The sequence below is a fragment of the Triturus cristatus genome, chromosome 1_1 (assembly GCF_964204655.1).
Source record: "Triturus cristatus chromosome 1_1, aTriCri1.1, whole genome shotgun sequence".
NCBI classification, from domain to species: domain Eukaryota; kingdom Metazoa; phylum Chordata; class Amphibia; order Caudata; family Salamandridae; genus Triturus; species Triturus cristatus.
The window spans coordinates 336453028-336597206 of record NC_140579.1 but is presented as its reverse complement, the minus strand read 5'-3'; positions in this window follow the sequence as shown (position 1 = coordinate 336597206).

Genomic DNA, 144179 nt, shown 5'->3' with positions numbered 1-144179 from the left:
GAGCAAGTATTAGAGTGTGTGTAGTAGAGAGTGAGTAGTAGAGAAAGTAGTAGAGAGTGAGATGTAGAGAGAGTAAGAGAGAGTAGTAGAGTAGTAAAGAATGAGTAGTAGAGTGAGTAGTAGAGAGTAGTTGAGAGTGAGTAGTAGAGAGTGAGTAGTGGAGAGTGAGGAGTAGAGATAGTAGAGAGTGAGTAGTAGAGAGTGAGTAGTAGAGAGTAGTAGAGAGTGAGTAGTAGAGAGAGAGTAGTAGAGAGAGAGTAGTAGAGAGTGAGTAGTAGAGAGTAGTAGAGTGAGTAGTAGAGAGTGAGTAGTAAAGAGTGAGTAGTAGAGAGAGTAGTAGAGAGTGAGTAATAGAGTAGTAGAGTGTGAGTAGTAGAGAGTAGTAGAGAGTAGTAGAGTGAGTAGTAGACAATAGTAGAGAGTGAGTATTAGAGAGAGTAGTAGAGAGTAGTAGATTAGTAGAGAGTGAGTAGTAGAGAGTAGGAGAGAATGAGTAGGAGAGAGTGAGTAGTGGAGAGTGAGTAGTAGAAAGTAGCAGAGAGCGAGTAGTAGAGAGCGAAAAGTAGAGAGTGTGTAGTAGATGGTGAATAGTAGAGAGTGAATAGTAGAGAGTGAGTAGTAGAGAGTGTGTAGCAGAGAGTGAGTAGTAGAGAGAGTAGTAGAGAGTGAAAGGTAAAGAGAGTACGAGAGAGTAGTAGAGTAGCAGAGAGTGAATAGTAGAGTGAGAGTAGTAGAGAGTGAGTAGTAGAGAGTAGTAGAGTGAGTAGTAGAGAGTGAGTAGTAGAGAGAGATTAATAGTAGAGAGTGAGTAATAGAGTAGTAGAGAGTGAGTAGTAGAGAGTAGTAGAGTGAGTAGTTGAGAATAGTAGAGAGTGAGTAGGAAAGAGAGTAGTAGAGAGTAGTAGAGTAGTAGAGAGTGAGTAGTAGAGAGTGAGTAGTAGAGAATAGGAGAGAGCAAGTAGTAGAGAGTGAGTAGTGGAGAGTGAGTAGCAGAGAATTAGTAGTGGAGAGTGAGCAGTAGAGATAGTAGAGAGTGAGTAGTAGAGCGAGAGTAGTAGAGAGTAGTAGAGAGTGAGTAGTAGAGAGTGAGTAGTGGAGAGTGAGCAGTAGAGATAGTAGAGAGTGAGTAGTAGAGAGTGAGTAGTAGAGAGTAGTAGAGAGTGAGTAGTAGAGAGAGAGTAGTAGAGAGAGAGTTGTAGGGTGAGTAGTAGAGAGTGAGTAGTAGAGAGAGAGTAATAGTAGAGAGTGATTAGTAGAGTATTAGAGAGTGAGTAGTAGAGAGTAGTAGAGAGTAGTAGAGTGAGTAGTAGAGAATAGTAGAGAGTGAGTAGGAGAGAGAGTAGTAGAGAGTAGTAGAGTAGTAGAGAGTGAGTAGTAGAGAGTGAGTAGTAGAGAATAGGAGAGAGCGAGTAGTAGAGAGTTAGTAGTAGTGAGTGAGTAGTTGAGAGTAGTAGAGAGTGAGTAGTAGAGAGCGAGTAGTAGAGAGTTAGTGGTAGAGAGTAGTAGAGAGTGAGTATTAGAGAGTGAGTATTAGAGAGTGAGTAGTACAGAGTGAGTAGTAGAGAGTGAGTAGTAGAGAGAGAGTAGTAGAGAGTGAGTAGTAGAGAGTAGTAGAGTGTGAGTAGGAGAGAGTGAGTAGTAGAGAGTAGTAGAGAGTGAGTAGTAGAGAGTCAGTAGTAGAGAGAGAGTGGTAGAGAGTGAGTAGTAGAGAGTAGTAGAAAGTGAGTAGTAGACAGTAGTAGAGAATGAGTAGTAGAGAGTGAGTAGTAGTGAGAGAAGTAGAGAGAGAGTAGTAGAGAGTAGTAGAGTAGTAGAGAGTGAGTAGTAGAGAGTGAGTAGTAGAGAGCAAGTAGTAGAGAGTGTGTAGTAGAGAGTGAGTAGTAGAGAAAGTAGTAGAGAGTGAGATGTAGAAAGAGTAAGAGAGAGTAGTAGAGTAGTAAAGAGTGAGTAGTAGAGTAAGTAGTAGTGAGTATTTGAGAGTGAGTAGCAGAGAGTGAGTAGTGGAGAGTGAGGAGTAGAGATAGTAGAGAGTGAGTAGTAGAGAGTAAGTAGTAGAGAGTAGTAGAGAGTGAGTAGTAGAGAGAGAGTAGTAGAGAGAGAGTAGTAGAGAGTGAGTAGTAGAGAGTAGTCGAGTGAGTAGTAAAGAGTGAGTAGTAAAGAGTGAGTAGTAGAGAGAGTAGTAGAGAGTGAGTAATAGAGTAGTAGAGAGTGAGTAGTAGAGAGTAGTAGAGAGTAGTAGAGTGAGTAGTAGAGAATAGTAGAGAGTGGATAGTAGAGAGAGTAGTAGAGAGTAGTAGATTAGTAGAGAGTGAGTAGTAGAGAGTAGGAGAGAGTGAGTAGGAGAGAGTGAGTAGTGGAGAGTGAGTAGTAGAGAGTAGCAGAGAGCGAGTAGTAGAGCGCGAAAAGTAGAGAGTGTGTAGTAGAGGGTGAATAGTAGAGAGTGAATAGTAGAGAGTGAGTAGTAGAGAGTGTGTAGCAGAGAGTGAGTAGTAGAGAGAGTAGTAGAGAGTGAAATGTAAAGAGAGTACGAGAGAGTAGTAGAGTAGCAGAGAGTGAGTAGTAGAGTGAGAGTAGTAGAAAGTGAGTAGTAGAGGGAAGTAGAGTGAGTAGTAGAGAGTGAGTAGTAGAGAGAGATTAATAGTAGAGAGTGAGTAATAGAGTAGTAGAGAGTGAGTAGTAGAGAGTAGTAGTGTGAGTAGTAGAGAATAGTAGAGAGTGAGTAGGAAAGAGAGTAGTAGAGAGTAGTAGAGTAGTAGAGAGTGAGTAGTAGAGAGTGAGTAGTAGAGAATAGGAGAGAGCAAGTAGTAGAGAGTGAGTAGTGGAGAGTGAGTAGCAGAGAGTGAGTAGTGGAGAGTGAGCAGTAGAGATAGTAGAGAGTGAGTAGTAGAGAGAGAGTAGTAGAGAGAGAGTAGTAGAGTGAGTAGTAGAGAGTGAGTAGTAGAGAGAGAGTAATAGTAGAGAGTGATTAATAGAGTATTAGAGAGTGAGTAGTAGAGAGTAGTAGAGAGTAGTAGAGTGAGTAGTAGAGAATAGTAGAGAGTGAGTAGGACAGAGAGTAGTAGAGAGTAGTAGAGTAGTAGAGAGTGAGTAGAAGAGAGTGAGTAGTAGAGAATAGGAGAGAGCGAGTAGTAGAGAGTTAGTAGTAGAGAGTGAGTAGTAGAGAGTAGTAGAGAGCGAGTAGTAGAGAGCGAGTAGTAGAGAGTGAGTGGTAGAGAGTAGTAGAGAGTGAGTATTAGAGAGTGAGTATTAGAGAGTGAGTAGTACAGAGTGAGTAGTAGAGAGTAGTAGAGAGCGAGTAGTAGAGAGAGAGTAGTAGAGAGTGAGTAGTAGAGAGTAGTAGAGCGTGAGTAGGAGAGAGTGAGTAGTAGAGAGTAGCAGAGAGTGAGTAGTAGAGAGTCAGTAGTAGAGAGAGTGGTAGAGAGTGAGTAGTAGAGAGTAGTAGAAAGTGAGTAGTAGACAGTAGTAGAGAGTGAGTAGTAGAGAGTGAGTAGTAGTGAGAGAAGTAGAGAGAGAGTAGTAGAGTAGTAGAGAGTGAGTAGTAGAGAGTGAGTAGTAGAGAGTTGTGGAGTAGTAGAGAGTGAGTATTAGAGGGTAGTAGAGAGTGAGTAGTAGAGTGAGTAGTAGAGAGTAGTAGAGAGTGAGTAGTAGAGTGAGTACTAGAGAGTAGTAGAGAGCGAGTAGTAGAGAGCAAGTTTTAGAGTGTGTGTAGTAGAGAGTGAGTAGTAGAGAAAGTAGTAGAGAGTGAGATGTAGAGAGAGTAAGAGAGAGTAGTAGAGTAGTAAAGAGTGAGTAGTAGAGTGAGTAGTAGAGAGTAGTTGAGAGTGAGTAGTAGAGAGTGAGTAGTGGAGAGTGAGGAGTAGAGATAGTAGAGAGTGAGTAGTAGAGAGTGAGTAGTAGAGAGTAGTAGAGAGTGAGTAGTAGAGAGAGAGTAGTAGAGAGAGAGTAGTAGAGAGTGAGTAGTAGAGAGTAGTAGAGTGAGTAGTAGAGAGTGAGTAGTAACAAGTGAGTAGTAGAGAGAGTAGTAGAGAGTGAGTAATAGAGTAGTAGAGTGTGAGTAGTAGAGAGTAGTAGAGTGAGTAGTAGAGAATAGTAGAGAGTGAGTAGTAGAGAGAGTAGTAGAGAGTAGTAGATTAATAGAGAGTGAGTAGTAGAGAGTAGGAGAGAATGAGTAGGAGAGAGTGAGTAGTGGAGAGTGAGTAGTAGAGAGTAGCAGAGAGTGAGTAGTAGAGAGCGAAAAGGAGAGAGTGTGTAGTAGAGGGTGAATAGTAGAGAGTGAATAGTAGAGAGTGAGTAGTAGAGAGTGTGTAGCAGAGAGTGAGTAGTAGAGAGAGTAGTAGAGAGTGAAAGGTAAAGAGAGTACGAGAGAGTAGTAGAGTAGCAGAGAGTGAATAGTAGAGTGAGAGTAGTAGAGAGTGAGTAGTAGAGAGTAGTAGAGTGAGTAGTAGAGAGTGAGTAGTAGAGAGAGATTAATAGTAGAGAGTGAGTAATAGAGTAGTAGAGAGTGAGTAGTAGACAGTAGTAGAGTGAGTAGTTGAGAATAGTAGAGAGTGAGTAGGAAAGAGAGTAGTAGAGACTAGTAGAGTAGTAGAGAGTGAGTAGTAGAGAGTGAGTAGTAGAGAATAGGAGAGAGCAAGTAGTAGAGAGTGAGTAGTGGAGGGTGGGTAGCAGAGAGTGAGTAGTGGAGAGTGAGCAGTAGAGATAGTAGAGAGTGAGTAGTAGAGAGAGAGTAGTAGAGAGTAGTAGAGAGTGAGTAGTAGAGAGTGAGTAGTGGAGAGTGAGCAGTAGAGATAGTAGAGAGTGAGTAGTAGAGAGTGAGTAGTAGAAAGTAGTAGAGAGTGAGTAGTAGAGAGAGAGTAGTAGAGAGAGAGTAGTAGGGTGAGTAGTAGAGAGTGAGTAGTAGAGAGAGAGTAATAGTAGAGAGTGATTAGTAGAGTATTAGAGAGTGAGTAGTAGAGAGTAGTATAGAGTAGTAGAGTGAGTAGTAGAGAATAGTAGAGAGTGAGTAGGAGAGAGAGTAGTAGAGAGTAGTAGAGTAGTAGAGAGTGAGTAGTAGAGAGTGAGTAGTAGAGAATAGGAGAGAGCGAGTAGTAGAGAGTTAGTAGTAGAGAGTGAGTAGTTGAGAGTAGTAGAGAGCGAGTAGTAGAGAGCGAGTAGTAGAGAGTGAGTGGTAGAGAGTAGTAGAGAGTGAGTATTAGAGAGTGAGTATTAGAGAGTGAGTAGTACAGAGTGAGTAGTAGAGAGTGAGTAGTAGAGAGAGAGTAGTAGAGAGTGAATAGTAGAGAGTAGTAGAGCGTGAGTAGGAGAGAGTGAGTAGTAGAGAGTAGTAGAGAGTGAGTAGTAGAGAGTCAGTAGTAGAGAGAGAGTAGTAGAGAGTGAGTAGTAGAGAGTAGTAGAAAGTGAGTAGTAGACAGTAGTAGAGAGTGAGTAGTAGAGAGTGAGTAGTAGTGAGAGAAGTAGAGAGAGAGTAGTAGAGAGTAGTAGAGTAGTAGAGAGTGAGTAGTAGAGAGTGAGTAGTAGAGAGTGAGTAGTGGAGAGTGAGGAGTAGAGATAGTAGAGAGTGAGTAGTAGAGAGTGAGTATTAGAGAGTAGTAGAGAGTGAATAGTAGAGTGAGTAGTAGAGAGTAGTAGAGAGTGAGTAGTAGAGTGAGTACTAGAGAGTAGTAGAGAGCGAGTAGTAGAGAGCAAGTAGTAGAGAGTGTGTAGTAGAGAGTGAGTAGTAGAGAAAGTAGTAGAGAGTGAGATGTAGAAAGAGTAAGAGAGAGTAGTAGAGTAGTAAAGAGTGAGTAGTAGAGTAAGTAGTAGTGAGTTTTTGAGAGTGAGTAGTAGAGAGTGAGTAGTGGAGAGTGAGGAGTAGAGATAGTAGAGAGTGAGTAGTAGAGAGTAAGTAGTAGAGAGTAGTAGAGAGTGAGTAGTAGAGAGAGAGTAGTAGAGAGAGAGTAGTAGAGAGTGAGTAGTAGAGAGTAGTCGAGTGAGTAGTAAAGAGTGAGTAGTAAAGAGTGAGTAGTAGAGAGAGTAGTAGAGAGTGAGTAATAGAGTAGTAGAGAGTGAGTAGTAGACAGTAGTAGAGAGTAGTAGAGTGAGTAGTAGAGAATAGTAGAGAGTGAATAGTAGAGAGAGTAGTAGAGAGTAGTAGATTAGTAGAGAGTGAGTAGTAGAGAGTAGTAGAGAGTAGTAGAGTGAGTAGTAGAGAATAGTAGAGAGTGAATAGTAGAGAGAGTAGTAGAGAGTAGTAGATTAGTAGAGAGTGAGTAGTAGAGAGTAGGAGAGAGTGAGTAGGAGAGAGTGAGTAGTGGAGAGTGAGTAGTAGAGAGTAGCAGAGAGCGAGTAGTAGAGAGCGAAAAGTAGAGCGTGTGTAGTAGAGGGTGAATAGTAGAGAGTGAATAGTAGAGAGTGAGTAGTAGAGAGTGTGTAGCAGTGAGTGAGTAGTAGAGAGAGTAGTAGCGAGTGAAAGGTAAAGAGAGTACGAGAGAGTAGTAGAGTAGCAGAGAGTGAGTAGTAGAGTGAGAGTAGTAGAAAGTGAGGAGTAGAGAGAAGTAGTGTGAGTAGTAGAGAATAGTAGAGAGTGAGTAGGAAAGAGAGTAGTAGAGAGTAGTAGAGTAGTAGAGAGTGAGTAGTAGAGAGTGAGTAGTAGAGAATAGGAGAGAGCAAGTAGTAGAGAGTGAGTAGTGGAGAGTGAGTAGCAGAGAGTGAGTAGTGGAGAGTGAGCAGTAGAGGTAGTAGAGAGTGAGTAGTAGAGAGAGAGTAGTAGAGAGTAGTAGAGAGTGAGTAGTAGAGAGTGAGTAGTGGAGAGTGAGCAGTAGAGATAGTAGAGAGTGAGTAGTAGAGAGTGAGTAGAAGAGAGAGAGTAGTAGAGAGAGAGTAGTAGAGTGAGTAGTAGAGAGTGAGTAGTAGAGAGAGAGTAGTAGAGAGAGAGTAGTAGAGTGAGTAGTAGAGAGTGAGTAGTAGAGAGAGAGTAATAGTAGAGAGTGATTAGTAGAGTATTAGAGAGTGAGTAGTAGAGAGTAGTAGAGAGTAGTAGAGTGAGTAGTAGAAAATAGTAGAGTGTGAGTAGGAGAGAGAGTAGTAGAGAGTAGTAGAGTAGTAGAGAGTGAGTAGTAGAGAGTGAGTAGTAGAGAATAGGGGAGAGCGAGTAGTAGAGAGTTAGTAGTAGAGAGTGAGTAGTAGAGAGTAGTAGAGAGCGAGTAGTAGAGAGCGAGTAGTAGAGAGTGAGTGGTAGAGAGTAGTAGAGAGTGAGTATTAGAGAGTGAGTATTAGAGAGTGAGTAGTACAGAGTGAGTAGTAGAGAGTAGTAAAGAGCGAGTAGTAGAGAGAGAGTAGTAGAGAGTGAGTAGTAGAGAGAAGTAGAGCGTGAGTAGGAGAGAGTGAATAGTAGAGACTAGTAGAGAGTGAGTAGTAGAGAGTCAGTAGTAGAGAGAGAGTGGTAGAGAGTGAGTAGTAGAGAGTAGTAGAAAGTGAGAAGTAGACAGTAGTAGAGAGTGAGTAGTAGAGAGTGAGTAGTAGTGAGAGAAGTAGAGAGAGAGTAGTAGAGTAGTAGAGAGTGAGTAGTAGAGAGTGAGTAGTAGAGAGTTGTGGAGTAGTAGAGAGTGAGTATTAGAGGATAGTAGAGAGTGAGTAGTAGCGTGAGTAGTAGAGAGTAGTAGAGAGTGAGTAGTGGAGAGTGAGCAGTAGAGATAGTAGAGAGTGAGTAGTAGAGTGAGTACTAGAGAGTAGTAGAGAGCGAGTAGTAGAGAGCAAGTATTAGAGTGTGTGTAGTAGTGAGTGAGTAGTAGAGAAAGTAGTAGAGAGTGAGATGTAGAGAGAGTAAGAGAGAGTAGTAGAGTAGTAAAGAGTGAGTAGTAGAGTGAGTAGTAGAGAGTAGTTGAGAGTGAGTAGTAGAGAGTGAGTAGTGGAGAGTGAGGAGTAGAGATAGTAGAGAGTGAGTAGTAGAGAGTGAGTAGTAGAGAGTAGTAGAGAGTGAGTAGTAGAGAGAGAGTAGTAGAGAGAGAGTAGTAAAGAGTGAGTAGTAGAGAGTAGTAGAGTGAGTAGTAGAGAGTGAGTAGTAAAGAGTGAGTAGTAGAGAGAGTAGTAGAGAGTGAGTAATAGAGTAGTAGAGTGTGAGTAGTAGAGAGTAGTAGAGAGTAGTAGAGTGAGTAGTAGAGAATAGTAGAGAGTGAGTAGTAGAGAGAGTAGTAGAGAGTAGTAGATTAGTAGAGAGTAAGTAGTAGAGAGTAGGAGAGAATGAGTAGGAGAGAGTGAGTAGTGGAGAGTGAGTAGTAGAGAGTAGCAGAGAGCGAGTAGTAGAGAGCGAAAAGTAGAGAGTGTGTAGTAGAGGGTGAATAGTAGAGAGTGAATAGTAGAGAGTGAGTAGTAGAGAGTGTGTAGCAGAGAGTGAGTAGTAGAGAGAGTAGAAGAGAGTGAAAGGTAAAGAGAGTACGAGAGAGTAGTAGAGTAGCAGAGAGTGAATAATAGAGTGAGAGTAGTAGAGAGGGAGTAGTAGAGAGTAGTAGAGTGAGTAGTAGAGAGTGAGTAGTAGAGAGAGATTAATAGTAGAGAGTGAGTAATAGAGTAGTAGAGAGTGAGTAGTAGAGAGTAGTAGAGAGTAGTAAAGTGAGTAGTTGAGAATAGTAGAGAGTGAGTAGGAAAGAGAGTAGTAGAGTAGTAGAGAGTGAGTAGTAGAGAGTGAGTAGTAAAGAATAGGAGAGAGCAAGTAGTAGAGAGTGAGTAGTGGAGAGTGAGTAGCAGAGAGTGAGTAGTGGAGAGTGAGCAGTAGAGATAGTAGAGAGTGAGTAGTAGAGAGAGAGTAGTAGAGAGTAGTAGAGAGTGAGTAGTAGAGAGTGAGTAGTGGAGAGTGAGCAGTAGAGATAGTAGAGAGTGAGTAGTAGAGAGTGAGTAGTAGAGAGTAGTAGAGAGTGAGTAGTAGAGAGAGAGTTGTAGAGAGAGAGTAGTAGGGTGAGTAGTAGAGAGTGAGTAGTAGAGAGAGAGTAATAGTAGAGAGTGATTAGTAGAGTAGTAGAGAGTGAGTAGTAGAGAGTAGTAGAGAGTAGTAGAGTGAGTAGTAGAGAATAGTAGCGAGTGAGTAGGAGAGAGAGTAGTAGAGAGTAGTAGACTAGTGTAGAGTGAGTAGTAGAGAATAGGAGAGAGCGAGTAGTAGAGAGTTAGTAGTAGAGAGTGAGTAGTAGTGAGTAGTAGAGAGCGAGTAGTAGAGAGCGAGTAGTAGAGAGTGAGTGGTAGAGAGTAGTAGAGAGTGAGTATTAGAGAGTGAGTATTAGAGAGTGAGTAGTACAGAGTGAGTAGTAGAGAGTGAGTAGTAGAGAGAGATTAGTAGAGAGTGAGTAGTAGAGAGTAGTAGAGCGTGAGTAGGAGAGAGTGAGTAGTAGAGAGTAGTAGAGAGTGAGTAGTAGAGAGTCAGTAGTAGAGAGAGAGTGGTAGAGAGTGAGTAGTAGAGAGTAGTAGAAAGTGAGTAGTAGACAGTAGTGGAGAGTGAGTAGTAGAGAGTGAGTAGTAGTGAGAGAAGTAGAGAGAGAGTAGTAGAGAGTAGTAGAGTAGTAGAGAGTGAGTAGTAGAGAGTGAGTAGTAGAGAGTTGTGGAGTAGAAGAGAGTGAGTATTAGAGGGTAGTAGAGAGTGAGTAGTAGAGTGAGTAGTAGAGAGTAGTAGAGAGTGAGTAGTATAGTGAGTACTAGAGAGTAGTAGAGAGCGAGTAGTAGAGAGCAAGTATTAGAGTGTGTGTAGTAGAGAGTGAGTAGTAGAGAAAGTAGTAGAGAGTGAGATGTAGAGAGAGTAAGAGAGAGTAGTAGAGTAGTAAAGAGTGAGTAGTAGAGTGAGTAGTAGAGAGTAGTTGAGAGTGAGTAGTAGAGAGTGAGTAGTGGAGAGTTAGTAGTAGAGAGTAGTAGAGAGTGAGTAGTAGAGAGAGAGTAGTGGAGAGAGAGTAGTAGAGAGTGAGTAGTAGAGAGTAGTAGAGTGAGTAGTAGTGAGAGAGTAGTAAAGAGTGAGTAGTAGAGAGAGTAGTAGAGAGTGAGTAATAGAGTAGTAGAGTGTGAGTAGTAGAGAGTAGTAGAGAGTAGTAGAGTGAGTAGTAGAGAATAGTAGAGAGTGAGCAGTAGAGAGTAGTAGAGTGAGTAGTAGAGAATAGTAGAGAGTGAGTAGGAAAGAGAGTAGTAGAGAGTAGTAGAGTAGTAGAGAGTGAGTAGTAGAGAGTGAGTAGTAGAGAATAGGAGAGAGCGAGTAGTAGAGAGTGAGTAGTGGAGAGTGAGTAGTTGAGAGTGAGTAGTGGAGAGTGAGCAGTAGAGATAGTAGAGAGTGAGTAGTAGAGAGTGAGTAGTAGAGAGTAGTAGAGAGTGAGTACTAGAGAGTGAGTAGTGGAGAGTGAGCAGTCGAGATAGTAGAGAGTGAGTAGTAGAGAGTGAGAAGTAGAGAGTAGTAGAGAGTGAGCAGTAGAGAGAGAGTAGTAGAGAGAGAGTAGTAGAGCGTGAGTAGTAGAGTGTAGTAGAGTGAGTAGTAAAGAGTGAGTAGTAGAGAGAGAGTAATAGTAGAGAGGGATTAGTAGAGTAGTAGAGAGTGAGTAGTAGAGAGTAGTAGAGAGTAGTAGAGTGAGTAGTAGAACATAGTAGAGAGTGAGTAGGAGAGAGAGTAGTAGAGAGTAGTAGAGTAGTTGAGAGTGAGTAGTAGAGAGTGAGTAGTAGAGAATAGGAGAGAGCGAGTAGTAGAGAGTGAGTAGTGGAGAGTGAGTAGTAGAGAGTAGTAGAGAGCGAGTAGTGGAGAGCGAGTAGTAGAGAGTGAGTAGTAGAGAGTAGTAGAGAGTGAGTATTAGAGATTGAGTATTAGAGAGTGAGTAGTAGAGAGTGAGTAGTAGAGAGTGAGTAGTAGAGAGAGTAGTAGAGAGTGAGTAGTAGAGAGTAGTAGAGCGTGAGTAGGAGAGAGTGAGTAGTAGAGAGTAGTAGAGAGTGAGTAGTAGAGAGTGAGTAGTAGAGAGAGTGGTAGAGAGTGAGTAGTAGAGAGTAGTAGAAAGTGAGTAGTAGAGAGTAGTAGAGAGTGAGTAGTAGAGAGTGAGTAGTAGTGAGAGCAGTAGAGAGTGAGTAGTAGAGAGAGAGTAGTAGAGAGTGAGTAGTAGAGAGTAGTAGAGCGTGAGTAGTAGAGAGTGAGTAGTAGAGAGTAGTAGAGAATGAGTAGTAGAGAGTGAGTAGTGGAGAGTGAGCAGTAGAGATAGTAGAGAGTGAGTAGTAGAGAGTGAGTAGTAGAGAGTAGTAGAGAGTGAGTAGTAGAGAGAGAGTAGTAGAGAGAGAGTAGTAGAGTGAGTAGTAGAGAGTGAGTAGTAGAGAGAGAGTAATAGTAGAGCGTGATTAGTAGAGTATTAGAGAGTGAGTAGTAGAGAGTAGTAGAGTGAGTAGTAGAGAATAGTAGAGAGTGAGTAGGAGAGAGAGTAGTAGAGAGTAGTAGAGTAGTTGAGAGTGAGTAGTAGAGAGTGAGTAGTAGAGAATAGGAGAGAGCGAGTAGTAGAGAGTTAGTAGTAGAGAGTGAGTAGTAGAGAGTAGTAGAGAGCGAGTAGTAGAGAGCGAGTAGTAGAGAGTGAGTGGTAGAGAGTAGTAGAGAGTGAGTATTAGAGAGTGAGTATTAGAGAGTGAGTAGTACAGAGTGAGTAGTAGAGAGTGAGTAGTAGAGAGAGAGTAGTAGAGAGTGAGTAGTAGAGAGTAGTAGAGCGTGAGTAGGAGAGAGTGAGTAGTAGAGAGTAGTAGAGAGTGAGTAGTAGAGAGTCAGTAGTAGAGAGAGAGTGGTAGAGAGTGAGTAGTAGAGAGTAGTAGAAAGTGAGTAGTAGACAGTAGTAGAGAGTGAGTAGTAGAGAGTGAGAAGTAGTGAGAGAAGTAGAGAGAGAGTAGTTGAGAGTAGTAGAGTAGTAGAGAGTGAGTAGTAGAGAGTGAGTAGTAGAGAGTTGTGGAGAAGTAGAGAGTGAGTATTAGAGAGTAGTAGAGAGTAAGTAGTAGAGTGAGTAGTAGAGAGTAGTAGGGAGTGAGTAGTAGAGTGAGTACTAGAGAGTAGTAGAGAGCGAGTAGTAGAGAGCAAGTAGTAGAGAGTGTGTAGTAGAGAGTGAGTAGTAGAGAAAGTAGTAGAGAGTGAGATGTAGAGAGAGTAAGAGAGAGTAGTAGAGTAGTAAAGAGTGAGTAGTAGAGTGAGTAGTAGAGAGTAGTTGAGAGTGAGTAATAGAGAGTGAGTAGTGGAGAGTGAGGAGTAGAGATAGTAGAGAGTGAGTAGTAGAGAGTGAGTAGTAGAGAGTAGTAGAGAGAGAGTAGTAGAGAGAGAGTAGTAGAGTGTGAGTAGTAGAGAGTAGTAGAGTGAGTAGTAGAGAGTGAGTAGTAAAGAGTGAGTAGTAGAGAGAGTAGTAGAGAGTGAGTAATAGAGTAGTAGAGAGTGAGTAGTAGAGAGTAGTAGAGAGTAGTAGAGTGAGTAGTAGAGAATAGTAGAGAGTGGGTAGTAGAGAGAGTAGTAGAGAGTAGTAGATTAGTAGAGAGTGAGTAGTAGAGAGTAGGAGAGAGTGAGTAGTAGAGTGAGTACTAGAGAGTAGTATAGAGCGAGTAGTAGAGAGCAAGTAGTAGAGAGTGTGTAGTAGAGAGTGAGTGGTAGAGAGAGTAGTAGAGAGTGAGAAGTAGAAAGAGTAAGAGAGAGTAGTAGAGTAGTAAAGAGTGAGTAGTAGAGTGAGTAGTAGAGAGTAGTTGAGAGTGAGTAATAGAGAGTGAGTAGTGGAGAGTGAGGAGTAGAGATAGTAGAGAGTGAGTAGTAGAGAGTGAGTAGTAGAGAGTAGTAGAGAGAGAGTAGTAGAGAGAGAGTAGTAGAGTGTGAGTAGGAGAGAGTAGTAGAGAGTGAGTATTAGAGAGTGAGTAGTACAGAGTGAGTAGTAGAGAGTGAGTAGTAGAGAGAGAGTAGTAGAGAGTGAGTAGTAGAGAGTAGTAGAGCGTGAGTAGGAGAGAGTGAGTATTAGAGAGTAGTAGAGAGTGAGTAGTAGAGAGTGAGTAGTAGAGAGAGAGTGGTAGACAGTGAGTAGTAGAGAGTAGTAGAAAGTGAGTAGTAGAGAGTAGTAGAGAGTGAGTAGTAGAGAGTGAGTAGTAGTGAGAGAAGTAGAGAAAGAGTAGTAGAGAGTAGTAGAGTAGTAGAGAGTGAGTAGTAGAGAGTGAGTAGTAGAGAGTGAGTATTATACAGTAGTAGAGAGTGAGTAGTAGAGTGAGTAGTAGAGAGTAGTAGAGAATGAGTAGTAGAGTGAGTACTAGTGAGTAGTAGAGAGCAAGTAGTAGAGAGTGTGTAGTAGAGAGTGAGTAGAAGAGAAAGTAGTAGAGAGTGAGATGTAGAGAGAGTAAGAGAGAGTAGTAGAGTAGTAAAGAGTGAGTAGTAGAATGAGTAGTAGTGAGTAGTTGAGAGTGAGTAGTAAAGAGTGAGTAGTGGAGAGTGAGGAGTAGAGATAGTAGAGAGTGAGTAGTAGAGAGTGAGTAGTAAAGAGTAGTAGAGAGTGAGTAGTAGAGAGAGTAGTAGAGAGTGAGTAGTAGAGAGTAGTAGAGTGAGTAGTAGAGAGTGAGTAGTAAAGAGTGAGTAGTAGAGAGAGTAGTAGAGAGTGAGTAATAGAGTAGTAGAGAGTGAGTAGTAGAGAGTAGTAGAGATTAGTAGAGTGAGTAGTAGATAATAGTAGAGAGTGAGTAGTAGAGAGAGTAGTAGAGAGTAGTAGATTAGTAGAGAGTGAGTAGTAGAGAGTAGGAGAGAGTGAGTAGGAGAGAGTGAGTAGTGGAGAGTGAGTAGTAGAGAGTAGCAGATGCGAGTAGTAGAGAGCAAAATGTAGAGAGTGTGTAGTAGAGAGTGAATAGTAGAGAGTGAATAGTAGAGAGTGAGTTGTAGAGAGTGTGTAGCAGAGAGTGAGTAGTAGAGACAGTAGTAGAGAGTGAAAGGTAGAGAGAGTACGAGAGAGTAGTAGAGTAGCATAGAGTGAGTAGTAGAGTGAGAGTAGTAGAGAGTGAGTAGTGGAGAGTAGTAGAGTGAGTAGTAGAGAGTGAGTAGTAGTTAGAGATTAATAGTAGAGAGTGAGTAATAGAGTAGTAGAGAGTGAGTAGTAGAGAGTCGTAGAGAGTAGTAAAGTGAGTAGTAGAGAATAGTAGAGAGTGAGTAGGAAAGAGAGTAGTAGAGTAGTAGAGAGTGAGTAGTAGAGAGTGAGTAGTAGAGAATAGGAGAGAGCGAGTAGTAGAGAGTGAGTAGTGGAGAGTGAGTAGCAGAGAGTGAATAGTGGAGAGTGAGCAGTAGAGATAGTAGAGAGTGAGTAGTAGAGAGTGAGTAGTAGAGAGTGAGTAGTAGAGAGTGAGTAGTGGAGAGTGAGCAGTAGAGATAGTAGAGAGTGAGTAGTAGAGAGTGAGTAGTAGAGTGTAGTAGAGAGTGAGTAGTAGAGAGAGAGTAGTAGAGAGTGAGTAGTAGAGTGAGTAGTAGAGAGTGAGTAGTAGAGAGAGAGTAATAGTAGAGAGTGATTAGTAGAGTATTAGAGAGTGAGTAGTAGAGAGTAGTAGAGTGAGTAGTAGAGAATAGTAGAGAGTGAGTAGGAGAGAGAGTAGTAGAGAGTAGTAGAGTAGTAGAGAGTGAGTAGTAGAGAGTGAGTAGTAGAGAATAGGGGAGAGTGAGTAGTAGAGAGTGAGTAGTAGAGTGTGAGTAGTAGAGAGTAGTAGAGAGCGAGTAGTAGAGAGCGAGTAGTAGAGAGTGAGTGGTAGAGAGTAGTAGAGAGTGAGTATTAGAGAGTGAGTATTAAAGAGTGAGTAGTACAGAGTGAGAAGTAGAGAGTGAGTAGTAGAGAGAGAGTAGTAGAGAGTGAGTAGTAAAGAGTAGTAGAGCGTGAGTAGGAGAGAGTGAGTAGTAGAGAGTAGTAGAGAGTGAGTAGTAGAGAGTCAGTAGTAGAGAGAGAGTGGTAGAGAGTGAGTAGTAGAGAGTAGTAGAAAGTGAGTAGTAGACAGCAGTAGAGAGTGAGTAGTAGAGAGTGAGTAGTAGTGAGAGAAGTAGAGAAAGAGAGTAGTAGAGAGTGAGTAGTAGAGAGTGAGTAGTAGAGAGTTGTGGAGTAGTAGAGAGTGAGTATTAGAGTGTAGTAGAGAGTGAGTAGTAGAGTGAGTAGTAGAGAGTAGTAGAGAGTGAGTAGTAGAGTGAGTACTAGAGAGTAGTAGAGAGCGAGTAGTAGAGAGCAAGTAGTAGAGAGTGTGTAGTAGAGAGTGAGTTGTAGAGAAAGTAGTAGAGAGTGAGATGTAGAGAGAGTAAGAGAGAGTAGTAGAGTAGTAAAGAGTGAGTAGTAGAGTGAGTAGTAGAGAGTAGTTGAGAGTGAGTAGTAGAGAGTGAGTAGTGGAGAGTGAGGAGTAGCAATAGTAGAGAGTGAGTAGTAGAGAGTGAGTAGTAGAGAGTAGTAGAGAGTGAGTAGTAGAGAGAGAGTAGTAGAGAGAGAGTGGTACAGAGTGAGTAGTAGAGAGTAGTAGAGTGAGTAGTAGAGAGTGAGTAGTAAAGAGTGAGTAGTAGAGAGAGTAGTAGAGAGTGAGTAATAGAGTAGTAAAGAGTGAGTAGTAGAGAGTAGTAGAGAGTAGTAGAGTGAGTAGTAGAGAATAGTAGAGAGTGAGTAGTAGAGAGAGTAGTAGAGATTAGTAGATTAGTACAGAGCGAGTAGTAGAGAGTAGGAGAGAGTGAGTAGGAGAGAGTGAGTAGTGGAGAGTGAGTAGTAGAGAGTAGCAGAGAGCGAGTAGTAGAGAGCGAAAAGTAGAGAGTGTGTAGTAGAGAGTGAATAGTAGAGAGTGAATAGTAGAGAGTGAGTAGTAGAGAGAGAGTAGTAGAGAGTGAGTAGTAGAGAGTAGTAGAGTGAGTAGTAGAGAGTGAGTAGTAGAGTGAGAGTAGTAGAGAGTGAGTAGTAGAGTGAGTACTAGAGAGTAGTAGAGAGCGACTAGTAGAGAGCAAGTAGTAGAGAGTGTGTATTAGAGAGTGAGTAGTAGAGAGAGTAGTCGAGAGTGAGAAGTAGAGAGAGTAAGAGAGAGTAGTAGAGTAGTAAAGAGTGAGTAGTAGAGTGAGAAGGAGAGAGTAGTTGAGAGTGAGTAGTAGAGAGTGAGTAGTGGAGAGTGAGGAGTAGAGATAGTAGAGAGTGAGTAGTAGAGAGTGAGTAGTAGAGAGTAGTAGAGAGTGAGCAGTAGAGAGTGAGTAGTAGAGAGTAGTAGAAAGTGAGTAGTAGAGAGAGAGTAGTAGAGAGAGAGTAGTAGATAGTGAGTAGTAGAGAGTAGTAGAGAGTGAGTAGTAGAGAGAGAGTAGTAGAGAGTAGTAGAGTAGTAGAGAGTGAGTAGTAGAGAGTGAGTAGTAGAGAATAGGAGAGAGCGAGTAGTAGAGAGTGAGTAGTGGAGAGTGAGTAGTAGAGAGTAGTAGAGAGCGAGTAGTAGAGAGTGAGTAGTAGAGAGTAGTAGAGAGTGAGTATTAGAGAGTGAGTATTAGAGAGTGATTAGTAGAGAGTGAGTAGTAGAGAGTGAGTAGAGAGAGAGTAGTAGAGAGTAGTAGAGTAGTAGAGAGTGAGTAGTAGAGAGTGAGTAGTAGAGAGTAGTGGAGTAGTAGAGAGTGAGTAGTAGAGAGTAGTAGAGAGTGAGTAGTAGAGTGAGTAGAGTGAGTAGTAGAGAGTGAGTAGTAGAGAGAGAGTAATAGTAGAGAGTGAGTAGTAGAGAAGTAGAGAGTGAGTAGTAGAGAGTAGTAGAGAGTAGTAGAGTGAGTAGCAGAGAATAGTAGAGAGTGAGTAGGAGAGAGAATAGTAGAGTAGTAGAGAGTGAGTAGTAGAGAGTGAGTAGTAGAGAATAGGAGAGAGCGAGTAGTAGAGAGTGAGTAGGGGAGAGTGAGTAGTAGAGAGTGAGTAGTGGAAAGTGAGCAGCAGAGATAGTAGAGAGTGAGTAGTAGAGAGTGAGCAGTAGAGAGTGAGTAGTAGTGAGAGTAGTAGAGAGAGAGTAGTAGAGAGTAGAAGAGTAGTAGAGAGTGAGTAGTAGAGAGTGAGTAGTAGAGAGTAGTGGAGTAGTAGAGAGTGAGTAGTAGAGAGTAGAGGAGAGTGAGTAGTAGAGTGAGTAGTAGAGAGTAGTAGAGAGTGAGTAGTAGAGTGAGTACTAGAGAGTAGTATAGAGCGAGTAGTAGAGAGCAAGTAGTAGAGAGTGTGTAGTAGAGAGTGAGTGGTAGAGAGAGTAGTAGAGAGTGAGAAGTAGAAAGAGTAAGAGAGAGTAGTAGAGTAGTAAAGAGTGAGTAGTAGAGTGAGTAGTAGAGATTAGTAGAGAGTGAGTAGTGGAGAGTGAGGAGTAGAGATAGTAGAGAGTGAGTAGTAGTGAGCGAGTAGTAGTGAGAGGGTAGTAGAGAATGAGTAGTAGATAGTAGTAGAGTGAGTAGTAGAGAGTGAGTAGTAGAGAGAGAGTAGTAGAGAGTGAGTAGTAGAGAGCAGTAGAGTGAGTAGTAGTATAGAGTGAGTAGTAGAGAGAGAGTAGTAGAGAGTGAGTAGTAGAGTAGTAGAAAGTGAGTGGTAGAGAGTACTAGAGAGTAGTAGAGTGAGTAGTAGAGAGTGAGTAGTAGAGAGAGAGTAGTAGAGAGTGGTAGAGAGTAGTAGAGTGAGTAGTAGAGAATAGTAGAGAGTGAGTAGTAGAGAGAGTAGTAGAGAGTAGTAGAGAGTGAGTAGTAGAGTAGTAGAGAGTAGTCAGCCAGTGTCAGTGTCAGTCAGTCAGTGTCAATAAGTCAGTGTCAGTCAGTCAGTGTCAGTCAGTCAGTGTCAGTGTCAGTCAGTCAGTGTCAGTCAGTGTCAGTCAGTTAGTGTCAGTCAGTGTCAGTCAGTCAGTGCAGTCAATCAGTGTCAGTCAGTCAGTGTCAGTCAGTCAGTGACCTGGTTCTCTGGCTCTAAAGCAGCTCTGCTGACCTGGTTCTCTCCCAATAAAGCAACTCTGCTGGCCTGGTTTATCTAGCTCTACAGCAGGTCTTCTGACCTGGTTCTCTGGCTCTAGAGCAGCTCTGCTGACCTAGTTCTTAGGCTACGGAGCAGCTCTGCTGATCTGGTTCTCTGGGCTCTACAACAGCTCTGCTGACCTGGCTCTCTGGCTCTAAAGCAGCTCTGCTGACCCGGTTCTATGGCTCTAAAGCAGTTCTCCTGACATGGTTCTCTGGCTCTAGAGCAGCTCTGCTGACCTGGTTCTCTCCCTCTAGAGCAGCTCTGCTGACCTGGCTCTCTCCCTTTAAAGCAGCTCTACTGACCTGGTTTCTCTGACTCTACAGCAGCTCTGCTGACCTGGTTCTCTGACTCTAGAACAGCTCTGTTGACATGGTCCTTAGGCTCTAGAGCAGCTCTGCTGACCTGGTTCTCTGGCTCTAAAGCAGCTCTGCTGACCTGGTTCTATGGCTCTAAAGCAGCTCTGCTGACTTGGTTCTCTGGCTTTAGAGCAGCTCTGCTGACCTGGTTCTCTGGCTCTAAAGCAGCTCTGCTGGTCTGGTTCTCTGGCTCTAAAGCAGCTCTGCTGACCGGGTTCTCTCCCTCTAAAGCAGCTCTGCTGACCTGGTTTCTCTGTCTCTACAGCAGCTCTGCTGACCTGGTTCTCTGGCTCTAGAGCAGCTCTGCTGACCTAGTTCTTAGGCTCTAGAGCAGCTCTGCTGACCTGGTTCTCTGGCTCTACAACAGCTCTGCTGACCTGGTTCTCTGGCTCTAAAGCAGCTCTGCTGACCCGGTTCTATGGCTCTAAAGCAGGTCTTCTGACCTGGTTCTCTGGCTCTAGAGCAGCTCTGTTGACCTGTTCCCTCTGCTCTAAAGCAGCTCTGCTGACCTGGTTCTCTCGCTCTAAAGCAGCTCTGCTGACCTGGTTCTCTCGCTCTAACGCAGCTCTACTGACCTGGTTTCTCTGGCTCTATAGCAGCTCTGCTGACCTGGTTCTCTGGCTCTAGAGCAGCTCTGCCGACCCGGTTCTTAGACTCCAGAGCAGCTCTGCTGACCTGGTTCTCTGGCTCTAAAGCAGCTCTGCTGACCTGGTTCTATGGCTCTAAAGCAGCTCTGCTGACTTGGTTCTCTGGCTTTAGAGCAGCTCTGCTGACCTGGTTCTCTGGCTCTAAAGCAGCTCTGCTGGTCTGGTTCTCTGGCTCTAAAGCAGCTCTGCTGACCGGGTTCTCTCCCTCTAAAGCAGCTCTGCTGACCTGGTTTCTCTGTCTCTACAGCAGCTCTGCTGACCTGGTTCTCTGGCTCTAGAGCAGCTCTGCTGACCTAGTTCTTAGGCTCTAGAGCAGCTCTGCTGACCTGGTTCTCTGGCTCTAAAGCAGCTCTGCTGACCCGGTTCTATGGCTCTAAAGCAGGTCTTCTGACCCGGTTCTCTGGCTCTAGAGCAGCTCTGTTGACCTGTTCCCTCTGCTCTAAAGCAGCTCTGCTGACCTGGTTCTCTCCCTCTAAAGCAGCTCTGCTGACCTGGTTCTCTCGGTCTAACGCAGCTCTACTGACCTGGTTTCTCTGGCTCTATAGCAGCTCTGCTGACCTGGTTCTCTGGCTCTAGAGCAGCTCTGCTGACCCGGTTCTTAGACTCTAGAGCAGCTCTGCTGACCTGGTTCTCTGGCTCTAAAGCAGCTCTGCTGACCTGGTTCTATGGCTCTAAAGCAGCTCTGCTGACCTGGTTCTCTCCCTCTAAATCAGCTCTACTGACCTGGTTCTCTGCCTCTAGAGCATCTCTGCTGACCTGGTTCTATGGTTCTAAAGCAGCTCTGCTGACCTGGTTCTCTGTCTCTAGAGCAGCTCTGCTGACCTGGTACTCTTGCTCTAAAGCAGCTCTACTGACCAGGTTCTCTACCTCTAAAGCAGCTCTGCTGACCTCGTTTCTCTGGCTCTAGAGCAGCTCTGCTGACCTGGTTCTCTCGCTCTAAAGCAGCTCTGCTGACCTGGTTCTCTCCCTCTAAAGAAGCTCTGCTGACCTGGCTCTCTGCCTCTAGGGCAGTTCTGCTGACCTGGTTCTCTGGCTCTAAAGCAGCTCTGCTGACCTGGTTCTATGACTCTAAAGCAGCTCTGCTGACCTGGTTCTCTGGCTCTAAAGCAGATCTGCTGACCTGGTTCTCTGACTCTAGAGCAGCTCTGCTGACCTGGTTCTCTGTCTCTAAAGCATTTCTGCTGCTCTGGTTCTCTGCCTCTAGAGCAGCTCTGCTGACCTGGTTCTTTGGCTCTAAAGCAACTCTGCTGACCTGGTTCTCTGGCTCTAGAGCAGCTCTGCTGACCTGGTTCTCTGGCTCTAAAGCAGTTCTTCTGTTCTGGTTCTCTCCCTCTAAAGCAGCTCTGCTGACCTAGTTTCTTTGGCTCTACAGCAGCTCGGCTGACCTGGTTCTCGGCCTCTAGAGCAGCCCTGCTGACCTGGGTCTCTGGCTCTAGAGCAGCTCTGCTGACCTGGGTCTCTGGTTCTAGAGCAGCTCTGCTGACCTGCTTCTTAGGCTCTAGAGCAGCTCTGCCGACCAGGTTCTCTGGCTCTACAATGGCTCTGCTGACCTGGTTTCTCTAGCTCTACAGCAGCTCTGCTGACCTGGTTCTCTGCACTCACGATGCACGCACCCGACTTCGCGAAAATATATTTAAAAATAATATAAGTTTATTATAAGTACAAATATATTATTTTTATGAATATCTTAGATAATCTCTTGCCCTAATATGGATATTAAAGACACATACATATCTTTTTGGAACATCATTTTTTTTTGCAGGAGTCACGCACACAGCGCGCCCCAGCACGTATATGACGTCACGCCTGACCCGCAAACGCGCAAGCATCTCGTACCGTAATGCGCATGTGTCGCGAATGCGCGGGAGCAGGAGTCGCGGACTGGTCGCATACCAATCGCGCACATCACGTAATATTAAATGTATATGATGTAACTGAAAAACACGCAGCCGTCGCACACCGTACGCAGATCCTTCACGACTTTTCTAAAATGGCAGCTAGAATGCGCTCACCCACCGTGATGTGTATGCTTTCAGTGCGCGACTCCGAAAAAAAATTGGAATTTTTCTTTTTTAAAGAAAATAATATACATTTATTAAAATAAAAAATGAAAACAAGAAAATTAATCAATATTTCAGTTTGATTTTTTTTTTTGGTTGCAATTTTCAGAAAAATTTATAATGTTATTTAATGAATAAAATATTTATAAATAGTTAAAAAACTGTAGAAAATCAGTACAAATAAATAGGTATAACTACTATCACACTTAAAAATTAGCATTTAAAAAACCTTTGAAATTCACTTAAAAAAACATATATTTCAGAGACGTTATAGTTAGAAATTACCATTTAAAAAAGCTTTGAAATTCACTGAAAAAACCATAGGTTTCAGAGACGTTATACTTAGAAATTAGCATTTAAAAAACCTTAGAAATTCACAGAAAAAAACATAGGTTTCAGGGGTGTTATAGTTAGCTGGCCATTTCACCCGTACAAAACCATAGAAATTCCTCCGTTATAGTTAGTTCTGCTAACTATTACTCACGCGCCCGCAATGCACTGCTGATGATGTCACATATTGCATCATTCATGACATAGTCAGTGACATCACTGATGACATCACTGATGACATCTCAAATGACATCACTGATGACATCATCCACATGACAATCTGATACACCTCATCATACACTAGTATAACCTTTCATCACTCACTGTAAAATACAGAGTACCATATTTAAAACCATTGACACACCAATACCAGTTACTACATACCCACTCACTGATTCCTAAGTCTACACACACAACTACCCATTCAATGACAGAATCATTTATACATGCAGTCACTAATTAATAGAACACGATCAAATGCACTTATACACATATACAGACATTAACACATCAGCAGTCATCTTAGTCGGTTATGCAGTCATCCTACTCACTCATGAAAAAAATTAATCACACTTACATTTACTCACTTACACAATTATCACCTCATTTATTCAAACACATAGGGGCCGATTCCGATTCTGGCCGCAAAACGATCCGACCGACACGGATCCGGACAGAACACTGACCGACACGGACCAGCGCCGTACAACCTGTGCAGTACGATGCAACGCGTGTGAATTACAACCGACACGTACGGAATACAAGCCGTACGACCGAGCCGTAGGGAAAATAGTGATCCGGCCATAAAACCGACACGAATATCACCGACCGACACGAACCCGGAATGAAGACGACTGACCCTTACCCGCGATGTACGATTTGCGCAATACGATGCAATGCGTGCAAAACCAGACCGACTCGCACGGAGAACAAGCCGCACGACCGACACGCACAGACAACGCGGCACACAAGCAATAGAGACCGCCGCGAACGACGCGTACCAAACACAGAAGACAGGCAGCATGAACGAGGTGGAGAAGACCGCACAAGACAACAGCAGCATCCGTTTCCGTCACATGAACGTCTCCTTCATGCCTACAAAACATAAAGGAAAAAAGACAAAAAAAGGACCAAACAAGCAATGACAAAGCCAATAAATACCAACAAAAAAATGGGACAAAGACACACCCACCACTCCAACTATATAAAGGACTACAATCACTACCATCATCCCTTGCAAACAGGAGACACAGCCAGCAGCAAACACCAGTACACAGCAACCACAGACACACTCACAACTCACCCATCACACAACTCACACACCATCAGCACCTCATACAAAAGCACACACATATACACCCAGCAAAACCAACACCAACTCACCATCACTTGCACCCTCACACACACATCCCTCACCACCACCACCCATCACCATGCCTCCAAAGAAGAATCCAAAGTTCACAGATAGTGAGTTAGAAGTGCTGGTAGACGAGATCATCAGAGTAGAGCCACATTTGTTTGGTACATTGGTCCAAAGGACCCCCATCTCACAGAAAACCAAGATGTGGGCGAGGATTTTGGACAAGGTGAATGCCCAAGCACCAGCAAGGCGCACAAAGGACGACATCCAGAACAGGTGGTGTGAAGTGCGCAGGAGGGTCAAGAAACTCATCGAACAAGATCACGCCCTGAGTCAGTGCACCGGCAGTGGCACTCCTGCCAAACCAGTCTACTTCAGGACCTGGGAGAAGAAGGTGCTGGACATCCTACCACCAGAGAGCGTCCATGGCCCAACAGACATCCCAGAGCCTGGTGAGTACACAAACAACATACCCAAGATTGTGTGGCAATGGGACAGTGAAACCATGCACCGCAAGCAAAGCTACACTAACCAATAGATAATCATCCCAAGATGTGTATGACAGTCAGACAAACACAATACCTGCCATCTCATAGTGACTGGGAACTGTGTCATGACATGCACCAACCTACAAACAAATAGAGCAAGCCAGTGGCACTAAGTGAAATACACCCTGCCAGACAGTTTGACACCACAAACACACCACCTCACATGCAGCTGACTGTCAGGAAGGGATAGTGGGGATGCAGATGAAGTGAGTGTAGCCAAAAGCATGATGGGGCCTTTAGTCACAGATAGTGCTACCCCTCCTCATTGGCCCATCACGACCTCTCAGAAACATGTCCACATCACAGGGAGTGGAAAATGACTGACAAGATGGCTGACACTGGGTCCTGCTGTGGGAGCACAAGGCCCTGCCCGGGGTTGTGTGGAAATCAGAAGCAGGACACCACTAACTGACATCCTGAAAGACAACTTGCACACCCTACAATGGAAGCACGTTTCATGATGGGAAGGAGGACTGACAGCCCTAACCATACTTATCAGCAATGGGAGACACTCCCCTCAATACAAAATCCACACAACTCACCGGGTACAATGTATTGACACACACCTCATTGAAATATCAGCAAAAGATACCCCGTACTGGGTGCTGCTGTGTAAAGCCCAGGGGCTTACTTCAGACTTATAGCCAAACAAACACCAGGATTTCACAGTCAGCCATCTTGCCATTGCTGTCACACCCCCTCACAGGGAAGCAGAGTCAAGAGGGAGGAAGTATGGGCATGCTGCTAGGGGGTGTAGCCAAGAGTATGATGGGACTCGCAGTCACAGGCAACCTACACCCACCCACATGGCCCAGAAAGATCAAACTGAACCATACTCGCCTCACAGGGAGTGGGAAGGGACTGACAAGATGTCTGACACTGGGCTCTGTTGTGGGGAGCACAAGGCCATGCTGGGAAATGGCCAACAACAAACATCAGAACTTCACAGTCAGCCATCTTGCCATTGCTGTCACACCCCCTCACAGGGAAGCAGAGTCAAGAGGGAGGAAGTATGGGCATGCTGGGAAGGGGGGTGCAGCCAAGAGTATGATGGGACTCACAGTCACAGACAACCTACACCCACCCACATGGCCCAGAAAAATCAAACTGAACCATACTCGCCTCACAGGGAGTGGGAAGGGACTGACAAGATGTCTGACACTGGGCTCTGTTGTGGGGAGCACAAGGCCATGCTGGGAAATGGCCAACAACAAACATAAGGACTTCACAGTCAGCCATCTTGCCATTGCTGTCACACCCCATCACAGGGAAGGAGAGTTAAGAGGGACGAAGTATGGGCATGCTGGGAAGGGCCGTGTAGCCAAGAGTATGATGGGACTCGCAGTCACAGACAACCTACACCCACCCACATGGCCCAGAAAGATCAAACTGAACCATACTCGCCTCACAGGGAGTGGGAAGGGACTGACAAGATATCTGACACTGGGCTCTGTTGTGGAGAGTACAACGCCATGCTGGGAAATGGCCAACAACAATATCAAACTCTGTCCGTGACAAGCTGGGAAAAAGCAGTGTACAGGCAGGCATCTGTTTGAAAAGTAGAAAATGTCATGTATGTGAACCAATGATGCATGTAGAAACATAAATCACATTGTGTGTCTCTTCCAAACACAGGTGGTGCTGGGCACCCAGCACCAAATGATGCGGATACCCAGTCCCAGACTCTGGTGGACACTGAGCTCTCTGGTCTGACTCTCTCACTGTCCTCTTCGGATGACGACGACCAACCTGGCCCTTCCGGTGTGAGCCATCATGCAGCACCAGCAGCATCAACATCTGCACCCCCTGTACCCACGCCTCCAGCATCTGGACACCGACAGGGTACCCCTGCCAACACGGACAGACCAAGGACAATCAACACCCACAGCACAGGGACACAGGACCCCCCGGAAGCTACAGCCAACACCACCAGCAACACCACCCAAGGGGTCCCAGTGTCACCTGTGCGTCCCGCCGCTGGTCCTGCCAGTGTGGAGAGGGGTGCTGGGAGGGGTGGGAGGCACAGGGCGCACCTTGCAGAGGGGTCTAGACTGCATGATGACCCCCAACTGGCACGCATCTTAGATGCGTACCAGGATAGCACTGGAGGATTTGGCCAGGTAGTGGGGATCCTCAAGGACATGCAACATGAGCAGGTCGCCCACCATGCCCACATGGAGGCCAAGTGGGATGACATCACTGCGGTGCATCGGGACATACTGCAATGCCTCCACCAGATCAACACCAACCTGTCCACACCCCACTGTGTGCCCACAACATATGTTGCAACACCATCTGCCAGCACCACAGAGAGGGAGGAGGACTCTGGCGGAGAGTTCCCTGCACCGCAGAGGCCTGCACATGAGGATCCCCCCCCCGGAAGAAGAGGGGTCGTCAGAAGAAGGACATGTGAGAGGCAGATGTCCCAGCACATCCCCCCGGGCCTCTAAACCTGTTCTGGGCAATGTTCTTCTGTGTGCAACCCATTCACCTTGTCCAGTCGCACACAACTCGCCCACATGACATGGAGTGTTCATGTTGGGCCAATGTATCAGATGACTGTGGACTTTACTCTGGACATTTCATCTACCAGCACTTCCAACTCCAATGTGAACTTTGGATTCCCAAACCACTGTACAGCACCCACCATCCTGTGCACTTCCCTCACACATGTTTGTAAATAAACTCACCAGTACACCATACTTGCCTCTGTTGTGATTCCAACTTGTCATGTTCAGGGAGATGTCGATCTGCTATACAACACAGTGCATGCCAAATACTGCAACAATGTGACCAACATAAGGTGAGTTATGGGGATGTGACACATGTGAGGGAGACACAAAACATACTCATCATTCCCATGTTACTCATCCCACGCAATGATGTTGGCCTGAAACACATTGGCATGCACAGACACAACACCAAGCCCAGTCAGTGGTAACAAGTCCACAGGTGAGGTAAGCAGATGTCACTCAGATGTGGGAAGACAGACAACGCACATAACAACGCGTAGCACAGGTTTATTACACATCAGCAACACGTTTATTCCACACTAGTTGCACGGTAATTCTACGTAACAGTGGACACACGCTCCCAATGTGTTGGAGAATGGAAGTCCAGGGATGTGTGGTACATCAGTTGATGGGAATTGTCAACTTCCACACTGGTGTTGGCTTCTGAGTGTTGGGGGTCAGTGTTGACCAAACAACAGGCAAAGTACCCTGGGAAGGACAGACACAAGACACAGTCAAAAGCACAGAGGAACAGGAGAGAACTGCAATACACATGGACAAAACATGTTGCAAGACACCTACACAAACACTAGTTAGCAGTACTACCCTATTGTGGAGTACACACCACCTGAATGGACACATCACAGCACGCATCCAGTCAAGTGGCACACAGACACACTCAGACAGCAACAGAGCTGGCACAACACATTCCAGGCTACCTCCATACATTCACATAACAACCCTGGAAACTCACATCCAGGTGAAGAAGTTGTTGATGAGCTGGGAGCGGACGTCACCATCATCTTCATCATCACTGGCATCTTGGCCCAGGCCGGTATCCTCAACAGGTGCCGGACGTTGGTCGTCGTTAACGTCATTCTGGATGAGAGGCACCTCCTTCTGCACCGCCATGTTGTGTAGCATGCAGCAGACAAGGATTATTTTGCACACCTGTGCAGGCTCATATGGGAGGGCCCCTCCGGTCTTGTCCAGGCAGCGAAAGTGGCTTTTAAGGAGGCCAAATGCCCTCTCAATCACCCTCCTTCTCCGACCATGTGCCTCATTGTAGCGCAGCTCGGCTGGTGTCACAGGGTTCCTGAGGGGTGTCAGCAACCACGGCATGTTGGGGTATCTGGAGTCACCTACACACACAAAAATGAACAAGTAGATGAGTTTTGTAGGAGTGCGGAATACAACAGTGACAAACACACACAATGAGAAACAGTCAGTACACACCGACAAGCCAGGCATGCTGAGCTTGCATCTGTGACATCAGCGTTGCAATGCGACTACTCCTCATAATGTAGGCATCGTGCGCAGAACCAGGGAACTGTGCACACACATGTGTGATCGACATGTCAGCAAGACAGACCACCAGAGCATTGATCGAATGGTAGTGCTTCCTGTTACGGTATGCCTGCTCATGTGCCTGTGGTGGTATGAGGGCAACATGTGTCCCATCAATAGATCCGATGATGTTCGGCATCCTCCCCAGTGTATAAAAGGCATCCTTTATTTCAGGGAGTTCAGATGGGCTCGGGAACTTGATATACAGGTCGAGGAATTGCAACATCCCCTCCAAGACATCGCGTAGCACCTGACTAAACATCGTTTGCGACATCCCACCAGCAGTAGCCACAGTGTACTGGAAGGTACCAGTAGCAAAGAAGTGCAGGGCTGCCATCATCTTCACCTCTGGGGTCAGTGCTGTAGGGTATGTCCGGCCAGGTAGCAGATGTGGCGCCAACTCCGCAATCAGTGGCCTGGTGAAGCGGTAAAGTCTGATGCAGTCGCGTTCCTGCATGGTTGGTCTGGGAAAGGACGATGGACAGCTGGTGCCCTGCAGTACAGAGATGCACAAAGGAAGATTGTCAGTTCATCCACCCATGTGGCCATGACCACGATCACTATCACATGCTAGTTCATGACATTACACAATGTACTGAGGTGTGTGCTGTTGGTCATGGACACATATGTCACCCACAAGACCACCACCTCACATCTCAATTCCACATGTCCACATGAGTCCCATGTAGTGCAATGGCCAATCATCTGGCTGTGTCACCCAACCTATGTGCTGCTGCAACGTTCCAAAAACACACCACAGTAACAATTGAGGCCTCATGTCTCGCAGGCATCACAGATCTTTGCCATGCAGAAACCCTGGCACCCTGTATTGCCACATCAACACAGCAATGGACATGGCGTAGCACGTACACACCACAAGATAAGCTTAAGTCCCACAGGTAGTGGCCACTGTTGTTCCTGCCGACCCTACATGTACGTCTCTTAGACACATACCCCATCAAGGTTGATGCATATACCACGTGGATGTGGAGACTGTCACCCATTGGGAACATTTGATCAGACACATCTGAGACACAACATGCACAGTCTGTGCACATCAGTATTGTGGCTACAGGTCTCACTGTGACATACATGCCATCACCCCTAGGACTCAGGGTGTATGTGACCTGTCCTAAACATATCCAACCTGACACTGTGGCCGTGACTCATGCCCCTTACTGTCCAATTACACATCACAGGGTAATGTGCACAACACACAAAGGATTTTGCCCCCATGTACACGTGCACAGCCTGGGAGTGGCTGCACAAAGTGCCAGCCAAAAAACCAGATGTGCCCCCCCAAAACACCCAAGGAATGCAGCCTTACATTCCATGGGACACTATGTGGTCAATGCTGTGGTGTGGTAGGTGTGCACAGGTGTCCCTGGCCAGTATATGTGTGTTGCATCCGTATAATAGTCACACTAATGAGGTCCGACGTGGGTGACACTGCGTACGCATTGCACGGGTCATGTCCGAGCCGTGTGTACGCTTTCTCACTGAATGCAATGAGGTCCGACGCGGGTGACAATGCGTACGCATTGCACGGGTCATGTCCGAGACATGCGTATGCTTTGTCATTGAATGCAATGAGGTCCGACGCGGGTGACAATGCGTATGCATTGCACGGGTCATGTCCGAGCTGTGCGTACGCTTTGTCATTGAATGCAATGAGGTCCGACGTGGGTGACACTGCGTACGCATTGCACGGGTCATGTCCGAGCCGTGCGTACGCTTTGTCCTTGAACGCAATGAGGTCCGACGCGGGTGACAATGCGTACGCATTGCACGGGTCATGTCCGAGCTGTGCGTATGCTTTGTCATTGAATGCAATGAGGTCCGACGCGGGTGACTATCATGCATATGCGTCGGACAGGCATGGTCCGAGACAGGCGTCCGCCTTGGCCATTGAATCGTATGGAGACGGGTGCATGTGTATATTCAAAATACACGTTGTACAGTCAGTTGAACGAGCCGGGCGCACCCATTGGCTCAGGACTGTCATGGAGATGGATGCGGATTCAAAACTTGTACGAGTTGTGCACTGGAAATTCAGTTGGATGCCTACAACAATGTTGCAATTTCAAGTGTTCCATGAAGGTGAAGATTTGAACGATGCAGAAGGCGTGTACGAGTCGTACTTTTAAATGGATTGGCCAGATTCATAGAATGCAACCGTGTTGGACCTATCACTTGGGACACATGGCACAGAGTCTGCCTCTGCAGCACAGACATAAGGCTGGCTGGCCCCCAGGGAGCTCACTTGCCTGCACTACATGCTACTTGACCACATCCCTGCTACCAATGCTGCTGTCTCTGCATCCTCTGGCTCCTGCTATGGCACGTACTCTGGAGAGGGCTCCAGCCTTCACTGAGGAGGAGACCCAGGCCCTGCTGGACGGGCTCCTTTCAGAGTACAGAAAGCTCTATGGGAAATCAGGGGAGAAGGTGAGTGTGCAGTCCACTGACTTCCTAATTATGCATGTTGTCTGACTATCAGTACTAGCAGTGTGTACACCAGTGGCAAGCATTCTCACTGACTACTAGTGTGTAGGTACATGTAATGAATAATTTTCCTGCTGCTAAAGTGCATTATTGCAAGCTTAAACTATCCAGGCATTGTTAACATGTCAGACATGCAGGTGATTTTTCCTTCCCCATGGTTGCACTACCTGTGTAATTTATTTCCCTTTGTGATGATGACATGTATATCCAAATGTGTGCTGCACAAATCTGGGGCATGTGTGTTAATACACTTTTCAGTTTGTCCTCCTCACAGGTTGATGCCCACCAGAAGCAGGAGATCTGGCTAACCATCGCCCGGGCTGTTCGTTCTGTGGGGGTCTACAAGCTCCGGATCCGCAACTACCAGAAGAGGTGGCAGGACCTTGGGGGCTGGACCCGGAGGATAGCTAGAGTCCAGCGGAAGCTGTCACCTCCACGCAGGAAGGGTGGACCCCAGACCCTGACTCCCCACATGCTCCGTATCCTGGCGGTGGTCTTCCCGGACTTGGATAGGCAGCTGAAGGCCAGACAGCAGCAGGAAGGGGGTGAGTCCATGTCTGATCTGTGTACTATGTCTGACATGCAAATAGCAGTCTTTTGTCCTGGTCACACTTCCACATTTCGTAGGTCTTGTAGTACAAAACTCAGGTCCCTCAATTGTGTGATGCACCCTCCTCATCTGTTCCACAGGTGTGGTCCCTCCAGTCTGTTGCTTGTGTCACTAGGGCACTGTGTCTCTGCAGTCAGCTATGCTTCAGGTACCGGTCAGCATCAGTTCCCGTGAATCTGTTGTGTGTTTCATGGGTGGGTCAATTGTTTACACAATGCCTGAGATCTGACATGTGATCTGTGTGTGCCCTTGAGATGTGTACAAATTGCTGGTCTGACTCGCAACATGTGGCTAGGGTATTCCAAACAAACCCATGCAGCAGGGGACTCCAATTTTTGGGCCTCAGGAGTATGTATATCAAGTATGTCACACTTGCTTAGCCACCTGACTACTGTCCATGGCCAAACACTGTTTCACATAGTCCTGGCCAGTCATGCCTGCTCAAGGGCATTTAGAAACACTCTGTAATCCCACTACTGTGTATGAAATTGCAGGTTGTGCTTAGTGACATGTTCCCTCAGGTGTCTGCCTCTGTGTCATTAGGGTGTGGCTTGTTGTTACGTACAACTGGGGTGTCCATGATTCAGAGGGTCAGCATGACATCTGCGATGTGACTGTGAGAGACAAGACCTGTGTGACATATAGGTGTGTGATTATCTGAAAGCGCACAATGGTGTATGCAACTGTGTCCTTCATGCAGCTGGGTTACATGCATGGCAGACTGTGATGTGTTAATGTATAGGGATTTGTGTTTGCTGAGACTCATATGTATGATTTGCATGATGTGGGGTCTTCTGGGTCCTAGATATGTTGTTTGCATGGGATGGGCAAGTGCGCCAGTCATCTGCAGAGTTAGCTTTACCCCTGAGCTAGGATTGTGAGTCAGTGCATATTGTTGTTGTCTGGATGCCCTGCCCCTGTGACAGGAGACAGTGTTGACTGACTTTCAGGGCATCCCAGTGCCATGGCATTTAACTTGCTATGAGTGAACCTGCATTGTGTTCAAGTGTGCACCATGGACCCCATTGTGGCATTACCCATTAGGACATGAGTACATCATAGTGTGTGTTGCTGGCATGCATCCCAAGCATGTGAAATGAGTCTCTGCCCATCCCTTCATCCGGACACCTGTACAGTCAGTAGCAAGAGATGTGCTGTGTGTATAGTGACATACTCCTACATGTTCACTTGCATGTACAACTAATGTGTGGGTGGTGCATGTTGGCACATTGGGGTGTTGGTATCCAACATGCAATGGACAAATGTGTGAAAGTCAAGGAGGGATATGTGTGCCAAGGTTGATGTTGAGAATGACAATTTTCTTATCCCAAACAGTGTTGGCACTTTGAGCTGTGTTCAGCTGATGATGCCAGGGCTTGCCCTGTGATGTGATGTACTCACTGTGGTGTGTGCAGTCGGTGCAGGTGACTGATGTTGTTCTCTTACTTCTCATTCCTATCCAGATACATCCACGGCCACAGGAAGGGCCAGCTCCGCGGACCAGGAGGAGCCACAGAGCCTTACAGGGACAGAAGGAGAGGAGTCGGGTGGACCCAGTGGCACGGAGGGCGAGTGGTGCCACACAGAGGAGTCGTCAGCACCATCACCCCCAGCTGAGGGCCACAGCAGCTCTGAGGATGACTCCCTTGTGGAGGCGGGTGTCAGCAGCGACCAAACCCCAGCTAGTGAGGCTGTCCCCGCCCCCACCACTGCCTCCGCCACCACCACCTCCCTCCCATCGGCTCCCATCCCAGAGGTCCATGTGGGCTCCCGTGTTCGTGAGCATGTCTCCCTTGAGCCAGGCACCGCACCCCCTGCCCCTGTGTCCCCTGCTGCCCTGAGTTAGGAGTCTGTGGACTTACTTCGACAGATCCATGTAGGGCAGATGTCGATGCTGAAGGTCCTCCATGCACACACAGGTCTGTTGACACAACTGGTGTCATTCATGGAGGGCATTTCCTTGAGCATGTCTGCCCTACAGAGGACCAATCAGTCCGTGGCCTCCTCCCTGACGGCAGCAGTGTTCCTCCTCCAACAGTCCCGCACCCCTCCTACCCCTGCACCACCGACAATTTCTAGCACCCTACCTGTCCCAAGCACAGAAACCCCCAAACCAAGGTCTAGATGTGCACACAAGCAAGCGCAGGGGACTAATTCCACACTCAAAGGGGCTGGTTTGCAGACACACACACAGTCATCCACAACCACTCCGCAGTCCTCTGAGACCTCTCTCTGCCAGCCCCCTTCCCTTGCCTCACCTGCAACCCCATTCCCCCGGAAGCTCTTCCTCTGTGACCTTGGCTTCTTCCCCACCGACCCTGCAGATCCTGATTACAAGGGGAAGAGGAAGTCCCCACACACAGAAGGGAGTGTCCCTCACACCCAGACACCCTCCCCCAGGCGCAGTCAGAGACCCTCACCCGCAAGTCCCCCCGGTGCCAGAAGAGCAAGACCCCCCGCCACCACGCAGCTCCAAGGCAAAGTCTCCGTCCTCCATCCCCCAGGCCACCACTCCAGAGGTTCCCTCTCCACTCCCTGCCCTGGGTTCCCCCACCCACAGATACACCATACCCAAAATGCTAAGGCTATCCCCCCCTAGCACTTGCTCCTCCACACCTGGTCAGACAGTTAGTGCCACTGATGTGGGGACCTTGTCCCCCCCCGCCCTGCCAACCTCACCTGTCCCCCATTCCGCTCCCATGGATGTAGGCACTGCTTTGGAGTCCACGACCACCCCGTCTGACTTGGGCACTGCAGTGGTGAGCCAATCCACTCCATCTGACCTGCCCACTGGAGTTGTGCCGGCACCCCCACCATCTGACTTGTGCCCCACAGTTGTGACAGCACCCACCACTTCAGTCAGCTACACTGCAGTTGCAAGTGTCTCGCCTGCATCCCCCACCTCTTCACTGCCTCCTTCTGCTGCGCTCTGATCCTGTCCCTGCGGTGCCTGGCCTGCCCCCATGTATGCCCCTCCGAGGGGATGACCCCGGTCCTTAGCAGTGCAGGCAAGCATGGTGTGACAGTTGTCACTCTACTTCACTCCTTGGCATTTGGCCATGGACTGGCCATTGGCCTTTTGTTTGCACAGACGTTTAACTTTTAAAATGCTGAATAAAGCTTTTTCTTTCTCCCTGGGAACTAGATTTCGCTGTACATTATGTTGATGATATTTAACATTCCCTTGCACCTGTGATGCTTTGTTTACAATGTTGAATTCTGATGTGTTGCTGTGAGGTACTCCCTGTGGTCCATGAGATATGTATCCTATTCTGGTCGGTATCCATGTCATCCTTTGCAGCTACCTGGGTGTGTCAGTATCAACTATTTGTGGACATCTCTCTGTGAGCATTTCATTTGCATGGTCACATTTGTGGCTTGCACCCCTGCACATCTGATGTGCTTCCCATTGTCCAATGTGTCACTTCCACATACTTTGTGCACATCAACACTGGACCTACAGGTGGGGGCATCATTGTAATAGGAGAAACTGGGTCCTCAGTGCAACTTGCTAGACATATGTTTTGGGTATGTGCAGACGACTTAGGGGAGACTCACGTTGTGACCAGAGTCTTCATTGTGTGGTAACTGATGGCTGACTGACCAAGTGTTCTGCAGACATGAGTGGGACTTGCGGTGAATATGTTTGGCACAGCTGGGCTCCCACAGGAGTTGGGTCCCCTCAAGTAAGTGTGTTGTCCAGTGACATGGCCTGGGCCCATGATGTGTGTTGTATGAGCATGTGTGTGTGTCCACATCCCTGTTCATACACAGACAGTGCTCCCTTGATATGTTCCTGTTGTTGATGCTTGCTGAGTGGTACTGGGTTCATCCCATTACTTTTCCAATGGGCTACCAGATGTGTGGGTGCATGACACACTACTGTTCATTGGTATATCATCATTGGGATTTGTCAGTTCTTAGTGGTGATGATGTTGTCAGACACAGATGGGACACAGTCAGGGTTCCTCAAGGCACCTGTTTATTTGCTAAATCATGTAGTTGTCCCTAGGTGGTAGTTCTCAGTCATTGAGACATTTGTATGTGTGTGTGACTGCTCCCACTTGTCGGGTTCATGGCTGCGATGCTGGCAGGTGTCAGCATGTGTGTCTTGTGGTTCTCCTTGGCATCTGCATTGTCCTGGGACTGTGGCAGGGATTCTGAAGGCTACGTGAGCTTTAAGGTCATGGCCATGTACCGCAAACTGTGCTGTTTGTCTGTCATTCCCCAGGGTTGTGAACTGTCCTTGTGTGATGTGTCTGTGCACCTTAGTTCCTCCCAACATGCCTGTGTTTGTCATGGGTGCATGTGCAATGTCACCTGTCCATGTGAGCGTCACAGACACACATTGTTGCAGTTCAGGATGTATGGTGTTGAGGGTGGACTTATGTGAATGTTTGCATGGATGGTCCCCTAGCTCCCGTTTGTCCATGGATGAGGGGCCATGCTGAGTGATTTGTGTTTGTGTATGTGTGATGTACGTTTGTGGCACAGGACACATGTCTGGGTTTCCCAGTTTGTACGACATCTGCCTTTGTCATCACAGTGGAGGTGTCATGCATGCTTGTGTCACCCCAATGTCTGTTCCCTGGGGGTAGTGGTGTTGTGTGTCAGTCTCTTACTGTGTTAGTTGGTGTTCATTCCAGCTTGTGTCACATGTGTCTGTTGTGCTCCCTCTCATCTCCCAATGCCTGATTGCCCACTGAGGGTGTTCTAATGATGGTTTACTTTTGTATGGCAGTGTGTCCACATCTGTGTCACTGTGGTTAACCCCCACTCATGTGTTGTGTAGTTGCCTGGGGATACTGTGACACACACACACACATGCTGTGTCAGATGTGCAGTGTGAGTTTGCCTGTGTGTGTTTGTGCATCTGCACCAGTGCATTGGTATGGCTGTTGTGGGCCTTTGTCTGGATGCTGTTTCTGTGATTTTGCATGCTGTCCCTGTGAGTCATATCACATCATTGTGCACATTCATCCTTGTTGTTAGTAGGCCTGGGCTAAATTTCCGTTCCGCTCGCGGAAATTGCAATAATTTGACATTTTCGCGTTCTGCGGAGAGCGCGAAAATGTCAAAATTTCCGCATTCCGCAGCTTAGCGATAATTTGTTTCTTGCTCGCGCTGTAAAATAATACATTCTCGCGCGCGCGCGATCGCCTAACCTGAATCCCCGCGTTCGCTGACAAGTTTTCCCAATCCAGTCGCGTTCTCCACGAGATGTTGGATTGTTGGCAGCCATTTGCGCTGTCTCGCGACAGTTCGCGCCCGCAGTAATGTCATTGGTTGCGCGATCACGTCTTTCTTCTCGCGATCATGCATCGCGAGAAGAGTGAAAACAAGATGGCCGCGCCCGCGAGCAACCGCATGGGTAAGTTGGCGAGCCGCGACCACGCAGAAAATACCGCGAACGGGCGGGAAAAAGACTTCCGCATCTTCGCGATATTTCCGCCTGTTTGCGGAGATTTTTAACATTTTCGCGATAATTTGCAAAAGTCACTTTCGCAAATTCCGCCCACCCGTAGTTGTTAGGTGCCATTGCTGGCATGGAATGTGAGTTTGGGATCTGACACCTACAGTCTACACAAGTTGTTTTGATTGGTGTGTCTATTTTCGATATGTGTGCATGCTTGGTGATGGTCACTTCTGCTGTTGTGAAATTGTACGCTGTATGCATTGTCAGCCCCCATGTGTGGTGCTTGTCTGCACATGGCCGAGAGTGTGTTATGTTTTCACAGCACTGTTTGCCTCACCACATCTCTGTGTGTATGGGACACAACCACTAGTTTGCCCCAGAAGTGTTTGATGTGTTGGGAGCAGGGATCATACATGCTGTGTGTTATTTGCAGCTTTGACCATGACACCTTTTGGTCACTGTGATGAGGGGGGTTTAGTCCCCATCACCACAATGCTCAACATCTGCAGCATATTGGAAGCCCCCACCTAACTTCTGTTCTACACAGTGAGGGGGTATTCTTTTTACATTGCCACAGTGCTATGGTGATGCTTGCCTTGTGTATGTCACACTCATGTGTTGGTCACACATGTGCTCTTACTTACATTGTATGCTCGTAGACATAATCACTGTTGTGGGCATTTGTCACAGACTACACACTGTTGACATGATGTTAGGGGGGATGTATTTTGGGGACATACCTGATGTTGGAGTATGCTGGATGTGTTGCGCATCACCCATCCTATGTGTGGGGGTGGCAGGGGTGATGGGCAACATCCGCCCTATGGGTGGGGGTGGCAGGGGTGATGGGCAACATCAGCCATATGGGTGGGGGTGGCAGGGGGGATGGGCAACATAAGCCCTATGGGTGGGGGTGGCAGGGGTGATGGGCAACAGGTGCACTGTGAGTGGGGGTGGCAGGGGTGATGGGCAACATCAGCCATATGGGTGGGGGTGGCTGTAGTGATGGGCAACATAAGCCCTATGGGTGGGGGTGGCAGGGGTGATGGGCAACATAGTCCCTATGGGTGGGGGTGTCAGGAGTGATGGGCAACATCAGCCCTATGTGTGGGGGTGGCAGGGGTGATGGGCAACATCAGCCATATGGGTGGGGGTGGCAGGGGTGATGGGCCATAGGTCCCCTGTGAGTGGAGGTGGCAGGGGTGATGGGCAGCATAAGCCCTATGAGTGGGGGTGGCAGTAGTGCTGGGCAACAGGTCCCCTATGAGTGGGGGTGGCAGGGGTGATGGGCAACATAGTCCGTATGGATGGGGGTGTCAGGAGTGATGGGCAACATCAGTCCTATGTGTGGGGGTAACAGGGGTGATGGGCAACATCAGCCCTATGGGTGGGGATGGCAGGGGTGATGGGCAACATCAGCCCTATGGGTGGGGGTGGCAGGGGTGATGGGCAACATCAGCCATAGGGGTGGGGGTGGCAGGGGTGATGGGCAACAGGTCCCCTGTGAGTGGGGGCGGCAGGGGTGATGGGCAACATAAGCCCTATGAGTGGGGTTGGCAGTAGTGATGGGCAACAGGTCCCCTATGAGTGGAGTGGCAGGGGTGATGGGCACCATAGTCCCTGTGGGCGGGGGTGTCAGGAGTGATGGGCAACATCAGCCCTATGTGTGGAGGTGGCAGGGGTGATGGGCAACATCAGCCCTATGGGTGGGGATGTCAGGAGTGATGGGCAACATCAGCCTTATGTGTGGGGGTGGCAGGGGTGATGGGGAACATCAGGCCTATGTGTGGGGGTGGCAGGGGTGATGGGCAACATCAGCCCTATGGGTGGGGGTGGCAGGGATGATGGGCAACATCAGCCCTATGGGTGGGGGTGGCAGGGGTGACGGGCAACAGGTCCCCTGTGAGTGGGGGTGGCAGGGGTGATGGGCAACATCAGCGATATGAGTGGGGGTGGCAGACGTGATGGGCAACAGGTCCCCTGTGAGTGGGGGTGGCAGTAGTGATGGGCAACATGAGCCCTATGGGTGCTGGCCATGCAACCCCTATGGTGGGATGTTGTTAGTGGCCAGGATGTTGATCCCCTGGGTGTGTGTGCCCTTTTGCGGGTACGTGTCATTTATGTGGTAGGTGTGTGACTTACCGCCTGCGCCGTCGGCGTCGGTTCCTGATCTGGTCATTGATGTGGAGTACTGGCATGACCTGCGCGATGGGATTCATGATGTGTTTGTGTCGTACATGCTGCTTGTTGCTCCATCTCGTACCCGCTGCAAGCTGCTCCGTCTCGCAGCCGTCTATTGATTTGTGGTGCGAATCATAGCTGATATGCTTGTTTTCCGGATGCTGTGACGTCCCGTACGTGACGACCCGTCCGGCACGTAGAAAGTACGTATCGTACTTGTCATGCCGGAAACTGCTATGGAGACTGCTTCCGGGCGACTCGTTTCATTGTTAGGAGTTACGGCTCGGACGGAGAATGGAGCATGATTCACAGCCTACGTGTCGGTCATGTTTTTGCCAGTTATGCGCATCGTACTTACTCTACAGGACGGACCGGCTCCAGGTATGTGTCGGTCGCAAGGTAAGGCTACGGACAACTGTCCGACCGGCAATCGGAATCGGCCTCATAGTAACTCATAGTTAATATGTTAAAAAATCACCATTACAATTATACACTCATTCATATAGTTACTCTCACAATCACTGACTCTTACACATACTTATTTATATACACCAACTCTCACATACAACGCCTTTTATTTTTTTACTTTGTTGAAGATGTGCAACTAAAACATATATTCGTTCACCAACGCACAAATAAATACACTCAGTCACCCAAACAACTGTTTCCACATGCACTCTTAAACCTATACACCTAGTCAATCAACCATTCACACATCTATGCATAGAGTTACACACACCCCATCCAACCACAGACAAACTCAGTGTCCCATACAAATACTCACCCAACTAATCAATAACTAATATACACACTCATGTAGTTAGTGACCAACTGATGCAGCATGTTATGCAACAACAGAGACAGTGTTGCACACATTCACATAGTTTAGTTACTAATCCATGTATTAAGTGAGACACTTTTAATTACTCACTTAAACAGACAGTGAGACAGCTACTAAATCCTCCATCCAGACAGTTAAATATCCACTCAATCTTCAATACAGATTGGTATATATATAATACATATTTACATTTCAAACTAAACCACATTCACTGGATGATATCATCAGTGATGTCATCACTGATGTCATTTGAGATGTCATCAGTGATGTCATCAGTGATGTCACTGACCATGTCACGAATGATGCAATATGTGACATCATCAGCAGTGCATTGCGGGCGCGCGAGTTATAGTTAGCAGAACTACCTATAACGGAGGAATTTCTATGGTTTTGTACGAGTGAAATGGCCAGCTAACTATAACACCCCTGAAACCTATGTTTTTTTCTGTGAATATATATACATATATATATATATATATATAAATATATTCACTAAAAAAATAGGTTTCAGAGATGTTATAGGTACAAATTAGCATTTAAAAAACCTTTGATATTCACAAATAAAAACTTTCGTTTTATCAGTTTTCAACTTCTCAAAAATATAATGTAACAAAGAACAAATCTTTTTTCTTGATTTTCCATAATTGCATGCTGTAGATTTTCTAAAAAAACACACAACGTTGATGATTACATTAGCATAGCAGTTGATACCGGAACTGTTTTCAAACTGATATCCTACAATATTAGCAACCTTGTTCACTTCTATTTTCTTTCCAGACTCATCATTCTTTTCAATTCTTTTTTTCTTTGCATCCTCAGTAAAATCTTTATCATATTTTCGTTTTGGACATATAAAAAAGTTTTTTATAAATAGGATATTCACCTAAGCTAGGAACATAGAGTCTTCTTAACCTATTGTACTCTTTTACACAATTTACATCTGCACTAATCTTTACTTCATCAAAATCAATGAAATACAATCCGGATAAGGTTCTTACTCAAGATAATGCAACATATGCCATACCCTCCTTAAACACAGAACTTCCAATATTTACCAAAGCACTGTCTACACTTAAACCTTGAGATTTATGAATAGTCACTGCATAAGCTAAACAAACAGGAAACTGTTTTCTACGAACATACAAATCTTTTACAAGCAAGAAACGAACAGAACAGCGTCTAATCTGTTTCACCTCTTCAATCTGATCAAATTTAATCTTCAAAAATTCAATTCCATCTCTATTTGCATAACTAGCAAAGTCAACAACTTTCCCCATTGCTCCATTTACTAATCCTTTCTCAACATCTAAATTACGCCGTAATATTACCCGGCAGTTTAGACATACAAATAAGGTCTTTTCCAAACCAGCAGTATTAGATATTGATTTTTCCAAAGAGTCTAATTTTAACTGCAATTTCTCTGACAAAAGAATAGTTACTCCTTCATGTTCTTTTTTATCAATAGCTGCCATTTTCATTATCGGTTCATTCTCCAGTTTCAACAGTTCTTCATTGAATGTAGAGCATTCTTTCAGTGTTGGCATAAGGCAAATGATAGATTTCTTTTCTGCAATTCTTTGGTAGATTGTTTCAGCTGCAATGTTTTCTTTTGGAATCAAGTATCTTAGTAGCCGACTTTCTAAAGCATTTTTCCATCCTTTGTTAAGACACCAATTCTAATATTTTGAAGAATGTTTCCATAATGTACATCATTTGCTTGTCGCATGTTTTTGATAAGTTCCTTATATTCAAAATAAGTCAAAATGTTCACATTTTCAATACTTCCCAATGATTTTTTAGTGTCTTCATGAAGAAGGGTCTTAAAAACTGGTTGGCCTTTCACAGGTGTGAGTTGTAGTAGATCACCAAATACAATTACATGTTTTCCTCCAAATAAAACATCGTAATTTGTTTTTAAAATCTGCTGCATCCTCAAATGTACAAACGCAAGCATTAAGTTTGAGACCATGCTTTCTTCATCAATTACCAGAAGTTTCAGTTTCTTCAGTACTCTAGAAACTTCAAAACAAGCTTCTCCAGATAGCTTGTGGTATTCCAATTTATTTTCATGTTCTACTGGTAACATAAGTAGACAATGTAATGTAATCCCTTTAATGTTGTGTGCTGCTAACCCAGTTGGAGAAGTTACAACACAAGATAAATGTGAACCCGTTGTTTTCTGTAGATAACTTGACAAACATTTAATCAAGAAACTTTTTGCCTGTTCCAGCTTGTTCACTGATGTACATAAGAATAGGTCTAAATGATGTACGTTGACAATCATTCTTTTCATGCAGTAATCCATGTTGTATCTGTTGTGTAACTTGGTGATATATTTATTTCTGTTCAGTAGCCAAACGTTCCTCCAAATTTTCAAAATCATTATTCTCCTGTTGTGCTTGCTGCATCACCGTTTCCACTTCACTCATTGCTATTGGCGCTTCATTTTCAAGTATGGCTTCTCCTAGAGGATCTTGACTTTGTGGAGCAGAACTCTGACTATCTTGAGAACTATCTCTATCAGTTTCAGCTGCAATAGTTCTTTCTTGATTAATCTCTTCATTCAACATTTGTAGATAATTTGGAAAAATTGTACATTCAATGCTATCTTTACATGCATTGAAAGAATCTTCATAGCAGTCAAAATCTCCAAGTAATTCTATTTCAATTACAGTGTATTTTCCTTCATTTATTTTTTCTGTAACTCTTTTTTAAAACTATAATGTTGTAGTATTTCATATAGTCATATGTTTTCCAGGTATGGACTTCTATTTGGATAGTATGTATCCAACATATTTGATTTCAGAATATCTGTACTTTCTGGTTCATTCAGTGCCAAGTATTCAATTTCTTGCACAGATTTCAAAACTCGATTTCGTGCTGCAGCAAGGCCTAGACTTATCCAGATGATTCCTCTTGACTTTGAATATAAACTTGCAGATGTCAATCGATCCGAACATTCATAGGATCCAATTTCTCGATGTGAAAGCATCTTGAAGCTGAAGCTGTACAATTTGTTGCTAAAAGTCTTCTCCTGTGAAATTTCTTTCAATTCTATCTTTTCAGATTTTGTAATATATGACGTGACATAGCGAGCAACAGCAATTGAGTTATCTGCAACATATTGTATGTCCATATTTGGATTCTACATCTTTAAAATCACTGGAATGTATTTCAATTCTTCTGTTCTTTTTATATTGTAAGTATTTTTTGGTGATTTTCGAGTGATAGTATGCTTCACTGCAGACATAAAACTGTTCACTCTTCCCTTGGAAATTACTGAATGTGGAAAACCAAATCGACATTTTGGTGCCGATTCCAATCCTGTAAAACCCGGGTACGATTCGTTGTACAGAGCGTATTCTCCATACAACTCGTACCCGGGAAATCCACCGTACAATCCAGCAAGTACGATTCGTACAGAAATACCATTTCCGTCCAAATCGTTCAAAACACCGTACAGCTAAAAAATACCTGCGAGTCTGATCCTGGACAGCGTGTACGCGACGTCCGTACGGAGTCAGGCAGCGTTTTACGGACCAGCAAGTACGATTCGTCCCTACGTCACTCAGCACAGCTATTTTTTTACGGCAGCCAAAAAAAGCTGGAAAACTGAGTTCAACGCGAAAACGGAGCCCCGGTACGAGACGGACAGCCATGGACCCCATTCTACGTATCTTCCCGGCCCTCTTAGCCTACGACCTGGTGCACCGAACCCGACGCACGCGCCGCAGAAGGTGAGAACAACACCCAGGGGCCAAGGGGGGTGAGGGGCAGGAAACATACCCCCTACCCAAATTAAAACCTACAATATTGAGGACATACATTACCTCAAGAGTCTGGTCACTCCGGGGGGCGTGTCCACCAATCCCTGCGTCACGCAACAATGGAAGTAGACGTGTACCCCTACCCCTACGGTAACACTACAATAGTGATACGCGCCGTACTCACACATACATAGCGTGGGTACGGTCCGTAGCACTATATCAGTGGTGCCGTGGGGGTACGCGTGGTACGGACTGTACACAAGCCCCCAGAGCGTGTGTACGGTCCGTATCACCATTGTAGGGGTGCCGTAGGGGTACGCGTGGTACAGACCATACACACGCCCCCAGAGCGTGTGTACGGTCCTTATCACCATTGTAGTGGTGCCATAGTGGTACGCGTAATACAGACCGCACACACGCCCCCAGAGCGTGTGTACGGTCCGTATCACCATTGTAGTGGTGCCGTTGGGCTAGGCATGGATCGGACCGTACACACGCCCTCAGAGCGTGTGTACGGTCCGTATCACCATTGCAGTGGTGCTGTAGGGGTACGCGTGGTACGGACCGTACACACGCCCTCAGAGCGTGTGTACGGTCCGTATCACCATTGTACTGGTGCCGTAGGGGTACATGTGGTACAGACCGTACACACGCCCTCAGAGCGTGTGTACGGTCCGTAACACCATTGGAGTGGTGCCGTAGGGGTACGCATGGTACGAACCATACACATGCCCTCAGAGCGTGTGTACGGTCCGTAACACCATTGGAGTGGTGCTGTAGGTGTACGCATGGAACGGACCGTACACACGCTCACAGGGCGTGTGTACGGGCCGTACAATGCGTACGCCTACGGCACCACTACTATAGTGATATGAACCGCACCCACGCATACATAGCGTGGGTACGGGCCGTATCACCATTGTATTTGTGCCGTAGGGGTACGGGTGGTACGGACCGTACACACCCCATGAATGCGGGCGTACGGTCCTTATTACATGTAACCCTACGGCACCAGTACATTTGGGATACAAGGCGTACACACACCATGAATGTTGGCCTACGGCCTGGTGCAGCATATTACCACTATATTGGTATGTGTGTAGGTCCAGGACAGCAGTGTACTGCACCAAGGGGGTGGGTGGCTGCATAGGATTCCCAGCAGTGGACAGACATGTGAGGGGTGGGTGCAGAGGACTCCCTGCAGTGGACAGACATGTGAGGGGTGGGTGCAGAGGACTCCCAGCAGTGGACAGACATGTGAGGGGTGGGTGCAGAGGACTCCCAGCAGTGGCCTGCAACATTAGGGGTGGGTGCATATCACTCCCAGCAGTGGACAGACATGTGAGGGGTGGGTGCAGAGGGCTCCCAGCAGTGGACAGAGACATGGGGGTGGGTGCATATCACTCTCAGCAGTGGACAGACATGTGAGGGGTGGGTGCAGAGGACTCCCAGCAGTGGCCTGCAATATGAGGGGTGGCGCATATCACTCCCAGCAGTGGACAGACATGTGAGGGGTGGGTGCAGAGGACTCCCAGCAGTGGACAGACATGTGAGGGGTGGGTGCAGAGGACTCGCAGCAGTGGACAGACATGTGAGGGGTGGGTGCAGCGGACTCCCAGCAGTGGACAGACATGTGAGGGGTGGGTGCAGAGGACTCTCAGCAGTGGCCTGCAACATGAGGGGTGGGTGCATATCACTCCCAGCAGTGGACAGACATGTCAGTGGTGGGTGCTGAGGACTCCCAGCAGTGGACAGACATGTGAGGGGTGGGTGCAGAGGACTCCCAGCAGTGGCCTGCAACATGAGGGGTAGGTGCATATCACTCCCAGCAGTGGAGAAACATGTGAGGGGTGGGTGCAGAGGACTCCCAGCAGTGGACAGACATGTGAGGGGTGGGTGCAGAGGACTCCCAGCAGTGGACAGAGACATGAGGGGTGGATGCATATCACTCCCAGCAGTGGACAGACATGTGAGGGGTGGGTGCAGAGGACTCCCAGCAGTGGACTGACATGTGAGGGGTGGGTGCAGAGGATTCCCAGCAGTGGCCTGCAATATGAGGGGTGGGTGCATATCACTCCCAGCAGTGGACAGACATGTGAGGGGTGGGTGGACAGGACTCCCAGCAGTGGACAGACGTATGAGGGTTGGGTGCACAGGACTTCCAGCAGTGGACAGACATGTGAGGGGTGGGTGCAGAGGACTCCCAGCAGTGGACAGAGACATGGGGGGGTGTACATCATTATCACATGACCACAACTCCATGGGTGTATGTACGCATCCCTAACTGTGGATAATGATGATAGTGCCATAACAAAACATCACTGACAGCAGTGTCCCACTCCCAGGAGGATGGATGTCACTACCCCACTGCATGACACACCACATGTGGGTGTGAGGACAAACAACACATGCATACCCACCCCTTGCGGATGCAGCACAATACACACACTGAGATCATGCCACAAGACTGTATAGTCATGTCACTGCCTACTAAACTAAGGGAACACACATGCACATCCCAGGACTGATAGGAATGTTCAGGTGCTGGGCCAGCCACCAAGATGTTGTCTCTCATGGAAGGACTAGGGTGGAGTTCCCACAGATACAATGCCCACAATTGTGAGTCAGGTGCCCAAATACCCTACAGAAAAAGTACCATATGTGTGCTAGGCCGGGAGAACACACATGCATAGTGCTGAAAAGGGAGAATTTCTCCATGAAGGCATTTCAACATACTCAATACACAAGTACAGTGACTAGCAAGGATGGTGCAGACGATGCAGCCGGAGACATTGCTGAGCAGGCATGGCCATAGTTGAAGGGATCCGTCACCAACAAAGGAAAAGTAGACACAGGTCAGCACAACAATTGTGCAACTCTTTGCAGGGAAGATGTCAGGTGCCACAGAGGAAGGAACACTCCTTGGGACAATGTCTCAAAACCAAAATAACACACACTAACAATGATTATTTGCAGAGACCTTGTGATGGTACGCAGAAACCATGGTCCACCTTGAGGAAAATAAAAATCTATGAGGCCTATGTGTCCCCATGTGCCCCCCCCGAACGCTTATGTGCACATACATGTAACCTATGTATTTCCCCTCCATGGCCTTTCTATCATGATGCTTATGCTATAACGTGGCCTGCCATCATCCAGTCTCCCATGAGAGAAACGACAAATCTGTATTGAGGCCTACACGTTTTTCATCATGTTTTCCTGCATTTTCATGAAGCTCATGTTTATGGCTCAGCCAGAGCCAAAAAGAGGTTTTCATGCCTCAGAACGCTCTGAAAGCTACAGCTACGTATCCTTGGCCTTGCACACTTGGGCCTCAGCCAAAGGGGCCCTGTCACAAGGTACTGAGACAGTATTGAGCACGGTTATCTGCTTACTCTTACTGAAACCACATTCTTGCCTGGTGAAGGAGGAATGAACGCGCCCATCTGCAAGGAGGGAGCCCAGCCCTACTGTCTCTCTTTGTGAGATTGCAAAGCTCACGTCAGTAAAAAGCCCATAGCCCCATGTAAGGCTTCTGCAGTAAATGAAGTAAATGAAGAAATAGATGCCACATCGGCTCTTGGTGATGAGCAACCTATGTCACAAATCAGTCCCTGCTCCAGACATCGGATATCAGATAATACAAGATGTGCTGGTCGTCTTGACACTGAAGGCCTCACTAACTGAAGGCCTCACTTCCAGACTTGTTCGGTTGCATAGCAACCCTCCCCACGTCAGTTACACGTCATGCTCGAGTTGAGCACAAGTAAGGCAAAGTTCCAGTACAATTCCAGCAGATCACGCAACCCCCTCCAGGTATCCACCCACACATGACAAATTACCCATTATCATCAAGTGGACGCCCACATGGACGCCCACCTTCACGCCTACTTACACGCCCACATGCTCTTATCTCATTCTCTCTTGCTCTTTTGCTTACGTACAATTGAAAAATGTATATATACTGTACTCTGTGAATAATGTTTTGAGAATATTGAGAATACTTTTGAGCCCCTTTCCAGATCCAATTTTGGTGATGGAAATATTCTCCCTTTGACTCGAGTTATTGGAATAAATCCCTTTATGAACCTGATACCACAGACTCAGCCTCTTGCTTTATGCATGATCTTATTGATATTCTGAAATACATAGAGCGTAATATTTTATTTACCACAACCTCATGACCATCAGAGTAGAACATTTCTCAGAACCATAACACATTACCACAACACCAACTCCAGGAGCCTCAGCACCAACATCAATACCTGAAATGCAATAGTGTGCAAAGTAAAAATAAAATGCTTTATTCAGCATAAAAATAAACATTGGAAATGACACTATATACAAAGGCCAATGGCCAGTCCACAATAGAAGTCCTTGGCGGGACACATGGGCACGCGTCTCCCCTAGCTTGCCTGCACATTGGAACCCTCAGGTTCGTCGACCGGGGGGGGGCATCATGTGGGGAAGGACCAGGCACCGCAGGGACAGGAGGGGGAAGGGCAGGTGTGGTGGGTGCAGGGGTGGACGTCTCCAACGCAGGGAGTGGTGCAGCACCAAAGGTGGATGTGAGCACGTCGCTGCACACTGCTGCCAGGGCGCCCAGGGTAAGCCTTGCACCGGAAGAAACCCCAGGGCCAATGGAGGGGGGGCCGAGGGATGGGGTGCAGCGCTCGTGGTGGAGGGGGTGGACAGGGGGGACTTGACTACCCTGCCCGGGGACTTCCTCACCCGCTTGCGGGGTGGTGTCACAGTGGGGGTGATGGCCAGCTCCTCGGGTGTCAGTTTGGCAGGGGAGCCAATGGGAGTGCTTTTGGAGGGACTGGGTTGTGAGGCCTGCGGACTCAGACTGTGGCTGCGTGTATGTCTTTTTGCCCAAGACCCAGTGGGTGTGCCTACATCCCCCTGAGTGTGCATTTGCCCTTACTTGGTGGTGTGCTGCCTGTGTCTGGTGGGTGCGTGCTTGGGAATGTTTGGGTGTGCATGGGACAGGTATGGGAGAGGGAAGTGTGGATGGGGCTGGGGTAGGGGGGGACAAAGTGCTGCAGGAGACTCACTGCTGCCATCAGTGAAGAGTCCACGGACCGCAGAAACCTGCGTTGTTCAGACATCGATGCTGACATGCCCTCCATGAACGACACCATCTGTGTTAGCAGTGTGGTGTGGCCATGGAGGACAGTCAGCACCGATGCCTGCCCAACCTGCAACTTCCGCAGTATGTCCACAGACTCTGCACTGAGGGCAGCAGGGGTGACAGGGGCAGGGGGTGCGGTGCCTGTCCCGAAGGAGACATGGTGGTGCCCTGCACGGACAGAAGGGACCGGAGCAACTGGGAGGGCGGTACTGGGAATGGAGGAGGTGGGGACAGATGTTGGGCTGCTGCCAGGTGTTGTAGCAGCCTCCGCCCCCTCGATTCGCCACCAGACAGGTCCTCCGACTGACTCCCCTCGCCCTCCGTGCCACTGGCTCCTGCAAACTCGCTAGCACTGGTGGCACTGGTGCTGGGTCCCTCATCCAGGTCCGTGCCGGTGTCTCCCTCGGTTTCCAATGATGATGCTGTGGGCAAGGTGAAGATACAGAAAAACATCAGTCACCTGTATACATCTGACACATGAGTACAAAAACAATAGGTCTTATCAGGAAATGCATCATGAGTAACAGCTAGATTACTCCGCACATATGTAAGCCCTGTACTCCCCAGTTGGTAGACCCACCATGCCACTTGGACACAAGGAACAATAGGACACACCAGCCCAAAACGTGAATGAGAAAACACTGAGGAGCTAGTGTCTGGGAACAGGTGAGCACAGCAATACAATTAAGTCATGCCACCTCTTGTTTACCCTGAAAGATACAGTAGTGGTGCACCCAAGGCAAAGTAACACACCTCAATACCAAAGGTGTCCCCACACTCAGAGACCTGTAAGTACTTTGGAACACAAAATGAAAAAAAGTTGGTCCCTTGGGAATCACAATACTTGACACAATCGACATGGTCAGAATGTGGGAATGTGCCATTTTGTGAACAGAACACACATGTGCCTTCATAACAGATTGCCCCCAAGGAGGTGCACACAAAACTACATTTACCCAGTCATTGAAGAAGCCGGCAGCCTTCTTTAAAGAAGCCACTGTTAGAAAGAAATGTAGTTGCAGAAAGTACATATACATGGGTGCACGGAGGGCTTGATGACTTGACATGTCTCATTAGAACAGTGCCTTCTTTAAAATTGTGCCAGTGTGTTCCCTGAAAGTGTAAAGGTGGTTTGGTGTGCACTTCCTTGGGAGACATCTGTCATGCAGGCACATTATTGTTCTTAACAACAAAACATCAAACTAAAGCATAGAAAACATGAAGACCTGTTGACAAGTGTTTTGAGTGCCAGGGTACAATACCTTGTGACTAACAACTTGAATTATGTCAGTTGTCACATGGCCATCCGTTACCTGATGACACAGTTGCCAACACATCTGACCCACTGCCTGTCATGTGGAGTGGCACACATGTCCAAACCCAGGACAATGCATGAGCTAATGGGCCTGCTATTGTGTTGTAAAAAGGCATACCTGCACTGAGGAGACACCCCCATGGCAAGCCAGAATGTCCACACAGATGTCAGCACACAAAGACCAAACTACGTAGCATCTTGACCACACACTAGTGCAAAACATGAATGAGCAGGAATCATGTTTCTAAACAATTGACACATGCTGCAAAGCACAAACATTAAACCCTGCACAACATCTCTGGGACACTGCACGTTGAGTCTCTGTCCAGCCAATTATCACACACAGGTCAGACCTGGCAAGGAGACATACGGTCTGGCCATGTAGGCCTCGCCCGCACAAATCCCCCATACCTGAGACAATGTGATTGAGACAGATCAAGAAGTGACACCTCTTAATCAAGCTTTACTAAAATGTGCAGCAAGACTTCCCAAATGTACTCCACATCACCTTGTGAGGCTGCCAACACATATTTGTGACAAACAACCATCGACAGATAGTTGTGAATAGACACACAGGCACTGCCCAGTGTGAGTATGCACAAGCCAAATGGGGTCCCCCTGTCCAGTGGACACATGAAGCACACTTTGGATAAATACAAATGAGGCCAGGGAACAATGCCACAGAGGCAAACATATGCTGAACACACTGAGAATGGACACAGTGCTGGATGACACACATGATTACGAGGCAAGGGTGTCTCAGGGGACTGTAGTGGGCACACTGTTCCTTGTTCCTGGAATGATCTGACTGTAACATGAGCAACCGTCCTGGCACTATGCATATCTCCCACTCATGCACATCATGTCTGAGGCCACAACATTGGTCATGCATGCTGCAAGTGTGTTAATTTGAAACCTCACACTCCCATGTTGAGACTCATCATCAGTGCCAACAAATATGTATCCCCAACAGAGTGAACAGGACAGGGAACAGGCAAGGTAACAACACATGTCACAGACCACCCTCCCACATGATGCTGAAAGCAATGTGCACTTGTATCAACTGGCAGGCTAGATGACCATGTGCAATTGTGATTACACACAGACCAGGGGACACATGTCAAGCAGAGGAAGGGTTCGAATAAGAGCACCGTTGACTTTGGGGAACAGAATATGCACTGCACATATAAACTCTGGCAGTGTATCCAGGCTACAGAGCACTTCCAAAAGCTGGGGACACACAACACAACAAACAGACAGGTACCTACCCCCTCCTTGCTGCTGTCCCTCCTGTAACTGCCTATCCAGGTCAGGGAACACCACCGCCAGGACACGCATCATGTGGGTGGTCAGGCGTTGGCGCCTGCCGTGGGGGCGTGGAGGTGAGAGCCCCATCTGTGTGGAAATTTAGCTCGCAAACTGAACATTATCTGCGCCATCTTGCCTCTCCCCAGCGCTACGCACAGCGAGCACACGGTAGCCATTTTGGGCACCCCACTCTCTCCCCCGCTCATTGTCGATCGCCAGCGCGTTCCCCTGACACTGCAAGCATCCCCCGTGCGCCGGCCACCCCCGCTCTCTCATACAGGCCGTAAACCCTCTCCTTCTGCGCGACCCTGCTACGGAACCACATCCGACAGACATCCCATACATGGTCGTGCCTCTCCTTTGATAACCCCCTTCCTCTGCGCCCCATTGTCCGAACTGGTCCCAGGCCATCACCTAGCCCTGCGGATGCAGTTTATTGCCCCTACTGTAAGGGAAACACCCCACATCAAAGGGATTACAGTAGATCAAAGCCCCTACCCCCTGAGACCCGACCGGTCACACACACCCCCGGGAATTGGCGGAATACCCTGCTGCGCGATAGCCATCTCCTACTGCGGGTAAGGTGGGAACTTCTACTGTAGCTATGTGTGGGATCGGATCTGAGCCGGGGCTTCAGGGGATGTTCTCTCATGCATCAAGGGAATCTCAAGAATGTACTATGTGTAATAAAGCAATAAACCTGTGTATAAGAGACCAGGTCTCAGAGATGCAGTTAGAGCACCTCGTGACGATACCTTGCTGTCTGATCTGATGTGTTCTGCTCCGACGGAATAAAACTTTGTTTCCTGCCTTCCAGTCTCCGGCGCCTGCCTCTTTCATTGGTAAATTATCGAGTGGTATGAGAGGCGATTACCGCCGGGCAAATACTTGAAAGGTTATCGATTGAAACTGCCGCTACCATTTAACAATTGGCGTCCCAAACGTGGGGCCCATCAGCGACACGTGGATCCAGTGGGAGAGGTCCCGACGACAGAGTGAACGATTGCAACGATCGGGAGAGCTCCTGCCCAATAGACCCTCGTCTGGCAGCCGATCATCCGAACTTCACTGGTTCCGAGCAGACCTCTCTCGAGTGATCTACGGTCCTGACTGGGAACCATCAGGAGTGCCGCGGCAAATACGGAGAGTAGAGGACGATCGGGCGCTGGAGGCGGAAGACGAGAAACTGTCCACGCGGTCCGGGTAAGGTCGTGATACACGACAAATTGCGAAATAATTGATTGATTGTTTGAAGTTTTGGAAATACTAGTATTGCTCATTGATTGTTCTCTTTGAGATATTCGCTGTCTACAAACGGGGAGGAGTAGAAATACTCTCTCTCTCTCTCCCTTTGCAGATAGTGAAGGGTAGGTAACGCAGACTTTTGTCCCCGTTGTAACCCGTCGTGCCTATTTTTATCTCCCCACTGATTGATTGTCCGAACATTGATTGTTTTGAAGAATAGTGCTCTTTGAGATATTCTCTGTTTGCAAATAACGTAGAATAGAAATATTCTGTCTAGTCTTTGCAAATAGTGAAAGGTAGGTAACGCAGACTTTTGTCCCCGTTGAAACCCGTCGTGCCTATCTTTATCTCCCCATTGATTGATTGATTGATTGTCCGAACACTAGTTGTTCGATAGTGGTTCTTTGGAGGTATTCTCTGCTTACAAATAACGAGGAATAGAGATATTCTGTCTAGTCTTTGCAAGCAGTGAAAAGATAGGTAGTGCTGACTTTTGTCCCCGTTGAAACCCGTCATGCCTATCTTCTCCCCACTGATTGGTAGTTGGTTCTGCCCGGACCGCTTATTAGAGGTGAACCATCCGGCTCCACTGGAGGGCACCCCTAATAAGGACATGTTCACTAAATATGGACTAGTCGCCGTAGCTTATAGCAAGCTGTGGCATAAATATACCAAGAAGGACCCCGAGAGTCAGTGGCCACTGATGGGATCCTTCGACGACCATAAGATAGAAGCGCTAGAAGTAGCTCTGCGTAGCAATAAGACGACGCCTACTATGCTTGACAGTATTGGCATGTGGCGCAAAGAAGCAACGCAACGGAAAAAGAGGGAAGAAGTAAAAGCAGAAAAGGAATTACGAAAGGCAGCCCACCTTGCCGCTAGAAGGTTGGAAGAAGAAATAAAGGAGAGAAGGGAAACTAAACTAAGGCAGGAGCCCGAAACATCAGGCCAGTACGCTGTTAGGACCCCTTCTTTGCTCTACCCTGAGTTGTCCTCCAAGCAGCGAACGAATGACGAATTACTGTTAGGTCCCCCGATCATTTACATGCCCCCTCCATATGCACCCTCCCAGTCAGTAGTGCAACACCCACCACCCCCAAACACGAGCGAAAGCAGTACAGGGGCCTCGGTCCTCACAGCCTCCGCGCCGGCTGAGCCTCTTGTACTGAACCCAACGTCGGCTATAACGTTAGATGACCCTGAAATGAGACAGAAAGAGTCCACCAGAATGAATCGACTAACAAAGGACGAACGAGCAGGAATCGACAAAATAGTAAAGACACTAGTGGAGCGAAAAGAAAGTGAGGAGTATATAACAGACGTGTATAACTCGTATGCCGACAGCCGCAGACGACACTTTGTCGTACGGCTCTGTTATCACGCCCTGAATGCATATGAGGATAGATACCACGATAAAGGTCCCGAAGGCTTAGCGGCCCTATATAGGAAGGTAGACATCGGAGAAGAAAGAGAGGGCGACGTGACGAACCTCTTCACTCGTACACTCGAGGTCTACCGACACCTTAAAGAACATAGACAGACCACCAAAGCAGAAACCCCCATAGCGACTAAGCCCCAGGAAGGAAGGGCTGATGCCATGATGCCCATCAAAGAAGCTGCCCCCTACTGGGTCCCCCCACGAGGTCAGGGAACACATGACGACATCAACCACCAAGATGCGAAGGGAAGGGTTGTATATAACTGGGTCTACCAGCCGTGGGACCGGCAAGATATTTTGACCTTTAGAAAAACTCTACCCGACTTGAGAAAGAACCCGACTGCCTTCTACACTGAACTGAGTACAGCCTTAGGCTCAACGATAATGACTTTAGCAGATATCGACTTGTTCTTTGGGCTATGCCTGCCGGCTGATGTGTGGAAACAAATCCGGAAAGTTGACCACGCTGAGCCGTTCGGATATACCTGGGTACAACTCGATACCATAGATAAACAGCGAGAACCAGGACAGAAACCCCCGAAAGCCATATTAGAGCTCCCAGACAAGATTGTACAAAAGCTGAAGACTCTAATCCCAGAAAGAAAGGTAGACTGGTCGATAGTGACGGCTTGCCGCCAGAAACCCCAGGAGGATGTGTCTGAATACTTCTCCCGATTCGAGACTGTGTTTTCCGATTACAGTGGCCAAGACATGACCACCGCAACCGGACATCACCTCTTTGTCCAGAATTATGTGAAGGGTCTGTCACAAGAAGTTTCCCAGAAACTACAGACCAGCGAGAGTAGTTGGGCAGCCTCCAAACCCGCAGCAATTCTCCAGATGGCCCAATACTACGAAAACCAGAAAAACGAGAACGATAGGGCGTCAAAGAAGAAGAAAAAGGAACTAAAGGAGAGGGTAATGATAGCACAGTTGCAAGGGGTGACCATAGGAAGGGAACCCCCGAAAGAGAATTACCAACCAACCGCCCCTAGAAAGCTACCCCCTAGAGACCATACCCCTACACCCTACAACGGACGGAGAGACTTAGATGGGAACCAATGTGCGTTCTGTAGAGGGTTCGGACACTGGAAATCCCAGTGCCCGGTCCTTCTGGAACTTAACAAAAATAGGGATCCCAGAAACACCGCATATGACCCCAGAAATAGAGGACAGGGACGAGGGCACACGAACGACGCCATCAACGACAGGCCAGGCAGACCAAACACCTTTGATCGCCCCCGACAAAACCAGTGTCAGCAGTCCGACTACGAAAGCACTCATGACTTCGCATAGGACCGCCAGGGGCAAGGGAGGGATCCAGTCGAACTCCGTGTTGACCAGCAAGGTCCTTACGTCACCGCTAAGGTCCTGGGCACGAAATCTCCATTCCTGGTAGATACTGGGGCGACACGTAGCGCGTTATCTAAACGACTGATTCCTAGGGCACCCTTGTCTGGCTCACACGTAACCTCAATAGGCTTCGATGGAACGCCCTCCACTAACCCCTTATCAGCACCAATCTCCTTTGACTTAGACGATAACGTCACTGACACGACCTTTCTGCTCTCCTCCAACACCCCCGATGCTATTATGGGACTTGACTTACTAAAACATTTTCGAGCTACCATCAGATGCTCCCCAGACGGAGTTCGGGTCATCTTGCACGATAACCCAGATCTGTCCAGACCCTGTCACACACGACGTATGCTCTCTATAACTGATGCTGACCTGTCCCTACTCGACACATTACCTTCACATCTATGGGCTAAAACCGACTCAGATGTAGGGCGCATGGTGATTGACCCAGTACACATAACCGTCCGACCGGACGCAGTGCTCCCAAAGCTTCCACAGTATCGGATATCGCCTGAAGGCGAGAAGGCGTTGGTGGAAATCATCGAGTCCCTAGTTGATGCAGGAGTGGTAGAAGAAGTAGTCAGTAATGTTTGCAACAGCCCTATCCTACCCATTGTTAAGAAGCAAGGCGAGGGAGATGAGAAAGCATACCGCTTTATTGTTGACTTACGAGAAGTTAACAAAATAGTCATACCTCAGTACCCCGTGGTCTCAGACATCACCACCATCCTCACCCTGATTCCGTCCACTGCCACTACCTTTACCGTTATCGATCTCAAGAACGCATTCTTTTCCATCCCCATCCACCCGGACAGCCGTTACCTCTTCGGCTTCACCCTAAAAGCCCATTCATACAGATTCTGTAGGGCACCCCAAGGCTACACTGAGAGTCCCAGCATTTATAGCCAAGCCCTCAAGAGACAACTAGATGCAGTCCAACTACCCGATGGAGTAGTGTTAATACAGTACGTCGATGACATCCTTTTGGCGGCCGACACCACTCCCCTTGCAGTCACAGCCACCATTCACCTTCTCCGCTTCCTCGCGGAGAATGGTCACAAGGTCTCCAGGAAGAAATTACAATTCTGCCAACCCCAAGTAACATATTTAGGCCACCTACTATCCAAAGACGGGAGAAAACTTACCCCTGACCGAATTCAGACCATCCTAGAAACCCCTGTTCCCAAAACTCAGAAGCAAGTACGGTCCCTAGTAGGCCTCACCTCCTTTTGTCGACAATGGTTGCCAAACTTCAGTCTTATCGTAAAACCCCTGCTTTCCCTGCTGGCTAAAGATGTCCCCTTCCCCCTCCCTTGGACACCCGAATGTCAATCCTCCTTCAAAGAATTACGAGACGCCCTCTGCTCAGCCCCAGTCCTAGGAACCCCAGACTACACTAAACCTTTTTCCCTCTACACCCACGAAAGGGAGGGGTGTGCGTTGTCTGTCCTAACCCAGTCCATAGGCCCTAAACAACGCCCTTGTGCCTACTTCTCTGCCACTCTTGACCCCGTAGCCAGAGCTTTGCCCGCCTGCCTTCGAGCAGTGGCCGCCGCCGCTGTCTCTATCCGGCAAAGCGAGGGGATTGTGCTCTCGAACTCCCTCACTGTATTGGTACCCCATGCGGTTGACACCCTCCTGAACCAAACCAAGACTCAACACCTGACTAGCGCACGATTGACCGGTTACGAACTGACTCTGCTTGCACCCCACATCACATTGAAACGATGCACCACTCTGAATCCAGCTACTCTACTACCTCTCCCTGACGCTGACCCCAGTGCGTCCCCTATACATGACTGCGTGACCCTCACCGACGAACAGACCAAGAGTAGGGTTGACCTCCGAGATACTGCCTTCCCGAACCCTGACGGAGAACTGTGGGTGGATGGCTCATGTATCAAGCTCCCCGATGGCACCACCTCAGCTGCCTATGCAGTCACCATGGCCCGAACAGTTGTTGAGACAGCCCGCATCACACAGCGATCCGCACAGGCGGCGGAACTAATAGCTCTCACACGAGCATGCATTCTGGCAGCAGGGACAACCGCAAACATTTACACAGACAGCCAGTATGCCTTCGGGGTAGTTCACCACTTTGGGCTCTTATGGAAAGAGAGGGGATTCCTGACCTCTCATGGCACACCCATCCTGCATGGAGATCTGGTCTCTGCCCTGACCGAAGCAGTCCTCCTACCCACACGGCTGGCCGTGATCAAATGCCAGGCACACAAGAAGGTGACAGACATTATAGGACAGGGAAATGCACTAGCTGACATTACTGCCCGAACCACAGCCGAGAATAGGTCCACGACCCGTATGTACGTGACCAGGTCACAAACTGAGAGATGGAAGGATGCTAGGGAAACGATTAGGGATATCCAACTAGCCAGCACACCTCACGAATTAGCTGAATGGGCCCGGGTGGGATTGAAGGACGATGATGGTTGCTGGCGAACTAAAGACTTGAACAAATGGTTGCTACCAGACTCATACTTGATCCCCATGCTGACCATGGCACACTCCCCCGCACACATAGGGTCTGCCCCCATGATCGAACTCGTCTCCAAAGTCTGGCACAACGACAAGATCCCAGACTCAGCCAAACGTCTGGTCCAACAATGCCTAGTATGCCTCCAACACAACCCTGGGAAAGGAACTGCTGTACCCCAGGGAGGGTTTGGGGTCCCCAATCACCCTTTTGAAGTCCTACAAATGGACTATGTCCAGTTAGAAAGGTGCCAGGGTTTGAAGTACGTACTTGTTGTTGTATGTGCCTTCAGCAAGTGGGTGGAAGCCTATCCAACCCACGACAACACCGCTATGACTACTGCAAAAGTACTACTGAAGGAATTCTTCCCCCGATACGGCCTTTGTCGAATTTTGTGGAGCGACAACGGCCCCCACTTCGTAGCCGAAGTTATCCAACTCATCTTAAAAGGGTTGGGTGTAAAACAGAAATTCCATGCGGTCTTCCATCCCCAATCTGCAGGCCTGGTTGAGTGACCCAATGCCACATTGAAGCTTAAGATAGCAAAAATAGTCGCCACCACAGGACTAAGATGGCCAGACGCTCTCCCACTAGCATTGCTATCAATGCGTTCCACCCCCACCAAACACCACTTAACCCCCTACGAGGTCGTCTTCGGGCGGCCCATGAACCTTTGGACTGCACCAAAACCAACATCCATCCACGACGTCCCGGACGTCCTCATGTCTGATTATCTGTACAATCTAACTAAAACGTTGTCTGTTATCCATCAGCAGGTGCTGCACGCCATTCCCGATGTTTCCAGGGGCCCCGGACACGACATCCAACCCGGTGACTTCGTCTTAGTGCGTAACTTCCAGCGCACCAAGAGTCTGGAGCCCCGGTGGATGGGCCCCCTGCAAGTCCTGATCACCACCCGAACAGCTCTTCGAGTGGAGGGGAAACGCAATTGGCTGCATGCACACCACTGCAAGAAGGTATCACCGACCCTGACAACCACGGACAACATCACCGCCCAAGAGGAACTTCTGGACAAAGACCGACCATCCCTGAGCCGCTGCCCGGATACAGAGACACTTGAATTGACTGAATATCCCGATCCCACTGTGCCATCCAAAGAAGGGTATAACTTGCGACGAAAGGAGAGAACTTCGGCTAAGCAGACCACAAACTAAGTTAAAATCTCAGAGCGGTTGCCTAGTCCCCTCAAAGGCCATCAGGAGAGAAACTAAACAAAGTCTGTGGTTCTGCCCGCTACCGAGTTCCTTGAAGGTGATGGAAGCGCCCGACACGAAGATGATGGAAGCAACCAGACGTCCGAAGACCTACTACAAAAACCCAAAGACTGACAGAATACACAGCTCGAAGATTATTATACTTTTCGTCACCCTTCTCTTTTGCCTTCTCCTCATGGTTACCTTCTGGATCATGGAGGAGAGCGCCCCTGCTCATAGGACATTGCTGACCACCGTCCAACCTACCACCATGAAAGAACACCATCTGATCTCACTTTCACCCCAACTCCGAGAAAGACGTAAGGAGTTCTGGAATAACTCTTTTGTGCAGTTGCTCCACCAACACAATCTTGCCGCCAACGCCACTAGCTGCTGGATCTGTGGATTGCTACCACATGCCACTGGGCACTCAATCCCTTTCATCCCTTCACCTTTTTCTGTCCATGGTTCCTGCCTCGCCTGGCTGATCCTCCTGCAGGAGAGCTACAAGGACAATGCCACTTCCGGCAAAACTGTGTCACACTTCTACCATGGGTTCTGGCTGAACAAAACTGGAAAAACCTCTGCCCTCTTCTGCCCTCTGAAGTCAAACACTTCCTTCCACCTGGACATCCCTGCCAAAGAACGAGTTGAAATGCAAGTGTTCAACAACCCAGCCAGACCTACCTTCTCTTACCTCCGGAAACGAACGGCCGCCACCCTGACAGTGGCCCTAACCGTCGTCAACATCACTGGATTTGTGTGCCTCGAAGGCCTAGGGGCGCAGCTGGTGGGCCACAGCTCCTGCCTCATCACCCGAACATTGGACTCAGTCGATCCACCCTCCTTTGTTGCCTCCCCGAATATGTACTTCATCTGTGGTACTAAGGCCTACACCTGGCTCCCGAAAGGTTGGGGAGGCACCTGCTACATTGCTTTTGTCCTTCCCCCGACATTTGTGGCTCCAGCAAACCATCACCGACAGAAACGTGCCAAAGACATTGTACAAGCCGACTCCACCGGAGCACAGTTCCTGGATGCAGTAAAGGGACTCGTTCCACTCTGGGGTCCAATGGTAAACAGCCGTGCCATCCGCCACTTAACCCAGGCAGTCGAAACAGCAATGAACATTACAGCTGGCGCCCTCGCCAACAACACCGCTGAGCTTCAGGCCGTCCGCCTGGTGGCTCTTCAGAACCGCCTTGTTCTAGATGTGGTTCTGGCTGATCGTGGAGGAGCATGCCGCATCATTGGGTCCAGCTGTTGTACCTACGTACCGGATAACTCACCCTCAGTCTACAAAGCAATTGAACACCTCCACAGACTTTCCGCAGAGGTCCATCAGGAGCAAGAAGGGTGGTCACTTGGGAGCTGGTTTTGGGACACTATTAAAAGTTGGGGATGGAGGCTGTTTTCATTTATCCTAATACCGGTTGTGATACTATGTGGATGTTGCTTGGGGATTCAGTGTCTGCCACCTTTATGTTCGCTTTTTATGAACTGCATCTGCCCTAAGACTTTGAACTTTGAAACAGAGCGGATGAAAGCCCTTTATGAGGTGGAAGTCCGTAGTATTATGGGGATAAATCCGAACTAGACAAGCTGGCGAGATATGTTAAAAGGGAGGACTGTGGAAATTTAGCTCGCAAACTGAACATTATCTGCGCCATCTTGCCTCTCCCCAGCGCTACGCACAGCGAGCACACGGTAGCCATTTTGGGCACCCCACTCTCTCCCCCGCTCATTGTCGATCGCCAGCGCGTTCCCCTGACACTGCAAGCATCCCCCGCGCGCCGGCCACCCCCGCTCTCTCATACAGGCCGTAAACCCTCTCCTTCTGCGCGACCCTGCTACGGAACCACATCCGACCGACATCCCATACATGGTCGTGCCTCTCCTTTGATAACCCCCTTCCTCTGCGCCCCATTGTCCGAACTGGTCCAAGGCCATCACCTAGCCCTGCGGATGCAGTTTATTGCCCCTACTGTAAGGGAAACACCCCACATCAAAGGGATTACAGTAGATCAAAGCCCCTACCCCCTGAGACCCAACCGGTCACACACACCCCCGGGAATTGGCGGAATACCCTGCTGCGCGATAGCCATCTCCTACTGCGGGTAAGGTGGGAACTTCTACTGTAGCTATGTGTGGGATCGGATCTGAGCCGGGGCTTCAGGGGATGTTCTCTCATGCATCAAGGGAATCTCAAGAATGTACTATGTGTAATAAAGCAATAAACCTGTGTATAAGAGACCAGGTCTCAGAGATGCAGTTAGAGCACCTCGTGACGATACCTTGCTGTCTGATCTGATGTGTTCTGCTCCGACGGAATAAAACTTTGTTTCCTGCCTTCCAGTCTCCGGCGCCTGCCTCTTTCATTGGTAAATTATCGAGTGGTATGAGAGGCGATTACCGCCGGGCAAATACTTGAAAGGTTATCGATTGAAACTGCCGCTACCATTTAACATCTGGACCCGGGCCATCTGCCGGGTCCCGCACTGGATGTCCTGCCACTGTTTTCTGACTTGGGCTAGGCGCAGACTGCGACCCCCTGCCACTCTCACGGCCCTGACGATCCGCTTCCAGATCCCCCCCTTCTCGTAGGCAGTATCCTGTGAGGTTGACAAAGTGAGACAACATCACTACACCTGATCCATGTCACAGAGACACACATTTGAACATCGATGATATGTTGAACAGGGCATAGGATGCTGCCAAGGAATCCCATCTTACTCATATCGACATTGGTCTCTGTGGAAGCCCCAATGCACTACATGGCATTGAAACTACACAGGTGGCAGGAGTGGTGCGACACACTCCCTGATCATGGCACACACTGTGCATCACATGCAACACCAGGCTGATGGACAGCACCTCAAAGCAGTTACATGCCCCAGCCCACTGACGCAACCTCAGCAGAGTAAACAGACACACACAGGCACAGATCAATCACCTGCCATTGGCAACAGCGAATACATACCTCACTCTGCACATGTGCCACTTGCCTGTGGGGTGTCACAGGTGTCGGGCTAGCCCAGCAAGTCAGACACACAGCACGGCTTACTCCTCACATCAATGGGTATAGCTGTTGCCTCCTCCATGCAGCTGTGGTGCAACACTTCACATAGACATTCACCCACATGACAAGGAACCTTCACACACATCAATGTCCAGGAGGGTGTACACATCACTTGGACACTCTCACCACAGCTCCCCTCAACTCATACACATCTGTGGGTACAGTCACCTGTCACACCGGGGGGACCACTGAATCACCTCAGGACATTAGCCAAAAAATGCCACCCAGGATTTGCCAGGCTGAATGTGTCATGCACTATGCAGTGAATGTCACAGTAAGCACAATGCAAGTGAGGAGTGCACACAGGAATTACTTCATGCTCTGCATGACAGACATAAGACTTTCCCCCCATAAGACTTTCCCCCCCCGGGAACCACTCTAAACCTCATTGCATGTCTGTCACACCTGGACACAATGCCAGAAGTGACAGCCACGAAACAGGTGCACAGTCAAAGGTAGTGGGGTCAGCATTCACCTGCTCCCCTGGTCTCCCATACAGGCTGGGGTACTGTGGGAGGAGGACATTCAGCAAGGCCTCATTCTCCTCCATGGTGAATGGCTGGGCCCTCTCCACAGTCCGTGACATGGTTCCAGAGGAAGCACAGACACTAGCAGTGTGGTCGACAGGAAAGTTGTGCAGGCAAGTGCCCTCTCATGGGTTCTGGCTGTTTTATATTTGTCTTGCTGGGGGCTTTCATTTACAGGTGTACAGAGTGATTGGTCAGACTCATTTGCATCCTACGTTTCCTCCAATCCCTTTAAACATACACCAATGACACGAATTTGCATGGTTCAAATTTTGAGCATCATAGCAAGGCAAACACCACTTTGCAACATTGTAATTTTTGGGCCAACTGACTTTTCAAGCCCACATGATGGCCACATTGCAACTGAAATCTCTGTATCCATGACAACCAGCATGCATTTTGGGCCTAATACTTGTCCTCTATGTAATTTTTGATTAAAAAAAACATGTACGGTGCGTTTCACACGTACCCGTACATGTACGGCACCACTACAATAGTGATACGGACCATACACATGCTCTGAGAGCGTGTGTACGGTCCGTATCACTATAGTAGTGGTGCCGTAGGAGTAGGCGTGTGTGTACGATCTGTAAGACGCGTACTCCTACGCGTACTCCTATGGCACCACTACTATAGTGATACGGACCGTACACACGATGTGTGTACGGTCCGTACCACGCGTACTCCTACGGCACCACTACTATAGTGATACGGACCGTACATATGCTCTGAGAGCATGTGTACGGTCCGTATCACTATAGTAGTGGTGCCGTAGGAGTACGTGTGTTTGTGCGGTCCGTAACACGCGTACTCCTACGGCACCACTACTATAGTGATACGGACCGTACATACGCTCTGAGAGCGTATGTACGGTCCGTAACACGCGTACTCCTACGGCACCACTACTATAGTGATACGGACCGTACACATGACGTGTGTACGGGCCGTACCACGTGTACGCCTACGGCACCACTACTATTTTGATATGGACCGTACATACGCTCTGAGAGTGTGTGTACGGTCCGTAACACGCATACTCCTACGGCATAACTACTATAGTGATACGGACCGTACATACGCTCTGAGAGTGTGTGTACGGTCCGTAACACGCTTACTCATACGGCACCACTAATATAGTGATACGGACCATACATACGCTCTGAGAGCGTGTGTATGGTCTGTAACACGCGTACTCCTACGGCACCACTACTATTGTGATACGGACCGTGCACACGACGTGTGTACAGTCCGTACCATGCGTACTCCCATGGCACCACTACTATAGTGATACGGACCGTACATACGCTCTGAGAGCGTGTGTACAGTCTGTAACACGCGTACTCCTACGGCACCACTACCATAGTGATACGGACCGTACACATGACGTGTGTATGGTCCGTACCCAGCGTACTCCTACAGCACCACTACTATAGTGATACGGACCGTACATACGCTCTGAGAGCGTGTGTACGGTCCGTACCACGCTTACTCCTACGGCACCACTACAATAGTGATACGGACCATACACACGCACTCAGAGCGTGTGTATGGTGCGTTTCACATGCTTAGACTGGTGATAGGAGGCACACACGAAAGGAATGGAGGTCTCCAACTCGCACAAGGCTGTACATCAAGTCATTGTCATTGCAGACTTTCATGTGCAGGGCCTAGGTGTGTCAGGCAGTGATATTGCACATGTCTCCTCATGTAGTTGCACAATTGATGTGTGATGACCTGTGTACACATGTCATGTGTGATGGGGCACAATGTGGCACACTTCCCCTTCACACTTTGCACATGTGTGCCTGTAGTACAAACGTGTCAAGCACAGCATCACTGGTATGGCACAGTCACCACCACCCGCAACTGTCCCCTGATGCCAGGGACAGGGACACTAACAACTGACATTTCACAATCAGCATGCCCCGATGTGACTATGTCATGTGTGTGTCATGTGTTCCCATGAGCTTGCTGTTACTGTTCCGTCAACTACATCTGCTGTTGCTGCATCGAACATGTGTCTGTGTGGAGATGGGCATGGCACACATCTACGCACACCATGTCACAGGTGGATTCCCACGTAAGCAGGGTCTGTATGCATGGGACATGATATTTTCACATGAGGACATATCTGCGTCGTCTCAATGTCTGTGTTTTCTGTTTTCACATGTACCCCTTCATGGCAATGTGTGTGATCTGTACATTTGACTTTCCATGTGACCTGTGCATCTAGCTTGCCATCAGCTGTCTGTATGAGATGACATCCTTTAAATGCAGCTATGTGGATGTATGTCACTACTGTGATGTCTCTGACTGTTCACTCAGACTGGCCCCAAGCTCATTTCAGGGCATGTCATGTAGACTTGCCAATCAACAGGTGTATCTGGCTTTTCGTAGTAGTATCACCAAGCTAGCATATGTGTCCTGGATGTATTGCACACACCAGACTCTGTATTTAGCAGATGTGTAGTAGCAGTTGAGCATGTGCTCTGTTCATTGACATTGATGTTGTTATGCTCTCAATCTTCGTCATTCATCACAATTTTCTGAAGGGCACCGCCTGTCCCCGACCAATGCCAGACTTGCTTGCCATGAGGGAACGTGCCTGCATCTGACGTTACAGATTCACTCAACAGTTGATTGAGGACTTGACCGCCAAGGTGGCACCACACCTCCAACCGCGACACAGGTATCCCACTGCGCTGACCCCCAAGATGAAGGTGATGGCAGCCCTACATTTTTTTGCCACAGGTACGTTTCAATTCACCATAGCTGATGTTGGTGGCATGTCACAGACAATGTTCAGCCGTGTCCTGCGTGATGTTTTGGCAGCCATGTTGGAGCACCTTGATGAATTCATCCTGAGGAGTTGACAGGTGTCAAGGGTGATTTCTATGCCCTGGGAGGGATGCCCCATGTCATTGGGTCCATTGATGGGACACATGTGGCTTTGGTACCACCACAGGCACAGGAGGGAGCCTATCGCAACCGTAAACATTACCACTCTATAAATGCCCTTGAGGTGTGTCTTGCTAACATGCTGATTTCCCATGTCTGTGCACGTTTTCCAGGGTCAGCACACGATGCCTACATCATGAGGCGTAGCAGGGTGCTACAAATGATGCTGCGGCTGCACAACAAATGAGCATGTCTTGTTGGTGGGTATACACTGTTTGTCCTGTGTGTTGCGGTATCTCTGGCTCTTACGGCATCTCCTGACCCACTTATTTACATGATGTTTCCATGTAGGGGATTCTGGCTATCCCAACATGCCATGGCTGATGACGCCTCTCCGCAACCCAAGATCAGCTGTAGATCACCGGTACAACAATGCACATGGGCAGACCAGGCAAGTGATTGAGAGGACGTTTGGCCTCCTGAAGAGCCGATTCCGGCGCCATCACAAGACAGGCGGGTCCCTCCCATTTGCACCGGCAAAGGTCTGCAAAATCTTCATCGTGTGCTGCATGCTGCACAACATGGCAGTGGAGAAGGCAGTGCCACTCATCCTGGAGCAGGATGAGCAGGAACATCCACCCGTGGAGGATGAAGGGCTTGGTCACGAGGCAAGTGATGAGGAGGAGGAGGAGGGTATCCGGAGTCAGCTCATACGCAACTTCTTCTCATAATGGTGAGTCTCTGGGTCTGAGTGTGCACGCTTGGAGCCTTGGGTGGCATGTGTTGCAATGTGTGTGTCCAGCTGACTGTATGCTAAGTGACTTAGATGTGTGTTCTGATGTGTCACTCGAGTGATGATGTCATTCCACACATTTTAGCAGGGACACTTTCTTTTAAATTAGCATGGGGACAACATTGTTCCTGTTTAGTAAATGACCATGTATGCGGAGAAAAATCTTTTAGCTGACTTCTTGTGTTTCTGTCATTCCCAGGTTCTTGCGCATGTGGTCTGCTCCTGTCATCGTTGTCCTCCTGCTATTCCTCATGAGTATTGCAACGTGTGCTGAATCAGCGTTCCATGCATGGACATGGGGAAATTTCATTTTGGGTAAGGATTGCAGAAAGGCAATTTGGGGGTGGTACGTGTTTGGAATGTGTGGGGACTGCCTCTGTGCATGTTGTGTTACCATGCATACATGTTGACTCACCATGGGGCACATAACATGTAGCATTACTCCCATGAATTGACAGTCACCCTTCGTGACAGTCATCTGTAATGGTTTTTGGATTCTGATGAAGGCATCAATGTGTGTAACAATTCCGTCTGAAACATACGGGATGCTACGGGTGGACATAGTGTGGGACATCCCCATAACAGGCTCAATGGGGAATTGCAGCCTCTCCGTGTGCAGCAGGAAGTGTTTGGCTCATCCCCTTAACTTGTGTGCCAGTTCATTTGGATTTACAACATCCGTGTTGTGAAGGGGGTGTCCAGCGTAGGTCCCACATGTTCAGTCAAATGACCTGTGAGTCTGTTCATATTGATGCATTTCCCTCAGTGTGAGCTTGAGTAATAAAGTTGTTCCTCACCCTCCGAAGTGCCTCATCTCTGTCAATGCAGGACTCTTGCCACTTTGCATGCGTCATCTCTGGCATAGTTGTCAAAGATTGTGCATATGAGTGTATGTGTAGTTCGGCAACATGCATGCAGTTCTTCATGGATAATAATCTCTATTGTGCATGAAGTCCATGGTTGTGTATGTATTTGTGCAGGTTGCTCCCACCAACGGGCCGTCAACGCCTGCTGAGGGTGTGTCTCCTGTGCGCAGCTCGGCCTTCTGTTTCCTGATCCTGTGTCAGTCATCTTTGGTGATTGTTCATCCATTTTCTCTGGGTGAGCCATGAATAACCTGACACTCCTTCATTTACATGCACCTGTTGCAGTTGTCCTTTCTGACATCCTTGTCTTTGTGTGCTACTTTCGGCCTAGTTTACAGTACAGGCCTCCTGCTGCTGCGGGCCCTGCGGCAAGGGCCAACCAAGTTCCCGGATTCTGCAACCCACACGCCTCCAAGAAGCTCCTCCCTTCCTCCCTCCACCCATTCATTAGGCTGTCATCAGCTTGTCTGTGCCACTTTTGCGGCCAGGCGGTGCCAAAGGCAGGACCGTCAGCACATGCAACGTGCACATTGCACGACCCTCATGTCCTTGCATAACCCACATCACACAACAGTCTCATGTTGCAGCCACCCTCCAAGCAATGTCCAAGCGAAAATCAACCGCCTGCTCTCAGGCATACCCTAAGCGCACACAGCACACCTTTGAATGCTGAGTGTGCAACTCCAACTGCCTACACAGCGCTGCCCCGCCTTCCAGGCCCTGTCACACCAACCAGGTCATGTCCCTCCTACTCCACACCGGCTCCGTCCAACCGCACGCCATTGGACTCTGTTACCTCCTCAACACAACAGGCCCAGACATCACCGTCATGACAGTGACCTGGATGAAAGCATCCTCAGCACACAACTTCTTCATTGCCATCTCAGACAGATACAAGAGCACCCGCAGGGACGGCACTAACAATCCCCGAGGATGAATTGATGTCTATTCCCAAGTACGCACTCAGGGTCACAAATCCAGTTTGGCACAAACCCCCTGCAAACCCTCAGAGTAACACTCATCTACAGATCTCCAGGCCTACATTCACAATTCCGCAAAGCCATCAACACGTCCATCGTCACGCACGCCCTCACATCCACAGGATACATGTGGCTGTGGGCCAGGAACTTCTGGCTGGATGAGAACCACACCAGCATCCATCATTGGTCCATCCACATTAGCATCCACGTCTCCGACGGGCAACACACTGCCACACACCCCGCTGCCAATACCCCAAAGATGCTTGATGTAAGTCAACACAGACATGCTGTGTGGGACACTGGAACCAACACCACCGCCACACTCTGCAACCTGAACACTGGATCAGCAACTGATCCAACAATCCAGCCACGTTGACGGACTTTCCTGTGACGGACATCAACAATGAAGCCACCTGGGACAAGGCAGACCTACTGGACTCATACACATCTAGCAGGACTCTTGTGCACAGCTTGCGACACAAATTACCATCAGTGGCCTTACAACCCTGGAAAACGGCACACACAACCATCACCATATCATAAAAAAGGACAATTAGAGATCCTTCAGATGGGGACGAGGCCAAAAAACCGCATGACATCAAGGAGCTCATCAGCATCGTGAGTGCACTGACATCAGCTCTCCATCCAAAAGACACCCCACCCTTGCAAGGCTGAGCCAATACCTTGCAACTTACTACCACTGCAAGCTCATGGACATACACACAATCCTTGGCACACAGAGGCAGAACGCACTATTATACGCGTGACCAACCACCCTCAGGTTTTAGACTTCCATCATCAGCAGATACAACACCCGGCTCATGTGCAACATCCCCTGGGGATCTCCATCAGGACGCTTCCCACACAACATCTCAACCACATAATTCCCCATCCTTGTGGCCCCCGTCCAGCACGTCATGTATGTATCTTTGGAGTTAGCCACATTCCATGGTAGATAGAGGCATGCAGTGACCCAGGCCCTTCTGAGAAAATGGACGGCAGGAAAGCTGGCTCTCAAGGAACCTCAACGTGCTTCCCTAGCCAGCAAATTTAATCAGGAAGACAGCCAACGAGCAACTGGCAACCTTCCTCCACGCAAAGAGCTCCAGGAAACCTGCACAAGACCGTCTTCCACAGTAATCACCCCACTGCAACCGTCATCATTGCCACCAACTCCGACAACTTTGCCCTGCTCAACAATGGTGAGGCCACCCCCCTTGACCTCTCCACAGCATTATTCACGATGTGGTCACACACTGTCAGCTCACACATCTCCAACACTGGTATCCAGGGGATGGACCAGGATGAAATCACCAAGTGGCTCACCAGCAAGGCCATGGGAGTGGGACTCAAGCCTTCAGCATGTAGTACAGTGGCGTCATCTTGCACATGGCCTAGGGCTCATCTCTCAGCGTGTCAATCTTCAATGTGTCCATGACCCCCTCTCCACCATCACATGCGCACACAACCTCATCATCATCTCGTATGCCATTGACAGCCAGCTGCTCCTCACCCTCACCAAAGACACAGCCATTGCCAGTTCCAACCTTCAAGAAGGCATGAGGTCCGTTGATGAATGGCTGAACATCAGCCACCTGAGGCTGGACTTGTACAGGACTGAGGTAATCATCTGAGGATTGTCCCCTTACAGCTGGGTCAACTCCTTGTGTCCCACCCGCCAGGGCACTGCACCAGCACCCAGTGGCCACGCACACAAGATGGTGTGCATCATGGACTCATCGCTCACAATTGCCATGCAAATCAACAGCATCTGTACCTCATGCTGCAACACCCTCCGCATGATGAACATGACCCACAGATAGATCCACTCCAAGGCAAGACAGACCGTCCCCCAGGTCCACGACACCAGCCGTGTCAGCTACAGCCCTGCCCTCCACGGAGCAAGTACAGCCAAACTCCCGGAAAACTTGTCCACATCCAGGGTGCACCTGCACACCTCAGCTTCAACATCCCGCGCCCCAGCCACATCACCGTCCACCTGAGATAGCTGCAATGGATCACTGTCTGCTGCAGGATGACCTTCACACTCCTCACCCACACTCACGAGGCAGTCCTCAACCCCAGACCCCAAACCAACCTTGGACGTCTATCATCCAAGACCCCGTTGGGCCAACTCCGTGCATCCAACCTTGCACTGGCCAACATTCTTCACATCCACCGAAGTCCAGCATGCAGGACATAGTTCTCCCACCTGGCTAAACATACCTGGGACTCCCTCCCCGGACACCTCCACATGAGCCATGACCTCTACACCTTAATGATGCTTTTCCAAATTGGTCTGTCCGCACAGTATTGCAAGCCCCCCCTCAGCAGCTTGAGGCCATCACGGGTGAGTATTGTGCTCCATGTCTGTATTGGATGATACATTGTGACCCATGTGTGTCCTGTACCGGACTCAGATCCCAGGGTATGGATGGCTGGAGTTATTTTAACACTCAGGCATAGTTTGACATTTCCCCACACATATGTTGTGGACTCATGCAAAATGACTGCAACATCTAATTAAAGAAATGTAGTTTTATTCTCGGTGGGGAGCGTCTATTGTGGGTAAAAATAGGTGCTTTACAGTGTGCCTAGAATCCAAAGTTCACAGGGGGAGATGGGATCCTTTGCATTTGGAGTTATAAGAGTCCAGAACACAGTGTTTGTCATCATTGGTCAGACTGTGACCAGCAAGTCCATGTGGCAGAGAATGTCAGTGAATAAGGTGCTGCTGTTGCGCATGAAGGCCAGGTGCCAGGCCAGGTGACCTGGGAGATGTGGATGGTCTGCTGCCTCTCACGGTCTTTTCCGTGGACGACCCACCTTCCTCGCGGGACCCTCAGATGCAGGCCTTGACGATGTTTGGGACGCTCCGTCGGATGAATCCTCCTCCTCCTCCCTCCCTGTGGCTGGTGTTGGTCTTCGCCTGCTGACACAGGGAGGGTTGGCCATGTTGTTGGCGATCCGACGGAGTGAATGGCTTATGTCCATTTGCACCGCCAGGAGCTCAGCCAGTCTTGCCTCCATCCGTCCTTGGTGTTGTTGTTGACTGGCGTGTTGCTCGGCCTGCTGGTTCTTAATCTCTGTGAGGGTCTCCACTACCTGGCTGATGGCCCTGGTGTCACGCCGGTATGCGTCCATGATGTTGCGTATGTGTGACATACCGGTCCCTTCAGCTGGCTGGTCAGGTTCTCGCCTCCGCCTGCCTCCACTCCCACCACCCCTGCCCACACGAGCCTGGCCTGCCGTTGTGGGCACATCGGGTCTATGGGACCCCTCTGGGATGGCAGTTTCGGGGTTGTCTGCCTCGTCCTGGGTGCCCGGCGAACCTTCTCCCTCCATGTCAAACTGGCTCAGTTGTTCAGTGCGGGCAGGGCTCCTGGGTGTCTCCTGGGATGTGGCAGGAATGGGGGTGGTGGTTGGCACAGATGTACCTGAGGCAGGTGCTGCAGGGGCTTGGACACCAGAGGGTCCAGGTGGGTTGGGGTCATTCGCATAGTGTTGAGAGGCGTCGCTGCCGGTGGGTTCAGGTTCCTCCCGTGCCTGGGACTGTGATTCTTCCCCCCATTGTTGGGGGGAGATCCATGACGTTGCCCTGTGTGTGAGAGAGAGACAATGTTAATGCTGTTACATGCGACATCCATGTTTCATACATATTCAAGTTGGCACAGTTCCTCCAGGTAGTTGTATGTGCCTAGCATTCCCCTCACTGTTCACTTGTGGATGGGTATGTTGAGGGGGACAGATTGATATGTTCTCCTGAGTGTTTGCCATGTAGATTTTTGGCTTGGATGCTTCTTTGGCTATGGATTGATCTTGTTGTGTCACATGTCCATTGTGAGAGTGGATAAATCCATTGCCTGCCCCGGGGGTGTGTGCTTGTGTAAGGGGTGTGTGTGACAGGACCTGCTGGTGGGTGTAGTGTGATTTGGCTGTAGTTCTCCCAGGTGATGTATCTGTCCCCTCATGGTGCATGCTGGCATGACAGTGAGTGTGAGTTTCTGTCCTAGATATCTGAGCTTGTGGTGTTGGTGTTTGAGTTTACAGTGGTCACAGGGGGGCCTTGTGCTGGCTACAGCAGGGCCAAGTGTCAGCTACCTTGTCAGTACTTTGCCAGTCCCTGTGCATTGAGCATGGTGCATCGGTATGTACCTGGGCCATATGGGCTGAGGACAATGGTGTCTGATTCAGAGTTGAACAATGTGTTTTGTGGGCCCCACCCTCCCAGCATCCCGGACATCCAGTCTTGGGTTTGTGCTTCATGTAGCCTGGGACATGGCATGGCCTTGCTTTGTGGATGGGGCATACACATGTTAGTGGTATGAGCCTTGTTTTTGAGTGTGGTGGTGTCCGGTGAGGGCTTGGGGGTAGTTGCATGCATTTGGTGTAGTTGGGGTGTCGATGCCATTACCCCCATGTTACGTAAGTTGTTTGTGTACTCACCAGGCTCTGCAACTCCTTCGACTCCGTGTACTCCCACCGGCGGAAGCAGGGCCATCACCTTCTCCTCCCAGGGATGGTAATGTACCGGTCTGCGGGGCAGCCCACCTCCAGTGATGTTGCTCTAGGCGTAGTCCTCGTTCATTTTGCGCTTGACTGCCCTCTGCCGATCATACCACCTGGCTTGGCATTCATTCCTGGTCCTTCTGATGGGCGCAACAGCATTCACCCTATCGACGATCCTCTGCCACAGGCGTGATTTTTCGGCTATGCTGGTCTGTCTGACCAATGTTCCAAAGAGCTGTGGCTCGACTCTGATGACTTCGTTGACAAGGATGTTCAGCTACTCCCTTGTGAACTTTGGATTCTTGTCTGTGGGCATGGTGTGGGGTGAGGGTGTGGATGTTTGTGGGTGTGTGGGTGTGAATGTGAAGGTGTGTGTGGGAATGTGAAGAGGGGGTATGTGTGAAGGAGTTTGTGTGAAGGTGTATATGTTAAGGTGTATGGGTGCAGTTGTTGAGGTGTGCTCTGTAGCTGCAGTAAGTCTGTTGCAAAGGCTCATGGTTTGTGTGTGTGGGCCCTTTTTAATGGTCCCTTTGTGGGTGGGCCTGAGTTTGAATTTTTGGTGGGTGTGTTATAAGAGGTGGTTGTGAGTTTGGGCCTCTGTTTACCTGTTTGGATGTGCCAGGTCAGTCATTTTGATGTTTTTTGTACTGTAGACGTGTCTTGTGGTGTTGTGCGAGTCAAATTGACCCTCTTTGTGCTGTTTTACAGTGTCCTGGTTCAGTACGAGTCGTTTTTGCGTATGTAAGGTGCGTCCATATGCGATGTTGTTGTACCGTGCTCGCATACGCAATGTTGTTGTACCGTGCTCGCATACGCAATGTTGTTGTAAGATTCGTACATACGCGATGCTGGGGGACGGTGCTGGGGTACAGTGCGTCCAAGTATGGGGCTGGGGTACAGTGCTGGGGTATGGTGCGTCCATGTACGGGGCTGGGGTACGGTGCGTCCAAGTACGGGGCTGGGGTACGGTGCTGGGGTACGGTGCATCCATGTATGGGGCTGGGGTATGGTGCGTCCAAGTACGGGGCTGGGGTACGGTGCTGGGGTACGGTGCGTCCAAGTACGGGGCTGGGGTATGGTGCTGGGGTATGGTGCGTCCAAGTACGGGGCTGGGGTACGGTGCTGGGGTACGGTGTGTACAAGTACGGGGCTGGGGTATGGTGCTGGGGTACGGTGCATCCAAGTATGGGGCTGGGGTACGGTGCTGGGGTACTGTGCGTCCATGTATGGGGCTGGGGTACGGTGTGTCCATGTACGGGGCTGGGGTATGGTGCGTCCAAGTACGGGGCTGGGGTACGGTGCTGGGGTACGGTGCGTCCATGTACGGGGCTGGGGTACGGTGCTGAGGTACGGTGCGTCCATGTACGGGGCTGGGGTACGGTGCGTCCAAGTACGGGGCTGGGGTACGGTGCTGGGCTACGGTGTGTCCAAGTACGGGGCCGGGGTACGGTGCTGGGGTACGGTGCATACAAGTACGGGGCTGGGGTATGGTGCGTACAAGTACGGGGCTGGGGTACGGTGCTGGGGTACGATGCATACAAGTACGGAGCTGGGGTACGGTGCTGGGGTACGGTGCGTACAAGTACGGGGCTGGGGTATGGTGCTGGGGTACGGTGCATCCAAGTATGGGGCTGGGGTACGGTGCTGGGGTACTGTGCGTCCATGTATGGGGCTGGGGTATGGTGCGTCCAAGTACGGTGCTGGGGTACGGTGCGTCGAAGTACGGGGCTGGAGTAGGGTGCTGGGGTACGGTGCGTACAAGTACGGGGGCTGGGGTACGGTGCGGACATGGGGGGGTGCGGTGCTGACATACGGCGGTACGGTGCTGACATAAGAGGGGGACGTGCGGACATATGCGGGAGGGAGGGGGGGGGCTGTACGACTCGTATCCCGGGCACAAGTTTACCCGGGATACGAGTGGTACAGAGTTCGCTCCGTACGGGACGTTTTACATACGCTTGTATATTCGGAAGGGCGTTACGGATCGTACTTGTGCGCTCGGACTTCAGTTTTACGATTTGTATGTAAAACTGTCTGGGTACGTCTCGTAGACCTTTTCCCGAAGCGATTCGGATCGTACTTCACCGGTGGGACGGGACTTGTACGATTCGTACGTAAAAATATACGGATACGAGTCGCACAGGAACATTTTTTACCCGATCGGAATCGGCACCTTTGTGTAACATTTTTCCTTTGACTTGTATTTCCGTCGACAATATTTTCAATAACGATGATTTTGAAATCGTAAAGCTTGCTGTCTAAATATATTTTCTCCTCCTGTTTTTGGAATCGCACAGGTAACAACATCTTCAATAAAAGATAAAACAGTCTCATCCAAATCAGTTCCAAATTTGGGTGCATCCTTGATCCATAAAAGCATATGTATATGAGGAGCACCTCTTGCTTGGTATTCCTTTCTCCAAAAGAAATCAGTAACTTCACCAATAGGTGGATTTTTTTTATTACAGGTGAAAGACATCATAGCTTCAAATCTATGATTAAAATATCTGCAGACATTTACAGGATCTAGGGAACACAGTTCTCCAGGTGTCTTCAATTCAATATTTTCTATATTTGAATTTGCTTCTCGTAGAAAATCCAGTAAATCATCCCATGCGTACTCAGCACAGCTAAGTGTAACAAACCACGTAGGGGTTTCTAAGTTCCGTAACATACATTTCAGTTCCCCATGACGTCGATACCAATATTCATTAGTACCACGTTGACATGCCATCAAATTAATTAACTGTGATTCTAAATGTTCATCTCCTTCTTCAACTTTGTCCATAAATTGCTTTGCAGAAACATGTGAAAGATGAGTTCCAGTTTTTAATATATGCTTCACTGCATATGAAAGTGCAGACAGATCACTCTCAAATAAAAGATTAAACAAATATAGAATACACTGATGAAATCTTGGTCGTAATGTACGATATTCTGAAGCTGGAATCTGAACTGGTCATTCATCATATCGTCCACCTTTTCCCTTAGGGAACAGCTGTGGAGAACAACGAGCTTCCAAACGTTTTTCCCCACACACTCATGGGAGTTCCTTTTGCTTTTTTCATCTGGAACAATTCAATAGTATCTCCGATCAGTTCTTTTGAATGTAGAGGGTGAATAGTATAATGTTCATAAATTTCTTCTTTTCTTGAGTTCTCCTCTTTTTCAATTTGTCCAATTGAAATATCTGTTTCATCTTCTAAAGTCATTTCTTCTTCTTCTACATTTACACTTTGTACACTAATGTAGCCTTTTGGATTTTCCTCACATCTACTAATTTTTGCCATATTTACCTACTTTTGAAGGGTACACCATTAACAAGAATGACTACAGGTTCAGTGTCCTCTCTTTCTACACTAACAGTTTCAACATTTTTCTTAAAATCCAAAGGTAAATACACAACTCTTCCTTTTAAACCTCTTTGTAGATTTGTTGGAGGCAGCTTACCTGTTTTAGGTTCCATATGAATTATAGACTGAAAAGGATGCACAGATTGAATAAGGATGGCCTCATATGTATTTAAATCTTTAAGTTCAGGCGGTATAGCTACTAATTCTAAGTCATTATGGACAGCTCTAGATGGCATTTTGTTTTCTTCTAATTTATTGTAACAATATTTACAAATGCATTGTACAGAACCTAAGTCAAAACGACCTTCCACAAACAGATAGCAGCAAATTCTTTCCATTTATCATTGTTTCAGTTTTCAGTTTTTAAAAACACAAATCTACATTCCTAGTTTGAATTTTATAATGAGTACGTCGACAACAAATACAAACATTGTTGGGATTTTCACCAGACACTACTTTAAACTTAGTTATTTCTTTTTCAAACTTCACATCAGTACTATATTCCATCTCTTGTTCAACACCTACACTTTCACTTTCTCTACACTCCTCTTGACCAGCAAAGAAACGTAACTCTATATCATCAAAAACTTTTTACATCCAACACTGAACCATGCAAAAGAGCTGTATTCATTTCATTTAGACATAATGCAGGACTTTTTACGTAGTATAATCTTCTAACTCACTTCCGCATTTCGGAATGATGTACTGCTAACATTCTCACATGATGAAAACGACTTTGACACACTTTCCTAGAAAGACAAGCCAGAGAATGACCTTGCAACCCTGTATTTTATCTCACTTTGGAAGGATCCAGTCCTTGTAATATCTTAATCTTCTGTTTCACAGTTTTTCTTCCATTTTCTCTGAAGAAATTTAGTAAAATATCAATAGATTTTTGACGTATGCTACAAATACAACTACAATCCCATGTAAACACTGGAGCCTGGGTACGTCTCCCTTGAACTTCCTCAGCTATTACTTGTTCAACATTTCTAGGAACTATCTTTTCTTTTTCAATTGGAAACCCATTTTTAACCTCATAACAATGACCACAGGTATCAAATGCATGCAGTAATCTATTTTCTTGAAAATAACTTTCTTCATTAAAAAAGGGTTCCGTACTAGAAGTATGCTTCCATTCCCCGGAAAATATTTTACAAAAATGAGTTCTATTTACAATTCTTTTCCTTTTACATTTCTCCTTCATACGCTGCATTATTGTATTTACAGTCTTCAATCTTTTTACAATTAAGATAAATAATTTTCTTTTCAATTCAAAGGCTTTTTAAATTTCACTTAGAATCTCCTTTTTTGTCTGTGAAAGGCTGATCTTCTTTTATATATTTTAAATTTTTTTAGTACATTTTGGAGTATTCGACTATTATCGATTCTTTTTCGGATTTCTGAAAATTGTTTTTTCCTCCTTCCAACATAATTCTTACCCGATAATCCAGTTTTCCACTTTTTTGTACATTTTTCTTTTCCTTTTGTTTCACTGTCCTTGTTGTATCTGAAAGTTTTCACAAGTTTAAAAAAAAATCTTTACTTCTCTTACCCGAACACTTTTTCTTTAAAGATCCGTGTTGTAGTTGATCTAATTCCTCTTTTCCGTGTTCGCTTTTTCTTTGCTCTTTTCTTGTCATTTTTAGTCTTTCTTAAAAAGTATGCAAAATATCTGTAAAATAAGAAAAGTTTTGAAAACAATTTAATATAAATAAAATAATTATATAAGAATATTCACATATATAACTATAAAATTACATCCAAAGAAACTAGATCAATGATTTCAGCACTGGAACAGTAGTGTATGAGTAGTGTGAAAGATACTAGAGCACAGCATTAATATTACACATCTAATTTTCGAAATGCATGGTAACAACCTCTATCATTCCATGAATACATGGCTAGTGACTAAAATATTACAATACTACAAGGAGAGTGCCTGACTGCATTTATAAGTGCTTAGATATTGGTGGAGTGATAGGATAAGTATATAGTGCTGCATGGGTGATTGGAGAAGTGTATAGGACTGACAGGAGGATTCCTAGACTGCATAGGTACTAACTGGTACTAACTGGATATTTAGAGAAGTGTACCAATAGTATGTAGCTGGTTAAAGTTCTGCATGGATAGTGCACAGAATATTATAGCTCTACTTGTATTAGTGACTAGGCCATTCCCTAAGTACAGGACTAGTAACTGCAATGATTACATTTCTGCAAAAAGAGTGCATAGTGAATTTAAAAGTGCTTAGGTATTCACGAAGTGATAGGATAAATAGATTGTGCTGAATGGTTGATTGGAGAAGAGCATGGGATTGACATTTGGATTCCTACCCTGCACATCGATTAACTGTTTATTTATAGCAGTGTACCAATAGTATGTAGCTAGTTAAAGGTGTGCATAGATAGTGCACAAAATATTGTAGCTGTACTTGTCTTACTAGCTACCCAATTCCATAACTACATAGCTACTAACTAGAATGATTACGCTGCTACAAGCCGACTGGATGGTGAATTTGTAAGTGCTAGATATTACTAGAATAATAAGATAAGTAGATAGTGCTGGAAGGGTGATTAGAAAAGTGCATGGGACTGACAGCATCCTTCCTAGACTGCATGGGTACTAACTGGTTATGTATAGGACTGTACCAATAGTATGTAGCTAGTTAAAGGTGTGGAGAGATACTGCACAGAATATTATGGCTCTACTTGTCTTAGTGGCTATGCCATTCCATAAGTACATAACTACTAACTAGAATGATTACAATGCTGCAAACAGAGTGCATGGTAAATTTATAAGTGCTTACATATTGGCAGAGTGATAGGGTAAGTAGATAATGCTGGATGGATGATTGAAGAACTGCATGACACTGACAGCAGGATTGCTAAACTATATGACACAGAGGTAGAGCTGCAGGCTGGCTAGCAGAGGAACAGCTGCGACCCAAATACTATAGTGAAAAGTATGGGTCGCTGCTTTCCAAAGAGATAGGTACACCGCTAATGTTGGAAGAGGTAGATTGAAGAACATATCGCGCAGACAGAACTACAGTATATTTCCAGTGTTGGCTTGCACAGCTACAACTGCGGGCCTGACGGCTCGTAGATGAAGAGCTGCGAAGCGAACAATGGTTTGCAGAGGGTCAGCTGCAAACTAGTGCTCTCACTCATAGAGGGACGGCTGCAGCCCGTGGGCTCGCAGAAAGAATGATGTGGGCCAGCTCGCACAGGAACAGCTGCGGGCTGACTGCTATAAAAAAAGGTGCAGGGCGTCAGCTTGCAAATCATGTGTGTGGGAAAGTGATATGGGGAGAGGAAGCGTGAAGGTAGTATCTCGTAGACACACACTTGTGGTATATTTCTAGTCTTGGTTTGTAGAGCTACAACTGCGGCCCGACAGGACACACACGAAGAGCTGCAAGCCGACTACTGGTTTGCAGAGGGAGAGTAACGAGCCGCCGGGCTAGCTCGTAGAGGAAGAGCTGCGAGCCCACCAATAGTTGGCAGAGAGAGCTGCGGGCTGGCGGGCTCGCTCATAGAGAAAGAGCTCTAAGCACACTGACTGACTCATACAGAGAGAGCTGCGGCCCGTCAGATCACAAAGGGAACAGCTGCGGGCGAACTGGTATAGGGAGAGGTGCGGGCCGTTGGCTTCCAAACGGATAGCTGCAACACTGTGATATATAGAAAGGGATCGTGAAGGGGGTATCTCGCAGAGAGAGAGAGCTGCGGTATATTTCTAGTGTTGGCTTGCAGAGGTACAACTGCGGGCTGGCTCGCAGAGGAAGAGCTGCGAGCCGAACAATGGTTTGCAGAGGGAGAGCTGCGGGCCGGCAGGCTGGCTCGTAGAGGAAGAGCTCCGAGCTGACTAGCTGGCTCGTAGACGAACAGCTGTGGCCCGTCGGCTCGAAGAGCTCAGGGCCGGCTTGCACAGTAACAGCTGCTGGGCCTACTGCTATAGGGAAAAATGCGAGTTGTCGGTTTGCAAAGGCATACATGTGGAATAGTAATGTGGAGAGAGGGAAAGTGAAGGGGATATCTCGTAGAGAGACAGCTGCGGTATATTTCCAGTAATGGCTTGCAAAGATGCAACTGCGGGCCCGATGACTCACAGACGAAGAGCTACGAGCCGACCTTTGATTCGCAGAGGGAGAGTTACAAGCCGGTGGACTGGCTCCTAGAGGAAGACCTACGAGCCAACTGGCTGGCTCGCAGAGGGAGAGCTGCGGCCCGTCGGCTCAAAGAGGGAGAGCTGCGCGGCCGGCTCACAGAGGAACAGTTGCGGACCTACTAGTATAGGGAGAGGTGCGGACCGTCCACTTGGAAACAGATAGGTGCAGGACAGTGATGTGGGGAGAGGGAGCGTGAAGGCGGTATCTCGCAGAGAGAGAGCTGCAGTATATATCCAGTATTGGCTTCTAGAAGTACAACTGCGGGCCCGAGGACTTGCAGAGGGAGAGCTTATTCCTAAAACATGTAATCTTTCAAACATATATCACGTCACTTTTGTATCATTGAAACTGATTACTACCTTCTTTGTACACTACACATCCCACAAACCTGCCAATAAAACAATAACTACTATTTTCATACTAGATAAAGCTCTATTACTTAATTTTGACAAACAATACTGTTGGGTGCACAAAATGGGCGTAGAAGATAAGGAGAGTAAATGGAGGTGTAATTCCTAAACTTTTATTATACCATTCCTTTAATATACATATATTCATGGCTTTAACTGGAATGAAAAAAATGGTGGGTGTCTGAAAGGGGTAGCAGTGTTCAGCACCGGTATGACCCGGTCCACTTAAAGGCCTGCATACATTCAGCACAGAGACACAACCTAACCATTTTCATCACTTATAATCACAGTTAATTTACTAGTGTGAAAAAATCCTACAGAAAATTTACTAAGAATTTATTTTTTATTTTTTATCTCTCACACATTTATAAAATATCTCTTGAAAGAAAAGAAACACCCCTCTCCACCTTTATTTCGTAAGAACGAGAAATAAATAATCCCTTGACCAGCATCTAGTTTCTAACTACTAACAAGGTGCAGTGTAGACAATTATAAAGCACAAACACTGTTTAGATTATATCTCAAAGTATCATCAAATTATTCTAACCATGCATACATACAAAAAACAACGTGCACGTTTACTCGGTCATTTACTCTCCATGTAATCTCTGCAAATTCTGAACGGGTTCGCAGTATAACACCTGTCTTCACTTATATTCAAATGTACCTCACAGTATAAAATATAACTTAACAACCTATACATATGTAATATTTCCAGCATAACACAGTGCACTTTTATACTATCGAAACTGATTGCAACATTCTCTATATAGTACAAACCCTACCAATATGGCAATAAACTTAGAAATGCTATTTTTATAATACGAAAAACTGTATTAGATTATTATTATAAACAGTACCGCTGGGGGCACAAAACGGTGGTGGGAGCTGGACAGAATAAATAAAGGTGTAATTCCCAAACTTTTTATGCATCGTCCCTTTACTATACGTATATTAACAGCTTTAAGTGGAAAGAAAAATTTGGTAAGTGTCTTAAATGGGTGGCGGAGCTCAGTACCAACAACACCTGAACCACTTAAAGGCCTGCGTATATTCAGCAGACAAACACACTCTGACAATTACCTTCATTAATAATCACATTTTCTTTAGCACTCTGAACAAAATCGTACTGAAAATATACACAGAACATTTTCATTCATTTTTTATCTCTCACATATTTACAAAAAAATGTCTTCTGAAAAAATGCTTCCCAACAAATTGCATTTGATAACAACACCAAAATCCAAAGCCTCCCAGTAACACACCAGTCTTCACTGATATTGAAATGTACCTTTCAGTATAAAAAATGAGGCCACAAATTGTCCTCATAGCATTTCTGCTTTTTGTTCCATCTCTGTTAAGTTAATAAAACATGAATTTTCTACTCTTACCCCTTCCCCATTATTTCAACACTAAGCATAATTTAACTCACGTTTGTAATTGGTATGCAGATTCCAAATGTCACAAACGCATGTAATTCTTTCCTTGTCAAACAGTACATGTAATGCACCGCTCTCATCAAGAATGGAACCAGTAATGGCACAATTTCCCGGTTGCTCCACACATAAATGCATGGTAAAGAACAAATCAGAATAGTTCCTTGATTTTTTCAAATTGCAAAACGTCTCTCTATTGGTTATTTTTCAACTTTCCATATAAACAGTTTTTTTTTAAATTTAACAACACATACAGATGACACGTTGAACACACAACAATACACTTTCTAGAACATTTTACGACACCTGCAAGTTAAAAGTTCATAATTTTTTCAAACCTACCAATATTGTTTTGCAACCTTTTCTCCAACACTTAACGCACCTGCAGATTAAAAGATCACCATTGTTTTAAGTTTGAACAGTGCCTTCCAAATGCAACTAGCAGGTGTGGTTGAACTGAGCAAATGTTATCCTATCATATGAACTCCATGTTCAAATTACTTTTTATTAACCAATGACAAAGATGCTTTTCAACAAACTAAAATGCACCCTACTTTTTAGTAAACAATGCTTTCATCACCCAATCAGTTATCCTTTTGAATGAGAAAAAAAAGTAGTTCCCCATCTTTAAACATGTCTCTTATTCTACTAACGGACTGCATGAGCTAGACATTTATCCATATCTTCCAGCTATACATTCAAAATGCTAGTGTGGATCGTAGGACATTGTAATGCTTTCTGATTGAAGAGGTATGCAGAACAGAGACCTCTTGACTTAGACCTAGGTTTACAAAATGTGGACATTAAATGGTTTGGACAAATAGGATTGAAGTGGCTCCAATTGCTCCCTTTGGTTAAAACCTGTTTGCATCTCCAACACCCTGACCTCATGATTGTGCACTGTGGCGGTAACGACCTAGGCACATTGACAGGGGTAGGTTTGGAAATGCTAATGAAGGACACCTTTAGACAACTGATGTTGCTTTTGCCTCAAACTGTCTTTGTATATTCCAATATATGCCAAAGACAGAAGTGGAATTGGTCAAACCAATTTTGTCCTCAGATTGAAAAATCTAGGAAGAATGTCAACAAAGCTGTCTCTGCATACCTCAGAGACCATAGAATGGGATCGATCTACAATAACAACATACGTTTTCGTATGGCTAATATCTACAGAAGTGATGGAGTACACTTCACAGATCAGGGAAATCGAGTTTTTCTGAATAACCTGAAGCTGTGCATCCGCACTTATATGTAGCTCTAACTCATAAACACAAAGGCTTTTTTAGAGCCGCCTTATATTCCCAATATCTGTTCGCAGAGTGACAGCTGTGATCCGGCTACCACAGGGACACCTGTGGGCCGTTGAGCAGCCTCGCAGAGGGACACCTGCGGCCCATGGGCTCAGCTCGCACACAGAGCTACGGTCCGTCGGCTCCCAAACGCAGAGCTGTGATCCGACGGACTGCTAGTGTTTTATGGTTTAGGATATTGCAGTAGGGTTCGGGTACTGTAGGGGGTCGAGCTGGGAGTATATTTAGGCTTTACAGCAATGCAGTGGTTTTTCTGTAGTGTAGGGGATCGTGCTGCGGTTACTGTTTTAGGATTTAGGATGATGCAGTGGTGTTTCGGTAATGTATGGGGTCGTGCTGGGAATAGCGTTTTACGGTTTAGGTTAGTGCAGTGGTGTTTGTGTAGTGTAGGAGATTGTGCTGGGGTAGTATTTTAGGGTCTAGGGTAGTGTAGTGGTGTTTGGATACTATAGGGGGTCGTGCTGGGGTAGATTTAGAGTTTACGATAGTGCAGTGGTGTTTGGGTAGTATAGGAACTCATGCTGGGGTAGATTTTGTGTTTAGGGTAGTGCAGTGGTGATTGTGTGGGGTAGGGGGTCGTGCTGGGGGTAATGTTTTACACTTTACGGCAGTGCAAAGGTGTTTGCATAGTGTAGGAGGTTGTGCTGGGAGTAGTATTTAAGGATAGTGCAGTAGTGTCGGAGGTCGTGCTGGTAGTAGTTTTAGTGTCTAACCCCTTCGCTGCTAGGCATTTCCCCCCCCCCCCCGTGCTAAGCCTTTTTTTGGCTATTTGGGGTAGTGCGCCCTTAGGCCCCTGTAACTTTTTGACCACATCAGGTATCCATGCCAAATTTGCGTCCTTTTCTTCCAACATCATGGGGATTCTAAAGGTACCCAGGGTTTGTGGATTTCCCTGGAGGGGTCCCAGAAATTAGCCAAAATACAGCAACATATTGGGGTTATTTTGGAAAAATTGGAAAAACGGGCTGCAAATGAAAGCGTATGGGTTTTTCCCTGCAAATGTTATCAAAAAAGGGTTTGTGGGGCTGAAATCACAATTTTCCCAGCCTTTAGGGAATGACAGACTTTTGTCAGAAAACCAACATTTTGTACACAGTTTTGGCATTTTTCTGGGACATAGCCTATTTTTGCTATTTTTTGTGCTTTCAACCTCCTTCCAGTTAATGGTAGAAATGGGTATGAAAGTAATAATGGATCCTGGAAAACTACACATTTTAGGTAGGAAAGTAGATAAAATTCTGAATTCAGCAAGGGGTCATTTGTGTAGATCCATCCAGGTTTCTTTATAGAAACTAACAGTTAAATATAGAAAAAATTGAAAATTAGTTGAAAAAAACAGTCTTTTGTGTCAACGTTTTTACCTGTAACTTCTTCTAATTATGACAGCTCTTTGAAAGCAATATACCGTTACATCCGCTGGACCTTCCTGGTTGTGGGGATATATAGGACTTGTAGGTTCACCAAGAACCCGACGAACCCAGAGTCAAAAACTGAGCAGCAATTTGCAATGGTTTTTTATTATGTTCCGGGTATATAGCAATTGTTGTGGGAAAATGTATACATGGAAAAATCGGTATGAAAGACACCTATGTATTTCTGAAAGGGGAACAAATTATAGAGTTTAGAAACAGTACATATTTGCACATTTTCGAAATTGGGAATACTCATACTAGCATGAGAATTATCGGTCATTTTTCAAAATGACTTCTTTTTTACACAATGTCTTTCATTTGGAAGGCAGAAATGCATCAAAAATCAATAGGTAATAACAATTGCTTTACAAATATGAATTACCCTAAGTCTCCCAATAAAAATGGTACCTCACTTGTGTGGGTAGGCATAGTGCCCGTGACATGAAACGGCACAAAACGCAACGTGGACACACCTCAATTTCGCAGTTAAAAATGACCCTTTTTTGGCAAAGTGCTTAGCTGTAGTTTTTTAACTCTAGCTCTGCCGGCACCCAGGGAAACCTAGCAAACCTATACATTTTTGAAAACTAGACACCCAGGGAAATCCAGAATGTGGTGACTTGACTGCCTCCCATCAGGTCCTGTTACCCAGAATCCCTTGTAAACCTAAAAAATTGTCAAAAAAACACATTTTACCCACATTTCTGTGGTGGAAAGTTCTGGAATCTGCGTGGATCCACAAATTTCCACCTACCCCGCGTTCCCCAAAGCCTTACGAGAAAAATGGTACCTCACTTGTGAGGGTCGGCCGTGTGCCCGCGACAGGAAAAGGTGCAAAACGCAACGTGGTCACACCTCAATTTCGCAGGGAAAAATGACCCTTTTTTGGCAAAGTGCCTAGCTGTAGATTTTTAACCTTAGCTTTGCCGGCACCTAGGGAAACCTAGCAAACCTATACATTTTTAAAAACTAGACACCCAGGAAAGTCCAGTATGGGGATATTTCACTGCCTCCCACCAGGTTCTGTTACATAGAATCCCTTGCAAACCTAAAAAAACACATATCCCCCACATTTCTGTGGTTGAAAGTTCTGGAATCTGCGTGGATCCACAATTTTCTAGTTTTTGAACCCTAGCTCTGCCAGCACCTAGGGAAACCTAGCAATCCTATACATTATTGAAAGCTAGACACCCAGGGGAATCCAGGATGGGGTGACTTGACTGCCTTCCACCAGGTTCTTTTACCCAGAATCCCTTGCAAACCTAAAAACTTGTCAAAAAAACACATTTTACAAAATGTCTGTGGTGGAAAGTTCTGGAATCTGCATGGATCCTCAAATTTCCACCCACCCCGCATCCCCCAAAGTCTTACGAGAAAAATGGTACCTCACTTGTGTGGGTCGACCTAGTGCCCGCGACAGGAAACGGCGCAAAACGCAACGTGGTCACACCTCAATTTCGCAGTGAAAAATGACCCTTTTTTGGCAAAGTGCCTAGCTGTCGTTTTTGAGTCATAGCTCTCCCGGCACCTAGGGAAACCTAGCACACCTATACATTTTTGAAAACTAGACACCCAGGGGAATCCAAGATGGGGTGACTTGACTGCCTCCCACCAGATACTGTTACCCAGAATCCCTTGCAAACCTAAAATATTGTCCAAAAAAAAAATAATTTCCCCACATTTCTGTGGTGGAAAGTTCTGGAATCTGCGTGGATCCACAAATTTCCACCCACCCCGCATTCCCCTAAGTCTCCCGATAAAAATGGCACCTCACTTATGTGGGTAGGCATAGTGCCCGCGACAGGAAACGGCGCAAAACGCAGCATGGACACACCTCAATTTCGCAGTGAAAAATGACCCTTTTTTGGCAAAAAGTCTAGCTGTCGTTTTTTTAACCATAGGTCTGCCGGGACCTAAGGAAACCTACCAAACCTATACATTTTTTAAAACTAGACACCCAGGGGAATCCAGGATGGGGACACTTGACTGCCTCCCACCAGGATCTGTTACCCAGAATCCATTGCAAACCTAAATTATTTTCCCCCAAAACACATTTTCCCCACATTTCTGTGGTGGATAGTTCTGGAATCTGCGTGGATCCACAATTTTCCACCCACCCCGCGTTCCCCAAAGAGTACTTGGGCCTCCCACACAAGTGAGGCACCATTTTTATCGGGAGACCTGGGGGAACGCTGGGTGGTGGGAAATTTGTGGGAGCCCGGTGATACCACAACTTTCCCACATAAAAATGTGTGAAAAAAGTGTTTTTTACAGCTAAAATTGAGGTTTGAAAGGGATTCTGGGTAAGGAAACGTTGGGGGATCCATGCAAGCCATACCTCCCTGGAAGCCCCCAAGTGTCTAGTTTACAAAAATGTGTGGGTTTGGTAGGTTTCCCTAGATGGCCGTCGAGCACGGGGCCAAAAACCCAGGTGACCCCCCCTTGCAAAACAAGGTAGTTTTGAGATAGGCAATTTTGATGTTGCCTCACTACGCTTTGGGCCCTTGCCTGTCGCGGGTACTTGGGCCACCCACACAAGTGAGGCACCATTTTTATCGGGAAACTTCGGGGAACGCTGGGTGGTGGGAAATTTGTGTGAGCCCGGTGATGCCACAACTTTCCCACACAAAAATGTGTGAAAAAAGTGTTTTTTCAGCTAAAATTGAAGTTTGCAGGGGATTTTGGGTAAGGAAACATTGGGGGATCCACGCAAGCCATACCTCCCTGGAAGCCCCCGGGTGTCTAGTTTTCAGAAATATGTGGGTTAGGTAGGTTTCCCTAGATGACCGCCGATCCCCTGACCAAAAACTCATGGGACCCCCCTTGCAATACCAGGTTGGTTTGTGATAGGTAATTTTTATGTCACATTAATAGGTTTTGGGCCCTTCCCTGCCGCGGGTACTTGGCCCACCCATACAAGTAAAGTACCATTTCTATTGGGATACTTGGAGAAATGCAGGGGGGTTAAAATTTGTTGTTACTTTCCCCCGTGTGAATATTTGGGCACAATAATGCAAGGAAAATGTCAGTCACATTTTGAGGTTTGCAGGACATTGTGGGTAAGATAACTTGTTGGGATCCACAAGAGAGACATCACCAAGCACTCCCATGGGTGCTTAGTTTACGACAAAAACTACAGTTGTTAGGATATTCTTAAATGAAATGTACAGCTTGGCAGAGAGACAAAACAGACAAAGATTACTGCACAGCCATCTATTCCTCAAGCACACACACATACTGGTTGGATTTGGCACGAGGGCGAGTGATGGTTCAGTATATAAAATTTTATTAACAAGAGATTTCACAAAAGTGAAATGCACTGTCAATAATTGAAAGGACAAAAAACTGAACCAATGACTCGCAGCTCGTGAGCTGTAAAGCCACGTCAAGGCACCAACCGCTTTACAGGCCATTCACACACCTTTCATACATGATACACACAAGACCGTTCACACCACCAGGCACAAAACCAACACATTACAACATTCACAAAAAGGGACAAGGTACACCCTGCTTGACAAAAACAGAATAGAATTTTTTTTCTACACAACCATCTATTCCTCAAGCACACATACATACTGGTTGGATTTGGCATGAGGGTGAGCGATGGTTCAGTATATATAGTTGTATTAACCAGAGATTTCACAAAAAAGAAATGCACTGTGAATAATTGAAAGTACGAGAAACTGAACCATTGACTCACAGCTCGTGAGCTGTAAAGCCACAACGAGGTACCAACCTCTTTGCAGGCCATTCATACACCTTTCATATGTGTGACACATACAAAACCATTCACACCGCCAGCCACGGGCCCAGCACAATACAACACTCACACCAGCAGACAGCCCCATTCAAGGGCCCATCACTTTCACATGCTCACATTCCTGACACAGCAACCACACCAGCTCATGGATTGTGTGGAGTGGTGTTTGGCTAGCAGTGTGTGTAGTGACCAGCAGCTAGTCACTACTCACACACTGCCAGCCAAGCACCAGCCCACTCACCGCCAGCCAAGCACCAGTCCACGCACACTGCCAGCCAAGCACCAGTCCATGTACACTGCCAGCCAAGCGCCCATCCACGCACACTGCCAGCCAAGGGCCAGTCCACTCACCGCCAGCCAAGCGCCAGTCCAAACACCACCAGCCAAGCGCCAGTCCAAACACACCACCAGCCAAGCACCAATCCATGCACACCGCCAGCTAAGCGCCAGCCCACTCACCGCCAGCCAAGCACCAGTCCACGCACACTGCCAGCCAAGCACCAGTCCATGTACACCGCCAGCCAAGTGCCCATCCACGCACACTGCAAGCCAAGCGCCAGTCCACTCACCGCCAGCCAAGCGCCAGTCCAAACACACCACCAGCCAAGCGCCAATCCACGCACACCGCCAGCAAAGCGCCAGCCCACTCACCGCCAGCCAGGCACCAGTCTACGCACACTGCCAGCCAAGTGCCTGTCCATGTACACTGCCAGCCAAGCTCCCCTCCATGCACACTGTAAGCCAAGCGCCAGTCCACTCACCGCCAGCCAAGCGCCAGTCCAAACACACCCCCAGCCAAGAGCCAATCCACGCACACCGCCAGCAAAGTGCCAGCCCACTCACCGCCAGCCAGGCACCAGTCCACGGACACTGCCACCCAATCACCAGTCCATGTACACCGCCAGCCAAGCACCCATCCATGCATACTGTAAGCAAAGCGCCAGTCCACTCACCGCCAGCCAAGCACCAGTCCACACACACCGCCAGCCAAGCACCAGTCCACGCGCACTGCCAACCAAGCGCCAGTCCACTCACCGCCAGCCAAGCGCCAGTCCACACACACCACCAGCCAAGCGCCAGTCCACGCACACCGCCAGCCAACCACCAGTCCACGCACACGTCATAATTTTTTTTTAAACAAGAAAGAAAACACAAACCAATTGCAACTAGAGACCAAACTATAACTACAAAAACAACAGCAGAAACTAAAGACATCATTCTTTTGCCAAACGTGAAACTGAACAACTATATCAAGCCATACAGACCAGGAAGTACACTATTAGACTCACAGTTGCTCCCAAAAACTCTTTTTACTGTTATAGAATCTGAAACATGAGGGCACACACAGCCCAGGATTAGAAGGACAATCTGCACAGTGCATACGACTCTCCTTCGGCACACCTCTTTGCAAGTAGACTCTACATCTCTTACAGGGATTGTTTTTTTGGGGGGTGGGAGGAATTAAATCAGGAAAGTGGCGATCTTTCAATCTAGCCACATCCTCCACCACTCCAACTCTAGGAACACTTGCCTGTTCCACAACAACAACGCTTCCTATCACAGACTTCTGAAACTGAACAAAAGTCAACTTTGACTCAGGAGAACACTCCTTGTACACAACAAAAGCATTGAAAGTTGCTAAATTGATGAGATGGATGGCCAACTTTTTGTACCAAATGTACGCCTTACGAATAGCAGTGTAAGGTGCCAGCCTCTGATCTACTCTATCAACACCACCCATGTGCTTATTGTAGTCTAACATGCACACCGGTTTGCGTACTTCAGCAAACTGACCCCAAACAGCTACAGGTGAAGCACTCTTATCATGGATAAATCACTCACGACATTTGTAAAGCGCGCTACATACCAGTGAGGGTCTCAAGGCGCTGGGGGGAGGGGTGGGGGAGGTGCTGCTATAGCTACTGATCAAAGAGCCAGGTCTTGAGATGTCGTCTGAAGGCTAGCAGGTCCTGGGTCTGACGCAGGTCTGTGGGGAGAGTGTTCCAGGTCTTGGCGGCGAGGTAGGAGAAGGATCTGCCGCCACTGGTGGTTTTCTGTATGCATGGAACTGTGGCGAGGGCGAGGTTGGCAGAGCGGAGGCTGAGGGCGGGGGTGTAGAAGCTGAGTCGGTCGTTGAGGAATGCTGGTCCGGCGTTGTGTAGGGCTTTGTGTCCGTGGATGAGGAGTTTGAAGGAGAACCTCTTATTGACGGGGAACCAGTGCAGGCCTCTCAGGTGGGGTGTGATGTGGCTGCATCGGGGGACGTCGAGGATCAGTCGTGCTGAGGTGTTCTGGATGCGTTGCAGCCGTCTCAGGAGCTTGGTTGTTGTTCCTGCGTAGAGGGCGTTGCTGTAGTCCAGTCTGCTGGTGACGAGGGCCTGGGTGACGGTTTTTCTCGTGTCGGAGGGGATCCATTTGAAGATCTTGCGGAGCATTCGGAGGGTGTTGAAGCAGGACGCGGAGATGGCATTGACTTGCTTGGTCATGGAGAGGTCGGAGTCGAGGATGACCCCCAGGTTGCGTGCGTGGTCGGTGGGTTCTGGGGCTGTTCCTAGTGATGTGGGCCACCAGGAGTCATCCCAGGCTGATGGGGTCGGGCCGAGGATGATGACCTCCGTTTTGTCTGAGTTCAGCTTTAGCCTGCTGTCCTTCATCCATTCGGCGATGGCCTTCATTCCTTTGTGGAGGTTGGTTTTGGCGGTGTGGGGGTCTTCGGTGAGGGATACGATCAGCTGGGTGTCGTTGGCGTAGGAGATGATGTTGAGGCTGTGTTGTTGTGTGACGCAGGCGAGTGGTGCCATGTAGATGTTGAACAGCGTCGGGCTGAGGGAAGATCCCTGTGGGACGCCGCAGATGATCTCGGTGGTCTTGGATTGGAAGGGTGGGAGGTGGACGCTCTGGGTTCTACCGGAGAGGAAGGATGGATGGTAGGATGGTAGTCAGCATGTACACATCCCTCCTGTCCACAAATTTCACAGCTAGTAGTTCATCACTACGCAAGGAACTGCACTGCCCCCTCTGAAGTCTTTTGGAAACAAGTTCTTTTGGATAACCTTTACGGTTAGAGCAGATTGTGTCACAAGCAAAAGTGTCCACTTTGAACAATTCCTTAAACAATTGCACAGCAGTGTAGAAGTTATCAAGGTACAAATGGTGGCCTCTGTTAAACAGTCCTCTAGCAAGATCCCACACAATTTTCTCTGAAACTCCAAAAGTGGACGGACAACCAGGGGGGTCAATAGTGGAATCCCTACCAGTGTACACACGGAAATTAAAAACATATCCTGTCCTACTCTCAGACAACATATACAGCTTAATTCCATAACGTGCCCTCTTGCTAGGGATGTACTGCCTAAAAACTAAACGGCCCTTGAACAGGACCAAAGACTCATGAATAGATATTTCTTTCCCTGGAGTATAGATCTCTGAAAATTGATCTACAAAGTGATCAAGAACAGGCCGAATCTTAAAAAGACGGTCACAGTTAGGGTGATCTTGTGGCAACGCCAAAGTATTATCAACAAAATGCAGCATCCGAAGCAAAAGTAAATACCGATCACGGGTCATAATCGCAGGAAATATGGCCGTTGCCATCAAGGGACTGGTAGACCAATATGAAGCCATGGACGGCTTCCTTATCAAGCCCATCAAAAAAGTAAAACTCAGAAACTTCTTCATCTCCTCCAGATTTGTGGGAGTCCACCGGGTAGCTCTAGGGTGGGGCTTAAGTGTGGCACTGTGGTCCCTCAAAAACTGTTCAGCATACAAATTAGTCTGCTCAACAATCTCAGCCAAAAATACATCATTCATAAACAACTGAAAGAACTGTATAGGCAAAAAAGAATTGCCATCCACTCTACACCCTGCATCCACACTAAAGGCAGGCAACACTGCTGCACCATGTTTGGATCAACCCAGAGTCCAGCACTGCCAGTAGGAAGAATACCGATGTCTCTTGCTGTACCATCGGCACATCAGTGCCCCCCTCTAAAACAGGCACTTCATCCGCACCGAGAGTGCCTTTATCCGCACTGAGAGTATCTTCATCATCTGATGATTCCATGTGGAGAGAAAACTCACTGCCTGAATCTTCCCCTCCCTCCTCTCCCTCAGACGCACTGTCAGTCTCATAATCCTGCTCAGAGGAAGACTCAAGCAGCATACCAACAACCTGCTGAGCAGTCATTCTACGGCTAGCCATAATCCTTACTAATAAAGGTAACTTGTCAAACAAGTCAACAACAACAAACACTTTGTAAAATAAGTGATAGACAAAATGCATCTATCAGAAAGACCTACATACTCCAAAACGATACCACACACTTGCTAGAAGCAGCTAGACTCACCACCACCTACTCTGCACAGACACAGTAAGGATCAACAATATCCCACTAAAAAAGAAAATTACACATAAGAGAATGCAAAACACATCGCAAAGAATTTCATGCTCAAAGCACTAACTATATATGCTGTCATTATGACACCACTTGCAAAAAAATTCATTCATGCATGACAATAATACTCATTTGGAGTAAATACAAAAAAAAGTTTTCCTTACCAAAAATATGCAACTACGCAAAACTGCAGAACAAACACTGTCGAAACCGCAAACAGGAATCAAAAGCTTTACACTAGAATAAAAAGGAGAAATAAAACATTACAATCACATATGCAAATAATGCACTTGTCCACATACTATCCACCAGCCAAGCAAAGGTGGTAGGTGGGCCTAAAAGAATAAGGCCGATCTACCCCCACAGGGAGCAGAAACAGGCCAAAAATTCACCCTCATAAAGGGGGAGCAACCCTTGCCCAAGGGGTCACTCCCCAACACCAACATTTAAAAAGCCCTGGTGTCTACTGGCTTCTGCCCCCCTAGGGGACAGATGGGCCTGAAAACATATGGCTGATCTGCCCCCAAAGGGGCAGAAACGACCACAATAAATACCCAATAAAGGGGAGCAACCCTTGCCCAAGGGGCCGCTCCCAACAACACAAAAACAATCCCTGGTGGCCTAGTGGGCATACAATATAGTTAATTGTTTATTTGGGTCGATCTGCCCTTCCAAGGGGTCAGAAACGGCCCAAATAATTGCTCCCCAAAAGGAAAACGGCCGTTGCCGAAGGGGACGCTCCCAAAAAACATATTGCTCCCCTAAGGGAAGCGACCCTTGCCCAAGGGGCCGCTCCCCAACAACACTAAAAGAATCCCTGGAGTCTAATGGCTTCTGCCCCCCATGGGGATGGATGGGCCTAGACTCACAAGGCCGATCTGCCCCAGAAACGGCCATAATAAATGATCCCCAAAGGGGAGCGACCATTGCCTAAGGGGCCGCTCCCCAAAAACATAATCTAACTTAAAAAAAATCCCTGGTGGCCTAGTGGACACAGGGGGCATACCCCCCTAAACAAATTGCTCCCCCAAGGGGAGAGACCCTTGCCCAAGGTGCCGCTCCCCGACACAAAAGGGCATTTACACATAAAAAGCATCCCTGGTAGCCTAGTGGGCACACACCTACTTATTATTTTTTTTTATCAGCTCTGCCCGCCCCAGGGGGGCAGACCCAACTAAACAAATTGCTCCCCCAAGGGGTCGCTCCCCAACACACACAGGGCATTTAAAAAAAAAATCACTGGTGGCCCTGTGGGGGCACACACAATTTTTTTAATATAAAATGATAATGATCTGCCCCCCAAAAGGGGGGCAGACCCAACTGCATACATTTCTCCCCCAAGGGGAGTGACCCATTTCTCCCCCAAGGGGAGTGACCCTTGCCCAAGGGGCTGCTCCCCACCCCAGGCGCAATCGTGCAGCAGGAATGCTTTTTAAAAAGACATCGGAGAGAAGGAAAACCCTTTCCTTTCTTCCGATGCCTTTTCAAAAATACCGCCCCACCCTCCACGGCGAGAAACTCACCAATTCTTTCCCAACGCGCTGGAAGCAAATGGCTTCCAGCGTGTCGGGTAAACAAAGGGAAACCCTCAATGACGTCCGCACGCCTTGCCCGCTGACGTCATTGATGATGTGGCGGGGGGCGGGTGGAGGCAGGGGAAGGGCTTCCTCTGCCTTCCCCGGTGCAGGCAGCGAGATCGGTGTCCCACGGGGGAGCGCCAGCGCTTCCCCCGTGGGTGGGTGTCACAACAGCCGGGAGCCGTCATGAGCACAGCCCCACTGTGACTCATGACGGCTCCCGGCCGTCGTGAGCACAGAAGGGGTTAAGGTAGTGCAGTGGTGTTTGCGTAGTGTAGGGGTTCATGCCGACGGACTGACTCACAGAGCTCCGAGCTGACGGACTGACTTCAAAACGCATAGCCGCAACCTGGTTATGTGGGGAGAGGCAGTGTGAAAGGGGTATCTCGCAATGATGCCAGTGTTACCTCGCAGAAGTAAAACTAAAGACCCAATCGCTTCTACACAGAGAGATGCAAGCTGACGGACTAAGTCACAAAATGCCTGCCAAATGTTCCTAATTTCAGCCATTCACAAACAATGAGCAACAAGCTCGTGCTGGTAAGTCCTCAAACAATCAATCAGATATCAGAATTCTCAAATATCGATATCTGTAAAATGTAATACTTCTCAAAAACTACTGAATGGATTTACACCATTTCAACAAAAGCGCGCTTCCTGGACCACGACCTTTCTCCCTGCCAAATTTGGCGTAATTCTGTTCAGCAGTTTTACCTGTAGCCTTGTCTAAAGTTTCCTATGGAAAATGCATGGAGAAAACACATTTTGAGACTCCCCTTTTTACTCTGTCCCCCCTTGACCAATCACCCCTAAACTATAATGATAGCAACTGATCGAAAAAGAGAAACTTTTTGTAAAATTTCGTAACCAAATGTCAAACGATGCCAAAGTTATAAGCAAATGAAGGGTTCCAGGAGGGGGGCTGCGCAACCCCCCTGCCGACATGAGTGAACTGCCGACACTGCGGGGACCCCAGCGGGCACCCGCAGCCCCAGCAAGCTCCCGCTATTATTTTTTAAGAAATACCCTTGGGAAATAGCCCACCCCGGGGTCTCATTAAAATAAAACACGGGAACCCACGACAACAGCGAGTTTTGCGCAGTTTTTTTTTTTTTTAATGGGGGCCCTGGGCCTAGGGGGTCAGGGTGTTCCTACTCTACCCCCTTCTCTTGTTTTCTACCTTTGTTTCTCTGTTTTCTAGCGACTCGCTTCTACCGAGACATAAGATGGCTCCCAACACTTCCTAGTTTGGAGTGTTGGCAGGTAATCACAGTGAAGCTCGTGCACGGGACTTAGGCTCCACCCAGATATCAAACATTTTTTTTTCCTAATTACTCAGCAACTACTGAACGGATTTACACCATTTAAAAAAAAGGTCGCTTTCTGACTCATGCACTACCTTTGTGCCAAATTTGGGGTAATTCCGTTCAGTAGTTTCAGCTGTAGCCTTGCACAAAGTTTCGTACGGGAAATTAATTTTTTGACTCTTATATTTTGAATTTCTCAAAAACTACTCTACCAAGCTCTACCAAGCTCTACCTTTCTGCCAAATCTGAGGTAATTCCGTTCAGCAGTTCGGCCTGTAGCTCATCTCAAAATTTCCTATGGAAATTAACATGGGGAAAACGCGTTTTGGGATCCCCTTTTTTCTCGTCCCCCCTTTAATGAATCACCCCCAAACTTTCAGGATAGGAGCTGACCTGGATAGACTTTTGTTGGGGAGAATTTCCCAAAGATTCATCAAACGACGGCAAAGTTATTAGCAAATCAAAAAATGCTTTTCCTATGGAAACTAGGTTGTAACTATAACTACCTACTGGCGACCGCCAGTAGGTAACACATATATATATATATATTATTTTTTTTTGCACAAAAAAAATGTGCTTATCGGACTGGTGTGCCGCATAATTTGTCCATTGGACTGGATTTGTTTGAATATATTTAAATGCTAAGAACTCCTGAATCGAAATTCTGAGTGTGACTCTTCTTGCGTTCTGGCAGCGCAAGATTAATGCAAATATTACAGCGGGTCCAGCGCCTGCCTGTCGGTTCCAACCCCATCAGGTGGAAGCAATCGGAAACAAGGCTGGACTTTTCTTCACAACCTTATCTTTCCCGATTCCCGCCGCCGTATTTCACATTCCGGGAGTCCTTCCCGGTTAGGAACCATCAATAAGGTAATACACGAAGGAAGTCCTGAGGCAGTGCTGCTGGCGCGTACGGACTCTGCCCATGGGGGAAGCCACAACTGTCAACCACCCGCTCTGGACCCTCGTTGAACACTTCAGGTTCCGAGGATCCCAAGGAATGGCAGGGGTGCCCTTATCTCGATCACACGCAGCCGCGCGTGATCTAGAGTAAGGGGGAGGATTTCTAAGTAACGAGCAAATCGGACTCAGGAAAAGGCCTGGTAGTGCATGGAGCATCGCTCTAATACCAGTATGTGACAGAAATGTGCAAGGCAATTCGCAAGAGATTGGATGTGGCCAGATCTCTTTTCACAGAGGCAGATGGGGCAACCCAGGAGACCCCTACAAGCAACAACACAGGTGAAGCTGGTGAAAACAAAACTCTAAAGCAAGAACTACACAGGCTTGAACAACTTTGCAAAAAAGAAATAAATCGTAGCTGGTAGTTGATATCACTGGATAATTACATCGAGGTGGGGCGCGTCCCAAGAGGATTGAGAATCTTGGTGACCCCCACTTACCAGAACCCGAATCCAAAACTATTGGAAGAATGGTCCACACGTATGGTGACAACCTGTAAACAGATGCTTGTCTCTTGTCAAAGTTTGCGGTTATGTCACTACAACAGATTGGGGAGGCATTAAGCAAAATGACAGCCCAAGATGAGATAACCAGTTTCATCAAAGACATGGAGAGAAGGTTGACCAAGTACGAAGATGGTATCAAGGTGAGAAAATGCTGGAAATTCGTGAGGGACAGGAATGACTACGCGCAAGGTCGCATCCTGACTTTCAGCAAAAAATACGATGCCATAAGGAAAAACTACAAAAAGATTGAAGCAGTTCGGGTACAGGAATCCGAGACTTCCGGCTCAAGCTCTGCAGCACCGTCGGATGACAAGGATAGACAGATCGCACAGGGACAGGATAGAGGCCATTCACATCCTTGGAGGATTACCGTTTTATGCAGCTGAGCCTCAGCGCAAAGAAAAAACCATCGCGGGGAAGTGGAAAAGGAGGAGGCAAAGGACAAGACATAGAAGAACCAGGAGAGGGGGCGAAGGCCAGCGACAACGTGACGCCACATGGGAGAGGCATAATGCGGTCCAAGAGGAACAAATGATAGGTGAGCAACCCAATCTTTCTATCATTAACCTTTCTTCCCATATGATCACTCCAGAGGAAAGATCGGTCTTGGAACTATGCCTATCTTTCTGCCCTACAGCCAACTTTGATTTTGCTAAAACTCGCATTGGCCTTTTCCTTTTCACACGCAAATTGAAATTGTTGAAGTTACACACTTTGAAACACAACAGAGGTATATCTGGGGCCACACAAACACCGAGCGCCTCCGATCCCACGGAAGTTACACTTTTCGTGAGAGACATTGAGACACTTGCTACCATGAGGGAATTCCAGCTAGGAACAAGAGACTGGGTTACTGATAGTGATGTATTGATCAGTATGGACATGGAAGTCAGTAAGAGGTCGACGAATGATTTTAAACCCAGATCAAAATTTAACCCGGAGACATTACATGATGGGATTGACACATTCCATGAGACTATCCTCCGGGATCTGTTGGATTTACGGAGGAAACAGGGAAATAACTTTGCTTAAAATCTCACTACATCACAAAGGGCAGGATTGCAGTCCTTAAAACAAGCGACGTCCTTTGTGATAAAACTCTCTGACAAGGGGGGTAATGTGGTCCTATGGGACATCAATAAATACCGTATTGAGGCAAAGCGACAACTGGAATTTTCAGATAGGTACCTGAGATCCAGTTTGGCAAGGTACAACAAAACTATACAGGAATATCACAGCTTACTGCATGAATGGTGTGAAAATGAAAATGAGTTCCTGTTTTTGCTGGTCCAGAAACCAGTGACCCCTGTTTTCTACATGTTGCCGAAGGTGCACAAACACCCCACAGATCCTCCAGGCAGACCAATCATCTCGGCTAACCAAAGCCTTCTTGAGAATACTTCCATTTACTTAGATGTCTTTCTCTGCCCATATGTCCTCAATCTACCCTCATACTGCAGGGATACCATGGACTTCCTTTCCACAATCCAGGAGATTTCATGGAAGGAGACTTACATTCTGGCAACAATAGATGTTGTTGCCTTGTGCACTTGCATTAAGCACGATTTGGGCCTAGAAGCATGTAAATATTACCTTAGAGATAGGCCGCTGACAATGTATGACCACACCATGTTGTTAATGCGGATGTTCCATTTTTGCCTACACAATAATTGTTTTCTATTTGAGGATGAGTGGTATGAACAGTATACTGGTACTGACATGGGAGTTGCTTTGCTCCGTCCTACGCCTGTTTGTTTATGGGGTGGTGGGAGGCGGAGCATCTGTGGCATGATGGCAAACACAATCACATGAACAATGTCATCCTGTGGACCCGCTACATAGACAATATTTTTCTGATATGGGATGGTCCACAGGAGGCCCTGGACAATTTTATTCAGGGGCTCTCGGCCAATAATCTATTACGTAGTGCATAGGTGTATGAATGAGTGACTCATTGTTTGTATGTGTTGAAGACAGCATGTGTGCAGGACTGTATGGGTGGATGTGTGTGCATGGGTGTGTTAGTGAGTGATAGACTGTCTCAATAGTGTCTTTATGAGTAACTACATATGCTTTAAACTAGTATATGTGACTATTGGTGTATATAAGTGAGTATATGTGAGAGTGAGAGATTGAAAGAGTTCCTGTATGAATAAGTATGTGTTTCTATAAGTGATTGTTTAAAAGACTAAGTATGTGTAAGTTTCTGTAGAAGTAAGTGTGGTGGTGTGTGTATAACTGTATATGCAAGTAAATGGATGTTTGATTCTTTATTAGCATGAGTGACTATGTGTGTGAGTAACTCTATGGATGAGTGGCGTTGTGTAACAGGATGTATAGGTGTATGAGTACATATGATGAGTGAGTACATGTCTGAGTGACTGTATAGGACTGTTGGTGAATGAGTGGATGTGTATGTGGATCTTAGAATTACTGAATAGGTTGTTGTAACTGGTATTGGTATGTCCATTGTTTTTAAAATTGTAGTTTCTATTTTTGAATGTGTGTATCAAAGGTTATATTAGGGGGAGAGGAGGTCTGCCACTCTCTCACAAGGATGATGTCATCAGTTATGTCATTTGAGATGTCCTCAGTGATGTCATGAGTGATGTCACTGACCATGTCATGAGTGATGTAATATGTGACGTCATCAGCAGTGCATTGCAAACTAACTATAACGGGGGAATTTCAATGGTTTTGTACGAGGGAAATGTCCAGCTAACTATAACGCCCCTGAAACCTATGGTTTTTTCAGTGAATTTCTAAGGTTTTTTAAATGCTAATTCCTAACTATAACGTGCCTGAAACCTATGGTTTTTTCAGTGAATTTCAAAGGTTTTTTAAATGCTAATTTCTAACTATGCATACAGAGATAGGACATGTGAAGAAAGAAGAAAAAACGCACAGAAAGAAAAAAAAGAAACGCAGAAAGAAGCAACAGAAGTCCTCAAAGACGAAGAAAAGTGCAGGAAGAAGGATAACGTGCAGAAAGAACAAACAGAAGAGCAGAAAGAAGCCTTGTTGTAAAATCATCCTGTACCCTCAACTTTTTCAGACGGATACTGGTGGTAACTTAGTCTGACTAACCAGTCCTAGAGCCAGTGCTATGTTAAAAGACACTCAGAATACAGTGAAAACACCTACATACACTAGGAAACACTATACGTTGGGGTCCCCCTGTGATTAGCATGACCTCCTCTGTAAGCCCCTAGTATATAATAGGGCAGGGGATTAAAACTACCTCTTAAAACGCGCCACAAGGCGTGTTTGCACACGTCACCTCAGGCTCGTCCCCTCCCTTCCCCACTGTGTAAACACGCCCTGTGGCTGTTTTAAGTTGTGAGATTAAGTCCCCTTGAATCCTGAGGGTCCCTAGGGTCCAACTAGACCACTAGGTACCTCCAGTAAGCGCCACAGAGCTGCGTTGCAGAGAGATGTAAAAAGGGGCACGGCCTAGACCACCTCTCTGCCACGCAGCGCAGTGGCGCTTACTGGAAGCACCTGGTGGGCTAGTTGGCCCCCAAGGTCCCTCAGGATTGAAGGGGAATTATTTCCCCAACTTAAAACCCGCCACAGGGCGTGTTTGCACACGTTAACTCAGGCCCCGTCCCCTCCCTTCACCACTGTGTAAACACGCCCTGTGGCCATTTTTAGTTGGGAGATTAAGTTCTTTGAATCCTGAGGGTCCCTAGGGTCCAACTAGCCCACTAGGTACCTCCAGTAAGCGCCACAGAGCTGCGTTGCAGAGAGGTGTAAAAAGTGGCACGGCCTAGACCACCTCTCTGCAATGCAGCTCAGTGGCACTTACTGGAAGCACCTGGTGGGCTAGTTAGCCCCCAGGGGCCCTCAGGATTGAAAGAGAATTATTTCCCCAACTTAAAACACGCAACAGGGCATGTTTGCACACGTCACCTCAGGCCCCGTCCCCTCCCTTCACCACTGTGTAAACGTGCCCTGTGGCCGTTCTAAGTTGAGAGATTAAGTCCCCTTGAATCCTAAGGGTCCCTAGGGTCAAACTAGCCCACTAGGTACCTCCAGTAAGCGCCACAGAGCTGCATTGCATAGAGGTGTAAAAAGGGGCATGGCCTCAGAACACCTGTCTGCAACGTAGCTCCCTGGCGCATACTGGAGATACCTGTTGGGCTAGTTGGCCCTCAGGGACCCTCAGTATTGAAGGGGAATTAATTCCCCAAGTTAAAACTGGCCAGGGGGCGCGTTTGCAGAGTGCTGCAAGGAGGGGGCGTGGCCTCCGGCGCGATGCCTGTCTTTTATTTATTTAATTTTTTTAAGAAGGAGGGCTGTGTGGCCCCCCTTCTTTTTCTAATTTATTGGCCCTGGGGACCCCATCCCCCAGGGCCGGCACCCTACATTTTTTTGTTGAAAAAAATAAATTTGGAAGGGGGCCGCGTGGCCCCCCTCCCAAGGCCTTAATCGTCCCCGGGGACCTCAACCCCCGGGTCATGGCCTTTTTTTTTTTATTCTTTAGGAGGAGGGCTGCGTTGCCCCCCTCCTCAGGCCACTTATGGCCCCGGGGACCCCTTCCCCAGGTGCCGGCCTTTGTTTTTTATTATTTAAAAAAAATATATATTTATAGAAACACCTACGACATGCTGGACAAACCGTATGTACCTATCACCATGACGATTTGCGTGATATTCATTAAAAGGCGACTATGCGTACAATGAATCCACGTGGAATGTATTTACATCGCTAGTAAAGCTCTGACGTGTCTGATGCCCTACCGTGCCTAATCCCGGCGCCCCCGCCGGCGGGTACTCTCCATGTAGACACCCTTGTCGTTTATTTATACAAACATGGGTAGCTATTGACGGGCACATTTAATGCTCACGCACACCAAGCCATTCAAAGGGGATTCGACAAAAATTCGACCAAACTATGCAAGAAACCCCCCTCACGGTTAATAAAACACACATCCACCGCCGGATGTGTAATACTTTTTATTTTACTCTCTGGAAAGGAGGCGAACCTCACTTGAGGGTCACAGAGTGCTCCTGGCTGAGCCCAATGCTGTGTTACACCCACCAGTGCCCGCCGAGTGCCACACACCGCTGTGTTGTATTCCACCAGCTAGTGCGTATGCTATGACACTCTGTAGCCCATGTGCACTGTAACACCACCCCGTGAATATGTCATGCCACACTTGCCTTCGCACGGGTTATATTGCCCCATCGAACGTGCCTTCCTCGATGCCTATGTTATAACGCACAGCGCTGTGCCATACATATTACAATCTGGGATCCATATCTTTGTCACAGTGCATATGCAACGTTGCACTCCCCAGCACATATTTTATATTACAACTTTAGAGAATAGTTAAGTTACACAACACTGCCCTGTGCATATTACACACCAAGGCGCATATCATATAGCACGCGCTAGTGCCTGTGCTATCTCGCGCTCTCCAATGAATCTGCCATTGCGCACAATGTATTGCATATTATATTTCACGCCCCAGTTCATCTTATATCACACTTTTTGGTGCATAGTTTATACCATATACTATATCTAGTTTTCATTTTCAATCGTGCTCTCAGGACTATGTTCTATATAACACTGCGTCCACCTACCCTTTTCACGGGCATTACATTTTGCGATGGGGGTGGAGGGTCAGGAGGTGTTTCTGCCAAGTGAGCCCAGAGTCAGAGTCACAAACGTCCTCTTCCTGAATAAAAGTGAGATTATGCTGCATACTTGTTCATATTTTAAGTAGTTCGCACAGACACACATTTTAAAAACAATAAAGTTCCTAATACCCACCTTCTCTAAACAGTTAGCTTGCTGCCCCATCCACCTCCTCCCTATCCTCTGTTGTCTGAATCCATGGAGTAGCCTCCTCCCTCCTGCCATGCATGGTCTGATGTGCTGCCACTGCCCTCCATTTAGCATGATGTACCAGTCCACTCCTCCTGCCCTCCATTGCCCAATTCTATGGCCCATCATTGACCTCCTGCTTAGCCTCTGTGCTTAGCTTGCTGCCCCTATTCTCCTTCCCCCTGCCCTCCGATGTCTTTGTGCATGCCCCAGCTCCATCCTTTTTGCCCACCATGTTCCATGGACCTGCCACTCCTATCTACTCTGAGTGTTCTGTTGCGCTGCCACTCCCCTCCCACCTGCCTAGCATTGTCAGATGACTGTAACCTGTCCCTGCCACCTGCACCCTGCCTGTCCACATGCCATGCCCCTATCCCCTTCCTCCTGTCCTCCATGGTCCATTATACTGCCCCACCCTTCTGCCCTCCCTGGTCTGTTGTGCTGCAACTGCTCCTCCTGCCTGTCCCACGCGGTCTGTCGTGAGGCCCCTTCCCCTGAACTCTCTTGTCTGTGCCCAGGTCCTGACCCTCCCTTCTATCCTCCATGGTCCTTTGTGCATGCCCCTGCACTCTCCTTCTTGCCCATCATAGCCATTGTGCTGCCACTAACCCACCCGCTTGCCATGCATGGTCTTCTGTGCTGCCATGGCCCCTCCCACATTCCCTGTGTGGTCAGCTAGCTGCCCCTGACCCCCTCCCACCTTCCCTCCATGGTCTGTGTGTATGCCATCATAGTCTCACTGTTGCTCTCCATGGTGTTTCTTGTTTCTAGTGCCCATCCTGCCTGACCTCCATGGCTCCTGCCCTGCCCCCTTGCCCCAGCCCTCTGTTTCCATGTGCAGACCCCTATTCCCTCCCTCCTGGCTTGTCTGTTCCATTGTAATGCCTCTGATCCGTCCCTCCTGCCCTTTATGGTCTGTTATGCTGCAGCTTTCTCTACTGTCTGTCCATTATGGTCAGCTAGCTACCATTGCCTCTTTCCCCTCTGTTCGCTGTTGTCCATGTGCATGGTCCTGTCCCCTCCCTATTGCTTTCTATGGATTGTTGTGCTGCACTCCCGTCCCGCATGCCCTGTGTGGTGTATTGTGCTGCTGCAAACCCTGATGCCTGCCCTGTTGGGTCAGTCTGGTGCACCTCTCCATGTCGCTCCTGTCCTCTGTTATCCGAGTCCATGTCCCTACCCCAATTCCTCCTACCTACCATGATCCAATGTACCATACTTGCGAACATTTTGAACTTGGTAAGAGGGATATTTTGAAAAAAAACTGGGGTATTGATTTTCCCCTTTGAGTTAGATTGAAAAAGATGAGATTGTAGACAGGAGTCAGATCAAATAAAGCCCATTTGAGCTTAAAAACATTGGATGTTTCCAGGCTCAAACGGGACTGTTGGCATGTATGGTTGTACTACCACTGCCTCTTCCTTCTGCCCACAATGGTCTATTATATTGCCACAGCCTCTCTTGCCAGTCCTGTATTGTTGGCTTGTTGCCCCTGCCCCCCTTTCCACTGCCCTCCATAGTCTGTTGTGCTGCCACTGCCCTTCCTGCCTGCCCAGTGTGGTCACATTGTTGCCTCTGCACTCTCCCACCTGCCTTCAATTTTCAGAGTCCGTGTGCTCCTTGGTGCTTTATGCCTGTGTCTCTTTCCTTATTTGCTGCCTAATTTAACCAACTTTTCTGCATCATTTGTCCTCCATTGCTGCATATTTCCAAAAGCCTTATCATTCTTTTTCAGCTTCACCTAAATTACTGGCATAGCGTTTATATAATGTATTTAAACCACAGCTTTCACTTTATTTAGTCATAAAATCTTCAAGAGGGGAATCTCAGTATGAGCATGCTCAAGTGTTAAAAAACATAACATTAATGCCCCCTGCGTGAAAATAAAACTATTTATAATCTGTGCAGGTAATGTGTTGAGGTCACTGTGGGCAGCTGTCTTCCAAAGCCACCACAAAAGACCACAAGTTTGGCAGATTGCAACAAATGGCCTTAAAAGTAGACACTTTTTTAGTGTAGGCAGAGCACCTATACAACAAAGCGTTAATTCTCTGTGGGGGTCAGGAGAACTTTTCAATGAAACTGTATTTAACTAATATGTAGTATGTATATGTGCAAATCTAGCTAGTAGGCAACAGAGTTGTGGACAGCCTGAGGGAGAACAGTTCCATTCAAGAATGTGTTGAATGTTACATTGTAAATCACCACATGTGTAAATATACAAGTATCTTACTGCACATATAGCTTTGTGCTAGAGCACAGCAACAGCGATTAAGTGTGTTGTTTGGAAATATGAACGCTAGTTTTATTTACACTTTATTAGCATATTTCTTTCGCCCCATCCCTCGCCAAGTAAACACATCACTGTTCCAATGGTCACCCCCTAACTAAATTGTAACCTGCAATGACCCAGCATCTGTTAATATAAAAGTATGGTCCTGTCTGTAAAAATTGCATTTGGCACATCTGTACTCTCTTCCACCAGAAATCCGTAGAATCTCCCCCACGGTTGCTTTCAAACGGGAAGCAAAAAGATTCTTCATGAATAAGTTCTTACCTTAACAAGAGGAACGATTGTCAGCTCTAATTGCTTCGGACATGCTACAACATTGGTGGTCAATCTTGTATTTTACTATTGTAGTTGCTACCCTTATCACTATATTTCAGAGAACCGCCCTTCCTCGCATATCCCAGGTTTATAATTGTTCTTTTATTTGTGCACTATTTGATTCAATGCCAATGTCTATTCCCTTTTTGACTCATGTACTGATCTGTTTCCCTCAAACTGTAAAGCGCTCTGATATCCTTCGGGATCAAATTCGGGCTATATAAAACTTTATAAATAAATAAATAAAATAAAACTAGTTTGCTAACATTCTATATTTATTACAAAAGTGTGGAACGCCTGACGTCATCTTGATGTAATCAAAACTGTAATACCTAGAGCATTTCCTTTAGAAATTACATATATGAGAGGGTCTTATTTGCATCAAAATTATGGTTAGTGCTCTAAAGAGCTAAAAAGAAGAAATATTTTCTGAGTTTTTAAATAGCGACAAAGAACTTTTAAATTATTTGTAATCTTTATGTTTTTTTATCCAGTTGACCACTTGATTAAATGTTGCACTTAGGGGAGAGGATGTGGTGTTACTTCCAGAGCTGCAGACTTTGCAACTGGGGAACCAGGTTGGAGTTTCTGCTTCAGCTCAACATTCTGTGATTCTGTCCAAATCACTTATTCTCCCCATGTCTACAACCAAAATGAATTTGATCTTGTGTGATGTAACCAATGCTCATGTAAAGCACTCCAATACCTGACAAGTCTGCCCTAAATAAAACATCAAATACACAAAAAATAAGTGTTTTGCACACTTCTGTCATTGGGCTACATGTGGGCTACATCGGGGTGATATTTGTGCTGCATTTGGGCTCTTTTGTCTCTGGTGGCCATCTTGGGAGATTTATTTGTTATGAAGTTTCCTAATTTCCTCATTTACTGCAGTCTCCTCAGTAGGAAATCCTTTCAGTTTTTTACTTTGATTCCATCAAGAAGGTATTCAGATATGTCACACATTTGCCATAAAATCTGAATGTTAGCACTCTAGTTGCTCATTAGATCACTGTAGTAAAGCTACTGCTCACCACAGAAGTCTGCTGCTGGTATTAAAAGTGCATGTTTCAGTCTGCATATCAGAATGTTTTAATGAAATAGAAGAGGATTTGAGAAGTCACTCAAAATGTGCCCTAATTTTTCTTTCTTCAGCACTAATCATAATTTCTATGGCAAAATGAAACCCCTCATTGTGTTCCTTTTTAAATTAAATGTTTTAAATGTTACCAGTTTATTCCAATCAAGATGGCTTCAGGTGTGCCATACTTTTGTCATAAGTAAGACAGTAAGCGCTCTAGTTGTTCGTTAGAACACTCTGGGACATTCTGTCATTGGGCTATACCTGGGCTACACCTGGGTGATATTTGGGATACATTTGGGCTCTTTTGTCTCTGGTGGCCATCTTGGGAGATTTATTTGTTATGAAGTTTCCTAATTTCCTCATTTACTGCAGTCTCCTCAGTAGGAAATACTTTCAGTTTTTTACTTTGGTTCCACCAAGAAAGCTTTCAGATGTGTCACACATTTGCCATACATTCTGAATGCTAGCACTCGAGTTGCTCATTAGATCACTGTAGTAAAGCTACTGCTCACCAGGGAAGTCTGCTGCTGGTATTCAAAGTGCATGTTTCAGTCTGCATGTCAGAATTTTTTTATGAAATAGAAGAAGATTTAAGAAGTCAAAATGTGCCCTAATTTTTCTTTCTGCAGCACTAATCATAATTTCTATGGCAAAATGAACCCCCTCATTGTGTTCCTTTTTAAATTAAATGTTTTAAGTGTTACCAGTTTATTCCAATCAAGATGGCTTCAGGTGTGCCATACTTTTGTCATAAGTAAGACAGTAAGCTCTCTAGTTGTTCTTTATAAAACTCTGGGACATTCTGTCATTGGGTTATACTTGGGCTACATCTGGGTGATATTTGGGCTACATTTGGGCTCTTTTGTCTCTGGTGGCCATTTTGGGAGACTTATTTGATATGAAGTTTTCTAATTTCCTCATTTACTAGAGTCTCCTCAGTAGGAAATACTTTCAGTTTTTTACTTTGATTCCATCAAGAAGGCATTCAGATGTGTCACACATTTGCCATAAATTCAGAATGTTAGCACTCTAGTTGCTTATTAGATCACTGTAGTAAAGCTACTGCTCACCAGGGAAGTTTGCTGCTGGTATTGAAAGTGCATGTTTCAGTCTGAATGTCAGAATTTTTTAATGAAATAGAAGAGGATTAGAGAAGTCACTCAAAATGTGCCCTAATTTTTCTTTCTGCAGCACTAATCATACTTTCAATGGCAAAATGAACCCCCTCATTGTGTTCCTTTTTAAATTAAATGTTTTAAGAGTTACCACTTTATTCCAATCAAGATGGCTTCAGGTGTTCAATAGGTTTGTCATAAGTAGGACTGTTTGCGCTCTAGTTTTTCTTTAGAACACTCTGGGAAGCTGCAGTAGAACACAAAGGAATCAACTGACAGTCTCTGCCCTTGTTGGATGTACATGTTTTACTGAGAATGTCAGACTTCATTCTCACATGACTGAGAAAGATAATCTGAATTTACAGAAAATATGCTCTCAGTTTAGCTTATAGATCACCTTCCAAACCTCTGTGGGAAAAGCATGAGAAAATAGTTTTCTCTCAAACATTATTCATGATATCACAGCAGAAGGCTTTTTCACATGGTAAAATCACCTTAGAACACACCACAATTCCTGAAATGAGTATGGTACCATCAACAAATGATTTATAATGTAACTAAAGTCTTAAAACCTTCTATGAAGTGCAATGCTTTTTAATGAGGTGCTATATAAATATATATATATAAATCCCAAAACAACAGTTGCCTGCTGAGAGAGGGCCACACACAGGTACGTCACATTCACTTCTTTATTTGATGAAGGAAAGCAAATTCAAAACAGCAGATGTGCCACGCTCAAGTAAATGTCCTTCCCAATGCGTTTCATGCAACCAGCATTTCTTCAGGGGCTCCGGACATTAGCGCACAGAGAAAGCGCAGCAGTTTTCGATATTGGCAAATAAAGGTTTTCACCCTGCCCAGATGGGCGTGGCCACCCGTGTGGCCTGTTGGTAACTGTAGTGCCAGCTTTTTCCTCATGTGAGTCGCCGTGAAATCACTGAATATTACACCAATTTAATATCCCAAGTGAGTTTCTATGACAACAGCCGCTGTTTGCTCTGCTGATATCATCCTTCATTGGCAATTGAGTGGCATAGAGGGAGTTGAGTAGAGTGTTTATGAATGGAGTAGAGTCCCATAGAGTGCCATAGAGTGGTGTAGAGAGCAGTGCCATATAGTGTCATGGAGTAGAGTGTCATGGTGTGAAGTGGTGTGTTGTAGAACAGACTGGAGTGGCATACAGTGGAGTGGTGTGTCGTAAAGAAGAGTGGAGTGGCGTAGACTGGAGTGGTATGTATTAGAGCGGAGTGGCATGTCGTGAAGTGGAGTTCCTTGTTGTAGAGTGGAAGAGCGTGGCAGAATAGAGTATCATACATTGGAGTAGAATGGTTTGTCATCGAGTGTTGTAGAATGAAGTATGTGGGGTAGAGTGAAGGGCATACAGTGGAGTAGAGTGTTATAGAGTGGATAAGCATAGAGTGGAGTGTCTTGTTGCAGAGGATGGCATAGAATAGAGTGTTGTAGAGTGGAGAATCATACAGTGGAGTGTCGTTGAGTATACTGTTGTTTAGTAAAGTGTTGTGGAGTGGCATAGAGTGGAGTAGAGTGTTGTAAAGTGGAGTGGAAGAAAGTGGAGTAAAGTGGAGTCAAGAATCATAGAGTGAAGCGTTGCAGAGTGGAGTTTCACACAGTGTTATAGACTGGAGTGGCATAGAGCAGAATACAGTGTTGTATAGTGGAGTGTTGTAGAGTGTCGTAGTGTGTGGTAATTGCAGTGGTATAGAGTATAGTAGAGTGAAAAGGCATAGAATGGTGTAGAGTTGAGTGGCATTGGGTGGAGTAGAGTGGTGTGTCATGGAGTTGCTCAGAGTGTTGCAGAGTGGAGTATAGCATTGCAGAGTGGCATAGAGTGGAGTATTGTGGTGTAGAGTGCTGTGGTGCTGAGTGTTGTATAGCTTAGAGTGTCGTGGCGTAGAGTGGAATGGCATAGAGTGAAGTGGCATAGTGTGGAGTGGTGTGTCGTACAGTAGCCTGGAGTAGCCAAGATTAGAGTGGCATGTGGTAGCGTAGAGTAGAGTAACAATTCATAGAGCAGTGTGTCATAGAATGTCTTGAGTGGAGGGGCATACTGAGTTGGATAGAGTGGAGTGGCATATCATAGAGTGGAGTTTTTCTGGAGTGTCGTGGAGTGTTGTGGAGTGTCGTGGAGTATCTAATAATAAAATGGAGTGTCATAGAGTGGAGTGGAGTGGTGTCATCGAGTGCAGTAGCATGTCATAGAGTGGAGTGGCGGGTCGTACTCATAGAGTGGAGTGGCGGGTCGTACAGTGAACTGGAGTGGTTTAAAGTAAAATAGTTGTAAACAGTGGAGTATTGTGTCATACCGTAGAGTGTAGTAAAGTGGAGTGGTGTAGAGGAAGTTGTGTAAGGTGAAGTACCTTGTCGTAGAATACCATAGAGTGTAGTAGAGTGCTATAGATTGGAGTAGAGTGTTGTACAGTGGAGTGGAATTGAGTGGAGTACAGTATCATAGAGTGGAGGGGTGTAGAGTAGAAAAAAGTGGAGTGGTGTAGAGTGTTTTATCATAGCGTGTCATGGCATAGAGTGTGGTAGACTGTCATGGTGTAGAGTGTTGTGGCTCAGAGTGGAGTGACATAGAGTGGAGGGGCATAGAGTGGACTGGAGTGTTATATAGTGGAGTGGCATGTTGTAGAGTAGAGTAGAGTGGAGTGGAGTTGAAAAGAGTGGAGTGGCATGTTCAGGGCCTGCTTTAGGGTGTTGCAACCGGTGCAGCTGCACTGGGTGCTGACCAGGCAGGGGGTTACTGACCTCAGGTGGGTAATATGTTTGGTAATAACTTATGATTTAAAAACATCTGTTGCAGAGTTCCTTGTGAAACTAGCTTTCAGGCAGCAATAAAAATATCAAGATAACTCTTGTGAATAATGCTCCAGCTAGAGAGAGATATTGGAGTTTTGCCTAGTGGCAATTTTGACTTAGCATAAAGTAGCACTGAGGGTTAATATGCCTGGTGCAAAGTACACATCTGTATTTTATGTGAATAACTGAGTGGATTAGTAAAGCCAGCCTTTACCAGCACTTTAAAAAAAAGAAATGTAGGAGAGATAGGGGCTATGGAGAGATGAGGGGCATTTTTTCCAGGTGGTAGTGATGGAATCCAAGGAGGAGATGATGGGGCACCAAAAATAATTGTCGCACCAGATGCTTCCAGCGCTAAAGTCAGCCTTTTTCAATAAGTAATATATTCCAGGAATGTATTTCCTACTGAGTTCTGGAAAGCGATGATTCAATATTTGGCCTCCTATGATCAGGATCAGAAGTTAAATAATGCTGACATGCAGACCTGAAAGCTGGAGTATTTGGTTTCTTTGAAGTTTGCTAAGCCCCTTTGGGGTGCGCTAGTTGGGCTCCTTTTCTAGTATGTTTCTGCCTCAAGTGTGGGTGTCTGAACATGCACAAATATTTGTTTCTATAGAGTGTGGTGGCTTTCAGTTAAAACAAAGCAGGAACTGAAAAGGGAAGGTTGTTCTTGGTGCAGTGAAGTTGCCGCTGGGGAAGTATTGTGACTAAGACAATTTGATGCCATTGTTTTGTGCTGAAGGGGCGAAATAGGCAAACATTTAAAGCAAGCATTGGTAAATGAAGTACATTTTGCCTGTTATTAATAATAAAGTGTTTTTGTTGTAATTTGTAGCTTGGTGAATAGTTGTGCAATATAAGTTACTGAAACTCTGTTAAAGTGTTATGACTTGTAAATTGAGAAATGCAATATATTGTGCTGTTACTGGTGGTATTATAAAGCAGGGACATTAGCTAAATGGAGGAGGACAAAGTAAAAACAATATATGTACCAATTAATACAGCGTGAATGCAGATGAGGCCGGGGACTGAGATTAGGTGAAACTGCACTGCGTGTCACTGGCTGTGCCTTGCTCTGACTGGAAAGACATCTCACAGCGATAAATGCTGAGTAGTGCCACAGGAGTCCCTTGTATGCCTCTCCACAGTGAACATAATGTTCATCCCTGTAGTCTGAAGGGAAACAATTTAGAAGACCCACAGATTAGTTTATTGTATGGGGGCGAATGATGTCAAAAAGATGGGAGCTGTATCTGTGGAAACCGAAATAAACAAAATGAGAGGGGAAGCAATGAGGTGTGACCCAGGAGAATGAAGCACGACACAGGGAGGGGGGAGATGGCCTACAGATGCACTTGTAAGGAGTGTTTGTTACAAAATGCAAACATGCAACACAAGTGAAGAGGCTAAGTGCTAGGTGAGCTTCTGGAGGGAATATTGTGCTGTTGGCTCTGTCCCAGAAAACACACTAACGAAACAATAAGAGGATGCGGTGCAGCATTCAGGGCTGCCAATTTCATATATAGGGACCATGGTTCAAGTCTCAGTGTCTGCTCAATATCCTGTGATTCTGTGTAAATCATTTCATATCCCCACGACTGCAAAAGATGAATGTGTAATGTAACTGGTGCTCATGTAAAGCACAAAGTACATTTTACTAAACTGCAAGCATGAGAATTTAACTCATTATAAATGCATAACAATTATCCCTTCCTCACAAGACAAAACAGAGAAAACCTGGTGAAATCAAACTACTTGCTGCAAGCTGTAAATTGTGTTTCTTTTAAACAACAACAGGCTGTTTGTGGAGTTTTGCAGGAGTATCTCTTAGGTTTTAGCACTGTGTAACAGCTCAGGAGGAATGGGTAAACAGTAAACAGTTTGATTTGGTTCGAAGGAGAGCTACATAATAAAAGAGTAAACCTGCCTTCTGTGGTACTCACAGTAAGATCCTGCCACTACTGAAAGCAAATCTGTCAAAAGGCTTGAGGTTCATCTTGGGAGGAGGGGGACTGGAGATAATGGAGGATTCAGGGTGTGAGGAGAGCAAGCACCAACGATGAAGAAAGGACGATGGGGGAAGCAAAAAAGAAAAGCCCTTGCTGATGGATGCTACTCACACAAATTGCATTTTGAAAGGGGACAAAGCTGTAAACTAATTTTCCCAAATTCTCATGAATCCAAAACTCCAAGTTGTTTTCAAGTTCTAAAAACCACCTGCTGTAGATATTGTAGAAGCCAGCCATTGTATAAGTCTTACCTTGTGGATAGATGTTATAAAAGCCTTGGAGTAATTGAATATAATGTTTATATGTTAGGCAATTAGTTTGGTAATTTGCAAATCCACTGAAATGAATGACCATCCTATGATGCAGTTGAAAGGAGGGTATTAAGGGCATATGACATCCTTGCTATGCCTCTGCTTGATGTGCTTAAAGTGCCCTCCATTCATACAGCTGAAGAAAGCAAGACATGGAGAGAGGGGTGAGGATGTGGCATTTAGGCCAGAGCTGCCGAACTTAAATCTGGGACACCAGGTTCAAGTCTTGGCATTGGCTCAGCATTCTTTAAGTGAATCGCCTAATATTCCCTTGCCTGCCAAGATAAATATATGTGAAGAACGCACACCAAATAAAATAAATGTTAAATTTAAATTCTGTAAGAAGCACAGTCAGGAAGAAGTAGATCCAAAAATCGGCATGCTCACTCGCAACTAAAATAACAAAGAAGTTCAAAGCAGCACAGTCACCAAGAAGTCGGTTAAAAAAAGCAGTGTGCTTGCTCATAAATAAAATAAAAAAGAAGTTCAAGTGGATCGAAAGGAGCACTTCAGCCTCGGGACACTGAAAAGAAGAAGGCATGGAGAACAACAGGAAATGATATGCTGCAACCAATAGAAACAGGGGAAAAGTAAGTGGCAAGCACATGAATGGAAAGCAAGGGCGGGATGTGAGTCTCTTTTAAGATTTATATTAAATATAATAGATTTCATAAGAAAAGTGCAAGTGCTGTGCAGGTGAAACCTAAAACAACAAAGGGGTATATTCACAAGAACGTGTGATAAACATCACCAAAAGAAGGCAGCAATGCACACCGGAGGTGGGTGTCCAGCGCCACACCAGGAGCTGGATGACATGGAGGAAATGGTGTCCACCACATCAGTCTGGAGATGGTGGCAGGACTCGGGGACCGGAAACTGCCCAAAACAACAGACACAACAGCAACAGGAAGATGAACAAGCAGGGACTGGGGGGACGGGGGGAGATGAACACAATGGCACACATGCACAATTAAGCACATCACAACTGCAGACAAACCATGCCCAAGAGTAACAACACCAACCAGGAGCACAAGTCACACAACCCGGCAAAATCACACCACTGAACAAGCATAGAAGTGTAAACCACACTGCCTGAAAGGGAGAAGGGTGAGCCAAATCAGAGCTGAAGGGACATCTCACACACAATGCAGCACACAAACATAGGAAGCAGAGCACCACAACATCGAACACAATGTGGTACAACCACCAACATCTGCATAACCTAACACAGGACGCAAGTGCACCCGCCTGTGGCCGGTAAACGGCCATACGCATCTGGCTAAGCACGAAACAGGGACATGATAATGCAAAAGTCCAAACCCACAGTCCTGATGGGGTAGCAATGCACGTATGGCAGGGAGCCAAAGAGTCCGTAACACACACATTGCCATACAAATCAAGACACAACCCAGTTGGAGACAAGTGAAAGTTAGGACACTTTATCAACAAGTGCGTGTCAGTACGGCCAAGAGAAGTGCCATAAAATGCAGACCAATGCAGCAGCATGTCTGAATGAGGAACGTAGGAAAGCACCCATGTCCACATCGGGGGAGTCCATCACCAACACAAGTCAGTGCCAACCCGCGTTGGTTGTCCGCGCCGGCAACATGAGTCCAGGCCAATGCAGACATGTCCACTGTCATCTTGGGACATGTGACCAGATTCCCAACATGCAACCAGGCATCGGGACACGTGCAATGGGTCACATCCAGTTGTGGCTGCAGGTACCTTGTCACTCGTCCATGAACGCGAGTGCAGCTGCGTTGGCCAACATCTCCAATGAGCAATCGTTGTCCACCACATCTGACATGTCGTCGACGTAATCCATCAGCTGACCCGGACAGATGTGCTGACTCCAACCACTGGACCCAATGTGCATCAAAGCTCAATCGGGTATTGGTCAATGTGCTCAGTGCACACGACGACTTGTGCAATCTCCCAGGTCCAGTTTCCAGCCTGCATGCCAAACATCCAGGCATGCCATAAACGGGCATCACGGTGACACTCCTGGTCGTGTGCCAACAGGGGGCGCACACACACTTCGTAATCCAGGTCAGCTACTGTCACATTGGAGAGGCAGACATCCATGGACCACTCGAATGTGCACGAGCAACAATGCAACACAGGCTGAACGCAGGTGACGTCCGCACGGCGGAAGCTCAGCCGGTAACTGATCCGCAGCACTGCCAAAGGTAGTGCCCCCAGTACATGCAGCAGACGTGCATGGTGCAGGTCCACATGACTGGAGTCGAGCATGTGTCTGGGATGGTCTGCCATTGCGTCAGTGGCTCTGCTTGAAGCCGCACAGGCTTGCCCAGCACCAGTCCTGTGGATGAAATGGCACCGCTCGGTGCAATGAGCAGTGTCTGTGTGCAATGGGTGCAGGCCTGGGGTGGAGTGGGAGTATGTGTGAAGGCCATTTCACGCACGGTAACTACGACCAAGGACTTCTGCTTGTGGGATGTGTACACATTGGTCTCACGTCGGGCAGTGCGTAGTGTGGGAGTCTCAAGGAAATGCTATCGTATCTGTCAGGGGGTGCTGCCCACATGCAAGTTCCTGCTCGGAGCTGCAGATGTGCTACCGCCTGATAGTTCAGACAAAGGACCTTTCATCCCTACAGTGACTTCACCATATGCATGCATATAGGAGATGGACAGAGGCCTGTCGTGGGTGTGGTGGGATGTCTGCGACCTTGGGAATCATGGATGATATGCCCAGCACGGGGACATGAGCGGCCTCACAGTGTGTTATGTTGCCACACAGCTGCTTCTCCCTCCCACAAGCCCCCACACTTGTGTATGCTGCCTTTGCGGTATTCCTGGGGGGGCCGGGATAGGTCCTGGGGTGGTGGCGGGCCTGGGGTGGTTGCAGTGGGTGTTATGGCCCTCATGGGTATCCGCATTGCATGAACATTGTCTCCATGGCATCTGTGGGTCTTCCGGTGTAGCTCTTGGCTGGGCTCCCTTTCATGCTGTAGGTAGTCGTCCTGCTTAACACCAGCAAAAGGCAGGTGGTAAATACCTGCGGCTACCGTGGCTCATCGTGTGGTTTTGACTCGCATCGCAGATCTGGCAGTTCGTTGTGAAAGTGGTGGTGTGTTTTTTTCGTGTGTTTTTGAATGGGAATGCCTACTCTGCATCTTATTAGGGTTAGTTGGTGGTGTCCACCGTGGAGATACATTTTGGGGCAGTTATTGTGGGTATACTGGCGATGTCTGCAGTTTGCACCAGCTTGTGAATGAGGTGTTAACTCTATCTCCACTTTTGATGCATTAAGGCGGAAATAAATCGGAGATAAGTCCTTGTGATCATGCCCCAAAGTGTGCTCAGGAAATGTCTTCCTCCTCTTCCTGCTCTCCTTCACCTGTGGCAAAACACAGGAAAGAGTAGGAGGCAGAAGGGTTTAGAAGAATTGTGACTGAAACAATAACGGCTCTGAAGAAAAAGCCTGCTAAGAGTAGGGGCCAGGATGCATCCATTGAGCCATGACCAGTTTAGCCTTACTATCCTCAGAAGAACAGAAAGGCAAATATGTGGCGAAAGATATTAATTCTTGCCCTTGTACAGGAAAATATGGAGCGTGTACACTAGGTACATCTAAACAGACCCAAGACAACTCCAAGGAAATACTCTGGAGAGTCTCCTGATACTTTCCCATGTACTTGATGTGGCACACAGGTAATGGAAGGACCCAGTCCAGAATTCTGATACAAGATTTATGACAACATTGCATTGATTGGAAGAGATGGATACAAAACTTCTGAACACTGTGGCTCTGGATTCCTTTGTTGCGAACTTCATTTCAAAGTAGATACAAAGAGGCATCCTTATAATCACTCTGGATATGAGAGATGCTTACTTCCGCATCCTCATTGCCAGAAACATCAGAAATACTTGAGGCTTTGTTTGCAGGACAAGCTCATCCAATTTTAAGTCCTTCTACTCAGACTCTAGTCAGTACCTTGGGGGATATTAGCAAGGGCCTTATCGCCACTTTAGCGGCACTTTTTGCCGCTAAAGCAGCGATATTTCTATCGCCCTATTAGCACGCTGTTGCTAACAGCTGTTAGTGACAGCTTTATGGCGAAAGCAACCGTTTTGGTGCCGCTTTGCATGTCACTGATATATATCGCTAATGACATGCAAAGTAGGCGTTCCCAACTTAAAGCGACTGAAAACAGTCGCAAACCCAGCTTCCCCCTATTAGCAATGCCCACAAAGCGATAAAAAAATTAATGCTAACCGCGAATATCGCTGGAATCTAACACCTGCTAAAAACCTGACTTAACCATTCTAGTCAATGGGAGGTGGATTGTAAGGTTAAGTCCTCACCTGCCTATTAGCAAGCTTTTCATTAGTGCATTGGATTTATCACTGGATTTCTAGCGCTATTGCTGGGTTTCGCCGCTATAAGCGTTGATAATAACGCGTTATCTCTGCGATGAAATCCAGCGATAGCCTGTGATTAAAAAAACAGCGCTAAGCGCGCTTTGCGATAATTATCACCATTTCTTGGTAATATCCCCCCTTGTGTGTTCATGAAGATGGGCAATTATTGGTGGCACAGTTTCATCTTCAGTGGTTCAGCATTTATCCTTACTTGGATGACTGTTTTCTGCATTCACTGACCAATGAAGGTCTGATAGCCATAAAAATATTTCTGAATCATCATGGATTCCTAACGAAGTGAAGAACATGCCATTTGGAACTTGGCAGGGAAATAATGGACATTGGGGCAAAGTTCAGGATGCACCTAGATGTGGTCTTTCTCGAACAATGGTCTCCTCTTCATATGTAACCATTGATTCTTCATGTACACAAGTAAAGGTCTTCAGTTTACCAGAAGTTAAAGACTCTAATTCCAGTGTCGTTGTCATGGTCACTGTTGGCAGCTGGCAGCGGCATGAAAAAGACACATATCAGACTTTCCTATGTGGCAAAATCCATGGAGACTTCGCAAGAGCAAAACCGTGGCTACGGAGGTACCACAGACTGTTTTCAAACCTAACATGGTAACAACACTCTCCCTCTGTGCACAAAACATGTTACAACACTCTCCCTTGTGCACAAAAGTGCCAAGTGCTGCCTGTGATACAGAGATGACCCTTCAGACCTAAGGTGCTCTCTATTGTGTTGTTTCTTCTTTGGTTGGCACCCTATGGCCTTTTCTCTGACTACTTGGCACCTTGTGGTCTTTACTGTTATTGTTTTATTTCCCAACATTCCGTGAGCGGCGGCCATCTGGGGAGGTGCTCTAGGTATAAATGGAGCCCTGCCCTGGATCGCGCACTCGCTATTCCGCCCTTCAACTCCAGTGGCAGTAGCAACTGCTCCTTACTGATTGGACGATCCAGATCTGGGATCTTCCTTCTCTTCGACCGCCTGAAGGCAACTTTCCGACTCATCAGGGGTTACTGAAGGATTCAGAACTTGCAGAGTTCAGCAGCACAACCACGCCCATAGATTGCAGAGACGAGTCAGATCTCGGACGGTAGGAGTGCAGCAGCACTATCTTTGTTGTAGCAGCATAACAGCAAAATACATGCTAATTTCTGGTTCATAGGAACTCTACAGATCGAGACTTACGTCTTCAGAGTCCTGGTACTTGAATAAACAGCAAGGCTAGTCCCACACAACAATTGTACAATTGTATTCTCATTTTGGAACGGACATGTGTTTCGAGAAATCCTTTACAAAGATAGGAGAGTAACGGCTGATGTTCCTTTTTTGCAAAATTACTGGCAATCAATCCTGCAGCATCTAAAGAGTAGTGTATGGTAGGTATACTTACAGAACAACAAGAAATCCTCCATAAATACTTCTATACATACCATAACATGTGCGGGCTGTAATCATGGTATGTGTTCTCTTACTCTTTCATAAGCAATACTTCATTGTACAGCAAGATTGTCAGACTACTAACACAGGTGATTATAGAGACTAGGAAGGGTTATAGGGATACTTGTAGCACAGTAGTGAGCCCTTTGTGTTGTCCTTGTAGGTCTCCCTACCTGCTGTTCCTTCGCCACACACCCTTTCCCTCACCTGGCCAAACCAATAGTCTGTGCCATTACCGCTCTCTATACTTGGTGCTGCCTGGAGGTGGACTTCTGACAACATCGAGCAAGCGCTGAGGAACTATGATAGGGTCTCCCAATGTCGGATCTAGTAAACAGTTCTTGAAATGGTGGTTGAAGATCGCAGTAGTAGAGGCAAGTTCACTTAGATGAGAGGGCAACATGTAAAGACCAATCAGCTGAAAGGAGATGGTCTCTTTTAACAGTGTTCATGCCTCAGATTGGAGGGAACTGACAACTATCTTCAGTGCTCTGGTAATGTTCAATAATTTGATTCAAGGACCGAATATCCTTCTAAAGTCAGAAAATATGGAAGTCTTCAATGTAAATCATCAAAGGGGGTCCTCATCAGTGTTTCAATAGCCATGCAGAGGATTTTGTGGACAGAAAAATAATGTATCTCTCAATTCTATTTACATAAGGGGGATAAACAATCAAGAGACAGAACACCTAAGCAGGTTTTTTCACCAGTGTCAAGAGATGTCTGTGCTACTTTGTAAATGTAAAAAGAAATATGCAGAAGGCTTGGGATTTTCAGAAGAATGCCAAACTTTGGAACTATTGTACAAGGTCATAGGAAAAGGAAGTTTGGGAAGTGAATGCATTGTCAATGATTTGTCCACAAAAGCTCCTCTATATATCCCCCTATTTCCTCTAGTTCTCTGATTATTGATGGAGATTAGGGAATGTTCTTATGAGAGCATTGTATTGGTTCAATTTTGGTCAAAGAAGTCATGGTTTCTCCTGCTCTGATCTATAGCTTTGGAATCTCCTTGGTGTCTTCCTTTCAATTTATATCCTTTACACATCAGCTGACACTCTTTCTTCAGAAGTAGTTCCTGCTTTCAGTTTGGAAATGTTAAGGGAATAGCTAGAAAGAAATGGTATTCCATCACATTTAGTGGAAGTAATTCAGAATTCCAGAATGCCCTCCACATTAAATTATCTCTCAAAACATTGGTCTAGCTTCCAAAGCTGGAGTGATGGGAGATCTCTTTCACCTTTAAATTGCAGTTTTCTGGAAAGGTTTTATGAAAAGTCTGTGTGAAAAATCGGCTTGATGGTTGACAGGGGTGTGAGCCCTGGTCAAGCAACAGCCAAAATCCCTGGCAGGGAGAACCATAACAAGAGAATAAATTAACCTGTGTTTCTCCCTGGGTAGCTAGGCACAGAAAGCAGTCAGGCTAAACTTAGAGCAAATGTGAAAAGTATTTATGTAGCACACAAACAGTAATAAAGTGACAACACAACTTATGAAAAATCCCACAATTATTTAGAAAAAATAGATTACATTTTAATAAATAATTTGATGCTAACATGACAAAATTCCAATCAGTAGAACCGGAGTTTTGAAGTTTTAAACTTTTAAGTGAAATCTAGCGTTAAAAGATCGAAGTGCAAAATGCAGGTATCTGCTCACAGGAGACCTGGTCAAAGTTTAAAAATATGTCTGACTGTGATGGAGCATGGGTCAGAAGTAAAAATTTAATTGGGGCTTGACTGCGCTTGACTTCAGATTTAGAAGAATGTTTATGGAAAATGCTCTGAGAATATAAGTTTCTGCTCGGCAAGGATGCAGGTGGTGTCAGAGGAAGGAGCCTCATCGTCAGGGAGCCAATGGATATGTTGAGGTGAAAACTTCTATGTTCTGACTTACTTTTTTAGAAGTCAAAATTCTCCAGCGAGATAAGGCAGGAGACTGTAACTGATGAGAGTATCAGTAGGCTGGATAGACCTTTGGTGAAGGACTGCTGAACAGGATTTGCTGCTGTAGAAAAGAACCTAGTGGGAAACAGCCACAATGTCAGGTTGACATGTGATGCAGCATGGGGCGATAGATGAACTGATCAAACACAAAGGAAGAGGTATGAGGCAATTTTATCTGCACCTATTATTAAAGTTAGTCAAGAGTTTTTCAGGCTTGTTTAGGGTGCTAAGGATCTGAGATTCAATACCTCTAAATCTCCAATTCAGTTATACACAAAGAAAATATGATCCAGCACACCATAGAAATTATATATAATACAATAAGTAAATGCCAACAGGAGTGAGTCCAATCAGCAGGTTCCGTTTAAAAGTTCTTTATTCAATATTCTTCTTAAAATCTGCGTAGCCAACGCGTTACGTCCTTACGGACTTCTTCAGGGCTAAATGCTTATTTCAACGCACTCTTCTTTATGTATTCCCACAGGTGTAAGAGCAGCATGCGTTCTTTCTTATATGGACCACATTGGTTTTTGATCGTTTTGAATATCCTTATGCAAGATTCTCTGTATGATATTTCCCAGTTAGGGGTAGACACAATATTTCAAGCTTCCCAGTTCCAAGACCAGTCCTTCCAGATCTTTGTCCATATAAGAAAGAACGCATGCAGAATTTAAGAAGAATATTGAATAAAGAACTTTTAAACGGAACCTGCTGATTGGACTCACTCCTGTTGGAATTTACTTATTGTATTATATATAATTTCTATGGTGTGCTGGATCATATTTTCTTTGGGGCGATAGATGAGCAGGTTGGTCCTGGTTTTCAAATATCACAAAAAGAAGAGGGATTAAAAAGCTATGTGGAGATGAATAAGTGTGTGGGAATGCACCAATTTTGTAAAACTGCCCTCACACACATCAAGCTGTGTCATGCTTCATCATAGGGCTGCTAACACACCTCCACACCAGCCAAACGCTGGAGGTGGAGCAATAGGGAAGGGAAGACAATACAACACACAATGTGAAGTGAAACCATAGGTGAGCTAATGGTGCAGAACAAGTGATAGTAAGTGATATAAAAATGGTACCAGGAAATCCTTCTTCCAATTTTAATATTAGGTGCCCAGTCCAAAGTTTATAAAACAAAAACAAAAACGTGGGTGGCAGGTTGGAGAGCTTATAATGAGATTCCAACGCCCCCACTCTGCATAAATTTCAACATGCTTCAGCCAGCACTAAATAATAACCCAGCTTTCCTCAGGAATTCTCACCACTATAATTCCTAGGTGCAGAACCTTCCTCCTCCCAATTTAGAGGATAAAAGGAACAAGCATTGGCATAGCCAATAGGTCTCGCCTTTGGGACCTTATAAGTGTTTAGCCATGCAACAGTTGCATAACTAAATACTTATAAGGTCCCAAACGCGAGACCTATTGGCTATGCAAAGCGGCCGATCACACATCAAAGTGGCCGCGAAAGTGAAAGTAATCGCGGTCAAGCGTGGTGCACGCGCCCGCGCACATGCACTGTAGCTCTAGGCTGGCCTGGTAGCACTTTTTGGAGCCCTCTCAATAAGTCTCGCCAGACCAGCGCATGCACTGGGTCAGGCGAGACCTAAAAATCACCTCAAGTGGAGCCACTCACCTTTCGAGAGGAATCGAGTTTATTAAATTCGTAAACTCGAAATGGCGGGGGAGTGAGAACAGCTGCCCACACGCAGTCTTGCTTTCAAGGTCAGCTGTTCGCCACCGTATTTCGTGTCTCCTGCTCCGCCGTGGTCCTGGTTTTCCCTTGTGTAGGAAGGTAGGATGCTTCTTCATGGTTATCCACATGTTTTGCCTGGTGCTGAGCTGTATTTTGACTAGTCTGACTAGAGTCCTGCTAATCAGGACCCCAGTCTATCTGCTTTCTCCCTACATTGTGTTGTTGAGTACTTAGGCACGTTCCAGATTGGATACTGGGGTACCCTTATCAGTCCCTAATGTATGGTGCTAAGGTACCCAGGGCATAGGTACCCCAGAGGTCTAACATGGACTGAAGCATGTATTATGCTACCCATGAGAGACCATGTAAAATGGAATTACAGGCCTACCGTGGCAGCCTGTGTAAGTTGGTGCTTGCACCACTTATTTAAGATATAGGTGTCCTATATCTCAGGGTCACTGTACTTAAAACCTATAAGTCACCCCTTTAGCCGGCCTTTGCAATTCTGAAGGTAGGGTGCTTGGTTCTAAGCGAGAGGGTGACCCTGCATGAGCCGGATACCCCTGGAGCCTACTGAGTCTATTCTCCCGGGTTGTCAGCGAAGCAGCCATATACTAAATAGAGGGGCACCGCTCAATTATGCGATGACCATCTCGAGAACAGTTGCAACGAATCCTATCATGTTTGGTATCAAACATGTTGGAATCATATCCCCACACCCGAAACAGTGTGGTGGGTGTGATTCCAAGCACTGGAAGAGCCCTTGGTTAGTGTTCCCGATACCAGTCTTCTTGAACCGTACAGCACAAAATGGTTGCTGCCACTCAGAGACACGATTCTGTCCTCCTGTTGCTGAGCCAAGCTCGAGCAGGAGAAGGCAAAACAATAGGCATCCTGTCACAGGGAGGTGTGACCACCTCCCAGACAGGATTTAGTGTATTTTGATGGGGAGGGTGCGCTTGCCAGCGCCACTCAGTCTGCATGAGGGGCACATTCGGTGTCCCTATGCATAGTCCAGTTCAAACCAGTTCTGGGAGCTCTGGCACAAAATTGGACAAACGACCTGGGAGTAACCTCCCCCTATCTATGAGGGTCCCCTGAATATTCCCAACCCTTTCCCTAGGGTACTTAAGGGCTTACGTGGGTGTAGGTCCCTAGATTCGTCATGGGAAAAGATTCAGATCAAACAAAACAGCACTTCTACTGTCTGGGCACTCTGGACTTCGCTGGACTTTGTTTGGGCCTGACCTCATCTCCCTTCCATTCTGCTGCATCATCTGTGCCTGTGCATCATACAGGAACCTTCCAACGACTGTGAAGCATCAAAGACACCTGAAGAAATCTCCCGTGGAGTGAAGGAGGCACCGTAACTAAGTAGATCGGTCTGCAGATCCTGAGATCCTCCAAACTCTGTGGGCTCTGCAACACAGGTGGTGGCTTTCCACATCCCCAGAGGCCTGCCCTGCCCTCTCACCAAGTTTGAGGCCAGTATCCCTTGTGGGGGTTGCAATAACCGAACCCCTGTGCACCACATCTGACCTGCACATAGAGAAGTATGGAGAACGCGGTTGTGTTTCCACACTGCACACGCTCTCCATGGGGTCCCTATCTACTCACCTTGGGTGGTTCCTTGGGGTCCCAGCACTTCTATGTCCTCTCGACCCTCTCTTGATCCAAGTTGTGGTTCTTATACCACTTTCTTATGGTATGGTTTGGTCCCCTCTAGGGCCACTGTGTATTTCATGCTATTTGCTGTGTTTCTTTGCTAAAGTATTGTATGCATTGTGTTAATCTCCATGTTGGAGATATTGGAACGAGAGTATTATATAAAAAATACATATTTTTATAAATACTTGGTGTGGTTCTTTTTCACCTAATCTATGCTATAAGATTGCATTCTGGTAAAACAAGTTGCTTTACTCTCCTTCTGGGCTAAGCCGGAAGGCGGCTCTCCACAGCTACCACTTAGAGAGCTTTCTAACGTTGTCTAAGACCTCTTAAATCACCATAAGGGTTATCCAGACTAATGCAAGGTGCCCACTTACATTAGTGGACATCATATACCAGGGCAGCTTCTCACACCTTGCTTCTCAGAGCAGTTTTTAGCCAAAACGTGTTTAAGTCCCAAGTTTGGAATTCTGGCTATCTGGGGACTTTTAGCACCAAAACCAAGGGACCATGAACTTGAGGTACATCACTTAGGGGTTTCGGACTCACTCGTGCTGGGTCCAGGTGCTGGTTCTAGATGGGGGAGCCTGTTATGTTGCTGAGGGTATGAATCATAGGCCAGCAAACTAGCTCTTGGAGTCACTCTGGTAGACCTGGGTTCATGTGAAGAAGCCACGTGAAAATAGCAGAGCTGGCCTCTAAGGGCTCAAGGCAGGCTCCAAGCAGCAAAGCAGTCTTTCCAGGTGCAGCAAAGCAGTATTGTGGAGTACACAGCAGACCACAATAGCCGACAGTCCTCTGAGGTTCCTTCCCCAAAGTGGGTCTGAGGCCCTATTTTGATACCTAACAAACAACAATGGGTTTGGCTCTAATCAGTAAGGCTGAGCCCATAGAACATATTTTTATACCTGGCACCGTCTTTGAAGTTAGGAGAATGTTGTAGAGGTCTAGCTACAAGCTGGCTGCAGGAACAATGCAGTGGTGACAAGCCATTTGTGTGAAGGCAGAGCACAGTCTATTCAGTTTTAAGTGGAGCTGTGCCCAGCTCCACCATATCCCCATCTTGGGAGTTGATGGGCCATTCAGGCACACCTAATCCTTCTATTGTATGACTGCCTGGTAGGAAAGTCCAGGTGCCAACTACACCCAGTCATGTGACCTATGACAGGCTGCAGGTATTAAATAGCAAGGGCAGGAAAACGACAACTTTCTAGAAGTGTCATTTTCAAATTTGTAGATAAAATGTCATCTTTACCATTAAAAAGGATTTTTAATTACAATTTCATAGATACAAAACATGATATGGTTATCCATACCCAATCAAAAGGTAGCACACATTATATGTAAAAGGCAACCCAATGTTGTCTTATGGGGCAGGCAGGCCTCACAGTAATGAACAACGAATGTAGGAGTTTTTCACTACCAGAACATGTAAAATGTACATGTACATATCCATGCTTTTAATTACAATGCCCCCTGCACTATGGCCTACTCAAGTTCAAGTTCAAGTTCATTTTTATTTGTTTGATTACTTAAAATCATTACAACCCCCCCCCCTAGAACAAATAAATAGATATTACATAAACTAAAACCTTGTTGTTCTAGATAAAGTCCACTTCACTTGTCAATAAAATTTAAGTTTAAAAGCACTTGCATTAGCAAATTTAAACTTGAAACAACAGAATTATTAAAATAATAAACTGTTGATCTCGTAGTACTCGTTTTATTTAGAATCTCCGTTGGCTTGCCATAAGAGTCTACTGACTAAGTTCATGTATTTAATTCCACGTCATGCCAGTATGATCGACGTACCCTCTAGCCAGCAGATCACCGCTTGCCTGCTGGAGCGAATGTTCAGCTCATTGAAGATAGATTTCAAATACTGTCTCCTTTGGTCTAGAACAGCTGTACAGGCACATATTAGGTGGATTAAAGTTTCCTTTTTAAAACCATATAGTGTGCAGGATTCTGATTTAAATGGCTTTTTCCACTGTGGGTATAAGACCTTTGCCTCGTGCACGCCCATTCTGAACTTTAAAAAGCTCATTTTTAACTGTGAGCTAAAATGGGCGGATAAATATGATTGTGGTCTCAAAAGTCTGTAAGAATTTATGACTGTCCACCCGTGCCTCCGCTTGGTGAGCGCGTTTTTGTCGGCCCACAAAGATTTCTTTTTAGCTGCGCTGTTTACTATTTTGCCAAAGCTTCCTCTGTCCAGCCGTTTGGCCCATGCTGCTTGTAAGTCCATCTCTGCCAGGGACTCTCTCAGAAAGCTTCAACAGGAGTTCGGTGTTACTAGATCCCCCTGGAGCTTAATTTCTTCCCAGCATAAGCTATTCAAGGTATCCGGGTCAGAAGAGCGGAGTGTATAGCAAAGTTTAATAAAACAGCTCATTCCTCGGAACTTCTAGTGCTGGAGGCCGAATTCCAGTCTGACCTGGGAGGGCGAAGCAGATTTTGGCAAGTCAAAAACTGCTTTATAGATCTTTGTCTGAAGTTTATTCAATAAATGCGCTTCTTTGCCGCACCAAGAGGCCAAATCGTAGGACAAACTGGGTTGTATTTGGGCGGCCATTACTTTAAGCAAGTAAGAGAAATTTGGGCAGTCCATCTTATTACGTAGTAATTTGTATGCATAAATTAATGAATGTGCCTTTGCTTTTAGTGCCAGTTTATGCTCTTTATGAGTTGCACCCTGCCCAATTATTACGCCCAGATATATATATAAACTAACTTCCTCGACGGTTGCCCCCTTAGCCATCCATTTGAACTTGAGTTTCTTGCGATCCACTAGGCGCACTATTTTTGTTTTCTCTTTGTTTAGCTCCAATTGTTCCTTGTCCAAATAGGCTACAAGGTTATTTATTGATCTCTGTAGGCCGATGGGAGTTTGGCTCAACAGAACTATGTCGTCCGCATATTGTAGTATGGCAATTGGCACGTTGGCAATTTTCGGAGGGTGTGACTCTGGTTTTTCAATGTAAGGTGCAATGTCAGATAAATATAGATTGAAAAGACTGGGGGCTAAAACACAGCCTTGTTTTAAGCCGCAATGCGTCTGAATACTTGCAGTTGTACTCGAACCGTCGCCCAACTTAACTCTTGCCCAGGTATCCGTGTGCAAGGTGATTATAGCGTTGAGCATTGTAATTGGCAGGCCCCATTCTTTAAGTTTCTTCCAAAGCTGGCTCCTGCTCACTCTGTCAAATGCAGATTTAATGTCAATAAAGAAAGCGAACAGCCGGAGATTCCTTTTTTGCGCTTTTTCTGTTAAAAGAGCAAGGGTTACGAGATTGGTTGTGGTGCCCATACCTTGCCTGAATCCTGTCTGAAACTTTGGGATTATGTTTTTTTCCTCCATCCAACATTTCAACTGAATTAACAGGCACGAGGCGTACAGTTTTGCTTCCACATCTATCAGTGAAATTAGTCTATAATTTCCAGGCTTACGGTGGTCTCCCTTTTTAAATATGGGGTGAATGATATTGGACTGGTTGTAAATCCCATTGAAGAGTGGAGTAAGATAGGAAGACCAAAACTCTGGGTCATTCTTGAAAAAGGCGTTAGGGATACCGTTGGGGCCAGCCGCTCCCTCGGGTTTGAGTTTCCGTATAAGCCCTCTTAGCTCATTCCCATTTGTCAGGATATTTGTCCTGCAAATGGTTGACGCTGATTGTATTGAGCTATCTTCCACATAAGCTGGAGTGGTGGAGTCTTGTATTTCTTTTTGATCATGATCTTCCCCAAGGGACCTTCCTACAAGTCCGGACCCTGCCTTATTATACAATGATCGCACATGTTCAGTCCAGATGTCTGCTCCAATTCCTGCTTCTTGCAGCAGTTTTGGACCAGTTGACAGCTTGTTAATTATACCCCAAAACTCACTGCTGTTGGGCTTATTACTAGCGGATAATAATTTCAGCCAAATGGATCCTCTATGCGCTGTTTTAGCTTTCCACAGGTTCCTCCTGTAGGTGCGCCTCTATACATACAGCTTAATTTTTCCTGTTTTATATCCCATTTTTTCTGCTTGTAATAGCAGTTGCACTTCTCTTGCGATTGCTCTTTTTTGATTTCTGAGGTCTTGGTTGAACCAGGGATCGCTTCTGGTCACCATTCTTGGGGTACATCCCAAGGAAGCCGGAAATTTATGAACTAGAAGCTGAACCAAGTGCTCCCAGGTGTTAACATGATCATTCTCTGATTTGCAGCCCTGTTTAGCCACGAAAACCTTGGCTGTCTCCTGGATGGCTTCGGGTACCACTCCCCGCCATTTTAGCTTTCGGAGATTCAGTTTTTCGGGCGGTTGCACGATGGATTTAATTTTTTGTGCATAATTAATCTTTTTAATCATGTTTAAAACGAGAGGCAAATGGTCGCTTTCAGCTCGTGAAGTAATACTGAGTTTATTGATTTGTGGGAGCAAGTTATGACTAATGATTATGAAATCTAAGAGGTTTTTCCACTCAAATATGTTGTGGCTGCTGGGCTGTCCCCCATGACATTTCCATTCAGAATTGTCAGGTCGAGAGTATCTAATTTGCTCACAAATGCTCTTGTTCCCTGAGTAACTTTTCTTTTGCTTCCCCGCTGATTAGCTAAAAGGTTGCTATTAAAATCTCCTGAGATCAATAATTGACAATTCTCATAGCTTCTCTGCACTGATATTATTAATTTGGTTAAAGTTGTGTATTTTCCCTTCTGCTTTTTTCTTTCTGGGTGAATATAAACATTGATTAGTAGAAGTTGCCAGTTTGATTCGTTGGACGTCTGGTTACTACTTACTTTGGTCATTTGGATCCAGTTGACCCCTAATTCTTCCGTTGCCCAGTTCAGTTTGTGTGAAATGAATGTTGATAGGCCCCCTCTCGGGTGTCCGAAACGTGAGTATCTTTCTGCCATACAGTGATGATTTGTGAATCCTGGAATTGAACTTGCAACCAGGTTCCAGGTTTCCTGGAGCAGGATAATATCGTGTTGAGTAAAAAATAGTTTAGTTTCTTGATCTTGCCCCGTATCATTAATCCGTGAATGTTCCACGAACAGAGCGAGATATTGACTGTACACGCGTCTTCCGCTTTTGGGGCCGTCCTCCTCTCTGTTTTTTTGCTTATCTTTGCTTGGTTAGGGATGCTTATTGTTTAATATTCTGGGCACCCAGGACCAGTCCCTAGATTCCTGTGAGCTTCCCTCGGTAATAACGGGGCTTTCTCTTATATCATTTCTGTTATTGCTGGGGGGAGCTGTTGGAGAGTTGGCGCGTGCTCCACGTACACATGTTAGATGGATTTTCCCCGATCTGTTCACTTCATTTGGGTTTTTAAGAAGAGGGTTCGGATACCTTGGGCGTTCGGAAGCCTTTAACGTAATTCCCCATGCTCCAAATCTTCCGCTCATTGATACTATTTTTTTCACCAGGTCCTTTGAGGACCAAGTTGTCAAAGTCTCTTCTATTCCCAGCCCGGTTGTTTCTATAAATTCAACAGAAGTTAGGTCGCTGGAGCGGGTTCCTTTTAATTCCGGGATTTCGTTAAACAGCCTTAAGAGATTTCCTCTGTTTAGTGTGTCTTGTGTTCCCTTTGATGAATATTCTGGTATGAACGATAGTTTCAGTTCGAACTCATCCGGTTGGCTGTACTCGGTATGCAAGAGGGGTTCTTTTTCCTTTCTTCCACCTTCAGTTATTAAGGTTAATGAGATGTTTTTTTCACATTGCGGTACATACACGGAGGGATCCAAGGTTGTTACCTCTGTACTCAATTTTTTGAAATGTTTTCCTTTTTTGTGGCTCCCGTTGATCCTGGTTGAGGAGTTTACATAGGCGAGACTTTCCCCTTATCGTTACTGCAATTGATTTTGGCAAACTTTCAGGCTGGAGCGGTGTTGACTGATCCAACATCTTCACTGGAGGAGGGTTATAATTTTCCAGTACTAGCTCTTTATTTCTTTCGTCTTTTTGTAAATCGCATTGTTGTATGCTCCGACCTTTACCTCTCCCCGGGGTACTACTTCCTGAAGTATACAAGAATTTTTCTTGACCCATTCCTTTATTGCCTCCTGTTTTTCCTCCTTGGTGCTGGGCTATCGAGATGACTTTTTGAGCTCTTTTGTCCATTGGGTGGGAGTTTCCGGCCCCTTATGTAGTTTGAGGAGGGGTTTGAAGTAGGGAGGATTGACTGGTGCCCTGTTGCTTTTGGTAGGGCAGCTGGTAATCTTGAGGTTGATCACTTGCGGGGCAAACCACCCGATAAGGGGAGGTAGTATTATTTTTCTTTTCCCTAGATGATTTTACTGTGAAAAGCGGGAAAAGATTTTCCGTTGCAAGGCTAGGTTGTTTGTTATGTTTAGCCCGAGCCTTTCTTGCCCGTTTTCTTTCCCTTTTTTTTGGTTTGGCAACCTCAAGTACTTGTTTGACAGAGCTCTCTGGGGCACCTGTTGTGTTAGATTGAGTCTCGATCTCTGTTTTTACTGATTCACCGTTAATATCGTTTAATTCTTGAATTATTTTTTTAGTTTGATTTGCGCTTTTCTCTTGAACAACGCTTTTTTTGGGGGGGTTTGTCTGGTGCTTACTAGTGCACAATAGTTTTACTGCCCCTAGGACGTCTTTTACAATTTCGGGAAGGGTTGGCAGTTTCTCAATTATTGGACTGCAACAGCAGATTGACTTATTTTTATTTGTATGTCTTTGTTGCTCCAGATTTTCCCTTCTTGAAAGGAGGGTGGTTATTAAATCTATTTTGCTGTTTACGCCTGAAATGTGACTGGCAATAAGATTTACAAGATCAATTTGGACGTCCATTTTATCTGACTGATAGTTTAAAACCCTTATAGCTTGTTCGAGGGTCTGAATCAGAGTTTGCGCCCATTGCATATGGGGGTGATCTTCAAAATGCTGCACCGGGGTCTCTAGTCCGAGATCTGATCCGCTTTCAGATGAAATTGTTATTGGTAGTGAGAGGTTTGGACCTTTTGATTGTTGCTTAATCGATGTGGAGCAATGGCTGATCTCCACTAATTCTGGGTAGTGGGGATTTTTTTCGCCCAGTGGGCTTAACGGTGTAGATGAAACAAGCTTGGATCTCCTTAGTGTTTTTTTTTTACTTGAACCTGGGCTAAAACAGACGTTGTCCTGGCAGTTAGATTCTAGTAGTTCCAGAATTTCTGTCAGGTTTGAATCATTTATGTTGGTGAATAATTTACTGCACACTGAATCCTTAGACACTGCATTTGCTGCGGATTTAATTAGATTTATTTTTTCGTATTTGGTCCATTTAAAATCAGATTGGCCTGCATCCTTAAGACTAGGTAGTTGTTTGCCGACCTTTGGGGCCGTAGTAGTGGAGTCTCCTTTCGGTGCTACTTTAGGAAGAGTGCAACTGTAATTACGTTTTTCACGCTCAATGTTTCCCCCAACGTAGATCACAGACGTTTCCGCAGGGTCTGCAATTGTATTTGTCTTTGTACCACTCTCAGTGGGGGTTTTGGCAGGTGCTTCGTATTTTGCTGTAAAAGCTGTGACAGGAGTGATGGGGGCTGCCTGATGCACCTGAGCTGTTATTGTCACAGATTTCCTAAAACCTGGGTGGACCGTGTTTTTTCCCACAAGTGATTCCTTTTGTGATGCATTGATGGAGTTTACAGGGGTCCACAGAGCAATGGCTTCCGGTTTATCTGGCTGAATTGGGCTTGGTAACTGGGACGATTCTTTTGAAGGGGCGTAAATTGCCGCCATTGGGTCTTTTAGAAAGAAGAATTTTTGAATCCCTATTTGGTTATTCGAGTTTGGCAATTGTACTGTTGTTGATGTGGACACTGAAATCAGCCTCTCCCTTTGTCCTGCCCCGTTTACTGATTTATTGTGTAGAGAGTCCTCCTCTTTTGCTGAATTAGATTTTGGATTTCTAGCTTTTTTGTTTGATTTTTTACCTTGTTTCTTGCCAATCGCCGCTTGTCGAACTGTCCCTGATCTCATTTGAGCAACCCTGCCCTTAGCCCGGAGAAAGGGCTCTATGGACAAGTTTGCTGATTTTTTTTTTGTTTGTTTGGGAGCTGGAATATTTACAGTTTTTCTTCGGCCCCTATGGCCCTGGGGGACATTAACCGTGAAACCACTTCGACAATGGGCAATGGGCAGTGGGCAATAGCAAATGGCAAATGCAGGACCGCCAACGACGCTACTTCTCAGGACACTCGCCCCTCACCGCTGGTCACTGGCCCCAAGCACGAGATGGAAAGCTGGCGGTTAGATGCTGCTAAGTGCGGGCAGTTCAAGGCAGGCAGGCTGTTGAGCTCCCGGCCCCAGGCTTCTAGCTTCTAGCTCCGAGTTAGCTCTCAGTGAGCTCTCAGCAAACAAAGCAGTGAGAGTTACAGACAAATTCGTGGACAGAGGGGGCAAACCGGAAGCAAAATAATCAGGGCGCAGGGAACAGGCAAATGGGCCAAGATGGCAAACCGGGTGGGAGGAGCTCCACACGCTCCCAAACCTGCCCACACTCACTGCCCCACAGCCGCTGGCTCCTGGCCCATGGTCCGTGGCTCAGTTCTCCCACAGAGCACACAGGGCATGCACCACCAGCCCGCTCCGCCGGCACAAAGACCTCTGCGTGTATCTCTCGCAGGCCTCTCCCTGCTTCCCCGCTCACCACCGCACCGCATGCCACCGCTCACCGCCCTGCGGCTCACCGCTCACCACCCTGCGGCTCCGCTGCTCCGCTGCTCCGATACTCCGATACTCCTCGGCTCAGCAGCTCCGCGATCCCACGAAGGCTCAGGCAGCAGTTTGGTGAGTTTTTGGGCGGGCTTGGCACGGCTCTTCTCAGCGCAGCACAGCTCGGCTCCGGCAGCAGCAACTTTACCAGCAGCTGCTCCAGCTCAGCCTCGGTTTCGCGGGCTTACGCAACTCCTCCTCCTCCAATGAACTGGGAAGTACCAGTAGCTTGGCCTACTCAGGGCTTACCTTAACTGTGACTTATATGCAATAAAAGGGAGGTTTATGACTCGGCAAGGGGGTTATATTGCCAAGTCAAATTGGCAATTTAAATCTGCATTCAGGCTGCAATGGCAGGCCTGGGACATGTTTTAAGGGGCTACTTAAGTGAATAGCACAATAAGTATTGCAGGCCAAATACTAGCATTTCATTTTCAGTCCCTTGGTATATGGTGTGCCACTCTACAAGTGACATTATAAGTAAGTTAAATATGCCAAGCAGGTGTAAAAATGTTTTACCATATCTAGGGAAGTGAGCACAAGCATTTTAGAACTGGGTAGCAGTAGTAAAGTGTACAAAGCCCTAAGGCAAACAAAGACAAATTCAGCAAAAAAGTGGAGGGTAAAGGTAAAATGTTTGGGGTTGACCCTGCAGAGAGGGCAAGGTCCAGCAGTGTAGTGGTTTTATTTTTCGGGCTCAGTCATCAGCAATAAGGGCATGCATAGAACTCTAGGTACATTTAGAAGTATTGCAAAACTTAGCTTCACGTCTTGTAAATAATTTGTATTTGGTTCAACCTCATGTAAGACCATGAACTCCTCAAAGATAACTTCCTTTTGTTTTAGATTACAACAGGGCATCCTTTTGTACCAGTTGATCAAATGCATTACCCTTAAATGTATATATTTGGTGCCCATTACGTTGGATAGAGGAATAGGAGACTTAAGGGGAAGATGCTCTACTTCCTGAGGGAATTTTGGTAAGATCAGCAAGAAAGAGGAGCCACCTCACGGGTTGAAGGTAAGGTTGTTCTCTTGGTGGAAATATGCAGAATGGCTACATGGGCCACATTGAATGCGTTTGTCCAGCATTATAGTGTGCATGGAATTGAAAAGGTGAGCACAATTTTGAATGAATGAATGAACAAAAAGATTTATATAGAGCACAGATACTACTAAAGTGTCTCGGCGTTCAGGCAGATGGTCAAGAATAGGTCGGCACAGTTTATACTTTAAACAGATATGTTTTTAATTGCTTGCAGGATCATTTTTTTATCAGAAATACATGAAAGGGAGAAAGGAAGGTCATTCAAAAGTTTCGCTGCAAGGACTGAGCAGGCTGAGCCATCCCACTTCTTCCTTTTGATGCGAGGGAGGGACAGGAGACGGTGTCAACTGTGAGTGAATGGATGCTAGAGGACACTACAAGATTAGTCTTTTGTGTAGGCATGTGGGGCCAGTATTATATAAATCTAAGTGTACTATATTCAGGGATTTAAAATATCCCTTTTCTTCACTGAAAGCCAGTGTAGTTGTTTGTTGTATTGAGTGATTGAAGCAGACTAAGGGGCCGATTAGGATGGCGGGCGGATTTTAGTCCGCCACCACCCTAGCGGTGCTGGGACCGGCCGGTTCTGCACCTGCAATTAGGATGCCACTGCCATCATGGTGGGGGCATCCTCCATTCCCAGCAACAGGCCCCCATATACAAAATCTGCATGCCTTGTTGCCGCCACGGAAAGGCTGCTTCCCGCTTCCCGCAGCAGACACCGCCACCATATCAGGCCCCTTTTCCACCCGGTCACCTGTGTGACCGGTGGAAAACCGGCAGACGGTCTTTCCATCCGCCAGGGTCCCCCCGCCATACCAATATGGCAGCGGGGAAATAGGTGGCGGGCGAGGTGTGTTGTAGGGCAGATTGCCACCGCCATGCGAGTGGTGGCGATCCGCCCGCCATCCTAATCGACCCCCTAGTGAGGTTGAATAACAGGTGGATTGCCATATTCTGAATCCTTAGGAAACTGTACAGAAAGTTCTCAGGGGTCCAGTGTATAAATCATTGGCAAAGTACAGCCTTGAGACAATTAATGCCTGTACTACAGTTTTTTGGACTTTCCAAGGCAGGAGTTTAAGGAATTTTCTTAGCACCCCAAGCATCCAACATGCTGACTTATTTACAGCTGCAATCTGGGATTGGCAAAATAGGTATGTGTCAATGATAATCCCAAGGATCCTGGCCACTTCAGTAGGAGGGGGAGGAGCAGTACAACTGGCAGGCCATGGCCCTAACCAACTGGTGAGAGGATCGGCCCCCAATAGCAGGATCCAGGGTTGCATTGTAGGGAGTGTGTTTTGAGCAAGCTCATGACTCCAGATATAGAGGCTGCACAGTTAATCTTAGCCTCAGGTACATTGTTATTGTAAGTCAGCAGCAGTTGAGTATCGTCTGCGTAGGAGACCACCTGGATGTTAAAGGATTCAATGAGATAGGCCAGAGGAATTAGAAATATGTTAAAAATTGTGGGACTCCATGCTCAATATGTTTGGCATCAGAGGAAAAAGGCTTATTAATTTAATTATCTATTTTATGTACTTGAAAAGCGCCCGAACCACCCCCAGATGTATATCTCCGTGATAGGGAGGTGCTATAGATAGGTGGATGAGAGGTGGTTGATCAGAAAAGTTCAGTTTTAAGGAGCCTTCTGAATAGAAGGTAATCTGGGCATTTCCAAAGATGAGTAGGAAGCTGATTCCAGTGAAAGGGGGCTAGGTGGGAAAATGCCTTCACACCCAGGCGTGTTTTTTGGAAACACGGGTCGAGCAGCAAAGATTTAGCTACTGAGCGTAGGGATCTGGGTGGGTGACATTGAGTATGTTTTTACTGCAAGACAGCCAGGACCTTTACCATTTAATGCTTTGTGCACAATGCAGATTTCTTAAATTTGACCCGTTTGCGTACTGGGAGCCAGTGTACCTATTGTAGAAGTGGGAGACAAGCAGTCCTAGCAGGAGAGTTTGAGACAAGGCGGGCTGCAGTGTTTTGAACTACTTGAAGTCTACTCAGAAAGGACTCACTTGCTGATATCAGGAGAGCATTACAGTACTCCAGGTGGCTTATGCCTGGATGAGTGTTTTCCATGCGGTTAAAGGGAGAAAGGGAAATACCTTGCGTACGAGACTTAGCATGTGGAAACATGAGCCGTTGATAGCTGTAGCTTGCTCTCTCATGGTAAGTGTCTGGTCCAAACGTATGCCAAGCTTCTTAACCACTGCTTTAGGGATCGGGATGTCACCTAGCTCAGACGACCACCATTCTGAGGACCACAGCATAGGTGCATCTCCAAACAGCATGATCTCAGTTTTCCCGGCATTAAGCTGTAGGAAATTATTCCTCATCCAGGTCGTAATTGCAGTCATGCCTTCCAAGAAGGCAGTCTGCATATTGTAGGAGTTTTTCTCAAATGACAGTAACAGCTGGGTGTCATCAGCATACGAGATTGGTGTGAAGCCCAGCTTTCTAAACAATCCAGCTAGTGGAGCCACATAAATGTTGACCAAAGTGGGACTAAGGCAGGATACCTGAGGTACTTCTTTGGTCAGTTCTATGGTCTGAGATCAGAAAGGGTCTAGATTGATGGCCTGAGTTCGGTGGGTGAGAAAGCTCGACATCCACTGAAAGGCTTGTCCTTGAACTCCATGTTCTTTGAGTCTCCTGAGCAGAATCTGATGAGAGACCATGTCAAAAGCTGCTGACAAATCCAGCAGCACTAGTAGTATTGCTTATCCGTTGTCAAGGGAGTGCCTTATATAGTTGGTGACAGAACTCAATGCTGACTCCGTACTGTACATTTGCCTAAACCCAAACTGAGATGGATCAAGGCATCCAGTAGATTCGACACGGTCAGAGAGATGTTTATTAATATGCTTTTCCAATATCTTACTCAGGAGAGGTAGAAGAGAAATTGGACGGTAGTTGGACAGGTCCTCCATTGGGACATTGGTTTTCTTACAAATGGGAATTATTTGTGCAGCCTTCCATTCGAGTGGTAGTTGGCACTCTGTCATAGAGAGATTGAGAATTGGGCAAATAGATGGGGACAACTGTTTGGAGAGTAACAAGGAAATTTTGACTGGAATAATGTCCAAAGGGGAGCCTGATTTAACTGTGCTCAGCAGTGTGGGAAACAACCTTAACAACGCTGGCATCACATCGCGTTGCCATTACAATTCAGTCGTTACAACAACCGCGTTGTAATCACGCAAATTAACTACTAGGCAAGTCATTACATCGACTTGCAGTAGATGGCGCGCTAACATTAGAAATAGTGTAGTTTTCTATGCCAACACCTTCCCTACTGTTATGTAGGCTGGAGTTGGAATAGTAAATTATACATTTCTAATGTCAGCACGACATCTACTGCAAGTCGATGTAATGACTTGCGTATTAATGGCTTTGAGTGGCAAAAACGCGGTCGTTGTAACAACCGCATTGTAATGGCATGCAAAGTAATGACTTGCGTTCTAACGAGTCATATTCCAGCAGTGTCTACACATTATCAACTGTGAGAGGGGGAAAATTTTCCCAACAGATGCACATTGGTTGAGAATGGGGGACAGCAAGAGTCAATGTCATTCAGGGGGTTCATGACATTAGTGATTGTATCGTATATCAGCTCAATTTTCTGTACAAAATGGATAACTATTTTATTGCAAAGTTCCTGAGTTGGAGCAGCTTCCTTGTTGCAGGCCTTCGGGTTCGTAAAGCAATTAAGAATTTGGTATAATACTTTGGGGGCACGCCCTGCCTGGTTGAGTTGCAACACAATATGGGCTCTACATGCGTTTTTTAAGTTTTTATGGTATTGTGCCAGAGAGGTCTTATACCTCTCTTTATCCTGTACATCATGTGAGTGGTGCCACCAGCGCCTTTCCAAGTTTTTACAAATACTTTTTCCTTCCGTAGTTCTAGAGAGAACCACACTGCTTGTGGGTGTCTGGCCGAGTAAAGATATTTTTTCAATGGGGCTAGTTGATCTATGGTTGTTTTCACTATAGAGTTGTAGCTGGCCAGGCAGTCCTCCACATTCTCTGATTTCAGGTTAATGGTTGCCAGGAATGTGTTCATAAAATGGTCAGGTGTTATTTTATGCCACTGTCAGCTGAGACTATAGGAGGCCTTAGGAGAGGCATAGTGTGCCCTGGGACCCCTGATTTGGAAGTCAATTAAAGAGTTGTCTGTCCATGTAAGTGGGCATGGAGCTTCACAAACGATGCTTGGAGAGTTGGTCAGTATAAGATCTAGCGTGTGTCCCGCTGAATGAGTAGGAGCCACATTGATCTTTCCTAGTCCTAAAGTCACTAAGTCGGCAAAAAGAGTAGAGGAGTCCTGAGTAAAAGTGCTCTCACTATGTACATTGAAGTCCCCTAATAGCAGAAAATGTTTAGTGGAAATAATATGAGGGGCAATTATTTCCATCAGTTGGAGCGAGAAATCCAGAAGGGGACTTGGGGTCCGGTATACAAGGGCGCCTTTCCAGCTGTAATGGGGTAAGAAATAAATTCTAAAAAACAGAATTTCAATTTTGTCATTACAGCATTGCTCGAGTGCCGTAACTTTTATGATGTCCTTATGGATGATGGCTCTACCTCCACCAACTTTAAATGGTCTATCCAGCCTTTGGATACGGTAGCCATCAGGGAGTGCCACCGCAATAGTAGGGGTGGAGCTAGGTTTGAGCCATGTTTCAGTCAGAAATCCAATGTCGGGAGTCTTGGAGGATAGTAGATCTCAGATTTCGACAGCATGCTTTGGCAGAGATCTAACATTGCTCAGAAAGCCAGTCCAGCCTAGAGCACATTTGTTGGCAGGACTGTCTGGGAAAGTCTGGGGTTGCCTAACTAAATTGAAATTGTGCTTTCCATTGCCTGAGTCAGATAGCAGTGGCCCCACATGCTTCTGCTTTAGCTCCAGACTGTCGAAATAGCAAAACCTGCACAAAAAGGGTCCTTCCATGTCAGGGAAGGCCCCAGGAGTGTCATAAGGGTGGTTAGTACATTTAGCTGTGCTTTCCCATCTGATATCCAGGAGTTCCAGGCTTGTGTAAGAGTATTTCTGCCTGAGTCCTAAGTCGAAAACTACAGTGGTTCCGTAGGAATACAAAACATTACTTAATATCTGTATTTATCAGGAAAATAGGTTGCTTGGTACAAAACAAATGATTAAAAATTATATTAAATCAAGATTAGCAAATCAATTCAACATGGTTGGAACATTAGATTGAATTAAACAGCACTCACAAGTAGATGCTTGCAAAACGTATTGTAATAAATAAATTCAAGCTTTCATAAGTATTTACAATTATTTATAAGGCTGTCAAAGTAGGATACATAGAATTGCAGTGACAAGACGTATGGTGACATTCAGTGCTCAGTGATGGTGGTGAGGTGCATATATACACAGAGAAAGAATGAGGACATTGGAAAAAAGGTCAAAGAACAAGGGCAACACAATATCTCCAGTCCCTAGTGCATTTGCTTATTGATTTAGACCAGGAGATTTGCTACAGCTGAACCAAATAGTAGCATCGACGTTTCGACCCAAACAGAGCTCAGTGAAATTGTCATGAGGGTCTTCTTCAGGAAATTGGGTCATGACAGCCTGAAAACAAGAGGAGGGAAATGTACAAATGGGTTCCAACCTAAAGAAAAAAAATCCAGGGATCAGGGGGTAGATTCGCCATTTACTCAGCCAGCATGGGGGTGGGCTCCCTTGGGCATCCCTCACAGGATGGGGGCAGCCAGAAGATCTATAAAATAGATCAAAATATTAAAACCCATGGATGTGGGGTGAAAACGAGCAAAGAATGATAGTCAGGCAATGAGTCTTACCTGCAAATGTCAGGAAGGCTCAGGATAAATAAAATGTATCAGAGTCCAAAATGCTCAAGATATTCAGCATAGGCTTGTGGAGTCCTGTGATTAGAAGTGAGTAGACCGTCCTTTATGGAGTCAAGGATTGTGATCAAACAACACAGTAAAGGAAAATTGTCCACAATGATAGGCTTACCTAAGTTAAATAGATGGAGCGGCCAAGACATGATTAATCCATGAGGGCGAAGTATCAAAGTGGTTGAAAGGGGTCAGTCACAGTTCGATTCCTTAACGTGAAGTTAGGACAATGATTAGTTAAGTATCAGCAGGCATGGGCTTAAATAGTTGAGGGTAGCAGCTGGACTGCTAACATCATGACTCAGCCCGGAAGTGAGGGAAAATGTGTCAGCTGTCATACAGCTTGTTCCCTATGTTACAAAATCGGAATCTAACCAGGCCAACACCTTCCCCTCCTCCCCTATGTCTGCAACACTGCGTAACAGGATCTTATGAGAGATCATGTCAAATGCTGCCGAGAGGTCTAATAGGATTAAAGCAGCATTCTGGCCCACATCTAAGGCAAATTTAATACAGTCAGTGATCTCCGTGAGCGCTGACTCTGTGCTGTGTAGGGCCCTGAACCCCGGCTGTGACAGGTGGAAGAGATTTGAGGAAAAAAAGATCTCAGCTGTGAATTAACATTTTTCCATGACCTTTGAGATCCCTTGGAGCAAGGTGATGGGTCTAAAATGTGAGAGTATTTGTAGATCGGTGTTAGGTTTCTTCAAATAGGGAATAACACTGGCCCTTTACCAAGCAGGGGTACAGTCCCTGACAGCAAGGAAGTTGTAAAATGCTCCTGGTAAATAGGGGAAAGGCTGCTCCCTAATAGTCTCATAAGTTGAGTGGGGAGGGGATCCATAGGGGAGCCAGTCTTACTTTTGGAGAGAAAACTTTCCAATTTTTTAACTGTTGGCTAGAGGAACTGTAGCAGTTTATCCTGAGCTCTATGCATTGGTAAATTCTCAATATCTGTGGGCGCATTCCTTGGTGTATCTGCCAGGTTTTCTTGGATATTTTTGATCTAATCCTCAAAACTCAAGCTCAATTGAGAGCAGAGGGAAGTACTAGCTTTCAGGGGTGGAGCTGAATTTGAGGAATCAGTAAAGTCAGATACTATTTTTAAAATCTCTTTAGCGTTATTGCTTGCTTCATAAATTCGAATAGTATAAGCTAATTTCAAATTAGTATAATATAAGCTCAGGGCTGCTTTATATTGGCTTTCATCTAAGGTATCATAATGTTTCCTCCTAAGGCGTTTCAACTTTTTGCAACAATTTCTTTCTTCGGCTAGGTCACTTGTGAACCGTTGGGCTGATTGCAAATGCCTGGCAGTTCCTGTCTTGGCCAGTGGGACAGCTATATAAGTGGCTTCAGTGAGTCAGTTATTCAGTTTGGCTTCATCTGATACTGTCTTGCTCATACGTGTAGGCTTAGTGGTCTCTAATATGCCCTTCAATAGGGTTATATTGACCTTGTTCCATGCTTTTTGGAATGGACCAAGACCAAGAAAATGGTAATAAAACGTAGTCAGACCACAGAACTTCCATTGATATGGCATTTTCTAACTTAGTATTTAAGAAAATGGTATCAATACTATGACATGCCGTGTGAGTGGGGCACAATATGGTTATGGATAAATCAATATCAGCAAAAGAGTTGCACAACTGTAATACTAAGCTGTTAGTGGCCTTTTCCAGTTGCAAGTTGAAGTCCCCTAAGACAGTGAAGTTCTTATAATTAAAAGCTATGTGGCCTACAGCTTGGGAGATGGAATTAAGGAACACATCAGCATAGCCAGGAGGGCGGTATATCAAAACGCTCATGTATGAGCATTGCATGGAGGAGATAGCAACCTCCACAGCTTCCACACCAACCAGGTTATCAATATTAAAGGTGGTGCATTTTAGTGATTTCCTAAATGCAACGGCCACCCCACCCCCCTCTTACCCTCACGGTCTATGTGTAGACAGGCAAAGTGTGGAGGGTGTGCCAGATGAAGGTCGGGGCAAGAGTCTTTGGAAAGCCAAGTCTTTGTCATGAAGAGGAGATCTAGAAATATAACACACTTTGTTGGACCTGGCCCTTTTGGCCGGATGGTCCCTAGACTTTTCGCCTTCCACCTGTACTTTTTCTGACCTGTTGTTGGCTATTTTATGACTCTGGGCACTTTACCACTGCCTTTCAGTGCTAAAGTGCATATGCTCTCCCTATTTAAAATGTATATGTTGGTTGGATTCCATGATTGGCTTATTTGGTTTGCTGTCAGACCCCAGTAAAGTGCACCAGGAGTGCCCAGGGCTTGTAAATACAAATGCTGCTGGTGGGCTTGCAGCACTGGTTGTGCCACCCACAGAAGCGGCCTGGTAAAATGTATCTAAGGTCTGCCATAGCAGAACCTGCGTGCAGTCTGGTACTGTCATGCTGACTGGGTAAGTGCACACACTTGCCAGTCCCTAAACCTTCCCTTAACTTCATATCAGTCACCCCTATGGTAGGCCCAAGGGCAGGGTGCATTGTAAGCATAAGGTAGGACAAGCCCTGATGTGTGTGGCATGTCCTAATAGTGAATTACAGCCATTTTCGTTTTTCACTATTGCAAGGCTACCTGTTCTCCATAGGTCAGAATGGGTTGTTAGAATTGTTACATTCTATGATCCTACCAGACCCAGGGGACATGGTAGAAATTCGAGTTTAGTATGCCTGAATAATAAAATACATCTTTTAGTAAAGTTTATTTTAATATTCTGTGTTTGCAAATACTACTTTTAGAAAGTTGGTATTTGCTTGCCTGACCATTTCAGCCCGCCTCTGCTATGATGTGTATCAGCCTGTCTGGTTGTGTGAGTGACAGGGCTGGGGAAACCCAGAGGGGCAGGGCTAGGTAGCCTGGTGGTGAATAGGAAGATTGACAGTCAGATGGGTGGGAGGAGTACTCCTGGGCTCTGAATGGGGTTGTGCTCTGCTACCACAATGCTGGCTCCATCTCCTGCGGAGCGGCTGATGTCTCTGCCCTGCACCCTGAATAGAAAGGCAGAGTCATGTCAACAGAGTGCTCAAGAACTGGTTTGGACTGGGCAAAGGCCTCTCAACCCCAGAGGAACAAACGAATTAGGGGTATAAGTATTGGGACCCTGCTCCCAAGAAATTAGATCCTGATGAAACAAGAAGAACCTCTGGCAGAGGAGAAGGAACTGGAAAAGCTGTAGGAGGAGTACTGTCCCTGACCTGGGGGATTGGCCTGCAGTGGTTGCCTTGCTGCTGAAGGAGAGGAGAAAGACTACTAAAGACTTTGCTTCAACTTGTGCTTTAAAAAGATCTCCAAGGGCTTGATCTGAGCTTGCCCCCTGAACGAAGTCCCAGGACCAGTGGACTTCACCCCCAGCTCCCCAGAGTCTTTTGGAAGTGCCTGCTGCTGTTGTTGGGCCTTCTGAGGGACTGCGTGTCGCAAGGAGCTGGAAGCGCGACGCAAGGAAGAAAAGCGTGCCGCCGTCGGAGCCGCTGTCGTCGCATCTCGCAAAGGGTGTCGCTGCTGCAGCATCGCATCGAGCGGAAGCGTCTCGCATCATTCCGGAAGTGTCTCGCAACGCCGAAGAAGCGTGTCGCCATCGCAGCCATCGTAGCTGTCGCATTGCACCGCATCGAGAGAAGAGTCTCGCATCGAGGAGGAAGCGTGTCGCCATCGCAGGCATCGTAGTTGTCGCATTGCACCGCAACCAGAAAAGCGCCTCGCATCCACGGAGAGGTCGTGCCGCCATCGGAGCCGCTGTCGTCGCATCTGGCAGAAGGGGTGTCGCCACTGCAGCATCGCATCAAGCGGAAGCGTCTCGCAACGTCGGAGAAAAGTGCCGCTGCCAAGGCCGCTGTCGTCACATCTCGTCAAAGGTGACGCCGCTGTAGCTGACGCATCGAGTCAAGCCTTCTCGCAACATTGGAGAAGTGTAACGCATCTGGAAGATCCCGTCTTTATTTCTTTTGCACCAAGAACTTCAACGCATCTGCATCTCTGCAACACTTTCGTTGCCCTGCGTGTCGCATTTAAGGTACATTGACTTAAAGTGTCGCATTTGAGAACTTAAGAGAAACTACGCAATCTTCTACCAACCAAACAACCGTATTGTGTATTTTTTAATAGTTTAATGGTCTTGTGATAGTCCTATATAAAGAATCCTTATTTTTAATAGAAATACCTGTGTGGTGTCCATTTGTAGTGTTGTCACTTGGTTACTGTATGTGTTCACAAATGCTTAACCTATAACGCTCTGAGATAAGCCTTGTCTGCTCGCGCCAAGCTACCTAGAGGGTGAGCAGGGGTTGTTTTAGTAGTGTAACCCCTTACCCTGACTAGAGGAAAGGTTCCCTGCTTGTCACAAGTACCTACCTGTGCCAACCAGAGAACCCGGATTCTAACATTGGTGGTCAGCGGTGAGGATTCTGGACTTGCATTTGTGACTCATATACAGTGATTGGTGAACACTACTGTTGGAAATGGCCCTTTTTGCAGGGTCACCCCCAAACTTTTTGCTTCTTCCTCCTTTATTTTTTCTGACCCGTGGTTGTTGGCAATAGGACTCTGGGCACTTTACCACTGCTGATCAGTGCTAAAGTGCATATGCTCCCTTGGTAAATTGTTATATTGATTGGTTATCCATGATTGGTATATTTGTTTCACCTGTTAGCCCCTAGTAAAGTGCACTGAGTGTGCCAGGGCTGGTGATTCAAATGCTACTAGTGGGCTGCAGCACTGATTGTGCCACCCACAGGAGTAGCGCTAAAATGATGTCTTAGGCCTGCTTGCAGTGCCTATGTGCAGCCCAGGACTGCCATGTCGACCTGGCCAGTGCACCCACTGACCAGGCCTTATCCTTCCCTTTCTGTACATGTCAGGCATCCCTATGTTGGCCCTAGGTACCCCCCTGGGCTGGGGGCAGTGTATCTGAAAGGTAGGGCATGTACTGAGGTGTGTAACATGCCCTGGTAGTGAATTACAGCCATTTTCGTTTTTCACTGCTGAGAGGCTATCTTGCCCATAGGATAGAATGGGGGAGGCTGTTTACATGCCTATCTTCCCATAAGGGCAAGATAGAAAATCCAAGTTTGGTATCTTTGTGTTCAGAATTTAATTATACATCTTTTTAGCAAGATGGTTTTTAAATTCACTGTGTGAGAATAGCACTTTTTAGAAAGTGGCTATTCTTCTGTTTAACCTTCCTGTGTGCCTGTGTGC